This window comes from Hirundo rustica, chromosome 17 (assembly GCF_015227805.2).
Source record: "Hirundo rustica isolate bHirRus1 chromosome 17, bHirRus1.pri.v3, whole genome shotgun sequence".
NCBI classification, from domain to species: Eukaryota; Metazoa; Chordata; class Aves; order Passeriformes; family Hirundinidae; genus Hirundo; species Hirundo rustica.
In genome coordinates this window covers 4061209-4178124 of record NC_053466.1, presented here as the reverse complement: position 1 = coordinate 4178124, position 116916 = coordinate 4061209, and the positions used below count along the sequence as shown (strand labels likewise).

General features: G+C 52.5%; 8 protein-coding genes across 19 annotated transcripts in view; 4 read left to right on the top strand and 4 right to left on the bottom strand.

Moving 5' to 3' along the window:
- The first annotated feature begins 24603 nt into the window (after positions 1-24603).
- On the top strand, positions 24604-39431 carry FOXN4 (forkhead box N4). Its single transcript, XM_040081322.1, has 9 exons — positions 24604-24686; positions 34120-34283; positions 35473-35582; positions 35671-35820; positions 35971-36098; positions 36794-36890; positions 36981-37188; positions 38007-38366; positions 39181-39431. The coding sequence occupies exons 1-9, from the start codon at positions 24604-24606 to the stop codon at positions 39429-39431; spliced, it is 1551 nt and encodes a 516-aa protein (XP_039937256.1).
- Positions 39432-41342: 1911 nt separating this feature from the next.
- Positions 41343-63789, bottom strand: ACACB (acetyl-CoA carboxylase beta). 2 transcript variants are annotated; one of them, XM_058422761.1, is made up of 53 exons: positions 63652-63789; positions 62772-63187; positions 61951-62077; positions 61443-61581; positions 61097-61206; positions 60851-60932; positions 60401-60499; positions 60010-60119; positions 59668-59778; positions 59299-59508; positions 58817-58987; positions 58439-58600; positions 58114-58277; positions 57435-57585; positions 57255-57358; positions 56600-56681; positions 55834-55979; positions 55587-55737; positions 55331-55465; positions 54766-54912; positions 54501-54689; positions 54088-54188; positions 53920-54008; positions 53717-53841; positions 53189-53302; positions 52993-53106; positions 52540-52629; positions 52327-52445; positions 51974-52111; positions 51438-51537; positions 51238-51345; positions 51002-51058; positions 50381-50422; positions 50097-50312; positions 49858-50013; positions 49363-49566; positions 48838-48993; positions 48453-48575; positions 47863-48132; positions 47451-47548; positions 47186-47306; positions 46897-47007; positions 46529-46672; positions 46328-46448; positions 46086-46182; positions 45822-45918; positions 45483-45618; positions 45013-45190; positions 44384-44496; positions 43691-43845; positions 43366-43536; positions 42739-42875; positions 41343-42614 (listed from the first exon to the last, which is right to left on the bottom strand). In XM_058422761.1, exons 2-53 carry the CDS (start codon positions 63176-63178, stop codon positions 42488-42490), a joined length of 7125 nt encoding a protein of 2374 aa, XP_058278744.1. In that variant the 5' UTR covers positions 63179-63187; positions 63652-63789; the 3' UTR covers positions 41343-42487. The 2 variants fall into 2 exon arrangements, with proteins under 2 accessions (XP_058278744.1, XP_039937254.1); XM_040081320.2 differs by having other exon boundaries at positions 53717-54008.
- A 300-nt stretch (positions 63790-64089) lies between these two features.
- UNG (uracil DNA glycosylase) lies at positions 64090-68662 on the bottom strand. The gene is made up of 7 exons (XM_040080939.2): positions 68573-68662; positions 67848-68042; positions 67667-67762; positions 66784-66881; positions 66341-66429; positions 65865-66043; positions 64090-65384 (listed from the first exon to the last, which is right to left on the bottom strand). Exons 1-7 carry the CDS (start codon positions 68660-68662, stop codon positions 65244-65246), a joined length of 888 nt encoding a protein of 295 aa, XP_039936873.1. The 3' UTR covers positions 64090-65243.
- Positions 68663-68849: 187 nt separating this feature from the next.
- On the top strand, positions 68850-71552 carry ALKBH2 (alkB homolog 2, alpha-ketoglutarate dependent dioxygenase). Its single transcript, XM_040080963.2, has 3 exons — positions 68850-69115; positions 69778-69976; positions 70118-71552. The coding sequence occupies exons 1-3, from the start codon at positions 68908-68910 to the stop codon at positions 70467-70469; spliced, it is 759 nt and encodes a 252-aa protein (XP_039936897.1). The 5' UTR covers positions 68850-68907; the 3' UTR covers positions 70470-71552.
- Positions 71553-74930: 3378 nt separating this feature from the next.
- On the bottom strand, positions 74931-85313 carry USP30 (ubiquitin specific peptidase 30). The gene is made up of 12 exons (XM_040080962.2): positions 84935-85313; positions 84259-84444; positions 83604-83707; positions 82682-82780; positions 81968-82010; positions 81628-81722; positions 80515-80574; positions 79470-79556; positions 78830-78910; positions 77878-78097; positions 77126-77243; positions 74931-75248 (listed from the first exon to the last, which is right to left on the bottom strand). Exons 1-12 carry the CDS (start codon positions 85032-85034, stop codon positions 75011-75013), a joined length of 1431 nt encoding a protein of 476 aa, XP_039936896.1. The 5' UTR covers positions 85035-85313; the 3' UTR covers positions 74931-75010.
- Positions 85314-85736: 423 nt separating this feature from the next.
- Positions 85737-104755, top strand: SVOP (SV2 related protein). 4 transcript variants are annotated; one of them, XR_005703375.2, is made up of 17 exons: positions 85737-86486; positions 88691-88851; positions 90039-90124; positions 91047-91145; positions 91689-91760; positions 92100-92224; positions 93977-94040; positions 94554-94679; positions 95668-95796; positions 96778-96851; positions 97132-97208; positions 98401-98508; positions 99802-99913; positions 100138-100219; positions 100447-100536; positions 100974-102244; positions 103736-104755. XR_005703375.2 is itself a non-coding variant. In XM_040080864.2 (16 exons), the coding sequence occupies exons 1-16, from the start codon at positions 86452-86454 to the stop codon at positions 101160-101162; spliced, it is 1629 nt and encodes a 542-aa protein (XP_039936798.1). In that variant the 5' UTR covers positions 85737-86451; the 3' UTR covers positions 101163-104755. The 4 variants fall into 4 exon arrangements, 1 of the variants encoding a protein (XP_039936798.1); XR_005703373.2 differs by having other exon boundaries at positions 102351-104755; XR_005703374.2 differs by having other exon boundaries at positions 100974-102479.
- Positions 104756-106403: 1648 nt separating this feature from the next.
- On the bottom strand, positions 106404-115133 carry DAO (D-amino acid oxidase). 7 transcript variants are annotated; one of them, XM_040080866.2, is made up of 11 exons: positions 115021-115133; positions 113196-113448; positions 112981-113095; positions 112560-112636; positions 112110-112175; positions 111746-111800; positions 111203-111307; positions 110665-110747; positions 109088-109205; positions 108437-108535; positions 106404-108103 (listed from the first exon to the last, which is right to left on the bottom strand). In XM_040080866.2, exons 2-11 carry the CDS (start codon positions 113387-113389, stop codon positions 107966-107968), a joined length of 1050 nt encoding a protein of 349 aa, XP_039936800.1. In that variant the 5' UTR covers positions 113390-113448; positions 115021-115133; the 3' UTR covers positions 106404-107965. The 7 variants fall into 7 exon arrangements, 5 of the variants coding, with proteins under 5 accessions (XP_039936800.1, XP_039936799.1, XP_039936801.1 ...); XM_040080865.2 differs by having other exon boundaries at positions 106423-108103; positions 108437-108572; positions 109088-109258; positions 115021-115131; XR_005703376.2 differs by having other exon boundaries at positions 107966-108103; positions 109088-109258; positions 115021-115131.
- An 886-nt stretch (positions 115134-116019) lies between these two features.
- Positions 116020-116916, top strand: part of SSH1 (slingshot protein phosphatase 1) — a 30927-nt gene continuing 30030 nt past the window's right edge. For both annotated transcript variants that reach the window (XR_005703369.2, XM_040080755.2), the window contains exon 1: positions 116020-116106. Coding sequence is in view for 1 of the 2 variants with exons in the window: in XM_040080755.2 (XP_039936689.1) it covers positions 116041-116106 (66 nt within the window). In the remaining variant the exon portion in view is untranslated. The remainder of the gene's footprint in view (positions 116107-116916) is intronic.

The window sequence follows — 116916 nt, the reverse complement described above, 5'->3', positions numbered from 1 at the left end:
AATTGATGCTCCGTTGATGTTTCTTTGGTTTAATGTCATAGAACAGAAGAGATGAAGGCACAGGGGGGAGGAGGATCACTTATGAGGCCACAGCTATTCTGGAAGCACTGGAAAAGCCCAAACCATGCAGGTGAGAGCCTGAGGTGGGCATGAGCTCACCCCATGGACCTCTGAAAGGCTCGCAGCTCTCACCCGCGCAGGAACCTGCACCAAAAGGTTCAGCCCAGCACACCCAGCTTTATCGGGGCCACCAAATCCACCCACAACAGCAGAAACTCTCCTCAAGGATCCTCCAAACCCCCAGATCATGCTGGAGCTGCCCTTCCAGCGCCCTGCGAATCCCGGGGTGGTTTTATGTCACGCCTGAGTCCTGCTGTACCTGCACCCTCCTCTCACCTCCTCGTCCAGCCCCTGCTGCTCCCACAGAGTTCCCGGGGCTGGAATTGAAGCCCAGGACGCCCTGGATCGTGTGTCGGGCTGTTCGCTGCTCTCCCCTCGGGCAGGGATGCTCCATCCTCCCGCTTTAATGAATTATCCAAGACCTGGCAGCACCCGAGCCCCGGGAGCTGCCGGCAGCAGGAGGTTCTGCCTCTGGGGATGAACCGATGGGCTCTGACCTTCCTGATGGGCAATTTGGGCAAACCCGGGCACAAAATACATCCCTGGCTCGTGGCCAGGCTCCTCAGCCCCTTCCCACAGCTCCCGGCTTGGCTCCCACTAGAGGTCACTGCAAAACCCGGTTTAAGTCGCCGTTTCCATGGATTTTCCTTTTTTTTTTTTTTTTTCTTTTCCATGTGCAACAGGCAGTTTTCTCCCCTCGGAAATTATTTTTCCCGCTGGACAGCAACTCTCGCTTGGTGCCAGCTCTTCCTGCCTCTGCCCAGCTGTCGAAGGCAACAACAAGAAGAGAGATTTCCCCAAACAATTTCCAACAGGATAAAACCCATCCATTTGGGAAACCAGCGATCCACGAGCAGCACCAAGCGACCTCTCCGTTCTCCAGATGATGCTGCCATGAATTACGAGCTCTGTATTTAAGGAGCTTCCCCCCCAAGTCCCACCTCGCTGGGTGACGAGCTCCTAAAGGGACTCGAGGCAGGATCAGGTTCTCCAGAAATGGAAGACACCCTGGTCTTACTGCAGCATCCAGGAATTGGATCTCTTCCCTCGTGCCTCAGAGCATGAGCCAGGCAAAGGCACTTCTGACTTGTCCTCAGCTAATAAATACCGGTGATGAACAAAACCATCCAAAACATAAAATGAAAAAGCCCTCAATAAGGCACGTTTTCACAGAGAAGTGGAAAAAAGCACCTGTCTATCAGCCAGGTTGTTCCGACCCCTCTGTTTCCCAACAGAATCAGGGTTGGGTAATAGAAAGTTAATTCTTCCCACCCCGAGCACATTTCTGTTGTGATCTCTGCAAAAAACTTCTCCTTCCCATCCCCTTCAACCCATCAAGCCTTACCTAAGGTTGGACACAAAAATCCTAAAGCCCAGTTTGGCCTGTTTGTTCAGCTCTGTCTCCACCTGGCACCAGAGAATGGTGGAGTATCCTGAGCTGGGAGGGACCCACAGGGATCATCATCCAGCTCCTGGCCCTGCGCAGACACTCCAACAATCCCAGCCTGTCCCTGGCAGCGCTGTCCAAACTCTCCTGGAGCTCTGGCAGCCTCGAGGCTGTGCCCATTCCCTGGGGAATCTGGGCAGTGCCCAGCAGCCTCTGGAGGAAGAACCTTTCCCTGATATCCAACCTAAACCCCACCGACACATCTTCATCATCCGGGAAATTTCTGTGACGCCAAACTTTTTATTTTTGCCTCTTCTCTGTAGTTACAGCCCTGAGATAAAAGCATGTAGAAGTGGTGCCACGGGAAGGTGCAGAGCGAACATATCTCTGGTTCAAAAGAGACACGAGATAAAAAAACAGACATGAGATCTAAAATAGACACAAGATTTAAAATAGACACAAGATTGAATAGAGAGTGCCAGGCTTGCCCAGCACAGCTGAGCTCGGAGCAGCACTGCTAACACACATCCCCTCAGGAACGTGGGAGCTCTGTTTTGGAAATACTCATTTACAGCGAGCGGCTCCCTGACCCATCCTGCTCCCCTCGTGTGCTCCAGGAATTCGCTCATTAACAGCCCTGGGCTGCAGGGATCACAACGAGGAACCCCTCGGGCTCTGCTCCACCCTCGGCTCTCTGGAGGAATCGTGACCACGGAGAATGGAAAAGGAAGATGTTCTGCCAGAGGCGCTTGGCAGGGTCAGCGGGGGAGCACGGCCACGTCCCGGCAATCCTGGATCTCCCTACGGCAGTGACCTCGAGGTCAGGACTCCAGCGCTCGTAGGGATGCCCCGTGTCTGCTCCAGGAGCAGTCAGGACTCATCCAATTGTCCCCAAAGGAAATTCAGAGTGTCAGATCTTGGCAGCAGGACCTGGGGTGACGCGTCCCCACCCAGGAAGAATAGCCAGCCCAGGGCAACGGGAACACTTTCCCCCTCCTGAGGAAACCTTGGTGTGGCTCCTGAGAATTCATCTGCTCGGCTTAGTTTTCAGATAAACGAGAACCCCGTAGAAAAGGGATTAAAGCAGAGCAGATTCCGCCGCAGGACCAAGTTACGCTCGTCCCCTCACAACAAAGCCAGCAAACAAGATGATTTTTAGATACTTCACTGAGACTCTCCACAGATCTCTGGAAAACCTCCCTCAGATTTCTAACAGGACTGGAATGCTGGACATGGACCATGCTTGGGAACGCAGCAGCCATGGAAAAGGGATATTTTGTGTGTGCAAGGAGGCACTTGGACTGTCTGGCCCTACTGTACATGCTGTACAGGCGGGAGAATTCATAAATACAATTATACTGTGGAAAAATTTACACATTGTAACCTAATTTCTTTTCAAAAGAACACAGAATAAGAGGGTTTTAAGGTTAATCAACAGCCCAGGGAAACGCCAAGAGTTCTTAAGGCCTCTTGTCTGTCTCCAGGGCATGGTCTGCTATAGACTTGTTAAAGGGCGACTGTCTGTCTTTCTCAATAGAGGAGAGGTCGAGGTGAACCACTTCACTTTCATAAATCAAAAGAAAGAAAAAAAGTGAGAAAATCTCCCGAGTTCAAACATTTCTTTAAACCCCAAACTTTAAATACTAAATGGGCTTCATGGCTGCCATTTTGAAAAACATTAGTTTGCCAAAGGACCCTTTTGATTCCTATTGGAAAAGCGAGCGCTCACAGATAATCCATTGAGAATCCAAACCCCCACAAAAGGCTCCCTGAAACAATCGCGGCGCTGCTGAAGGACAACATTTTTGTGCCCAAAAGAAAACATTTTAACGCGCTACAATCCATGACACATATATTCCTCCATTTCCTTTCAGTAATTATTCATTAGAAAACATTTAACGTCACTGCGGATTTCACACTGGGCAGTCTGCACACAAAGGAGAAGAGTTGGCCCATTTAGAAGGGGCTGAGGCCGCCTTTTCTCATCCCAGGAGCTCCAAGGCGGAGGGGGCTGCCGGACACAAGGGGCCGGCTAAATTGTGCGGTTAACGGTCAAAGCCCCCCTGCCTACTTTGACACTCATTTAAAGATGACGGGGAACAATAGAGATTTGTTCTTAGCAACTCTTTCTTGTGCCACGGGGTCCCCGTCGGCCGCGCCGGGCGCTCCGAGGCCTGCGAGCGGGGCCGAGGCCTGGGCCCACCTGCCCCCCGCCCCCCCCCAGCGCTCCCCACTTTAACACAACCAGACAGGTAAAGAATATCGGCCGAAAAAAAGAGCCCCATTCACCGCGTCAGCTTCAATAAAACGACGGCCTGTCGGGTTAATGCCAGCAGCTCGGATTTTTTTGGGCCGGTGCCAGCAAGCCCGGCCCAGGTTAGGCGGAAGCTTCCCCGGCCCCAAAATTCCCGGCTCGCGCCAGCACTCCCAGGTTACAGCGGGCACCCAAGCGTTCAGGCACCTGACTCGGAGCATAAAACATTTCTTTAGAGCTTTTTTTTGTTCGTAGGAAGGGCCCTTTTGCCGTCTCAGCTTGTTTCACAGAGATGCTGCCCAAAAGTCCGTGCCCATCCCTGAACCCCGGACACGCTGGATGAGCGAGGAAAGCAGCAGCAATTCCATCTCCCTTGGGAAATTTAGGACCAGGTAAAACCCAGCTCGAATCCTGTCAGGCCGGAGCACAGACAATGGAGTGCTCATTCTCTCAGTTGTTGTCTTTTAGATCGAAATTTCGGCGTTTTCTTCATGCTTAGATTTAGTGCCACTGCTGGAGCAGAGACAGCTCCTTAATGAATCCTGAATCCTTATTAATTGCAGAACAGGATGGTTTATTAGAAAACATCAATTACTGATAAACTCCATAGCTAACCTCTCTATGCTCCAGAGCATTCCCAGCTGACAGAGCACAGGATTTCCAGCTGAAAAAACTGAAATTCAGAGTTAAATATCCTGAGAATACAGCAAGGCAGATTCATTCAATTTCTAGGAAAGAAAAGGATGGTCCTGGAGTATCTGACTGACCCTAAGGTACAGGGAGAGGAGCATTTAACCACAGTAAATTCATTATTCCAAGTTGAACACACCTCCAGGGTGTTTACAAGTCTTCAAGTCAAAACAGAGAACCAGAGGAAAAGGGTCCCAAAATCACATTTATGGACACAGCAAGAAGGACACTGATAAAGCAGGGATTGGGATCACATTTCCCACAGGAGCATTCCAACACTCCCCAAAGACCAAACCCTCTGGGCACCAGGCAGCAGAAAGGAGCTGTCTGTGTGAGTCAGCGTCAGAACTGAGAGCAGATGGGACAAATGACACCCAGGACAACAAATCCCAGTCCAAACCCAGATCACGACTCCAGTTCCCACAGCAAAACCTGGGTTTTATCACTCCATGAGAGCACCCCAAAAGTCAGTGGCTGCTTCCATAACATCTGCACACCAGAGACTTGCAGAGGCTGCAGCACGAGGTCTGAGTCAGGAACTGCAGCCAAGGTCACCCAAAGCTCTCTGTGATTTAGGACAGGTCTTGCTCTGGCTCTGCTCCGTCAGGGTTGAGGGGACAGCAGTGCCAGGGCTGCAGTTTTGGGTGGGAGGAGCCGGAAGGGCAGCAAAGAGGTTGGATGGGCTCATGGTCTGGCTGAGGATTTACTGGCAGGGCAGGACTTCAGCCGAGCCTGGAGACGCAGCCACGATGGGAATAAAGAGCAAAAACCTCCTCCAAACTCCTCCAGAAAACATCTTCGCCTGCCTTTCCCTGGTCCATGTTTCCTGGATTCCTTGCATACAAAACACTCCAGTAACAAGCTTTTAAATTCAGGAGTCAGGCATGGAGACATTATCAGAGGCCACCTCAGAGTTTCATTCTGGGAACTGCCACCTGAAGCCACACGAGAGCCCCCAGTCCCCACCTGGGAGAGGGGCACCAGACCAGACCCACAACTTCAGCCAGCAAAGAGTCTCAGCACAGGGGTGTCTGTAAAGGAAATAATTTATCTTCTCTTCAAAGACATCCCTTTCCTACCCCTCAAGGCACCTCGCAGTGCACCAGAACTATTTTTGAGTGTGGGAAGGGTCTGGTTGTTGGTTCTGTGACCATCCAGCAGTGCCTGCAGCTCTGAAGCCAAGGGAAGGGAAAGGGAACACGCTGCTCTTGGCTTGTTACAACCACGGGGACTGAGGAGGGAAATGAAGAGCCACAGTGACCCCCTCTGAGAGCAGACAGACCGGTTCTACCCCATAGCAGGAAGAGAAGGTGGGGGACATCTCCAGCATTCCAAGTGTAGCAGGATCCACCCATCAGGGCCACCTAAGGGCAGCTCCTCTGGCTTTGGGGTTCAAGTGAGGATCAAGATTCCTCAGGCAGGTTCCCAGGCTCTGGTGCTTCCAGCCCCTTTCTCTGCTGATCAGAAAAATTTCCCTTTTTTTTCATGTGGGCGAAAGTCAGCTCCTTCCCTCCTCCTTTGGTCCCACCAAAATTCTCTCCAAAATAGCCCAAAACTTCTTCTGCCTCTGGTTCTTTGGAGAAGTACAACAACCACTGCTCCTCAGGTCCCAGCTTGCCATTATCCAGAAATTCCCAGTTTAAAGCTCTCATTAGCATAAAACCTTAGGAAGAGCTCTGAACTTACCCTGCTTTTCCCCATTGCCACAAAAAGGCAGCTTAAGGCAAGCCATGAAGGAAAGAGGGAAAAATTAATCCCCCACACGCCTTCTGAAACACAAAACTGCTCATTCCATGTGGGATGGAGGGCAGGGCAGAGCAGGTGGAGGCAGAGGGGACTCAGCTGATTCCTAAAAGGCTTCTGGACGGCTGACAGAGGGAAAGGTCATCCTCTGAAATAGGGAAAACCTGTTAAAATGGGTCAAAAAGCCATATTTCATTTGCTTAAGTGTATGTTTGAATCTGAAAATGCTGCTATTCTTTAAAATTTAAATGTACCTAAAATTAACAAGTTCCTTTTAAAGAGCCTTGTAATTCTTTATGCATTATTTATCTAGGGTTTTTTTTATACTTAGAGCTAAATGTTATTTGAGGAAGTAGAAATAACTGCAGTGATTTAGATGGAAACGTTTTACATATTAAAAATAACACAGGAGCTCTTTGGAGGAAAGGGATGCGTCGCCTTTATGAGACTTCCCTGGAAGAATTCCTCACAGAGAACTATTTACAAGGAATGGAAATTATCCCGGCAGTCAGAAGGAGAATTTCCCTGCTGCTGGGTGGGGAGCAAAGAGAGATGTGGGAGAAAAGCAGGGAAGTGTGGAGAAAGGAGAAGACAGATCCTGCAGCCAGTGCTCTGTCCACGTCCCGGCTCCGCAGCAGAACAATTATCCCAGTAATTATCCCAGTAATGAATGTGCTCATCCTGTTTGCTGGAGTTCTGCCTCGTGTCATTAATACAGTAAACAGCCAGACAGGGAGCCCCCCATCTGAGGGGGGAAAAGGCCCCTCCAAACCCAAGCCTTCCTGAGAAGGGATTATTTTTGAGCCTCCTGCAACCATTAGTGAGAAGAGATTCCCTCATTCCTCTATCAGCTCCAAGCCTCCACGGCAAAGTCCTTACCCCAGTGGATGGACCATTCTCCTGCTGAATTTCGGATCATTGAGCAGGGGGATGCACCACCCCTGACCGTGCACAGAGCAGCACCACGCGCAGAGTAAGAATCCCGTCCCTGCTGCAAAACGGAAATCTCCAGGGATTTCCCAGGATTGTCCCACAGCCAGACACCCCCAGCAGCTCCGAATTCAGCCCTCAGGACTCCAGCTCCCTGAGGGACCCCTTTGCCTCCCTCTCCGATGGGACCCACCAAAGCAAACCCACCGTTACCTCCTGTCACTCCGTGCTCTCACCAGACTTCAGATGTGGAAGGAATTCATTGTGGCTAATTAAAAATTAAATCCTCCCTTGCCTTCGCTCTCTGCGTTTCTCTCTGTGCCTCAGCCTGTCACACTCTGCCCGTGCCACCTTCTCTCTGGGAATAATTTCCTTCCTTCTCCTTGGCCTCTGCATCCAGCTCTGCCATCTGCCCTGAGGAGCCCGGCTCCCTCTCTGCCCCCAGCTGACCCCCTTGGCTGCAGCTCCTCTCCCAGTGCCCCAGAGTCGCTCCTTCCTTCCCTCCGGCCCCGCCAGCCTCAGAGCCTGCCCTCCTCCTGCCTCCCCCCAGCCCAGTCCCACCGGGGAGCAGCTTCCTGGGAAGCTTTTCCAGCACACTCGGAGCCCCGGGCGCTGCCGCAGGTCTGACCTTCCTGGGGTGAGCGTGGGCTCCGTGTGCCTGCCCAGCACTGACCACGGCTTTCCACGGCAAGAGGAGCGCAGGAGATGCCCAGGGAGGCTCTTGCCTCTGAGCAGGTCTCACCACACCGGGGCTCAATAAATAAACCAAGGATTAACCGGCAGGTGGAATGTTTGCCGAGGGGACCACAGGAATTTCACCCTCATCCGGCTCCTCGGGAGGCAGCTCTGGACAGAGGATGTCAGGGTTACCTGGATGTCTGTCCTGCAAAAGCCATGGGCAGGTTTTGTGATGGGATTTGATGGAGATTGCAGAGCAGCACACCAAGACTGTGACCTCTGTCCAAAGAGCCCAGCTCCAGAACTTCGGGAGCGTTTAGGAAAACTAAACTGGACAGTTTAAGAAACCAGCCTGAGCCCGTGTCAGTGGTGCAGTGCTGGAAGTTTTCCTAAAGTCTATGACGAGAGAAAGTCATCAGCAGACACCAAAAAACCTGCACCTTAATTATAATTTGCTGTAAACCTTCCCATTTTAGTATCTTGTTGGGGGAAAAAAATGAAATAAAAAGGTAGCTGGATTGATGCTGGAGTTCCATCTGTCATCTCCTCTGTCAACATTTCATTACCATGCAAGTGAGATGTCATCCCAGGCCCAGCTTCCAAGATATTTCTGTGCTGAAGTCCAAAAATGCCATTAGCCAGCAGAGAAGGAAAGAGAGCCTTAAGGAGCACACAGGAATTGAGGAGAAAAGTCGCTCTTACCCCACATTGTCCAGGATAAATTCAATATATATGTCAGCAGCAGAAAGTTTGGGAAATGAGTCCTGCTGTTTGTGACTGAATTACATCAGTTGTGTGCTTTATAAAAACATAATTTCCAGATCATTATCCCATAATTTAACCTATAGAAATGCACCACTCAAATACATACTGACACAGATAATAGAAATCTTAAAATCCCAGAGCGATCAGGTTGGAAGAGACCTTAAAAACCCTCCAGTTCCAACCCCCTGCAGGAAATGCCCCACAGAATAGATCTCTCTGTTAAAGCATCTCCCACTAGAGCCACGATAATCTGAGTTACCTGGGTGTCCATCCTGGCTGCTGTTACCAATTATTCCAGGGAAACCATTCACCAGGGGCTTTGAACCTGGGTGAGGTCCCTTGGAGCTCTGGGCAGCCGGGCAGGGACGACGTCCTCGCCCGAATTGAGCACCTTTAATAATTTACTGGGACCAGGGGCTTGGGCCTGTGGCACTTGCATCCACTTAGTGGCCACTTTTCCAAGATAAGAACTAGAAACTGTATCTTCCTCGAGATTAGGTTGCACCCGGGAGCCTTGAGGAGTCGGTGGGAGCGTTCTGTGTTAATTACAAACCGCCCAAATTAGGGAGGGCATCCTTTGGGTGTGTTGAGCTGGAGCCATCCCAGTTTGATGCCACCATGGAGGAGGTGGTGGGTGCTCAGCTGCTCCTTCAGAACCCAGAGCGGCCGAGGCTGCAGGAGCTGCCTGGAGCTGGGAGCTTTAAGGTTAATAATGTATAATTCCCTCGGTTATAGGATCTCCCTTCCCCAGGCTAAGACGTGCTTAAAAATTAACGGTGCAGATATCCCACAAAGGAGGAGCGGGTGCTTAGGCTCCACATGAATCTTTCATGCGATTCCAGCTCGCAGAGGCAATTTTAGCAGCTTTCCTGCATTGCTGCAGCCTTTGGGATCTCTCCACCTCACTGGGACAGGGCCCAGGGTGGGTACAGGCTTACCCTGAAGAAATTGGAATAAAGCTCTTTTGGAGGGTGAGGGCTCCGCTCTCACATGCACATATTGAATTCTGCTTTTTTCCTCCCCGGGGTCCTGACGTGGTGTAACCAGATCTGGGGAGAGGCTGCTCCACCTGCACCTCGCCAGCCCTCACTCAGCATCAGCTGGTGAAAAACTACACTCCGAGCTCTGAGCGATTCCTACCGCTGCCTCGACAGGGAAAATATTCATTAAATTCATTCGGGATTCGTCCTGCTCATCCCCTGGTGCCTCTGAAGCCTGGGGACACATTGCTGTGGGTGTTTGAACTCGGAAAAGAGGGCAGGGGACACTGACAGGACTGAGCAGCACCGAAACTGGAGGGTAAAAATCCCAGGGATGAACTTCTGGGAAATGCAGGCCAACGCTGCCAAGCCACTCAGTTTAGATCCTGGGCACCTGCCAGCAAAGGGAGAGTAAAATAGAGAAAATAATATACAATGAGAGGCTGTAACACAGAAATGAAAAGAAAAATAGAAATGGGTGTTACTGACTTTTGGACAGAAACACCAAGGAAAACTCATTAATTCATTTAGGGTTGTGTTGGAGAAGAGCTGAGGGTGTCACTGAGAGTTACAAGAGGTGGAAAACAAAGGCTGCTCGTGGCCACTCAGGCTCTCCAGGTAGGTCAAATTATCCCTCCCAATCCCTTCTTTTGCTGACAGAAAATCCCCAAGTCCTTGTCTGGTTACACGGGGAAGGAGGATCTTTTCAGTGAGCTGGTTTGGGCTGTTGGATGTGCCATGGACATCCCTTGTCCACCTGGACTGTTGGACATGCCAAAAAGGTGTTGCCCTGTCCACCACAACAGCTCTGTTTTCTCTCTCACACAATTACAGCTGGAAGTTGCCACCAGCTAAAATAAAATCCCAAAGGGATCTTTCCATGTCCTCAGTGGAAAGGAGAATACTCAGGGAATGCTGAGGAATTGCTCTGCGCAGAGTGGGAGTTGTAGAATCATTTGGGGTGGGAAAGACACCCAAGATTGAGTCCAACCCGGTCCTGACTTTGTCACCAGCCCAGAGCACCGAGTGCCACATCCATTCCTCCCTTGGGCACCTCCAGGGATGGAGAATCCAAACCTCCCTGGCAGCCCCTTCCAGTCCCTGACCACCCTTTCCATGGAGAAAGCACAGAAAAACCAAGCATGGAGTTAAAAGAGAGACAGAAACGTTGTTCTCTGCTGACAAATGCAAAATGAGAACTTTGTGGCTGGAGCCAGGGTGTCGTGATGGACACAGGGAGCCCTTCAAACACTCCTGGAGACTCAGGCTTGAGACTTGAACCCAGAATCCAGCGAAATCAGGGAGCTCGTTTCTACGGACAGCTCATGGGATGGCTCCCAGGAAATCATTTCCCTGTGTCCTGCTCCCCCTTCCCTCCAGCACAGCCCCAGCTCCTGGCCTGCTGTCAGAGGGACATTTCAGCAGCTGGCAGTGGCTCCCTGTCACAGCTCCTCTGCGTACAGAGATCGTCTTCAGCGATTATTTATTGCAGGAGTTCAGATTCCTGCCTTCCTGTGGCATGATGAATGACTTTTAAGTAACATAATATCTGGTTTCCTCCTCTTTCACACACCCATTTCATTGCCAGGTGTCTTCAGTGACCAGATCCAAAGGGATTGGTTGCAGTCAAAAGGGAAAGAGAAATCCTTTACCACGTGCGCAGCCTCCTCTTGTTCATATTTAATGGAATTCTTGCTTGGGTTAAAATGATTATCAATTATTCACCCCCGATCTCAGTAATTCCGAACATCCCAAGTAATAAACAGCGCTCCTCTACTGCTGGTAAAAAATTCCTAGATATTTTTGGTTTCATTTTTTAAGCTTTTCTCCAGGTAATTGCAAGCTGGGCAGTGAATTAGATAATATAAATGCATATATTAATTAAAGAATAAAGCAGGTTAGCAGGCCAGGAGTGTCAGGAGGCAGCACAGGGCAGATCCATCAGCTCAGGATCCGAGTGTCTCCCGTCACTGCTGGGAACAGCACTGGGAACAAAGTCCTGTCCTTTCAAACCAGCCCTCAGACCTCTCTTTCAGCCTGTTTTAACATTTGAAAAGAGTATTTTTTTGTCCGGCTAAATTAAATCCTTGACATCTTTTGTTTCTAACCCACATTCTTTCTCAAGCTGGTTGAGGGGAAACAAAAACACAGCGGACAAAAAAAAACCCAAGAAAACACCCCAAAACAACTCAGAGCGGACAGGAGATAATTTGATCCTGGTAAAATACGTGAAAACCTCAACCTGCTCTCCATGAGCCTCTCCAAACCCTGCTGCACCTGAACAGAGCAGTCACACATGAGGAAATTCTGTCATTGTAAGGTTGGAATTTGAGGTTTTTATGTTACATTTAAAGCCCAGACAAGGCGGGGATCTGTCACAGGTTGGACTAGATGGTCTGGGAGGTCTTTTCCACCCTCAGTGATTCTGGGATTCTGGGATCAATCCAGCCCAGCCATGACAATCTGTAAGCTTCAGGTAGCGCCAAGGTGATGTTGTGCAGGTCATCAGATCATGAATTTATCCCCCTGAAATTCATACTCATAAGGCAAACAAGGAACCAGGGGAATGTGGACTTCTCTTAAAATGAACGGATCCCTCTGTCTGCACTTGAAATTAATTAAGGGAATGAAATGAATTCACTTGGAGTGAATTTCTCAGGACGAGGATTTAAAGTTTCTTCCTAACAGGAAATCATCCAGGCAGAGCCAGCAATGCTGTGCCCTGACCGGGGAGCTGGAACTTACAGAAGTTAATTTCTACGACAAATATGGGAGTAATATTTTTGTTAACTCTGCTCTTCTGCCAGCAACAGAAGTGGGGCGGGGGACACTGAAACCCTTTAGCTCTGGTGTGAATTTTCCCCCAAAAAATGCTGTACAGAACAAGCACATGCATAAAACGCAGCAACCAAACCACTCCAGTCTCCCTCACTGCAATCTTCCCACAAAAACACGCCCCCAAAACTTCAGCTCCACATCCACAACGTGGCTGACAACCCTTCCTCTCCCTTGCCTGCCTGCAGGGAATATTCCCAGCAAGGCCCAAACGCTGATGTGCGAGAGCCACAAAAATCCCAAATTCAGACTCGTGGGATCACGGAAAGCTGTCATAAATCCCAAATACTGACATACAGAGGTGTGGAAAGCCCTAATAAATCCCTCTCAGTCTCACTCCTCACACAGGTCACTAAATCTGGGCTATAATTTTGGGAGCGTGCTGCTCACTGGCCACAGGCTGGACAAAAGCCTTTTCTCTCCAAGTTCAATCAAAAGGGCAACAGCACATGACAGAGCTCTTGTATCTCCTGGGATTTTAGGCTGTCACAGCAGGGAATGGCCAGGGAAGGAGGAGGGGGGTTCTGCCAGCCGGGATAAAGCCAACAAAAACACCTAATGATTGGAAAATTTGGGAGGTTCATGCACTTGGTGCTGTCTGGCTGGAGAAGCATTTCCAGGCTGGCTGTGGGCATGGAAAATCATCCCAGAGGTGCCATCACATCAGCTTTCAAGTGAGTGGTTGGGCTGAAAAAAAAAGGCTCTGTTTTGGAGCTGGTTTTAGAGCTGGATTTGAAGTTACTTTTTCTCTCCCACCAGAAGCGGTGGCCCCGGTGTCCAGCGAAAGCAATGCCAGGAGAAAAGCTGGAGATCCAGCATGAACAGGAAGCACAGGGCTCATCCAGGAGCTTCTCCAGGCTGCAGGAATTCCCTGCTCCAGAAAAGATGCCAGAGGCAGCAGGAGAAGTGAGGCACAGCTGACCTTGGGCCGGGAAGAGCGGCTGACACCAAGGAGAGCAGTCAGGAAGGAGCAGGGACTCTACACAAACATTGGGTAATCCTTGCTCATTTTCTCCAGGATAATCCCAGCCTCCAGGCCTGATGTCATTGACTTTCCATGATTAAGTGTTAATTAAACACACAGCATATAACTACTGATGCAAACTGCCCGAACTCCTAAGAAGAGAAGAGATCCCGCTGTTCCAAACTGAAGGATCCTTGTCTTGGATCCCTCAGGACACATTGGATGTGTTGCTTCTCATGGGACAAGTGCTGCAATTTGTTTATTTGACCTTCAAGCGAAGCTGAAGAGGAAAGTACAGAAAATACAAATATAACAAAGGAAATGCCCTTTGAAAAAAAAAAGTCTTTAACCTCACCTGTGCAAAGGAAAATCCAATATTTAACCGAAGCCTTCTGTAATTAGGAATCTTGGCTCCATGAGTAAGCCAAAGAGTTTTGTGATGGATTAGTCACCAGAAGGGTGAGGCAGCTCCTTCCTCAGCATGGACTGAAAATCCAAGACATGAACATTTATAATATTTACAGCAGCAGGATGGTTCAATTCCTTCTTTATTCAGAGGTGTCCTCACAGAAAATCCCCACTGATAAAGATGTTCCTTCGTGGCAGGAAAAAGCTCTGAATGGAGCAATAAAAATGCCCACGTTGAGGTGTTGAGAGGCGTCTTCCCTCTAAATTCTGAATGAAACTTCCCTCAGGAATTTGGGGAAAACTTTCAGCAGGTTTCTCTGTTTGCATGACACCCCTGCAAATCTGTTTAAAACTACCTGAACCATCTGAAGCCCTCACAGGCAGTCTGGGCTGACGAAAGGCTTGTTCATCGCCACCCTGGGCCCACGCTTGGATTTTGGCTACAAAAGCGTAGAGAAAAGGTCCGACAGGTGCAGGGCCAGGTCAGGTTCTAATTAACAGCCGTGTCCTCACGCCCCAGGCAGGTTTTACACAACGCAGAGCTCAAAGCAGCAACCCTCTGCAAAAGCAAAGCCCGCCAACAAGCCCTGTTGTTCCATTAAACTTGAAATACAATTTGACTCTGTCATAGCCACGTAGATGAGCTATCTGCATTAAATTGTGTTTAATTTAACTCTAGAACTATAGGGCCCAATTAAAAATAATGAGGCCTGTCTCCAACTGTCAGGCTCAATTAGAGATAATGGGAAGTGATAGCTCCTGGAATAGATTCATTTTTGTCTGATAGACGAACTGGGGCAGGGGTCTTGGCAGGGGTCAGTGGAATAGACCCGCCAACAAAACACGGGTCAGTCAAGCTTAAGGAGTCTTAAGGAACCTAGTTATTAAATAAGGAAGTAGGAAGTAAATCAAATCCAAAAGCACATGAATAACCCCAACAGATTCTCTCTCTTTTTTTTTTTTTTTTTTTTTTTGTTTTGTTTTGTTTTGTTTTTCCTGTTACATCCTTGTATATCGAAATTTATCTGAGCTTTAAACTGCCCATTCCAAATATAGAACAAACAAATGTTAAAACTGTTGGGCAGGGCGAAGGGGGAACTCGAAAAAGAAGGGCCCGACTTCGCATTCCAAGGAGTTTAGCAGGATCAATATTCTCCTGAGGCGAAAAATTGTAGCAAAACCGCTGAGGTTTTATTTATAAAAAATAAACCATCAGCAACGATGATCTGGATGTAGGAAGAAACCAAGGTGTTGAGGGAAGAACGTAACAAGAAACCGAGCGAGGCGTTCTGTGTGACGAACTGATCGCTCTCGGCAACAAAAAAACTGGAAAAAATTGCCGGCTTTTCCTTCCAAAAACGCAGCAGAGGGGTCAGGGCAGCTCGGGAGCGAAACCATTCGCCCTTGAGGAAGCACAAATGGGTGACAGCTCTTGGTCAGCAGACAGTGGCTGTCATTTTGGATGAGTAATTGATCCTGAGCCGGGAGGGAGACGCCCGTGTGGGACATTCCGTGCGCGTCCGCAGCCGGGGCACTGCAGGAACAGGAGGATCCCTGCCCGCCCAGCTGCTGGCCCAGCGGCGCCTCTGGAGCTGGTGTTGGGCCATCCCGACCGCTCCCACCCGGCCTCTCCTTTTGTTTGTGCGGGAAGACACTTTTTTAATCTAATGATATCTCTCTCCGTGCCCAACGCCGCTGGCGCACCGGAGGCTCCCCGTCCCCTGCTCCCCTCCCCCCCGGGGCAGCCCAGCCTGCAAAGTCATGCTTTGAATTTAAATCTCTGCTCTGGGGTTCCTGAGGAGGGAAAGAACGGGTCAGGGCCTGGGCTGCTCCACGGCTGTTCTGAAAAAATGGGCACATTTTTAATTAGAGCCGTTGTTCCTCCTCGTCCTTCCCTTCTCGCTCACCAAGAACCTCTGGAGGCGATGCAAAGGGACAAATGTGTCGCTGCTAAAATACAGCAGAGGGTCACTGGAAATGCACAGGGTTTTATCAGGTTTTTATCGGGTTTGAAGGGTCTGACAGACCCTCCTCACCCCAGACCTGGGGGAAAACCTTCCAATGGATGTGCTCAGATGGGAATCACCACAGGCAGGACGAGCTTCGGAGCGGGAGCCACGACTCTGCCGCTGTGTAAAACTCATAAAAACAGGGGGTGAGTTTCAATTGCTTCCCTTTGGTGTGATCTACCTTTAAAAAATCCCTGTAAAGGTGTCTCCATTTCCCCTGAAGGAATCCTGCTCCTGTCATGCAGCACTCGGGATTTGGAGAATCCTAACATCTGAACTCAGTACAAAAACTGCTCCTAGGATTTGCAGCTGAGTGCCCCTGGAGGGAATTCAGGTGTGTGAGTACAATGCCTCACCCCTGGAAGTGTCCAAGGCCAGGCTGGATGAGGCTTGGTGCAACCTGGGACAGTGGAAGATGTCCCTGCCACGGCAGGGGGTGGAACTGGATGAGATTTAAGATCCCTTCCAACCCAAACTGTTCCAGGATTCTCCGAGTACAAGGATGTGTGCGTCCTTGAGAAAACCCTCCTGATTACTTCATATCTTAAAATCTTAAGTTTGGAGCACCCCATAGAATCAACTGAAATGATTTAAGCTGTGCTAGAGACAGTTCCAGTCATGGAGCAGCCACCCTGACCTTCTGTGTCATGGGTGTCGGCAGAATGAGAAAAGCCCAGATCAGATTTAATGTAGGGATTTGTAAGGTTGGCCAAGAAAATGTTTTGCCAATGAGTAGATGAAAATAAAATCAATTTTTCCGTGCAGCTTCTGAAATGGTAGAAAACCCCTGAGTCTACAGAGCACTGAAGTAAAAGCAAAGCCAAAGATTCGAATTTCCACGTACCAAATCCTATATAGAAGATAATTTTATTTACAGCTAATTCTGCCTCCCTGGTGAAGCCAGAGACTGTTTTACCTTCAGTGGCCAGGAGCAGACTCCTGTTTCCTTTGGGATCTCACAATAAACCCAGCTTCATGGTGGGACTTCTCCGGCAGGCTCAGAGGGTTCCTCCAGCAGGTGCCTCCCCGAATCGATCCCCACCGCTCCACAGAAAGCCCTTAATTTGCTGTACAGGCCGAGATGTTGCTATCACTTAAATCTGAAGACTGTCACCACCGCGGTAATCAGACGTTCACCTTACGCTGCCGTTCTGCAGAGAATTCCAAACACAAAGAGACCCAGCGGGCAGCCGAGGAATCCCCGCCCCGGGGCTCCTCTGATTAAAAAAAAACCTTATGGGAGGAAGAGAGAGAGAGAGACACATCATTCATCCTGAAGATACCAGGGTTGGTTTTTTTCCCTGCTGAGTGGCCCTGGTTTTGCCCAGGAGCCCAGGGAAGCGCCGGGGTCGTCCAGTCGCCCCTCGGTCACTTGTTACTGTAGCAGAAAAAAATCAGTTTATTCTCCTGTGACAGTAGCCCAGGGAACAAATCCATGATGACACCGTTCCATGCATTCGTGAACTTCGTGGCCTTGTAGGTCACTGGACAAATCTCTCTAAACTGAACTGTTGACAGTTCTTTGCAGGGTTCCCCCCAGGAAACTGAAGGTTAATTGACCATTCTTTCAAACCATGAAATGCTTTTGAAAATGTTAGTTTTAAGTCCCGTAGCCTTAAAAGCTGATGAAGCAGCGTGTTCTGTACTGGGGTGTCTTCCAATTACTGGAATGAAGAGTTATGGCCGGGGAAGGTGCAGAAATGGTTTAATTAGACTTGTGTGTCGTGGAGGCAGGAAACAATATTCAGGGAATCATGGGGCTGGTGAGGGCAGAGCTGCTGAGGGAGCAGGAGGAGCTGCTCCTAACGGAGCTGGCGATTTCTTGGTTATGTTAGTGTGGTGACGGCCTCATTAAAGGAAAGAATCTTAACTTTTCACTCTTAAAAACCTCAGAAAAATACTCACAGGCTTCTCTTTCGCTCACTGGCTCTGAAGGAACGGTCACTGGTGGGTTCTGGGGGATGCTTCCACCCAAGAAAAGCTGCACAAATCCTCAGAACCAGGAACCCCTGAAAACACCCAACGCTCCGGAATGCCTGGCAGGAAAGCAGGGTGATATCCCTCTTTTATGAGGACGATGCATGGGTAGGACCAACATTCACCAGGGGTTCACAGAAACCAGGAAGAAAATGGAAATCAAACCTTCTGAATCCCTTCTGAAAGGATTTATCAGACTGAATATGGGCTGTACACATTTGTACTCTGACAACCTGTGGGTATTGTATTTTATTTGAGATAAAATGTGTCCGTGATAAGCTGAAAATATTGCAGGAATCAAAACCAAGACAAAACAGTGTGTTTGCTATTAACACTCCTCTCCACAAACCTTGAGGAATGTTCTACTTGAGCATCTCCAGTCGTGGCTGATAACCCTGATGCCACCAGGAGTTTTGAGTTCTGCAGCATTTCCAATCCCACACCAGACTTTGGTGTGCTGTGTTTTTGTGTAACAAATACCAGTTTAAACATGGCCAGACCGGGATCCTCAGGCCGTCCCTGTCCCTGTGCCAATGGAATTCCCTGGCTGGAAGCAGAATGGGCTCTCTGGAAGTTGTGCTCCAGCTCTGGGCGCAGCAGCTCATTGGGTTTTCCATGAGCTGTGCCTCCAGCTGAGGCCACCTGAGCCCTCGGGGATGGATTTCCCAAAATGTTCCGTAGTCACTCAACATTCATCGCTCCTACAACAGAAAGTTGTTCATTTGCCCAAAGGTGGAAGCAAAGAGCTCCAAAATCTCTTTTTTTTTTTTCCTCTTTCCTTTTCACCCACCAGGAGAAAAAACTTCGTGTGAGCACAGAGACAGAAAAGCACTGATTGCCATTATCTGCATGACACAGTCCGCGGGGATCTGCTGAAACAATGAGGGATATTAATTAAGGAAAAGCCCATTACTGTGATGAAGGAAGAGGTGGGACCTACACAGGATTCTCAGCACAGCTCCTCAGCTGTAAATAAACCACAGGCTACAAAAGAGCAATAAAGAGATCAGAAGCGACAATTCTGTGTGCTCTGGGGCTGAAGTTGTCTCTTCCAATGACAGGCTAAATTAAGAATTACATCCATCAGCCAACAGCATGTTGATATCCCTCTGGTTTTGGGGAAAAAAAATACAATTTCAGAAGTATTTATTTCACCCCCCGAGCACAAAATAAAAGTATTCATTTTACGATGGCATAACACACAGATTTGTTCTAATTTCATTGCTTCTTGTTATTGTATATAAAAACCACTGCACAATTACTGCACCTATAAACCCATTTTGCCCCAGACCAGACATAAATTAGGGTGAAGTATCCCTGTAGTTCACTCACAGAGGTAAAAATTGTGCTAAGCTTAGGTTTAACTGGCTAAATAATAAATATATGTGTGTCTTTGTGGGTTGGTTTTGGGGTTCTGCCAGCTCTTAAAGCACAAACAATCCTGGCTCTGCAGGATTTCTGTTGCAGGGGCATTTAGAAGCCCCAGGCCCATTTTTTTCCAGGCAAACCATGGAATTCCAGAATGGTTTGGGCTGGAAGAGGCTTAAATCTCCTTTTGCTCCACTCCTGCCACGGGCAGGGACACCTTCTACCACCCCAGGTTGCTCCGAACCCCATCCAAGTGGCTTTGGACACTTCCAGGGACCCAGGGACATTGTTCTCACACACCTGAACCCCCGCCAGGAACAAGCAGCACGATGGATCCTGCTCCTAAGTGAGAACAATTTCACATTAAAATCAGAGGGTAGCTCAGCTGGCAGTTGGAATTTCAGGGCCGTGCAGGGCAGCAACGTCATTTCAACAAGGATAAAGATTAATTTCTTCCAGGCCAGATTTCCAGCACTTCACAAGCAGAACAACATTTCCCCTGTGGGACAGGCAGAATTAATTCTGGGAACAAGAAGCTGCCAGGCTCCGAAAGGAATCCCCATTTGCTGGCGCTCGCCTCCTAAAGATGCAATAAAACAAAACAAGGAAAAAGAAAAGTAGTAACAGCCTTAGGAAGTAAAAATGGGATTCTAAAGGGAGTCGGAGCAGGTTTCCCCTTTGTCTGGGAGACACTGCAAAACTTTTCCAGGACAGCTCTCCCAGCAGGAGCCAGGCTCCAGGACCTCCGGTGTTTTCCTCACCTTGGCCATGAGGAAAAGCTTTCTGTCCGTTACATCCATGCATGTAATCAGGGATTGTGCCTTTTGTCACACTCCCAGCCACCATCTGTGTGCTCCCGAGCGGCCAGACGAGGGCTAAACCCCCATCCCGGTGGGATTAATCTGCAATTTCACACCAAATGATTTTTAAGGATAATTTGTTAGGATACAGTATCCCGAAATAAAACAAACGGTCGGTGCTTTTGCAGGCTTTTGCAGGGGGATAAAAAGAGGGAGCTGGTGGAGTTTTCCTGTGTTTCCAGTGGCTTGGACAGAATCCATTTGCACATTTTCATTCCCATATGAATGCACAAATCCTGGGAAAAGAGCGGGCGGGTAACGGGAAGATCTGGGTTTTTTTATTATTTCTGGGGGTGAGGATACAACCCCAAATCTGGGCGCTGGAAAGGGGATGGAGTGTAAACGAATTCCCACCTCCACCAGAGACTGAGAATCCGAGTGACGGAGTCGCAGTTTGAAATGTGAATAGAATATTTCACCTCTGCAGGGAGGGGACTGGGGTTAAATTAAAGCGGGTAAATAACGGAGAAGCCCAAAAATCCATTCTGTGCCATAAAACAAAGCTGGCTTGAAGCGTGCAAGGAAATTATTCCTCTCTAAGAAGCACTAAATGCTTTCAGAGCTGAATTCACATCAGTGTTTTCCCCACATGTTTTAGATACTCAGAAGGAGAGGGATGAAAACCATAATCAGAAAAAAACCAAAAACAAGTGAGGAGTAGGAAGATCCAGGGTCAGGACACACCAATGTCCTTTCACAAAAAACGATGATGAATAAACATGAAGCTGCTTTTCACCACAAAAAACACAGGTCCCAGTCCAAACTGCCTGAGGTGGGGGAAATATTTTGATTTTCCAGCCTGACACTGAGGTCACCAAAATCTTCACAGAGTTCTCATTGGTCTCTGCTTCTGAAGGTTTCTCAGCTCTCTCTTGCTTTTTTTTTCCCTCCTGCTTTTCTGCTAAAGCATCAGAGAGTGTGGAAAATAAACCAAACTTGTTTTAGGATGACCTCAGCTGGTAGTAAAATGAATTCAGTTTGTCATCCGAAAGAAATTCCTACCATTTAGAAGAAAATCTACAGAAATTAAAGACATTCCAGGAGAAATTCACAGACAAGAAAGTGAATGGCTTTGAAAAAACAAATCCCTGTTTTACCTCTATTGTTGTATTGCACTATTTGTTCACTACAAAGTTGTTAGACCAAAGAAAGGAAGAAGTTAATTGCTGAACAATGTTGATATAAAGGCTATATGTGATTTTTTCATGCCTCCAAATAAATCAGACAAAGATCGAATCAACAGAAATACCTAAATGCACATTAATAATCACTAAAAATAACTTCATTTGTGACAGGTTAATTCAAAGTATTCCTTAACTGAGATAAGGATAACTACGAATACAACCAGAAATTGTCCATATCTTGTGTTCTTATATTTTAAATCACAGAAAGAAACGGAGCTGATGGATGCCAGGAGAAAATACATCTCAGTATCCCTTTCCATGCCGTCCCCATCATTTCTCCAGCCTGAGAGGAACTGGTGAGAAAACACCAAAAACAAGGAGAAAAAAAACCCCCAATTTTTTAAGCATCCAGCCATCAGCCTGCAGTAGTCCTGCAGCTCCAGCTTGGAGCTGACCTGATGGAACACGGAACAGCCTGGGGCTCCCTGGGCTACGGAAGGGGCTGAAACAAGATGAGTTTTAAGGTCCCTTCCAACCCAAACCCGTTCTGTGCCTCCACGAATTCCTCAGAGCTCTGTCCTGTCCAATTCCAGCACCTCCAAGGGCAGGGACCCAAAACTTCCCGGTGCCCCTCGCGGTGTTGGACTTCCCCCATTGTGAAAACGCTCCTTGCACCAGTTTACTGGAATTTTCCTTGTCGGAACTTGCTCCTGCCCCTGCAGGTGTTTGGAGAACCAAGCCCTTTATCCCTCCCCGTTGCGGGTGAAGCTCCCCCGGAGAGCAAACGGGGCAGGAGCCACCCTTCGCTCCTCTCCTGGCGCAATCCCGCCCTTCCAAGGTCTGCAAATCCCCCGAGAGGGAGAACCAGCGTGGAATGTGTCCCTGCGAGGAAAGCAGCCAGGGGAAACGCTCAGCACAATGTCCTGAGCGGGCTCCAAGGAGATCCGGAGGGAACGTTGTGTTTTATCCGAGCCCCTCCTGCAAATATTCACCCACGGGAGCGCATTTTTTTAAAAGTGTTTTTTTTAAGTTACAGGGTAAGGATGTGGCGGCTCTGGGATGACCTTTTAATGAGTTACAGCCCAGCGTTAATTAATGCAGCCTGCAATTAAGGGGACACTTGCGACCGTGCAAACTCCGTGCCTGAGGCTCTGCCACTGCTGCGACTTTTGCTCTTATTTCAGTTCTCCTGAGGTGCCTGATAAAGGCATTGATTCGTAGAAGCATTGATTAATCTCCGCTTCTATTGACAGCAATTAACAGGGAGAGGTTTGACGCTCATCAAAGTGAACAGATTCTCATTAAGAGCAGGGAAAAAAAATATGTCTTCACGTTTCCTCCCCTCCATAGTCTGTGGTAAACTGGCAAGCACGAGGAAGCACATTTATCATGGATCTTGTGGGCTTTCGTTGTGCAAGGATATTGGGAGTATTTCCACATCCCAGCTTTGCTGTGCAGAGCCCAAAGGACCCGGTGTCATCACTGGTGTCAAACTGCCTCTGCTTAAAGGCCACTCTCCTGATAGGGCCCCTGTTTGGATGATGGGCTTACAGGAAATAAAATAATCTGGTCTCAAGAAAAGACCTGGACAGTCCAAGCCAGTGTTTTCTGGGGCTGGATCTGTGCTGATGCGGGGTTTGACCTTGGTTCAGAGGTTTGATCCACGTCTCTCTGGTAGTTTTGGGTAACACTGTCCCAAATTCATGTCACTGTCATCAGACTTCACTCTCTGACGGCTGAACCACGCTTTAAAAACCCCTGGTGAAAGACGAGGCAGAATTACTGCGCTCAGAATGAACGATTCTCTTTCTTCTATCAGATTGCTCCAAACCCCATCCAACCCGGCCTTGGACACTTCCAGGGATCCAGGGGCAGCCACAGCTTCTCTGGGCACCTTGTGCCAGGGCCTCAGCACAGTTCCATCCTCATCCCTCCCACCCTCATCCCTCACCTCCCGCAGCGCTGAGGCTCAGCCCCGGGCTTTCCCGGCTCCCTTCCCGCGGCCATCCCGGCACCGGCGGCGGGTGGGGACAGTCGGGGACAGTCGGGGACAGGCGGGGACAGCTGGGGACAGTCGGGGACAGTCGGGGACAGCCAGGGACAGTCAGGGACAATCAGGGACAGTCGGGGACAGTCGGGGACAGCCAGGGACAGCCAGGGACAATCAGGGACAGTCGGGGACAGTCAGGGACAGGGGCTCCGGCCGCTCCCTCCGCTCCGCTTCCCGCAGCACCGAGCGGGGCACCGAGCACCCGGCACCGACCGCTCAGCACCGAGCACCGGTACCGGGCACCGTGCACCGGTACCGGGCGTTGGGCACCGGCTCCCCCGAGCCGCTCCCTCGGCGCCGCTCTCCTCCCACCGGTGCCCGTTTGAATCCCTCCCCCTCCTCCCTGCGGAAAGTTGCACGAAGTTGGGTTCATCTGGAGGGGGGGGGTGTTTTTTCCCCCCCTCCCCTCCTCTCCCCTCCCCTTTTTATCGGCCGCTCTCCACCGGGACGCGCCGCCCGCCCTGCCCGTGCCGGTGCCGCGGGGCGGGGGCACCGGGGGCGGCTCTGCCCGGCCCTGCCCCGGCGCTGACCCCAGCCCGGGCCGCGCATGCTCGGGGCTGGACAGCTCCGGAGAGGGAAATTTAAACCGGGGCCGGAGCGCGGCCCCGCCGCCGGCCCCGCGCACCGAGCGCCCGCCGAGCTCCGGGCGGCCCCGGGGCCCCGCACGGCAGGTTGGTGCACGGGGGGTGGGGGGTCGGGGATGGGGACCCCCGGGCTCCTTCCATCCGTCCATCCATCCATCCTTCCATCCGTCCATCCATCCATCCATCCGTCCGTCCATCCCCGGCTGGGATTCCCAGCGCTCGCTCCATCCTAAAACCCCCCGGGCTCTTCCATCCCCGGGCCAGCGGGTTTTGGGGACCCGGTCTCCCCCTGAACGCTGGAGGCAGTGGGTCTGTTGTCTTTCCGGGCTCGCTCCGTCCCCGCTGGGGGTTTCTCCCTGGTTCCCTCCGTCCCTGGGGCAGCGGTTTGGGGATTTTTCCGGGTTCCCTTTCTATCCGCGGGGCTGGGAACCACCAGGCTCCCTCCATCCGTGGGGCAGCGGCTCTGGGATTCTCCCGGGCTCCCTTTCCATCTCTGCGCGTCCAGGGCTGGGATCTCCCGGTTCCCCTCATCCCCTGTCAGCCCGGACCGCTGCAGCTCCCGCAGCTTTTTCATCCAAAATGCGTCGGATGCGGTTTGGGGGGGGTGAGAGCAGCCCCAGGCGGGAGCGCTCCCGGCTGGCTCGGTGCTCCCGGTACCCTCAGTCCCTGTCCGTAGCTGTCCCTCCCTCAGGGGTCCCTGTCTGGGATGGGATTGTCCCCCGTGAAGCGTTTCCCTGCCTTTCCCGGTGCCGGTGCCGGTGCCGGGCTGTGCCGTGCCCCGGTGCCGGGGCTCGGGCGGGGTCGGCGGCTCCCGCCGCTGCTGAAGTGCTGGATAGCTACTGCCGCTGACCGCTGCCTTCCGCTGCTTCCCCAGGAGATGATAGAGAGCGATATCCCGTCCATAATGTCAGGAATCATCAGGAACCCAGGGCAAAACCACCACCCCTCGCAGGAGTACAGGTGAGCTTTTATCCGTCCCAAAAGGCGCGCCGCTCGGGCACAGCTGCCAGCTCCTGTTGCTTCCTCCTTGTTTCCTAAAAAATCTTTTTAGCACGCAGGAATCCACTTTTCTTCTTCTTCTTTATTATTATTTTTTTTTTAACTATCTGAATAATTATCCACTCTAAATCGGTTTCTAAGGCTGATGAGCGGTTACAATGCATTCCTTATGGAGAAACGTCCCTGCTCAAAGTATTCACAACGGTGGCGTTTGGGTGAAGGCTGGGCTTGATAATCTTGGAGCTCTTTTACATCCATAATCGTTCTACAATTCCACGATTCTCTGATTTTGATGCCAAACACACCTCCAAAACCTCGGGCTGACCTCTCTCTCTAAACTCTCTGTCCTGTGCGAGCGCTGCCACAGAAGGATGCTCGGGTGAAAATACAACAAATTAAAAGTTCCCTTGCCCATCACTTTTTTGAGATTGCTGTGGAGCAGTCATGGGGAGACCAAACAAGAGACACTGGAGGAGTTTTTAATTAAAACGTGTAGCCCTCCAGAGCACTGACACCTCAAAGGGATTTTAATAGGGGTGGGAAGGAACCTGGCTGTGCCAAGAGCCTTTCAGAATTGAATTTACCTGCGCCACCGTGCCTCCATTTATCACCTGAAAGCATTGTTAGAGGTTCCGGGAGGGTTCTGCGCGAGTTCCAGAGCCCTGGGTTACCTTAGGTTACATTTTGTCACATGACGCCGAGCTCCAAGAAACGCAGAACGCACAGGGCACGTCCCAGCTCCCACCACAAAACACAAAGCAAACCAGGAGAGAATGAATCCCTTTTGTTTTTAATGACACAATGAGCACGGAGGGACTCCTTCCTCCCAGCCTGAAGGGGTCTGGAGCCTTTCCTGGGGCTGCTGCAGGTATTCTTCCCCCTGCCTCTTTCTATTCAAAATGCAAACGCTGCAGCGCAGCCTCTTGCAGCTCAGCGAGGGATTTGTTTTAGTCCCTGCAGCCTCTGGGGAAAAGGTTTGTGGCTCTGGCTTTTTAATTTTCTTTTTTTTTTCTTTTTTTTTTTTTGCTTTTTACCAAGGCGCTGTTTGCTCTGGGCATTTTTCTCGGCTACGTAAATATTGGTGAAGAAATTATTTGGGATTTAAGGAAGGGTGTGGGTGAGAGGGACTTCTGGGGACGTGGATTCAAGGCTGGATCTTCAGTGCGCTGCAGAGCTCCTCACCTTAACAAAGCCCCCTTTTTAGGGAGAGAACTATTCTTTAACTCAGAGCTGCAGGGAAAAAAAAAAAAAAAGAAAAAAAAAAAAAAAGGATTTTTGGGGGGGGAAGAAAGATAGGATTTCTCTTACTGCAGTAAAAAAAATCATAACTTTCTTCTTGACCTCTTTTTAAAAGCCAGCTTTGGGTCCTCCGTGAAACATTTTGAGCTCAGCTCTCTAAAGTTTTTCACCCGCTTGCGATTTCCTTACCGCGGCTTTAAAACCAATTACTTGACCTCGTTTAATAGCGGCAAATTCTGATAAAAATGCATAAAATCCGAACCGCACCATAAACGCGGGGCAGCATTTGTCCTGCTTCATGAGAAAACACTTTGGATTATGTAAAAGAAAATCTTTTAGACTGAATGATTTTAAGAAAAGAATAGACCTGTCAAATTCTATCAGCTCTGTTTACTCTCCTGCTGTCACCACAGCCCAAGACTGGAACCCGGAGTCCCGAGTTCTCCATGGGGGAGCATCAAGGCTCCACAAAATGGGGAATGGCCTCCAATTAGCGAGAGGGAGGCTGGGGCTGCGCTGAGAATGCTCCTCTGTCTCATTTGGAATCTTTCAATGGGACAGTTGGACTCGGAGGAGCCCCGGCTCTGCCGCGAGGAGGAAAAGTTGGGAAGGGAGGGGATCAAACCCCCGGACACCCATCGGTCTGCAGGCAGATTATGTTTACAGCTGGAAAACTTGGGGTTTTGTTTTTATTTTTTTATTATTTTTTTTTTCGTGGGGGGAGGGTATTTTTTGGGTTTTTTTTTCGTAAAATCCGACCTCAGCAGATCTTTGAAATGCGCAGCTCCGAAATTGCAGTAAATTTGCCGTGGTGACGAGGCTCGGGCTGCTTTTGGCCACTGTGGGAAATCCCGGGAGTTTTTGCACCCCAGCAAAGCGATTTTAGGCAGATCTCTCTCCCGCCAGTGCCGCTGTGGGATGTAAAACAGCGCAGGGATGACTAAGGGCCATCAGATCTCCTCCACTGCCTGGATGCAACGCAAAATAATTCTTTATTTTAGCAGCTGCCTTTCTAAGTTTCCTACAGAAAATACCATCACATCCAATATATTCATCCTTGTAGGGCTGACAAATATTCCTGATGGTTCCACATCGCACTTAAGGGAATGCAATTGGGGAATTGCAACACAGCGGGATTCTTTTTAACCCCCAGCACTTCACCCTCGTTAATCATAGTTAATAATTTAACATGTTTCAGTGTCACTATTTGGATTTCAAATCACAGCACAGGCAGACCACAAGTTTTCTAGGCAGTGGTGGCTGGTGGTTGTTTCAGCACGGAGCTGTGCAAATTATAGGAGACTTTTTCCATGGAATTTATGGGCTGACTCCTGGGAATCCAGGTTCTTCAGCTCCTGGGCGCCGTGGCCTTCAAGCAATATTTTGAATTGAAATGTGGAATCTGACATTTTGATTTTAAGATCTGATTCAACAACATTTGGTGTAAGAACCACATTTCTAATTTATTTTTGTGTGTTATTACATATTTCCAGTTGACAGAAGCCTTGTCAGGAGTCTTTTGAAGGCCTTTTCTATATGTTAAACAGGAATTAAGCCTTAAATAGATCTATTTTTGATCAAAAGGTGTTAATCATTAATAATTCAATATATTAGTGGATTATATTGTCCTTTACCCCATATTAATTATCTCCCTGATTCTTAAAAATTTGTCCATATTCATTAGCTCATTAGTCTGAGCAATCTTTTGCCATAATTACTTTATGTCGCCATAATTTCGTGGAAAATCAGATTAAGAAGCACAGGACTGCAGTACTCCATAAATTCCAGATGCGACAGCATTCCAGTGGGGAAAAAGATGACAAATCTCTAATCTGAGCACATTTTAGCTCTAAACTCTGCCCTCACGTTTGGGGTTCTTTTAGCCCTGGGGTTTGTGGGGAGGAAGCGACACCTCTGTCCCCGTGGATGGATGGATGGATGGATGGATGGATGGATGGATGGATGGATGGATGGATGGATGGATGGATGGGAGTGTGCACACAGAAGGTTACAAATGCATCACTAACAACACCCTAATTGTTCCTGGAGAAAATGCCAGTGTCCATTCCCGTGACATTCCCGTGCGTGTCTGACAGGGGCTGAGATAATGACTCCGAGTGCCGCAGGAATTCCAGCACGGGAGTTGCTTCATTCTTTAAAAAAAAAAAAAAAAAGAAGTGAGAAACCTCTCCAAGGAATCAGTCAAACTGGATTGATTTAAGTGGATTAGCACAACTGTTTCCTCGGCACTACTCCTGAAATGTGCTGATCTGGAGGAATAAAAATTTGCGGCTTCTCCCAAAGTCGTGCGGTGGCGGCGGAGCCGGGAGGGGCTGGTTTGGGGCAGCACCTCGGGGTGAACAGCTTCTGTCACCTCAGAAACGGTGCTTGGCCAAAACAGGGAAAGAGAAAGGGAATTGGGACTTTCGCAGCGTTCCTGGGGGGTCTCAGAGGGTCGCTGCACTCACTGACCAGTGCAGGAAGAGGAGCTGCTGCAGACCCAGCGACTGGGGGGGTTCTGAGAACCCTGCCCGGGGTCAGGCTGCAGAGCTGATATTCCCTTCACACCACACTGGCACAGAGCTCCAGTGCTAGAGAGCAGCAATTTCCAAGGAAAAAGCCGCTTCCCTGTCCGACCATGGTGCTGTTTTTAATATAAAACATTCCCGTAGTCCCTGGTGCCTCAGCGCGTTTTGCTCGGTCTGACATCGGTCCAAGGTTCGATCTTTGCATTTTTTTTGGCCTGGGATTTTTTTTACCAAACAGGTTCCAGGGTCAGGTCCCAGCTGCATTTGGCAAATCCCGGCCCAGGGGTGGTTAGAGCAGAGCAGGGAAGGAGCGGCTGGCGCGGCGCTGCCATCGCCCCTCGCTTCCTCTCGGGTTTAAGCATCACACATTTCACTGCAATCCAGTTTGCACTGATCCCGCAGCAAACTGGTGTAATGGGGGTTGTGAAATGCGCACCTGGGGTGGATAAAAGGCTCCAGGAGTGCAGCTGTAGCCTGTTCCTAGCACCAAGTACCTTTGCAGGAGGTTTTCGGAGAGTCCAGGGCGGTGCAAGGAAAGGAGACTGTCACCACCTGCCAGGTTAATGATGCTATTTGCTTTTTCCTCACTAGTTTTGGTTCTGATAATGCAGTGTTTCTTGAGTTAGAGATAAGGAGGGGCTCCCTTTGTCCCTGGAAAGCTGCTGAATTTCTGTTCTGATTTCCTGCGAGGCCAGAAATAACTCAGGGATCTTGAAGAGGGGAGAGGGGTGGGATGATGGTTTGGGACTGGGTGTGTGCTGCGCCTGCAGGAGGAATCACCGAACAAAAACTCTGGGAGCTGCTGGGAAAAGCAGGAGAGGAGCTGGGGCGGGAACAACCTGAGAGGGGCAGCTGGTTGTGAGTGTGGAAACCAGAAAACAGCGGGGGAAAAAAGCACCTGGGAGGCAGGAAAATGGGAGGGGAAGGACGTAAAGGGAAGGAGGGGAGCAGGTGGAATGAGGAGCTAAAGGAGATGGGGGAGTGGAATCCTTCAGTAAAGCAGGGGACAGCTCTCACCAAGGACACAGTCACAGTACAAATCCTTGCCTTGTCTTGCCTGTAAAAACTCCCTGTGCTCGTCCTGAGGATCTTGTGTAACCCCAAAGGAAAACGTCACTTCTGGAAGAGGTTTTCTTCGGACTCTTCCTGTCCAACTGCCCCTCGCTGGATAAACCATTGCAAACAGCTAATTAAGAACCCATCACCCGATTGCTCCTGCCTGGTGAGCAGTTGTGTCACCTGAGCCTGGGCTAAAACTCAGGTGGCAATGCTGGAAATGGGGAAAAATCCTGTCCTTTGAGTGAGACTTAAAACTGTGGGATATCCCAAGGGCAGCTGCAGGGTTTTGGCCTGGCTTTGTTTCAGATGGAGCTGACGGGGTGTTGAGGAGATGGTCCTTACAGTCTCCAGGCACGGGTTCAGCATCCCGTGCAGTGTGGAGGTGGATAATCCATGGATAGTTCCCCTGGCAGTGGTTCCTGAGCTGAGGAACCACCTCAGATCCAGCTGCCTCCAACAGCTCGGCCTGGGGGAAAGTGGCACAGTCCTGCTGGCGAGCACAGACCCAGATCCAGCTCTGGTGTTAAATTCCTGCAAGGTCAGGCCAGGAATGACTCCAGTTCCATGCTGTGCCAGCAGGATGCTCTTGACGGCGGGGAGAAAAAGGTGAAGACACCTTTAGGGAGCTGTGAGTGAGGATTTTGTGCTGTTCTCAGGCTCTAGTGAATTTTGCCAGGTGAGCCCAGCATCAGCTCTGGAAAAGGGTCTCATTCCAAGGTGTTCCTGATCCAACATTACCCTGATGGGATAAATATTTTGGGCAGATAACTCCAGAGCAGATTGTAAAGACCAACAGTGCCACGGAGCGTTTCCCTATCACATCCAGTTTTCCAGGCACTTTCCAGGGGAGGATCTGTGGATCAGCATCCTGGGACACACAGCAGAACTGGGCTTTAAATCCTCGGCTCCCTCCGGATTCCCATCCTTACAGCTGCCTTTCTAGGAGGGAAACAGAGGCAGGAGGTGTTTTCCTGCAGGGAGTTGAAGGCAGAGGGGTAAAAGTGGAGTTGCATCATTTCACCACACCTCGAAAAATAACACCACGTTTGCAACACGTTCTTGGGGCTGCACCTTCCCCTTCCCGGGGTTCGGTGGCTCCGTGGCTGTTCCAGGAGCCCTGGGAATGAGCAGGGGAGGCTCAGCAGTGCATTAATTACAGCCTATCGCTATTTATCTCATTTACATGCGCTGAAAGGCTGCTTTTACCACAGTGCCCCATTGTGCCAGGGGCTGTGAACACCCAGCCAAAGGCAGGAGCTCTGACTCCTGGAGTTTGTCCTCCTGGAGTTAGTTTGTCCTCCTGGAGATTGTTCTCCTGGAGTTTGTCCTCATGGAGTTTATCCTCCTGGAGTTTGTCCTCTTGGAGTTTATCCTCCAATTTGAGACGAGCAGGGTGGTGGTGGGGAGCAGAATCCAATCCCACCTGGTATTCCAACATGTCCTTGTGGATCCGTAGCTGTCCTGGCACAGGCAGTTTCCAGGTCAGGAAGAGTGAACCCCAGGAGATGACAATGCTGGTTATTCCCGTGTTTGGCTTTCTCTTTTTTTGCAGATAAATTAGAAATTCTTGGCTGAAAGCAGGGCACACATTGAGCCTGTGGCCTGGGAGATGTGCTGGGTATCCCTGAGCTTTTAAAACTCCTCAGCAGGCAGCAATGGGAATTCTTTAAAATTTCACCTTCTTTAGGGCATGAGCGATCTCAACTGAGATCGTGACAGAAACCATGAGAGATTGGTTTTGAAGGCAGCCTCAAGAATAATCCTTAAACTTGAAACCATGGAATCCTAGAATTATCAAATCATGGAATCACGGAATCGCAGAATCCCAGAACGGTTTGGGTTGGAAGTGACCTCACATATCTTGTTTCCATCCTCTGCCACGGGCAGGGATGTAATTCTGATTGAATTTGCTTTCTCCCCCATTTTTTGACAGAATGTTGATCTGGTAACTAGCAAATTCATTTTTTAAAAAAAAGAAAAAAAACGAGTAGTGAACAGGCTGAGGTGGTTTGGGAAGGGAAGGGAAGGGAAGGGAAGGGAAGGGAAGGGAAGGGAAGGGAAGGGAAGGGAAGGGAAGGGAAGGAAGGGAAGGGAAGGGAAGGGAAGGGAAGGGAAGGGAAGGGAAGGGAAGGGAAGGGAAGGGAAGGGAAGGGAAGGGAAGGGAAGGGAAGGGAAGGGAAGGGAAGGGAAGGGAAGGGAAGGGAAGGGAAGGGAAGGGAAGACCATTAACTTTGAGAAAGAGCCATCTTGCACCCTTGCCTAGTTATTAAACACCATTGCATCCCCATATCTGTCTAAAACATCCTGATGACAACGACAGCGATTTCCCAGCTGATACCAGACCCTTTCCTTTCCCCTTTTCCCGTCCCTGCAGTGGGTGCTGAGTGGGGACACGCAGTTCCCCCTTCCGAGGGCCTCCCCCGCCGCGGGGCTGTCGGGGAGCCGCGGGCTGGGAGCATCCCGGGTGAGGATGAGGAAGGAGCCGGGGATGCCGCCCGAGGCGGCGGGCGCTGACCCCGTTCGTGCCGGCGGCTCCGGCAGGGCGCGGGGGTGCCAGATGGCGAGGGGACGTGTGTTGTGTGTCGCCTGTCACCCGGGCAGATTAATGGGAGGATTGTAAGAAGGGCAGGGGGAGCGGGGGCAGGACAATTAAGCGGGGTCCCCAAAGACAATGGGGGACACGTGCCGGGGGCGGCGGGCGTTGGGCGCACAAAGCGCCGGCGGCTCCCCCTCAATGGAACCAACTGTTGCAAACGACCCCCGAGCCTGCCCGCTTTTTCAAATCATTTCATGCCCCTTGTTTTCTTCCAATCCAGCCAATCTCCGCGCCGGGAGAGCCGTCACCTGATGGGCTCTTTCTTTTTTTTTTTTTTCTTTCCCTTTTTTTTTTCCCCTTTCCTTTTTTTTTTTTTTTTTTTTTTCCCTTCCTTTTTCTTTTATTTTTCTTTTCCTTCCCCCCCCCCCCTTTTTTTTTTTTTTTTTTTTTAAATGGATTGAAGTCCCCCGGCCTCACGAAATAACTGAAGGGCGTAACCATGGCAATGCTAATTATTGCCCTATAAGTACAGTAGGAGAGAGAGCACGGGGTAGGCTGGAGGGAGATTTGAAGAGGTTTTGTTGTGTTGTTTGTCTTTTTTTTTTTTTTGGCCAGGGTTTGAGCTTTTGGCTCTCGGTCCTGTGTTGATTTCCACCTCCCCTTCCCCCCCCCTCTCCTTTTTTTTTTTTCTTTACAAAATCTTTTTGCAAACAAACAGAGTTTTGCTTTAAAAATCTCCCCGACAGTGGTTCAGGGAGCTTTGATAGGTGTTTCTGGAATTCCTGAATAGAGGAGCTGAAACCTCCCGGGCAGGCAGGCGCTGGGGTTCTGCCTTGTTCTTTTAAGCTGATTTTAGAGTCGTGTAAAACATAAAAGATGCTTCAGCAAGAGACCAGATTTATTTAAGGTTTCTGCAGCATCAGTTGGCAGCAGACACACATCAGCAGCAGACACCGCTTTAACACACCTCTCAGAGCTCTTGAAAGCAAAAGGGTTTGAAAGCAAAACCAACCGCATCCAACTAAATTGTGCTCTTCTGAGAGGTAAAGATGTTTTCCTGGATCTGAACCCCTTTCGGTTTACCCTGGGTGTCAAATGACAACTTCCTGACATCTCCTAATTACTGCTTTACTCCTCAAGGTACCAGTGACTCCCGTAGTACTGTTTCACACGAATTAATTAATTTAGCCTTTCACTTGCAAGAGTTCTTGTATTGACTTCAGCGGGGAGTTTGGACCACACAGGAATTTTTGAGTACTGTAAATAGATTCCAATATTCCCGTTTTGTACCACAGGCTCTGTCAGAAGCAAAGCAAAGCAGGTGATCTGCAGCATGTAAAAGGTGTCAGAAGCAGAGCTTTGAACCAAAAGCAGCCTGTCACAGCCGTGCCTGGCAGATGCGGTGCCTCCAGTCCCAAACCTTTCATTCTGCAACTTTACTCTGTCAAAAACTGCCTAAAAATTGGCGGTTTTTAAGCCTCAGTAACTTCCTGTATCTGAATGGAAGATATCAGCAGTTCAGTCTGTGAAGTTCTTTCTGTGCAGCTGCTGATCTGTCACCACCGACAGGATCCAGTGGCTGGGAAAAGCTTTTCCAGGGGTCCCAGCAGCAGCACAGACATTCCAAGGCTCTGGGTTGCAGGGTTAATACAGAATGATCAGGTTCAAAGTCCTGGTTTCTCCCCCACCAGAGCCAAACAAGTGAAAATTTCCGACAGATGTGAAAATAAGGAATCAGTTTGGGTTTGTTTCCAGGCAGTTTCTCTGCTGGGTTCCTTACTCCCCTACAAATGCTCCACAGGAGGTTTTCTTCACCAGAAGGTTTCAGACTGGACAAAGGAACACAAGAACGGGTAAAGGGTGTCAGGAACCAGATGTGAAACCACCAGGCACATCTGGATTTGGATAGAGAATTCCAGCCTGGTGGTTTTCCCCACTGTCCTACCGGAGCTTTGGCACCCCAGCCATCTCTCTCCAGGGATAACGCAGCCCCATCCCTGCTCCCTGCTAAACCTTCCCTGCTGCTTTGCAGACTCCTGGCTTCAGACCCGTCCCAGCTGAGCGAGGATGAGCTCCCAGGGGATCTGCAGTCCCTGTCCTGGCTGACATCCGTGGATGTGCCCCGGCTCCAACAGATGGCCAGTGGGAGGATGGATTTCAGCCTGGGGGCCCAGAACGCCATGCTCCAGCAGACAGGTACTGTTGGGAAGTGGGAATAGGGAATAACTGCTCCTGAAACAGCACGGCCTGCCACTCCCCCTCAGGCTCCCTCCTCCTAGCCTTTTACATTTTGCTTCCTGTCCAAAGACCTGGAGCTTGTTGGCTTCTCACAAGGGCTCTGCTGGTGCCTTGCCCTCATTCCCAGAGGGAGAGAGCTCCAGCACTGGCAACACTCAGATCCCGTGGGGAATTCTACTCAGTGCAGCTGCTGGCACTTTGTTGGGCTGAGGTATTTTAAGTCCGGAGGTTTCAGAGGTTTTCAGCGGCTCTGCAATTAGGAAATTAGACAATTAATCTTTCTGCTTTGTTCCAACGCCGGTAAAACGAAGGGCACCTCGTTTACCTCGCGCCGCTTTGCTCCCCGCAGCCTCGCAGCGCGTGTTGGTCGAACTCCTTTCCTCCCCTTGTGAACATCCTTTAGGTAAACACACATTCCGCAGGGAGGGCTCAGCGTGTCACCCCTCCTGCCTGGGAGCACGAATCCAGGCGACGCTGAACGTGCGGTTTCTCCTTTGAAAGACACCGTGTCTGTGTCACCACCGCGGGCTGGCCGACAGCCGCCGCCCCTCCTGCCCTGCCGGACGAGTTTGGGGGGCGGCTGATGTCATCCGGGCAAGCTGTGAAATGCCCTGGGGATGGGAAGCCAGAGAGGGTGGGCTCTCCGGAGCTTCCCCGTGTTCAGCAGCGTGTGTTGAGCTGTGACTGGGATACGCAAAGCAATCACACGTAGACGAGAAATTTCGCAGGGCAGAGTTGTTCCTCCGAGAGAGCCAAGGCCGAGAACCAAGGCGGAGAGCCCTCTGCCTGTTTATTTCTTACTTTTTATACATTTGTGGGTCTGGCTGGGGATTGGCTTCCGGAGTTTTCACCCCTCAGCCGAATGGCCAGGCCAACCGTCAGTTACAATTGTTTTCAGGTTAGAAATATGCAAACAAAGGACAGAGAACGAAAAACAAAGGATTTGTTTAGGTTACATCTGTGGGAAAAGGTAGAAACTGCTCCTAATATTGTACAGTAGCTAAAAAGTCTGACTCCATTTTATGAACAATCAAAAGGCTTTAAAAAACTCAGAAAAACCAGGGTGACATTGAGCCCCAGCGCCAGCCCCCTTTCCCTGAACTGCGCTTCCATGGGAGCATTCCTCGCCTTCCTCTCTCCGCGCCAGGTGCTGTGGGGAGCACGATGCACTCGACACCCGGAGCGATGATCCACGTCCAGGCCAGCCTCCCACAGGGAATCCTGGGCCTCAATTCCATTTCGACACACGGAGCCAATGTAAGAGCGGGCCTCGATGGCTCGTTATTGCCCCAGCTCCTGGGACAGGGCGTTGGTAATTCCTTGACTGTTGTGTTTCTCTCGGCAGATGAGCCCCTACGCCGTGGGTGGTCAGCTGTCCCCCGGTTTGCAAACACAGCAACAGCTCTTCCCTCCTCCCCCTCCTCCTCCTCCTCCTCCTCCTCCTCCTCCTCCTCACTCCCAGCAGGTGTTTGCCCTGGCCCAGAACCCCCAGCAGGTACTGGTATGTGCTCGTTGTCTGTCTTGAAGTACCTGCCGAGATCAAATCTTTTTTTGCCTTTTAAAAGAAAACCAAAACACCCCCTAAACCTGCACGCCCGCGGGGACTGTGCGTCCAACACTTCCCTTCTTTTCCCTCTGCGCACAGTGCAACCCAGCAGCGATCTACAACACATCCTACGGGACGCAGCCACACTATCCCCAGCCACGCCTGGCTCCCCACTCTGCCCAGGAACTGCACCCAAAGCATTATCCCAAGCCCATCTATTCCTACAGGTGAGTGTGGAGCAGGAGGCGCGTTGCCTGCAGCCCGTCCTGGGGTGGCCGTGACACGGCAGGGGTGTCTGAGTCCTTCGGAAGGGAACAAAGATCCCCTCGTCCGTGCAGGAGCTCTGTGGAAGCTGCCTGTGAGGGGCAGCAGGAGGGAACAAGCTAAGAAGTTCCTGGAGAGCAGCACAGCATCAGCACAGAGGAGTAAAATCTGAGGGTGACAGGGGAGTGGTCACAGCACCAGGAGAAGAAGGGTCTGGATAATCCTTTTGGGAATGTGCTGTGACTCGTGGGGATGGTGCAGGGCCAGGAGTTGGACTCAGTGATCTTTGTGGGTCCCTTGTGCATCACTTTGTCCTGTGGGTCTGTGACTTCTGAGCCCCTGGGAACAGAAATCCAGGATCCCAGCTGTTTGTGCCTGAAGAGGTGGGTCCAAGGCTGCTAGACCAGAGGAAGGAAGGGAGTGACAGGACAAGAGGAGTTCCCAGTGCCAGAGGCAGGGTTAGGGGGGATATTGGGGAGGAATTCCCTGCCCTGTGAGGGTGGCGAGGCCCCGGCACCCAGAGAAGCTGTGGAAGTGTCCAAGGCCAGGCTTGGAGCAACCTGGGAAGGAGGAAGGTGGCAGGGGGTGGAAGTGGATGAGCTTTAAGGTCCCTTCCCACCCAAGCCGCTCCACGATTCCCGGGTTTCCCTGCCCGCAGCTGTTTGATCGCCATGGCGCTGAAGAACAGCAAGACCGGGAGCCTGCCCGTGAGCGAGATCTACAGCTTCATGAAGGAGCACTTCCCCTACTTCAAGGTACCTGAGCACTCCCGAGCCGGGAAGCGCCACATTCCAGCCCCTTTTCCCCCCCTTTCCCCGTGAACCCCTTCGTGCCCCCCATTGCAGACAGCCCCCGACGGGTGGAAGAATTCCGTGCGCCACAACCTGTCCCTGAACAAGTGCTTTGAGAAGGTGGAGAACAAACTGAGCGGCACGTCCCGCAAGGGCTGCCTGTGGGCCCTCAACCCCGCCAAGATCGACAAGATGGAGGAGGAGATGCAGAAGTGGAAGAGGAAGGATTTGGCTGCTATTCACAGGAGCATGGCTAACCCAGGTAGGGCTGGTGTCCCTCACCCCGCGCTTCCGCGGCATTCCCTGCACGGCTCCGCCGCCTCCGGGGTTACTGCGTGCAAGGAACATTTCAATATCGAGTGACACTTCAATGCACTTTTCGCAGAGAAGCATTTTAATGCTGTTTCTTGCCTGTTCTCCCGCAAAACTCTCCCTTTCCTAAGACGTTTTCTTTTTTATGAAATGGAACCTGATATTATTTATGCTATATTATTATAAATATTGTCTATGTGATATATTTATTTATATTTATATCTGATTTGTTTATAATTTCCTCCCCTTGTTTGTAAAATTTCTAATTTATAAAGCAACATGTTTTCTAAGCTTTCAGGAGCTCAGTATTGACTCTTTTTTGGGAGGGGTTTTTTTGCTACAGAATCAGTAGCATGCAGTCAGTGATAAATTACATGTTATTTGTTTAAAAGCAAAGGGGCCTTCGAAACAGCCAGGAGGGGATTTTTTTTGTTTTTTTGTACTTATTTGGGAGACAAGCAGAATTCTGGGCGTTCCTCTGAGCACAGAGTTCTGCAGCTGGGGGTGAGCTGCCGTCAGGGGTGGCCAGGCTGCTCTGCAGTTTCAGGGTCATTTCTTTAGCTCAGTCAGGGATAACCATGGCAGTGGATTTGGGGAAGGAATTAGGTGGCATTTCTTTGCTGCCTGCCCGGTCACAGCCCGTGCTGGGTCTCATATGGTGACAATTCACGTCATAAATGTGGTCGTGCTTTCCGGCAGTCCCCCAGCTTGAACAAACGGGTTAAAGAGTCTCTTTTCCCAATCTCTTTTCCTCCTTGGAACGGGCAGAGGAGCTGGACAAGCTGATCACTGACAGACCCGAGAGCTGCAGGCGGCCCAACAAGCAGGCAGAGCCCGAGGGGCCCCCCCTGGGCCGGATCTCCGTGTCCCAGCTCCAGCCCCAGCCCATCATGACGCTGTCCCTGCAGTCCCTGCCCCTGCACCACCAGCTCCAGACCCAGGCTCGCCTGGCCCCCAACTCTCCAGCGCCTGCACAAACGCCTCCCCTGCACACCCTGCCCGACATGAGCCACAGCCCCCTGCCCCACCACGCCATGGGACGCGCCCCGGACTTCCCCAACGTGGCGGTGGACATGAGCACGGAGGTGGACGCTCTGGATCCCAGCATTATGGATTTCGCGCTGCAAGGTACGGGGCGAGGGCAGAGCTGGGCTTTGTGGCTATGCTTAGCACTGAACAGCCGAGCAGGATCCTCGGTGGGATGTTCCGGGACGGGGCTGAGCTGGCGCTGGGTGTTGGTGGCTGCAGGGTGATTTCCTGGGTCACCCTCAGTGGGTTTTGTCCCTGTGCCAGGTGGGACAGCGAAGAACCTTCCTGGCTCCAGCGCAGGCACGGCAGGGGGTGGAAGCAGGGGTGTCCAAGCAGCAGGATTTGGGATATCACATCTCTCTGTTCCCGGGAAAACAGCTCTGCTCGTGCTTTGGGGCTCTCCTTGTGTGCAAATAGAACTTCCTTGGTTTGTGCCGTGCCTGACATGGTCCTGGCTAGAGCACAGGTAGAGAGAGAGAGAGGTGCTGTCTGGAAAGGTCTGGAATCACAGGATTTGGGGGGTGATCAGGCACACCTGGTGCCCAGAAAGGTCTGGAATCACAGGATTTGGGGGGGGGATCAGGTACACTTGGTGCCCAGAAAGGTCTGGAATCACAGGATTTGGGAGTGGGGGTCAGGCACACTTGGTGCCCAGGAAGGTCTGGAATCACAGGATTTGGGAGTGGGGGTCAGGCACACTTGGTGCCCAGAAAGGTCTGGAATCACAGGATTTGGGGGGTGATCAGGCACACGTGGTGCCCAGAAAGGTCTGGAATCACAGGATTTAGAGGATCAGACTTGCTGCCCCTTTGCACCACCGTGGTCCCACCCTCGAGCAGCGAGCGAAGCCCTTTAGCTCCAACCCCGGGAGCTGGGGATGTGCTGCTGTGAGCAGGATTCCGTCTTTTTCCAGGGAACATTTGGGAGGAGATGAAAGACGACAGCTTCAGCCTGGACACCCTGGGTGCCTTCAGCAACTCCCCCCTGCATCTCTCCGACTGCGAGCTGGGCACGCCCGGCCTCACGCCCGTGTCCAGCGGCAGCGACCGCTCCTTCTCCGACCTGCAGGTCACTGGCCTTTACACCACCTACACCACCCTGGACAATGTGGCAGCTGCTCAGTACATGAACCCCCAAGGCAACAAACCCATCCCTCTGCTCTGAGCTCGGCACCGTTCCACGGATCCCGAGGGACGGTTCTTCCCCGTGGTGAAAATCCAACCGGGAAGCTCCAAGAGCTCGTCCCGCTTTGGGATGCGCTGGCTGCTTCCAGCGCGTGAGGCCAAAATAAATCAAGCTGGGACTCGGTAGAACCAATTTTCCCCGTGGCAAGGGCACGGACACGCTTGTTGTGGGACCGGGGAGCTCTCTGGAAGGACCTGGAAGGCAGCAGGAACTTTCACTGGAATGTAACTGAGCTAAAAATCACCCAGTCAAGGGAATTAAATTCGTTCCACACCGTGGCGGAGCTGCAGTGTCACCGCTGTCACAGAGGCCACCACAAGCCGAGGGGCTGGCCAGCCCCAAGTTGGTTGATTGTGCCCCTGGTGTGTCCTTTTTTCCGGAATTTGCCAAATTGGACAAAGACCTCCCCCGGTTCCTGGAGACGTTTGCACCACTAACGCTTTTCTGACGTAACGGTTGTTAATTTATTGTTAGGAGGTAGGAGAAAAGGAGCAAAACCACTAAAAAAGGAAAACTCGCCTCCCTAGCAGATCACTGTTATATCTAGATTTGTAAGAGTCCTCACCCCTGAAGGAAGTGGTACTACTGAACTATTAGACTGATCACTGGCTAGAGGATTTTAGGAATTATGCAGATTTTTAGGATTTTTTTAAAAAATAGAGTTGTTTATAGTCTTGTGCATTGTGCTTCTGTCTATTCTTGTGCTAGGCAGTATTACTATTTGTAAATTTATTTATATTTATTGTTATGAAAAGAAATTATGTGAACTGAGCACTGTTCGATTTGTAATATGCTGCAGTAACCTGTTTTACAGCCACTAAATTATTCATCATCAGAACCACAACCACCTTATCGCAGTTTTTACACTACATTTCTTTAATAAGCACTTTTGATACTGTGAAACTCATCCTTTTTAAAAAATTCAGAGACCAAATATTGTCACTGTACCTTTCATAATAGTCTTTGCTAATTAACGAAAAAAAAAAAAAAAAACAACCTGATTCTAATGTAGCTTCTAAAAATATTTTTCAAACCCTGCTTTGTACCCGTTAACACACATTGCAAATAATGTGATGAGACATCTGAAATATGTTGGAACTTAGCATTTAGTCTAGTTATACCTCTATGAGCAAAAAGTGATATTTATATCTTGGGTTTTGTCTGTTCCTGTGCATTCAGAGAATTTCCTGGTGCCGTATCCAGGTGCTCCCAGGCTTTTCTCTCCCACACCCATCCATGGATTAAAGCTGGAGGGTGCAGGACGCTGGAGAGGCCCCAAAGGGCAATTTCTTGCATGAAAATATGAAGATCAAGGGCTTGGAAACATCTGTGCCTGTATCCTCCCAGCGCATCCCTCCATGGCAACCTCTTCCAAAGGGCACCATGATGCTCCACGTCATAATTTATTGTCCAAGGACAAATGTGATGAATGATCCTTTGCTGTGACTGGTGTCACCCGTGATGTCTTTGCTTTTTTTAAATAAACATTTCTTAGCACTACACCTGGGGCATTCTGGATGTGCTGTGTGGTGCCACTCTGGTGTCACCGTGGTGCCACCCTGGTGTCACTGTGCCTGCTCTAGTGTCATGCTGGGCTTCCCCAGGCTTCATTCCCTTCACAGACCCTCTGGCCAAGCTGAAGGTGGATCCTTGGCTCAAATCCTCCACGAGAATAAGAGTTTACAGCTATTTACTGTAAGAGTCCCTCCTCTGTGGTGTCACCCTCTTCCTGAAACCCTCTGAAATGCTTGGAAAAGCTCTGGAGTGGGGACAGGGGCTGGCAGGAGGGATGTTTGGAGCTGCCCCACTCCAAACAGGTCCTGTGCCGCTGGGCTGCCCAGCGCCAGGGACACCAGGCCCTGCTCAGGACAATGACAGCAGACACGGAGCTCAGGGAATTCCCTGGAGCTGAGCTCACTTTATTGCCCGTCAGCAGTGACACCTTCCAGCCAGGAAGTCACGAGACCCTTCCCGTCCCTGCCCCAGCACAGGGAGACTCCCACAGACTCTGTGGGACCCCCCAACCCAGCCCCAGGAGGTGTCCAACACCTTCACCCCAGGGCAGTACCAGCACTGCACTGGAGCCAGGTGTCCCCCCTTCCATCCGTCCATCCATCCCACCTCCTCCTTTGGAGCCCAAGGTAAATCTGTCCTGGGAAACGACACAGCCAGAGGCACGGGAAAACTCTGAATTTCCCCTCCACAACCAAGATGATCAAAGGCTACCTGAGCAGCAGGGTCAAACAGGCGACAGCTCCCCCTGGCTCTGCTGCTTCCAAGGAGGAATCAGGTCCTTCACTGGGGCAGGAGCACCTGGAGCCATCCTCCCTCCTCCCCAAGCTCTGCAGGAGGCAGAAAGGACACAAGATGGGTGAGAGGAACAGTCAGGTCAGCCAAAGCCTGGTGAATCCTTGCACATTCCCACGGGAGCAGCTCCCAGATTAGCTCACTTAGGTCTTTCCTGGGCCATCAGCTACTCATGGCCACATCTACTCTTTGATCCCCAGCGAGGGGAAGGACAACAGAAATTGCTCCTCACAGTTTATAAAGCATCACTTGGAGGCTGCTTCTCATTTCCTGGTCTTGGTGCCTGGTCTTGGTCAGCTTGAACCCAGCCAGACAGACACTGGCCCTGGCCAGGGGTTCTGTGCCTCCAGCTCTGTCCAGTCTCATGAGATGTGTCTGACCTGGTGCTTGTTTGAAAGACCCAGGCCAGTGCTGGCAATGAAAACAGGAAAATATTCTGGATTCTTTTTAAAACCAAGTTCTGCACCAGGTCCAGATGCCAGGCGTGGCTTGGAACAAGTTCATCTTCTGCCAAGCTGCCCCTCTGGCAGCACCTCCAGTGCCAGAGGGGATTTTGCATGGATGGCAAGACCATCTCCACAGCTTAAAATACTTAAAAGCGTTGGTGTTCTTTATTTAGGCACATGAGCAAGAGTCCAATGCTTCAGTTCAAGTGCTGAGGAACCAGGTGGGCAGGTGAGGTCTGGTCGTGTCCTGGTGTTTCTCCTACCCCGTGCTGATTGCCCAGCTCAGGAGGGGTCATCAGTGTCCACCCTGGAGAGGAGATGGGCAACCTGGGCCTTCTGTGGCCCGGTGATGTGCTGAGCCATCTGCACGATGCAGTCCATGGTCAGCTCGGGGTTGGCCTGGAGCAAGCTGCAAGGCACAGGGCGATTTCCTGAGAGGCCAGAGTAAGAACTGCCTGGTGCCCACCACCTGCTGTTGCCATCCCAGCGATCAGCATCCCCCTTTTCTCACCCCAGCTCCCACAGGCGCTCACCTCCGGATGTGCTTGAGGATGTAGTCCCTCTTCAGGTACTTGATGTTCTCCCTGATGGCCGACTGAGTGCCGTCCTCCTCCTGCATGTGCTTCTCCAGCCACTCCACCACCACCTGGTTGTTGTCCCAGAGGTAGCCCTGCAGAAAGCAGCACTGTGGGCAGGGGTTCCTGCTGCCTGCACAGCCCGTGTCCCCCCATTCCTCCTGGAGCCTCAAATCCAGGAATTTTTCTTCCCTGTCCGTCACCTATTCACAAACCACTTAAAAAGCAAAAGCGGTAAAACATTGTTCCTTTGCATGTCCTGCTTCCTGAGGCAGGCACGGCAACGTGTGTGTCATTTGAGAGCAGCTCAAACGCTAAAAACCCCACTTTTTCCCTGGGAAGCCCAGTAGAAAATGTTTATTTGGGGACCACTCTGCCATCGCTGAGCACCAGCACCCAACTGGAGCCAGCTGATTCGAAGAGCCAGCCCCAGCCCAGGGCTGCTGCACCACCAATCCTCACACATTCCCATCACACACTGAAAACCCCAGGGAGGCACCGCTGAAACCTCTGAAGGATGGCAGAGCGTGCTGAGATCCCTCGGGATGCCCTGGAGGTGTCTCGGGAAGCCGGGGCTGACGGTACCTTCTCAGCTCCTTCCGTCTCCATGAACCAGCGCCGCAGCATGGACTGGATGTGGATGTGGCTGAGCTCGCTGTTGGCCTTCAGCACCTCTGCCTTCACCATCTCCTCCAGCAGCAGCCGCCGCAGCCGCCAGTAGAGGAAGGAGCGGGCGCTCTTCCACTCCAGGATGTCCTGGGGAAACCGGAGCGCAGCCCGGGTTCGCCGGCGGCTGCTCGCTCCCAGCTCCGGCGGGATGGAGGGCAGAGAGCAGCCCCGGGGCAGGGATGTCACAGGGAAGGGATTTTCCCCCCACCTTTGCCTGCCACCTCCCCTGCGCCCGGCTCACCGTGATGACCCCTTTCTCCTGCATGCGGCCCGGGGTGTCGTGCAGGTCCGCGAAGCGCACGGCCACCTGGTGGTACACGGGCAGCAGCAGCTCCTCCCGAGCCTTCAGCTGCTTCTCCAGCTGCCTGCGCCGCGCCTCCGATAGCTCGGGGGTCCCTGCGGGACACAGCGGGCTGAGCAGCCCCACGGCGATGCCACCAGGGCGTCCCCTCTGCGCTCCCACATCAGCCACCACGCCCAGCGCCGCGGCTCTTGGCACAGCGACACCAGAGCCACACGAGCCACGGCCACAAAGAGGTGACACCACACGCAGTGCCCGCCACAGCAGAGGGGAGACGGCATTCGCAAGGACTTTGTGACACCATGTTGTGGCAGCCTGGAGGGACGCGGGGGCAAGGAGCTCCCGATGCAGCAGGAACCAATTCAATGTGGCCATGGCACGTGGAATTCATCTCAAAGCGTGGGAGAAGAACCCCGCCCCATCTAAGCCATTGACAGAGTCCCCAGGAGACAGAGGTGTTCTAAAGCACCACCACCTCCTCTCAGCTCCACCAAGAGAAAATACATAAAGAGTTTTCCCAGAAGGACACTAAGGGACTCCTGGTGGTTGTCACCAGCTTGAGCCTCATGTTTAACTTAGAGAGGTTAACTTACGTGGTACCCATGTCTACAACACAAAAATCCCCTTCCTCACCCAGCTGTTCAACAAGCTTGGCATAAACTGTATCGATCCTTCTCATTGTCTTCACCAAATCCTTCTTTCTGAACTTGATCTCCACTGTTCCTCCAGGCTCCAAAATGCCTGCCCTGAAGGGGAAGTTTAGTAAAGCAAGGACTGGTCTGCACAGGAAAATAAATCCTAGGGCAAGATGTCCAGGCAGATGACACACACACACACAGGTGTTTTGGGTGACACACACAGGTATTTTGGGTGACACACACACAGGTATTTTGGGTGACACACAGAGGTATTTTGGGTGACGCACACACAAGTATTTTGGGTGACACACACACAGGTGTTTTGGGTGGCACACACAGGTATTTTGGGTGACACACACCCAGGTGTTTTGGATGACACACAGGTGTTTGGGGTGACACACACACAGGTGTTTTGGATGACACACAGGTGTTTGGGGTGACACACACACAGGTGTTTTGGATGACACACACACAGGTGTTTTGGGTGACACACACAGATGTTCTGGATGACACACACAGATGTTCTGGATGACACACACAGGTGTTTCGGGTGACACACACACAGGTGTTTTGGGTGGCACACAGGTGGTTTGGGTGGCACACACAGGTGTTCTGGATGCTGACCTGCTCTCCTTGTCGGCGTAGAGCTCCACGTGCAGGGGGTTGATGGTGGAGTCGATGACCACCCAGGAGCCGCCGCGCAGCTCGGCGTGCGGGGGGATGTACACCAGGACAGGCTGCTTGAAGTCCCGCAGGCTGTCCACGATGAAGGCGCCGAACTTCAGCATCTGGTCGTACATGTCTGAAAGCCAAAGGGACACTCAGGGGCTGGGTGTCCCGATTGCCACTGTCCCAGCCTCCTCCCAGCTGCCCAAAGCCACCTTCTCTATTGGAGAGAAAAAGCACCCTGCAAAACCAGCCAGCAGGAAGCCACCAACCCCTGGGACCTCTGCCCTGCGATGCCCCATGACCTCCCCAGCACATCCCCAGTCCCAGAGTGGTGCGTGCCCTGGTGGGCTGGGCCATCCCAGGACCCTGTGAGACAGCAGGGATTTGTCCCATCATGGGGATATGGACATCCCAAGCACAGGTACCTTTCATGCCGCTGGAGAAGCCTCTCCAGTTGGCAAAGATCATCAGAGGGAGGTGTTCCCGGTTGAAGTCCCGAATGGCCTGGGCTGTTTTAAAAGCAGAGTCTGGGAACCAGACCTGTCCAGCCTGCTGGATTATCTGGAAAAGAGAGTGAGCAGCTGCGACTGTGCCAGCTCTTCCTGGCATGCCGCATGAAACAGCTGGAAGAAAACAGACTGCGCCAGCATCCTTGATTTCACCTGAATTGAGGAAAATCAAGACACACCCAAGGATCATGCTGAGCTATTGCTCCTCCCTTCCCTCCAGCCTCCTCTCAGATGCCACAGCTGTGCCCCGCTCACCTTTGCCTCCGAGTCCAGGTTGGCAGGGTCAGCGGGTATTGTCACCTCCACGGTGCGGGTCTCAACAGCGATGACGCCCACGGGGAGACCTCCCAGCCTATGGCAGGGCAGGGTGGGCTCAGCAAGGCCAGCTCCCCCCTACCCCAGCCCCACCAGAGAGCTGCTCCCTCTCCACCATCCCAAAAAGCAGTGCCACAGCCAGGGCTTGAAGGTGAGGGACCACAGGTGCAGGATCCCAGCTCCATCCCCTGCTCCAGGCAGTACCTCGCTCTGCCAACCACAACGGTCTGAGCCCACGGCTTCATGATCTCCATAAAGCTGCCCCGGTCGAAGAAGCCGCTCTGCCAGGTCCCTTTGAGAGCTGCGGGGCACAGGAAAACATGGAATGGTGCAAGGGCAAGCACTGAAGGGTTCCTGAGCACCAACCCACAGCCAAGAGCATCTTCTGCACCTACAGGATGCATTTGGGAGCAGTGCTGCAGAGGCCTTGGGTTGTTCTCACTTACTTGGATGGGGTCTCCCTGCCAGCATCCACCTGGGGTCATAGGGGACTTTGGAAGGGACAAAATCAATTTCTCTTTCAACAGGGTCACTTATGGCAGCCACAGGCACCGGGCTCTGGTTATCCTGTAAGGGAGACCCCGAGGTTGGGTCACCAGCCAGGTACAGGTGACACCCCTCAGCCCCACGCTGCAGCACCCTCCTACCTTGGGTATGTAGGAGAGCCACTGCAGGATGGTGTAGACCCCCTCAAAGTCATCTGGGACAGTGACATGGGAAACGCCGTTGTTGTGCATGATCTGCACTCCTCCCAGCTGGTTGTTGGATGTGTAAACCTCCCGCCCCAGCACCTAGACAGAGTTCCCAAGGGAAACACATGGGGCTCTGCTGACACACGAGCTGCTCCCTCGCTCTGTTTGTCAGCCCAAACCTCTGCACAGGCAAATCTCCTCTGGGCTGAGGCTGAATTCCCACCTCTGTCCAGGCTGCTGCTCCATGGGACAGGGAAGGAGCCCACACAGGTAAAGGTGGGAAGGACGAGTGCCACGGAGGACACACAGCCAGAGCTCGGTACCTTGTTGAGAGCCGTGACACCCGTGAGGATGATGTGGGAGTTCTCCACCTGGATGACGCGCTGGCCCAGCCTCACCAGGTAGGCACCGATCCCGATGGCACGGCAGCTCACCTGGGCACACACAAAGGGACACCTGGGGTCACTGGGGCTGCAGCACACACCACGAGCACCCGGAGAAGGAGGCTGTGAAGGGCTCGGCCTCCTTGCTGCATCCTGTTACCCCTCCCATGGTGACTTTAGGAGCCAGTAGGAGAGAGAGGAGCAGAGAGGGGAAGGGCCCCAGCTGTACCATGCTGATGGTCACTATTTCGTCGTAGGCACGGGAGGACTCTCCAGCAATGGTACCAGCAGCTCTCAGGTTTTCCACCCCAAATCCGTTGTCCTTCCCAATGATGTCCAGCAGGACGTACCTGCAGGGAAAGCGGAGCGGTGGTGTGGGAAGCACTCACCTGCATGATGTACCTGGCAGGATGCTGAGGTGGGAGCTGCATCCTGCTGGGGTGTAGGGCAGAGCTTGGGGTTGGCCTGTGTGTCTCACGGGATATGGGACTCACCTGGACTCACCATCTTCCTCCACATGCTCACAGCGCACCGAGTTCATGGTGCTGATCTTTGTGTAGTCCTGGGGAGTCAGGTACAGGTACCTGAAACCCTGCAAGGAAAGAGGGATGAGCTGTGGAGCCCCCCATTCACATGCTCGCCTGGGACACAGCCCTTTCCCAAACCTATCCCAAACCATGCTGTGCAGCAGCTCAGGCACCAGAGCTGCACAAAGCAGCCGTGCAAGCACCGGCCCCTTTCCCTCCACCATCTGGGAGAAACCAAAGGAACCATCCCTATGGTGCTGGGTGCAGGTGTGGCCTCATCCCCTGCTCTGACCCCACAGTTTGACATCCCAGTTTAGCTCAGGTCATCCCTCTCCCAGCTAAACCCTGTGTTCTCCTGTGCTGGGAGGTGCCCACACACCTTGTAGGGCTCGGCTGGGTCCACCCAGGCCACCTGGAACATGTGCTTGATCTCGTCGGCAAAGCCGATGCGGGCGCCGCTGTTGGCGGCGATGTAGACGCGGGGGATGCCCTCGGCCCGCGCCAGCTCTGAGGCCCTCAGGAACACCAGGTCCTCCTCGGGCCCAAAGGAGCCGATCTTGTGCGTGATGTCGTTGCAGATGAGCACAATGTCCCGGCCTTTGGGGTACTCAGGGGTCTTCAGCTTCATTTTGAAAGCCACCATCCCCACCTGCCTCGAAACAGCGCAAGATTACAGGGAAGAATCCTCCAGAGAATCACAGAGTCCCAGAATCATTTATGGAATCACAGAATTAACTGGGTTGGAAAAGACCTCTAAGATCATTGAGTCCAATGCTTGACTGATCACCACCTCATCAACTAGACCAGGACATTGAGTGCCATGCCCAAGAGACACAAGAGCTGAGCTGAAGGTGGCATTAACAGACAAAATGGTTGAGGAGCATCTCCCAAGCTTTAAACACAGCCAGACTAAGCCACCAGCCATTCCCATCTGCTTCCCCTGCCCAATTCCAGATCATTCCCTGCTACCTCGTTCCCTCCAGGGACCCTGTTCATCTGCACCAGGTGCCCCTGTGAGTCCAGGACCAGCTCAGTGTAGGTCAAGATGTCCTTGGGATACAGGTCCGAGGAGCCCCACAGCTTGAAGAGAGCCTGTGGAGACACAGCACACAGCTTGGAATGGTTTGGCTCAGAAGAGACCTTAAACACCATCTAGTTTCAGGAATTCCAGGAGCTAGGAATTGGTTTAGAAATGTTTTATATAACCAAAAATGTTGGGGCTTGGGCTTTTTCTGTATTCTCATTTGACAGCCGGAGGAGAGGGATCTTCTCCTCAGGTGGGAATATTCAGGGAAGGTGAGGATGAAGAGCAAACACAGTAATTTGGAGCCTCTTTCTGCTCAGCCAGACTCACCTGCCTGATCATCTCTGGGAAGTCGTACACATAGGTGGTGCCCAAGGACTGTGCCTGGAACCGCTTGGCCTGCAGCAGGTCCTTGGTGACATAGGGGGTGTTGATGAGCATCCCATGCTGCGGCCCCTGCTTGTCCCCATACGACTGGAACATGATCTGGAGAGGAGAGCAGAGCGTTGGTTGCCTTCCCTGGATGTCATGGTGACTCTTCTTCTGGTCAAGCCCTGCTTGGCCAAGGTGATTTTCCTCCCATTTTTTGCTATTGAGGGGACTGTCACACTCCTTCACCTGCAGCGCTCAAAACTGCCCAGCCCCACGCCAGCATCACCCCAAGGAACCCAACTGGATGCAGACAGACAGGATGAAACCAATCCAGGTGTGGGAATGCTGTTGGAAGTCTAGGGGCCCTGGACAGACCAGCACTGCAGAAGGAGTTTTGCAGAAGCCCCCCCAAAGTTCTGACGGAGCTGCCAGGACTCGGGCAGCTGCGGTTGTGTTCCTGCAGTCACCGCTGGGGTTACTCACGCTGCCCGTGCCGGGGTCCCTCACTTCCTTGTAGAGGCTGATGTCCAGGTAATATCCGGACTCGTTGGTGAGGAAGAGGCGGATGGGGATGGCGGCGTCAGTGGGCGTCAGGCGGATGTTGATCTTCACCTCGGCCTGCAGCACCCGCAGCTTCCAGAGGCGGCTGCCGTAGCGCATCACCATGCAGCGCACCGACTCCTCGATCTGCACAGGGGACGGCACACGGAGAGGTTGGTGACCCCAGGGACAACACTGAGCACACGATGCCAAGGCTGGAGCAGCCCTGTTGCACATCCACCCCAAGCAGCCATCTCAGATTTGCTTTGGGTGAGCCCTTTCCATCTCTCCGTGCCTCCTGGTGCTGATATCCACCCTCTCCGCTGGGGACAGGGAGGGATGGTGGGCAGTGGCTGCTCATCCTGCAATGGTCCTGAGCACAGAGGACGACAGAGGAATTTTTCCAGGACAGAGGGAGCAGGACCCCAAGAAACACACCTTGGACGGGTCCATGATGACGGTGGGCACGAAGTTGAGGAAGATGTGGTTGCAGTCGGTGCGCACGATGGTGTTGTTGAAGGCCACCTCCAGCTCATCCATGGCCTCCAGGAGCATCCGCTCGCCCTCGTTCTGCAGGTACTCGAAGGAAGCCTCCTGTGATGGAGCAGGTGGCTCAGCAGGGGCCAGGCCACCCCTGCACCCTCACCGTGCCCCCGGGGGCCCCCGCGCCTCCCTGCCTTGGTGATGAGGTCGGAGTGGCGCACGATGGCGCGGATGAAGAAGCGGTAGTCGGTGGCCTCGGCGCCCGCCTGCACCCTGGCAGCGCCCAGGTAGAGGTGCATCCTGTGGTTGGCACAGGGGATGGCCGTCAGGTCGAAGTTGCGCATGCGGTTCAGCTCCAGCTGGAAGGCGAGCGCCGGCTCCAGGTGCCGGTAGATGCGATCCTCTGCGAACTGCCAGGCACAGCCGTCAGCCGGGGCCCCGCCGGCGCCACGCCGGCACCGCTCGCACCAGATCTTACCTCGTCCCTGGCTCTGAACGTGAAGAACTTGGGGAATTCTTTCTGCAGCAAAAGGGAGAGAGAAGACAACGTGAATAGGCCTGGCCCGCAGAGGATTGGTCTGATTCTCCATTAAAAAAAACAAAAACAAAAAAAACCTTGCGGGCTTTGTTCTCCCCCAAAGGGAAAAGGGCTGGGAGGGATTGATTAGATTGGATTTTAGGAAGAAATTGTTCCCTGTGAGGGAGGTGAGCCCTTGGCACAGGGTGCCCAGAGAAGCTGTGGCTGCCCCTGGATCCCTGGAAGTGTCCAAGGAAGGGGCTTGGAGCAACCTGGGATAGCGTAGAGTTCCACCCCATGGCAGGCAGAGGAACAGGATGAACTTTAAGGTCCCTTCCCACCCAAATCACTCTGGGCTTCTACCCTATGATGGCTTCTAAAGGCAGCTTAAAGCTACGGAGTGGCTCTGCAGGAACCACACTAATGGAAACATGAGCAGGATAAAGGATGATACGGGAGATGAATCACTCAATTAATTGCTCATTAATTAATTCCCAGCTCCTGAAGCACAGTGGGTCCATCCATCACTCAGTGCTGTGTCTATAAGGTATTTATAGATGTCAGAGGCCCAGCTGCACTCACCTGCTGGGCAATGAGGAATGTGATTCTCCGGAGACCACATTCAACGAGGATATTTTTCTACACAGAAACAGAAGATGCCACCAGTCACGAGAGCTTAAACATCTCCACCAAGGGAGCAAACAAAACTCAAATTGCAGCATTTTGGGGTGCACTGCATGGAGAGGAGGCAGTGCCTCGGGATACAGTGTTCTGGCTAGCAGGGTTTACAAAAAGAGGGTCCAACCCCAGTGACAGACCTTGGACTGGGCAAAGGTTCTGAAGATGGGCACCAGCTTCTCATCTTCCACGTGGTCAGCTGAACAGAGCGCGACATTGAGGATGTGGATTGGCTCCTCACGGATGTTCTGGCAACAAAACCCCACAGTCAACCCCTGCCAGCAGCATCAGTGCTGTCCCCAGGACCACCTGTGGGTATCAGCAGCAGCTTCATGCCCACCTTGGTGTCCTCCTCATCGTAGGTGGTGGCATGTGCCTCGCTGAGGAGCCCGCTGTCCGATGGGGAGTTGGCAAAGCATGAGATCACTTCATCGAAGTTCCTGCCCAAACAGCAGGGATGGGGTCACAAGCCAGCACGCTGTGCCCACGCCCTGCCTGAAGTGACAGAACCAGGGACCCACTGTGACAGTGTGACAGGGATACGGGTACCAGCACAACAGCCCCACCATCCCACGGCAAACCCACAGCTCGTGAAATGCAGCTCTGAGCTCTGCTGCGTTAATGTGCAGAGGGGTTTAACCTGTGCCATCCAAGTTTTCCTCATGCTTCACATGTCCCCAAAAACCACCTCACGTCCCCACAAGGTAAGTGCTGTACTGAGAATACCCAGTCTGCAGCTACGGTGGGAACTGGAGCTGCCTCTAGCACCGCCCAACTGCCCCCAGCTGTGGCTCTTCCATCCCATTTTGCTCTCCAATGACTGCAGTGGCACCCGAAATGCACTAACGCTGGCCAGGCATGTCCCTGCACAGCCACCTTGTGAAGTCCTCAAATCTGCGGAAGGCCACCATGACTCCCATCCGCTGGCTCGTGGGGCAAAAGCCGCTGTCCATGAAGAGCTCGGTGCTGTGCCGGGCCAGGTCAGGGTTGGAGATGCTGATAGGGACGGATATCCTGCCATGGGGAGCACGTGTCAGCTCTGGGGGAGGCACCGTGTGGGACCACACAGGGCAGCCTGACCCAGAGAGGGCTCATCCTGCTCCACCGGCAACGGGACAACGCGGTGGCAGCTCCCGCTTCGCACGGAGGGGATGATACAAACCCCACAGCTTTGTGAAAAGAACCGTGTCCAGGGGAGCAGGACGGGTGTGTGGGAGGGACCCCCGTACCTGTTGGGGTGAGAGGAGGGCAGCATGAACTGGAACTCCACGAGGCAGGTGCCATCGGAGAGCTGCTGGTGCTGCAGGCTGCGCAGCTCGTAAGCAATGTAGCCCCGCCGCACGTACACCTGCGAGGGGACACAGGAGGGATCACCGTGCCCCCCGTCACCCCTGGGCCCCCCAGGCCACTCTCAGGCCCCCTCTGTGCCCCCCAGGCCTCACCTCCAGCGCTGCCATGCGCACCACCTCGTTGGTGTGGTAGAAGAACACGGGGAGCACATCGAAGATGGAGGTTTCTGACAGGATCAGTTTCTGCAGGAGGAAAAGCAAAATTTAGGGCAAGGATGAAGTGAGACCTTCCCTGCTCTGTTTAGGGGGTTCCTCAATGTGGAGCTGTGCAGGACTGGTCATTAGGGTGCCCATGGAACATCCAGCCCACCATGGGGAAACCACTAGAGCCAGACATGGATCCACACATCTGTTCCCTGCCAGATGGAGCATGGAGCAATGGATGGAGACTGGCAGCGGTGGGCTGCAGCCCCTCCTCTGCTCCACACAGCCATTACAGCAAGGCTTTGAGTGATTTTTTGCTGTTTTTAGGACTAAACCACTTGCAGCCAGACCCCCTCCCCAAAGCCACTCAAACTCCCTCTGGAAAAACATGCAATTCCCAACCTTCAGGTTCTCAGGGCAGTACTCATGTCCATACATGTCGATAGCGGAGATGAAGATGGACTCAACCTGGTTGTGCCGCAGCTCGTAGGAGGGCATGTGAGAGGCAATGAGCACCTGCCAGGGGAGAGAGGAGCTGGGAGCATGGGGGACAGGGATGGGGACAGGAATGGGATGGCACTGCATGGTGCTGGCTGACCTGCCGGGCTCTCAGCGCCACTTTGGAGTGCTCGGTCTTGCTGAGCTGTGTCAGCTCATGGAGGATGGTCGTCAGCTCATCTGTCAGCGTGGGGTCACGGCCACACAGCTGGTCCTGCAACGTCACAGCCACCATGGCTCAGCTTGGGCTCCTCACTGTGTGGGATGGCTTCATCCCAAACCCCAGCCCCACAGGGGATGGCTCTATCCCAAACCCCAGCCCCACAGGGGATGGCTCTGTCCCAAACCCCAGCCCCACAGGGGATGGCTCTGTCCCAAACCCCAGCCCCACAGGGGAGGGTTTCATCCCAAACCCCAGCCCCATGCAGCCAAAGGGGACAAGACCCAAGGCACTAAAATGGGCTCTCTTTGACCCAAGCGTAGTACACCACAGGGGAGATAATTAAAATAAAGCAATAAAGCGGTAACAAGGCAGGAATGGACTCTTCAAGAAGTGATGTGGAGCTGCCTTGGCTCTTCCCTCCCACCAGCCATTGCTCCTGGAGTCTCAGGCATGGGCTGTACTCACAATTAACATGATCACCAGCTGGTTCTTCTTGGCCACCTGGGCATGGGAGAAGATGCTCTCCAGCACGGGGTTCATGTCGGGTTTGCACTGCTCCCTCAGGCTGATGACGCACTTGTCGTAGTGAGCTGTGGGGCAGGGTCTGGTGAGCCCTGCAGCTCCTCCGGAGAGCCCTGCAGCTCCCCCAGAGAGCCCCAAGCCCTCACCATGCTGGAACTGTGTCTCCACTTGCAGGTAGCGCCTGAGCAGGTCCAGCACCACTGTCTTCATGTAGCCCCGGATGCCGCTGCGGTACCTGGGGAGCAAAGAGCCCATCTTGCTGTGAGGAGGTGGCTGTGGGGGGACAGGGGGGTCACAGACAGCACGGGACTCACCTCTGCACCAGCTGCACCAGGCTCTGCGTGTTCATGAAGAAGACCTCCCGCTCAGCCTTCCTCTGCAGCGTGGCTGCGTGGGTGTCCAGCACGTTGGCGATCTATAGAGAGAGGGGACAGGGGCACTAGGCTGCCAGTTCCCCCTTTCCTTACTCCACCCAAAGCCTTTCCCTTGAGTTTTTTGGTTTTTTTTCCCCAAAAATGAAAAATGCAGAATGACAGACAAATATAAAACAGGAACGCACGCATAGAAGCAAATACGCATATTAAACCAAAGACACACACAGAAAATATAAACCCCCACGTACCTCCCTCATTCATTTCATTTATTATAAAATCTCGGCAGCACAGCTTCAGGCAGGAGCTCCCAAGTGGCTGCAGTTCAGAGGACGTGAGCCCCCTCTGGCACTCACCTGCTGGCTGGGGAAGCGGCAGAGCACCGAGGTGATGTTGCTGGCATACTGCGCCATCACCTTCCGGATGGATTTCTCCACGGCCAGCGGGATTCTTCCCGAAATGCTCGTCATGATCTCCTGCAGCTCCAGCAGGGGCAGGGCAGGGTCCCGCAGGGTCTTCATCAGCTGTGCCACCCATTCCTTCACCTGCAGGAGCACAAGCTGGCGCTGCTGGAGCTGCCCTCGTGGCAAGTGGGTGAAACACCCGGTGCCCGGCACCCACCTTGGTCTTGAAGTAGGGCTCGGGCAGGCAGTAGCCGTTCATGACGTTGGTCAGGTTGTCCAGCACGTTGCGGAGAACCTGGTGTTGCTTCTCCCCAGTGATGGGGAGGGTTTGCTGGGCTGGGAGCCCCTCTGTGAATGGCTGTGCCTGGAGAGGGCAGAGGGAGGTGGGCTGAACTGTCCTTGTTGACAGGGACAGAGCTCCCGAGAGCTGCAGCTGCTCCAGAGGAAGCAGCACAATCCCTGCTTTGGGTTAGATACAGACGAAGCGCCTGACATTCAGCACAGTGGATCTGCTGGCGTCTCATCATGAAAACAACGTGGAAAAAGCGGAGATTTTAGTGCTGTAAATGGGCGTTTTTAGTGCATGTGAGCCCCTGCACAACGAGGAAGCTGAACAATCCACGTGGAGCAGCACTTGAGCCCAAAGACAGCCCAAAGACATGGCATGACCGTGGCTGTGATGCCCAATCAGGGCAGCTCGTCCATTTTGACCCCTAGGGAGCTTTGCCAGGATGCCAGTTGGGAGCTGGCAGGAGGGCATGAGCAACCCCCAGGAGACTCACAGGCTTCACTTTGGAGGGATCATCGAGCTGGAGGCGAGCGATGACACAGCCGGACTCCAGCAGCGCTCCCGGCCGCTTGATGTACTGCAGCCGCCCCGCCTCCTCCACGGTCAGCGTCATGATGATCTTCATCACCTGGCGAGGAGGGGATACCGTCACCGAGCCAGCAGCAACCGCGGGCTGCTCGTCCCGCGAGCATCGCAGCAGCGCTGCGGGGTTCCGAACGTCGCTCCCGCGGCTCCTCCGCAAAGCTCACCTCGATCTCCGCATAAACCTTCCCCTCGTCCACGTGGCCGCCGTCCTCCACCGTGTACTGCAGCAGCTTCCCCGCGCAGGGCGAGCGCAGCACCGTGGGGTCCTTCTCCTTCTCGAAGGTGCACGTTTTGTTGCCGATGGTGATCCGGTACCTGCGGGAAAGGTGTCACCAGCCGGCTGCTGCCCATCGGGGAGAGAGGGAGGGAGGGAGGGAGGGAGGGAGGGACGGGGGTCCTGGCAGGGGGTACCTGTCGATCTCCTCTTTCATGTAGGTGGTGTAGCTGCAGCCGTCGTAGGAGAGCAGCAGCCCGCCGTCGTTGAGGCGGTGCACGTCGATCTCGATGTGCGTGCGGTTCATGATGACCACGTAGGTGGTCAGAGACTGGCGGGCGACCTGCGGGCAGGGGACAGCCTCAGTGCGACCCCAAAACACACCAAAAGCGGGGCTGGGGGCTGGGGGGGGGCACCGCTCCATGCTCAGTGCAACGGCTGCTGCCACAGGATGGGGCTGTGCTGGGAAGGCAGGAGGCACAAGCTCAGGCTGCACCGAGAAGCTGTTCATCTCTGCTGGTTTAACCCACAGCCCACAACTGGTTTAACACACAGAACTCAACTCACAGCCCAGAGCTTGTTTAACTCACAGCCCAGAGCTTGTTTAACTCACAGCCCAGAGCTGGTTTAACTCAACTCACAGCCCAGAGCTGGTGCAACACATGGCTCACCTGTCACTTTCATTGTGAGTAAGGAGTTTTGCATGAAGCCCAACTAATTTGGTTTAAAAGCAACAAAATGAAGTCCCTTAATAAACACAGGGCAACGGGGTGCATGAAAATGTCTGTCAGGTTAAAACGCAGTTATTAAGGTTATGAGGTTATTAACCTCATTTTTATGTCGCCCATTTTTTAAGGATAACCTCATATTTATTTCACTTTTCTCCCTTGGGACAGGAGCATGGCCCTGACCCCTTTGAGAAGTGCTGTGGCTGGTTTGGGGAGAGCACAGCCCTGCCCTCACCTGCAGAATGTACTTCACACCCTCATAGATGAGCTCCACATCGACGATGTTCAGCAGGGAGGCCGCTGGCAGCACCTGGCCCCTGAAACACAATGGAGGGATCAGGCCCCACGGCATTCCCAGCCTCTCCAAGCGTGTGGAATGTCAGCACTGCTCCCAGTCCTGGTGGGAGGGCAGGATGGTGACCAGAGGGGACAAGTGTCAGCTTTAAGTGACCCACATGAGCACCAGGCACAGCAAGTCTGGAGGAAGGCCAGGCACTGGGAAAACAATCAGATAAGGGGCATGGAAGAGCCCTGGGAGTTCTCCAAGGCTGGAGGAATGACCTTGATATTCAACAACAAAGCCACTTCCCCTTGAAAGCTGTTTCCCCAGCCATGGGAAGCCTTTCCTACTGCCCAGACAAAGTGATAGCTGAGGAGCCAGGGCTGTGAGCCACAGCAGATACCCCTGTGCCTGCCTGTCACCACGCTACTGTCACTAAATTTGCAAAGCGAAAATGGAAGGAGGACCTCCCACAAGAACAACACTTAGGTCTCCATTGTGACTGCCCCAGTCCTGGAATTGCTCACGGACTGGTTGGACGTGGCTCGGAGGCCTGGTGGAAGGTGGTCCCCACATGCCTGAGCCCCCCTGGGCAGCCCCCACTCCGCACCTCTCCAGCGTGTGCAGGAAGTCAGTCATGCACGTCCTGAAAGCAGCATCCGCCACGTTCAGGGCACCACACACAACCCCCAGCATCGTGTCTGGCTTCTCTGCCTGTGGGGGCAAAGCCAACAGGGTTTGGGTCGTACCCCAAGGAAGGGCAGTGGTGACCCCAGGGCAGCAGCCCCACCTGCACTTTCTCGGCGATCAGGTGGTCCAGCCAGCCCGTGTGTATCTCATTGTTCTGGAAGCTCTCCGTCTCCAGCAGCTTGATCAGGTACTCCACCGTGGTCCGGAAATCCCCACGGATGGACAGCTCCTTCAGGGCAACCACCATGTTCCTATAAGGGAGGAAAGCCCTTCATTAATGACTGAGAATCGCTCGGCTCTCAGCAGAGGGAAGTGGGGAGCTTCAGGGTCTCGAGCAATGAGCTCCTGAGGTGATGAGCTCTGGAGCCCGCAGCACCTTCACAGAGTAGAATCACTGCATGGTTTGGGTTGAAAGGGACCTTAAAAATTCTCTTGTTTCACCCCCTTCCACTAGACCAGGTTACTCCAAGCCCCATCGAACCTGGCCATGAAACAGCCCTGAATGAAACTGCTGCTCAGTTCCTGAAATGGACACCGCTGCTCATGGGCACTAAGCAATGCTTAGCAGATGGCTTCAACACGTCCTTGAGGATCAGGGATGAGCTGGGGCTGTAGCACCACCACAGCCCAAAAAATTCTGGCTTTGGCCAGACAGCCAGGTGCTTAGCACAGCAGCACAGTTCTGATCCTGTCAGATAAAAACCACTTTTCCCAGCTCACACACCAGTTGTGGCTATTCCCAAGGACACACGCCCTCCAACTCATCCCACCACACTCACGAGATGGCCTCCTCCCGGTTCTCTCCCCATGAGAAGCAGTGTCCAAACTGGGAATCAGCAAACTCGTGCAGCCCCCCGGCTGCTGCCACGCTGAAATACCCCCAGACGTTCTTGCTGCTGCGGAAGTTCAGCTCCTGCACCGTCCCCGAGCTGGGCTTGAAACCCTGAGCAGAGATGAAGGAACCAGGGTTGAAACTCGTGCAGCCAAGACAGCGAAGGGGTACCCCCAGGGACTGCACCGATCCCATGGACATTGTGTGGGGAGGACCATGCCCAGTTCACACCCACAGGTGGCAGAGTGCCCTTGTCCCCACCCCCAGCTCACCTCCTCGGGGTTCTCGCTGGTGATCCGGGCAGCAATGACGTGTCCCCTGGGCACGGGGGGGTTGGAGGGGCTGTGGAAGGAGATGAGGGTGTCCCCCCAAGGGGTCTCCCCATACAGCACCCGGATGTCTTTTATCCTGTGCAAGGGGATGCCCATTGCGATCTGCAGGAGAGACAAAGGCCTGAGCTGCCAGGGAGACACCGACAGAGAGTCTGAACGGAGAGTTCCCAACGGGAAGGCAGAATAGAAGAAAGGCTGCCACGCCGCTTTCACCTGCACCCTCCACGCCGGGACATGGGGCAGCTTCGCTCTGCCAGAGCCCAGTGCTCCTCCCTAAATGCCCAGACTGCCTCCTCTAACACCCGCGTGTGCAGGTACCTGCAGCTGGGCAGCCGGGAGGTTCACGTCCGCCACCATCTCCGTGCAGGGGTGCTCCACCTGCAGCCGCGGGTTCAGCTCCAGGAAGTGGAAGCTCCCGTCCTCCCCGTACAGATACTCCACGGTGCCCGCACTGACGTACCCAACCATCTGCGCCAGGCGGACAGCGCACTGCGGGACAGGGAAATCATGGAATCACGGGCTAGCCCGGCTTGGAAGGGACCCGCAGCGTCAGCATCCAACTCCTGCTTGCGCAGAGGGCACCCCCAAAACCCCACCATGTGCCTGGAAGTCCAAACGCTCCCTGGACTCTGGCAGGCTTAGGGCTGGGATCGCTTCCCTGGGGAGGCTGTTCTGTGCCCGACCACCCTGGACAGGGCCTCCTGCTTAGTTCAGGGGTCCCTCCCTTCCTTAAAACCCCACTAAACCCAGCCCAGTTTCCCACCAAAACCTCGTGCTGCCCCTAAATCAGGCCATTCAACCTTCTCCATCAGCTCGGTGACAGCGGGGGCAGCGATGGTGGCCGGCGCCTCCTCGATGATCTTCTGGTGGCGGCGCTGGATGGAGCAGTCGCGGCTGAAGAGGGAGATGGCGTTGCCGTACTCATCTGCCAGGACCTGCACCTCCAGGTGCCGCGCGTGCTGCGCCAGCTGCATCAGGAAAATGGGGGACCCGGGAGCCTCCGCCTGCACCTGCGACCAGGGGAGAAGGTCATGCTCCGGCATCGCCCCCCGAAATTCATCCCAGGATGGAGGCAGAGTTGCGGCGGGAAGTGGGAGGTGCCCCGGCTGGGAGCAGGACCCTGCCGGGATGGGACAGAAACAGGGATGGGGGTTCCAAGTGCCTCTTACCTGCCGGAAGCAGGCACTGAATTCCTCCGCTGCCTCCACTTTTCGGATGCCTTTGCCCCCGCCACCTTCTGCTGCCTTGATCATCAGGGGATAGCCGATCCTCAGGGCCACCTGAGAGGGTCGGGGGCTGGGGTGACTGTAGTGTTTTGGACCCCAGCCCACCACCCTGGCAGCCCACACCACTCCAGTCATCCCTGAGCAGGATTATCCCGAGTGACATTCACTCACTGCCTGGTGTCACTGTGGTGGGTGCTGGGAGGCCAGAAGAGCCAGGGCAGGCAGGCTCTGAGGAGGAACCATGGCAGGCAAGAGATCAGCAGCCGCCTACAGGCTCAGCTTTACCTCCAGGCCTTCCTCCACGTCCTTCACGCAGCCCTGCGCATACGTCTCCAGGGGGATGCTGATGGCCTGCTGATGCTTCTGGTCCTCCTCGGACCACTGGGCCACCAGACCTGCAGGTATGGCCAGGGCTGTGGTCACCACCAGGATGGCACAGCTGAAGGGGCACGCTGGATGTGCTCAGGGAGCTGTGGATTCCATCATTTCCCTTGTTTCCATGCACCCCATCTCCAAAATTCCCCTGCACGAATCAGCTGCTGCAGTGGGGTCCCCAGTATGTGGGGGCAGCTGGGCCAAGGACCCCAATCCTGGTGCTTGTTTTGGGGGGAAGGAGAGGCAGGGAGGAGGGAAGGGGGGAGCAAGGAGGATGTGGGGGCTGTGAGGAGGCACTCACCACTCCCGCTCCATGGCAGCGTGGGGATCTCCAGGGTCTGAGCCACGATGGTGGAGGCGACTTTGTCCCCCAGTGCCCACATGGCATCACTGGGGGGACCTTCGGAGAGGGAGAGAAGGGCTGAGGGGGTGCCCAACCCACCAGCCCATCCCCACATCCCTGAGCCAGCCCCACCAGCCTTCTGCAAGGATGAGGGATGCAGGACCCACAAGGTCTGCTCCCACCCGATGTCCCTCTGTGAACAGTGCATCAACCTGAATATTACAGGGAAAACCCAGAAAACAGCAGAATTCCTGGGAATGCCCCAGGAAACCAGTCTGAGGACTGCCACTCCACGGGTTGGGCATGCCAGAGGCACCAAAGGGGCATTCCCAGTGCAGTGTCCCTGGCAGTGACTGTGAGTGCACACACCAGCCCAACTCCCAGCACAGAGAAGCAGTGAGACCTTACCTAGGAAAGCTATCCCGTTTTTCTGCAGCAGCTCTGGCAGCTTGTGGTTCTCTGAGGCGTGTCCCCAGCCAGCCCACACCGCCTGGCACAAGGAGAAGCAGCAGCGGGAGCGTGTTACCCCTGTGCTGGCACCTCACACCGTGCCCAGCTCATCAGCACACAGGGACATCACCTCCTCTTGGGGTGTCCCCTCTGCACAGCAACTGCACTTGGCAAGGAGGTGGGAGGCACAGAAATGGCCCCTACCTGGACTGGGATCCGTTTGGAAATGTCCACGATCAGCTCCACGTTGGCGTAGTTGTTGTTGTTGGTCCCTCCAGGCACAGGCACGTAGTGATCTGCCATCTTGATGTACTCTGCAAGAGAGCACGGGGAGCGGTGGGAGCCAGATCCCTGAGTGGCACCCCTTCCCAAATCCTCCACCCCTGGGGGGCTGGAGCAAGGAAAAATTATTTACTCCTGTACTTGGCTGCGCAGAAGGAAAGCGTGTGACTCCAGGCTGCGCAGAGCCCTCACACGCCAGGCAGGAAAGGGCTGCCCCAGCTCAGCCCCAAGGAGGGAACTTCCTTTTTGGGATATTTTCAGGGATTACCTGCGTTAGCCTTGAGGTCCTCGGGGGTGACCATGACCACGAAGCGAATGGCGCGCTCGTTGCGGAACATCTCGTAGGCCCAGCGGCGGATGGAGCGCATGCACTTCACAGCAGCGATGCCGTTGTTGGCGATGAGCACCTGGGGTGACAGGGACAGGGGGTGGCAGGGTGAACCCTGTCCTTGCTATCTCCAGGGACAGCAGCACAGGGGGAAGGGGTGGGTGTGGAGCAAAGCAGGGGGGATGTGTTAATCGGGAGCTTTCCGACAGCTGGTTGTACATCCCAGCAGAGCACGAGACTCCTCAACAACATCCCTGATGTCTGGCACTGGGGATGGCCAAGGATGGGACTTTGGCCATGGTTTGTGCAAAGCTGCTGCATGGGGTTCCCTCTCCCAGCCCGTGAGAGCGAGTGAAGCCATGGAATGAACAGCTCTGGGCTGCCATGGCTCCAAGCGAAAAGCAGTGACCCCCTGCTCAGGCACGAGAAGGGACATGTGGGGACAGACCTTCTCGATGACACGGTTGCCCCCAAAGCGGGTGACAAACTCGGCTGGGGAGGCAACAGAAAAGTCCCGCTGCAGGTCCATCTTCCTGTGGCTCCTCTTCGCCAGGTTCAGCCCCGACATGCTGGGCCTGTGGCAGGATGTGGTGGCTGTCACCGAGCCCAGGGCCACCGCAGAGAACACAGAGCCACTCTGGCGAGCCTTCTCCTGACCCCAAACCCCCTGCAAAGGCCTGTCCTGCAAAGGTCACCAACCACATCTACAACGTGACTCAGGCAGGACATAAGGAAATTCCTTATTTGTGGAAGGACAGAAGAGCAGCAGGGATACTGGCAGCACCACCTCAAACCCAGCGTGGCAAGAGCCACCGTCGGGCTGTCGAGTGTCACAACACGTCCCTGCAGCCAAAGGTTTGTTATTTTTAGCCAGAGCAGAGCAGCCGGGGGAGGCAGGCAGCAGCATTTGGCTTCCAGCATGTGGCTTGTTTCTTCTGGATGTCAGCTGCGCTCCTATGGGAGCTGCCCAGTGCAGCCAGCAGGGAGTGAGCTGCCCCACATCCAAACCAGAGATTCTGTGGGGACCCCCCCTGCCCTGGTCCTTGCCACACTCACGCAAGTGGCACTGCAGTCACACAGCCAAGGACACGGGCTCTCCCCCCGCAAAAGCAGCAGGACTGGGTGCATCACCGTGGGGTTCCGCGGAGCACCAGCACGCGTGCACCCCGATTTTACCAACAGCAATGCACCCACCACAAGCACCCGCCCTCCCTAACCGGGACCTCCCTGCCCCGCCGCGCTCCGGCCATCGGGGATTGCCATCCGTACCTGATGCCGGCGCTGGGCTCCGCAAGGGCGCTCACGGTGGGGGGCTCGGGGGCGGTCCCCCCTACCCCGGCCAGGCTGCTGCGCCGCCGGCCCACCCTGAAGGCCGTGGCCATCAGCTCATCATCGGAGGAGTTGTCGTCGAAGGAGCCCAGCACGAACTTGGCGAGGGCCGGGCGGCGCAGCGCCGCGGGGTTGTACACGGCGAGCTGCTCCTGCTCCGCGCCTGCCCGCCCGGCCCGAGGCGGCGGCTGCCGGCCCGGGGGGCTCGGCCGCGCCGGGGGCCCGGCTGCGGGGAGCGGCCCCCCAGGGCTCTCCTCCGGCTCCTTCTTCTGCTCGCCCAATGCGCTGGACATTTTGGCCCAAACGAGCAGCAGCACAGCGAGCAGGAGCAGCGCAGCCGACAGCATTCACGGGCCCTGGGGGAGAGGGAGAACCCCGCTCACGGCTGTGCCGCCGAAATCACGGCCCCGGAGCTCCAACACCGCAGCCCTCGGTGCCGGCCGCCTTCAACCGGGGCTGTTTTCGCTGCCCGGAGCAGGAGCTCCGTGAAGAGCCCGGGGGGGTGACACGGCCTCGCCTGCCCGGCCCTCACAGCCCCCTCAGGATGGCGGCCCCCAGCCCGGCCCTCACACCGCGGGGCACTGAACGGGACCCCCAAATCCCGGCAAGTGCGGTCGATTATCCCCGTCAAGGCTGGGAATGGGGGTGAGGGAAAAGCGCCACAGCCTCCTCAGCTCCTTGCCCTCCCCTCAGCCGCTCGCCCTCGCCCTCAACCCCTCACCCTCAGCCCCTCGCTCTTCCCTCAGCCCCTCGCCCTCAGCCCCTCGCTCTTCCCTCAGCCCCTCGCCCTCAGCCCCTCGCTCTCCCCTCAGCCCCTCACCATGGCCGCCAGCCCCGTGCCCCCGCCGGTCACGCTGGGCTCCCTGGTCACTCCGGTGTCACCGGGCACTCCGTGTGTCCATCTGTCCCCCCTCGCTGCCCGGGCCGGAGCCCAGGCGGTGCCAGGGCCGCCCCCAAGGGAAGCACGGATCCCCCCTCCCGCCCCGCTCCAGGCTGTTCCAAGTTGGGTCTCACACGTGACGGTCACGTCAAGCACAAATATTTCCCTGCTAACGTGTCTGGAAAACTTGTGCCGGAGATGAGGGTGGAAAGAGGGAGGGGGGACACCCGATCCTTGGGGGACAAAGGTGCCCTGGCCCCGCGCCTGGTCACAGGGACGAGGACAAGGACACGCTCCTGGGTTTGGCTCCCTGGGAGAAACAGGGACTCCCCATTCCTGCCCTCCCTGCGTTAAAGCACCAATGCAAGATCATTGTTTAAACAAAGTGATTTTTTATTTAAAAAAAAAAATTAAAAAAAAAGAAAAAACCCAAGCGAACAACATCTACAGCAAGGCCATAGCATAAACGTCACTGGTGATAGTGTTACCTCAGAGAGAACACCAGAGGAAGGGTTACAAGGATATTCTATAAAAACTGGGGTAATTTCCAAAAAAAAAAGAGGCTCTTCAGGTCCATTAAAGGAATTACAAACTCAAAGATGGGCTGGAAACCCAGGAGTATGAAGTTTAACACCTCTTCCTCCTCAAAATCCTAACAGTTATAACCAACAGTAGATGGAAACTAATTTGCTCCCAAGGTGGCAAATCACAAATTTCCCTCTTTTAAGATCTTAAAAAGATCTGCAGTAATTTGCAACTATCGGTCCATTAATTGGGAGATGTCAATGACCAAACCTTCGCTGCTGCCATCAGCAAGCACCCCCAGGTCTTTGGTCAGCACAGCTCACCTGTCATCCAGGCGATTACACACCCTGGAAGAACCTAAAACCTTTTGATTTTCCTGTCTAAATGCCAACAAAACATTCAAAAGCATTACCAAGGGTCTTGGTCACAGCCTCCCTGCGGCTGCTGGGAGGATTTATCCCAAAATCTTGAGATCGTGGATACACCAAGCAACTGACCATGAATTTTCTTTACAGCCTTGAGAAGCCATTTTTGTAATAAATCTGTAGCAAAAAGCTAAAACCAAAAGCCTTTTCCCCTCCCATGGAGTCAGCTCCATTCCCCCTAAATAGGAAAACTGGATTTGCATGGGAAGGAGGCAGCAGGGCATGTACAAAAGCTGAGCATCTCAGTAAGAACTGACATCCCTTCACCAGAGTCTGAAAATAAATTCCAGTCGCCACAACAACCACAAATTATCACAGAACTCTGGTGTTTGGGGTCTTTTTTTTTTTTTTTTTTTTTTTGCTTCAAACCAAGCCAAGTTCTGTTCCAGCAGCAGAGCTGTCCATCAGACACTCCAACACGCTCCTGAAAAATCAACGTTTAAAACAAAAATATAACCATCTCCGAAAGTTTGGTCATTTGCTCATTGATCAACACCCAATGAGCAATTCTCAGGTCAGCAGAGTTTCTCAGAAACGCCCCAACCCCTGAGCCAGGGGCTGCTCCCAGGCCTCAGCCCCAGCTCAGAGTGCTGTCCAGTCGATGGGCTTCTTCCCAGATTTCTTGAGGAATTCGTTTGTCTTGGAGAAGTGCCGGCAGCCGAAAAACCCTCTGTTGACAGAGAGGGGTGAGGGATGAACCGTCTGCAGGACGTGGTGACGCTTCTGGGGATGGCAGAGGAAAAACACTCGTTAGATTGGCAGGGGTTTGGCTGCTCCTGCTCCAGGGCAGGTGATTTCCCCCATTCCTCCTGCTCCTGGGCAGGTGTGATCTCCCCTCACACCCCCTCCCTGCACCAGCCTGAGACCCAAAGAACCAGCCACAAGGACCAAGAACTTCTGTCCCACTAAGCAAAGACATAAATTTCCCAACTGCTGTCATCCCCCCAGCAGATTTCACATTGATTCATGAGCCCTTAACTAGGAAAAACATCTCTGTCCTTGCGAGACACTGCTGACAGCAGGAGCTCACACTTGCTCCACTTTCCTTGCTTAATTCTGGCAAAGGCTAAGCTGGAGCAGAACTCGATTTGACAGAGTTCAGGCAGGGAAAATTCCCAATTCCGTAAGGGAAGTGCCCTCTAGTGTCCACCGAACTGAGGGAAAATCCAGGGAGAGGGAAGGGCTGCGGAGAAGGAGGTGTACCCTGTCGATGGAGCTGCCTTTCCTCTGGGCATAGGCTCCCCAGAGCATGAAGACAAGCCCGTGCAGGTTCTTGTTGAGCCACGACACCACGACGTCCGTGAACTGCTCCCAGCCCCTCTCCTTGTGGGACGTGGCCTGGTGAGCCCGAACCGTGAGCACCGCGTTGAGCAGGAGCACTCCTGGCAAACAAAGCACATCCAGAGGGTGAAGCCAGAGTTAATCCAGCCCTGGACTGCCCAAAGGCCAGGCTGGATGGAGCTCTCAGCAACCCGGGCCATGGATGAGCTTTAATCATTCTGTGGTTCTGAGATTCAACCTGCTTTTTTTCCTGCTGATGAAGCCAAATTTCATTTTAATGGGCTCAGAAGTGGTTTTCTCTCCTACAGGTGGATTTATTTCCACCCACAGGGATGTTTTTCAGATAAGATTCTTTTCTGCTCCGCAAGGGGAACATCACTGAGTGTCTCTGAGCTCACCTTGCTTGGCCCAGCCCGTCAGGTCCCCGTGGCCAGGGTGGGTGAAGCCCTCAATGTCCTCAGAGAGCTCCTTGTAAATGTTTTCCAAGCTGCAAACCCAACCAGCAGAAGATTATTAATATGATAAGAGCAAGCAGCACCACTTATTGCTCTAAGCAGGCAAGAAGAACATTTATTTTAATTTTATTATTTAAGATAATAAAGCTATTTGCAGAGCCAGGGCAGCAAGGACTCTGTGTGTCTGCCTGGAAGCTTTAATGAGACTATTAAATGAGATTTAATAATCCAGAATATCACCAAAACTACGCAGAATTCTCCTTTCAGGTGATGCACAACTCAAATATAAGTAGTTGCAAACCACATCAGTTTTCTGGCTCCCAGCCCTGAGCGCCACAGAACTGCAAATAATTAGGGAACAAAAAGGATTTTGTAAGTTTTCATACCTGGGGGGAGGTGGAACAGGCTTCTGCACACTGAAACAGAGCCCATGAGCTTGCTTAGGTCCATGGTATGGATCTTGACCCAAAATGACAACCTTTACCTGGAAGCAGACCTTGGTTAGCACTGAATTGCAATCACTATTATTTCCCAGAGAGTGGGGGATAAAAAGGCTTAGAAATGAGCGTTACCCTGAAATAGAGACAAAGAAGCGCCACAAGCCACAACCCCTCCAAGAAACTGAAGTTAAATCCCAGATATCTCATTGCTGAAGAACACAGAGCTCACCTTGCACTAAGGATTATCATCCCTACAGCTCTGCTGCCAAAATAATGAATATAACTAATATCATTTCAGTCAGAAGACCAACATTTTCACAGTCACAAAAAACCACCTTGTTATTTTCCATGTAAGTTTCATCCCATTTCAGCTTTATGCCACACTTGCTGTGATACTTTTGACAGGTTTTATTGGAAATGACATTGCCTTAGTCTGTCTTTTTTTTCCTTTCATTACAGTCCTTTACTGATCAATCAAAAGAACAAGAGACGTACAAGATCAAAAAAAAAAAAAAAAAAAAAAACCAACAAAACAAACTATGAACTAGGTTAAGCTGGTAACACCAGAAAAAAAGATCAAAAGGATCAGAGGAAGTTCTGTGGCTTGTGAGGGTAATAAAACAATAAAATCACAGTTCGGTATCAGACATGAAAGGGAAGGCTGAATTTATGAGTTATGTGAGCCAAACAACAGCAACCACATCCCACGGGATCCACGTTTAGGGGACCAAACACTGAGGGAACGTGTCCGTGCACCCACCCTGCACCTTCACGGTTTTAAACCCCCCCGGAGCAGCTGAGAGACTCAGCTCGTACAGGCTCTACTCACATCCCAGATGTCGCACATCTGCGTCCAGGTGAAGACCTGCTCGGGGGGCGGATACACCGTGTAGCGCTTCCTCTCCTGGGCCACGAACTCCATCAGCTGCGGGGGCAGCGGGGGCTCAGCGGGGGCTGCGGGGCCCGCAGCGGCCGCTCGGGCAGGGCTGGGATCGGGGAATGCTGCTCACCTCCACGAAGTAGGGCTTGGAGAACTCCCCAGCCAGCTGCCGCTTCCAGCTCTCGCCGAAGCCCGGGGGCACGTTCCGCTCGGCCAGCAGCTGCCGCGCCGCCTCTTTGTTCTTGCGGATGCGCTCCTGCTGCTCCGCGCTCAGCGTCCGGCTCGCCTCATGGTCGGCTCCCTTCGCCTTCTTGGCGGCGCTCACCTGGAGGCAGCGGGCAGGGAGGTGGCTGCGGAGGCCGCGGAGGATGCGGGAGCTCAGCCCGAGGGGACGGAGCGGCGCGACCATGGCGGAACGGAGCCCGGCCCCGCCCAAGGGGCGGCCCCACCGCACGCGGCGGCGCCGCGGCAAAACACAGAACGCGCCCCCATTGGCCGCCGCGCCAAGCTGGCCCCGCCCCCGCGCACGCTATTGGTCAGCGGGAAGTAGCCACGCTTCTCGCCATTGGCTCGCCGCGGCCGGAGGGGAGGATTGCAGCTAGCAACAGTGTCGTCAGGGAGGGTCTCAGCGCCCATTGGGCGGCAGCGGAGCGTGGCCGCTTGATTGACAGCTCCGCCACGCGTGGAGCCGCGCGGGAGTTTGGAATAGCGCCCCCCCAACTCCCCTCAGAAAAGGCCGCCAGTGCCCCCAGGCCCCCTGCCGCACACACAGAGCCAGACACGTACGTGCCGCCACCGGACCCTCCCCTCCTCTCCTCCCGAGCCGCGGGGCTCCCTCAGCCCCCCGACCGCTACCTCAGAATCGCCGCCCGGCTCCGGGGAGCGGCCGCGCTTCTTGGCCGGCGCGGGGCTGAAGAAGGAGTGCAGCGTCCTCTGCCCGATCATGGCTGCGGCGGAGCGGAGCAGGCAGCGAGCGCGGCCGGGGGCGAGTGAGGGGCGGCAGCGGCGCGGAACCGGAGCGGGGCGGGGCTCGAATTCGGCGCCAAAACCGCGCGCGTGCGTTGCGGGGCGGGGCCGGCTGGGGAGGGGGCGGGGCTTCGAGCGCCGCCATCCCTGGCGCGCGCTCCCGTTTCCCGCGGGATCGCGCCTCCCGCTCCCCCGGGCATCGCCCCGCGGTCCCGGGTGCGCCCATGGACGGGTTCGTGGTTAAACTGCCCCGCGGGCAGGCGGGGGACGGCGGCGGGAAGAGGCCCCGGCTGGAGGAGCCCGGCCCGGGGCGGCCGCCGCCGCGGGAGATCCGCGCCGAGGGGCTCAGCTGCGATTACCGCATCCTCTTCGGCAAGGCCGAGGCGGACGAGATCTTTCAGGAGCTGGAGAAGGAGGTGGAGTATTTCGAAGGTATATTCCTGCCCTGTGAGGGTGGCGGAGCACGGGCTGTCCGGCGAGGCTCCAGAGGCCTCCCGAAGGGCCTGGACAGTGCTCTTTGAGACCCTGCTCGGGCAGGAGGGTGGCCTGGATGGCGCTCACTGGTCCCTTGCAAGCTCAACCCTTCTGTGTCCAGCTCTGTTCCCCTCCATATCCCCCTTACCTCTTCCCAGTGAAGCATTTCCCTGCCCAGCCCACCCAGGTGAGTCCCAGCGCAATTCCCAGGCCCCGGGCAGAGCTGGCAGACGCTGGGAGATTTCTGCAGCTGCCTGGTGTTCGTTCAGCGTGGTGCTGAGAAGCCAAGAGCACAGGTCTGACCCCGCAGGGTCGGTTTTGCTGAGCTGGGAGTGTTTGTCAAGGGATAATCCTGGAGTGGTGACTGGAATTTGTTGGAGATGTGTGAGATACGCGATGGAGGTGCTGGTCCTGTTCATCCCATTCCAGGGGGAGAACAAAAGTGTCCAACTTTGCTGGGACACAAACCCTGGGAACAGGGATGACAGCTTTAGGGATGACAGCTTTAGGGTTGGCATGAGCACCCTCATTCCCGTTTGGAGATTCCCAAAAGCTGCAGATCCAGTGTGGAGAGACGATACAGAGCCAGGTTTCATCCTTCCCCTGTGTTGTTTAAACAGATGACTTGACAAAACTGCACGTATTTGGCACGTGGCACAAGATTCCCAGGAAGAAGGTCACCTACGGAGACCCTGGCTTGTCCTACACTTACTCAGGGGTCACATTCCACCCTAAGCCGTGGATCCCGGTGCTGACCCGGATCCGGGAGCGCGTCACCTCGGAGACAGGGCACACCTTTAACTTCGTCCTTATCAACAGGTACAGCCCCTTTCCAGCAGCCTTTTCTTCAAATGTATTTAAAAAAAACCAAAACAAACGACAAAACTCGTGCAGCATTTGAATTGTTTAATTAGGAAACAATTCTTACATTATGAAGCCATTGATGGTGGTCATCAACAGGTACAAAGACGGCCTGGATCACATCGGCGAGCACCGGGACGACGAGAAGGAGCTGGTTCCCCGCAGCCCCATCGCCTCCGTGTCCTTCGGAGCCTGCCGGGATTTCGTCTTCCGGCACCGGGATCACCGGGGGAAGGGAGGGATGCCGGGCACGGGCAGGATCACCCTGCAGCTGGCCCACGGCAGCCTGCTCCTCATGAAGCACCCCACCAACGTGTACTGGTACCACAGCCTGCCCCCGCGCAGGAGGGTGCTGGCTCCCAGGATCAACCTTACCTTCAGGAAAATCCTGCCCAGCGCCACCAGGCAGGGAAGCGTTCAGCCATCGGGGCCTTCGGGCTCTGAAAAGTGAAGTTTTGGTCCCTGCTGGAACTGTGTGGATTCCCCCTGTGGTGATCCAAGGAGCAAATAAATAGGCACTAGAAATAGGTAATTCTGCTGCTAAAGACTTTGGGCGCTGATCTCAGGGGCAAGGTTTGTTGCTGTGGTCCTGCTGATCCCTATTTTTGCTGGTTGCTACCCTTGTTTTGCTGGGGAAGAAGTTTGTTCTCAGCTGATCTTTGTCTAAGCAGCCTTCCAAGAAGATGAAAATGCTGCATGGCCTGGAGGCAGCAGTTCATGAACACTGTGAGCCACAAGCTGGTGGGTGAAGCTTTCTGGCAACGAGCTCTGGTTTGCTTGGGGTTTTTTTAATTAAAATAAAGCAAAAATGAGCCTGAGGTGGAGAAGGGGAGTGCTGAGGTGTGAGGACAGGGAGTGCAGTGTGCCTGGATGGGTGTTTGAGTTGCTGTGACTCCTGTCTGTCTGAATTCCTCTGCTCCAGGATGAGGCTGCTCTTTGCAGGAGGAAGCACAAGATTTTTCCTCGCTCAGATCCTTTGTACAAAAAACAGGCAGCAAAAAATGCCCCTGTGGGGAAGAGCTGGGTTGTCCCATTTCCACTGGAAGGCTGTCACTCTGGGAGTGTGTTTTCCTAAGTAATTATCCCTAGGGATCCCATCCTGACTCCCTGAAAGCCATCACCTTCCACGCCCGCAGGAAATCCTGCTGAAAACGAGGGAATTCTGGCCAGTCCCCAAGAGATCTTGAGGCATCAGAAGTGGCAAGTCCTGGGTGAGAATGGGAACCAAATCCTGTGTAACCTGGCTGCAGCCACTGGAATTCGTGCTGGGCTCTGGCCTTCAGTGGTGGCTCCGTTATTCCTATGGAATTAAGGCCTGTGCAGACAATTGGGAGTTGGTACTTCCCACCCTCTGCCACTCTGAGATGCTCTGTGGAGCTCCTGCAGAAAATCCTTTATCCAGGGCTTGTGAAGTGTTGTTTCAACCCCTTTGGCTCCCAGCTTGGTGTTTGTTTCAAGACATCCCCACGCTGATTTTTTTTCTACCAAGTTTGTTCTTTTATTGCTACTGTACAGTTACAAAAATACCCTGAATTGGGGGGGGGGGGAGAAAAAAAACCAAACCAAAAAGCAACTTCCAACAGCAGTGCAGTGCTTGGACTGGAACAGACATTTTTTAAATTAACACACAAAATAAGACGAGAACGATCCAAACACAGAGTTGTCACCTTGGGAACTCTTAATTCTTTACAATTTATTAACTCCTCCTCCACCGTGGCAGCTTGGGAGGGACGAGTTACCAGCGTTTTGAGCCTTGTGGCTGCACAGAGCCCTCCCAGAGGGGAGGTTTGGCTGGAAAACAAAGCTCTCTGAGCTCTGGAAAGACGGAGCCCAGCAACCTCCAGAGGGGAGGATGAGCTCCCAGAGCCCTGCACAGAGCCGGTGCTCACGGGGCTGCCAGGGTCTGGCACAGCTCAGGGCCAGGACTGAGGGGCTGGGATTTGTTCCCTTCCTCGCCTGAGGGTTAAGCCAAGCCCATCCTCTCCTCCCCACCAGGCAAAGCCAGAAAAAAAAAAGAGTTCAAACCTCCCCTTGATAGCCCTTGAGGGAGATGCAGAGTCAATCCACAGCCCAGGGAAACTGCTCTCGGCAAAGGAAACCCGCTGGCTGTGCGGGAAGAGGTGACTTTGTCCCTGTCCCCGCTGCCAGATTGCGCATTTCAGTCCGTAGTGTGCGTGTCCTCTGCCCCTCCTGCAGCGCAGCTAAGCCAAGGGGCTGCTCAGCTGAGCTCCCAAATCCAGGAAAAAACCCCAAGCAGAGTGGATCGTGCAGGACTGCCACTGGAAATGGTTTCAGTTCTGAGGTGCAGATCTGCTGGAGGGAGATGTTGGGGTGATGGTTTTAGCTCCCAGCAGGGAGGGCTGGCTCCTTCTCCAGCTCTGTCAGCTCTCCCTTCAACGGCCACGGCAAATTTTTGGCATTTTGCATCCTTCAAGCTTTTTTTTGTTGTTTGTTTTCTTGGTTTAACTTAAAACAGATTAAAACCAAGCTACTGCTCATGCAGCACAGCCAGGAACCAGGTCCCAACCCAGCAGTGGATTTATCAATATTTATGTACCCATGAGCATTACCTGGGCCAGGAATTGTGCTCCAGACTCTGGAATGATGAGCTGTGTAAAGAATTTTGCATATCCGCCCATTTTACCACTCCTGCTTTGGCTGGTGTGGAGCCTCTCCTGAGGGAGTGTGAGCACCCCCGAGCTTTGGGCAGCACTATGAATTCATGAGGTACAAAGTTGCCCTAAAATAAAACCTATTTAAGACAGCTGTTATTTGAAAACTTCACGCTGAAAAAAAAAAAAACAACAACAAAAAAAACTTGTCTGATGAAGCATTTTTCTCCTCCAAGCTCACAAGGACAGAAAAGAGCTAAAAACAACCTACGTGTTTTATTCCTGGTCATTTAAAAGCAGGTTTTTAAAGGAGGATTTTTGCTGCTTCTCCCTGTGCTTTGAGAAATCACTTTTAATTTTTTTTTTTTTTTGCACATCAAACAATCCAGAGCAACAGAATTCCCCATATTTCTATTTACAGGGCAGCCTGGAACTGATGCAGGACTCCCAGATTTCTCTGTGAGACCAGTTAAGTGCCCATCAGTCCTGGCCCTGCTGTTCATATTCCATTTAACAAAGCCAGGGGCTGCTCTACAGCTCAGCTGCAAGCCAGGAGCGTGGATCCCAGTGCTGGGAATAGCAGATCCCAGCAATAAAATGGGAAGGGCAAGTCTAGAAGAGTTACAGCAGCTTGGAAATCACAGCATTAAAAATTGTAGTTGGTGCTACAAAACAACTGGATTCAACAGTGCTGAAGGAAACGACAACACTGAGCACTAGCAAACACCTCCATGTGCTGATTCCAGCTATATTCCAAAGGTATGGAGCAATAAATTAAGGTTTCGGCTCTTACTAGATACAAAATTATCTCCTGGATAAAGCAGTTTAAATCAGGAGAAGGGTTTTATGAAGAAGTAAAGTAGAAGGAAGATGGTGCCAACGGGGAAATCGGATCGGGGCCGTTGGTGGAGACGCTTTTTCTTGGTAGGTCAGGAGAAATGCGATTCCAGGAGCTCATCCCGTGGTTGTGAGGCATTCCCAGGACACCGTGGGCATGCAGGGGGCCGGGCCAGTGGCAACGCAGCTGCTCAGGGAAGCTCAAGGCACTTTGTGTCTCAAATCGTCGCCTTTGCCGACAGCAGCTTCCCCTGGCCCCCTCCCAGGGCTGCCCACGGGGGAACATCGGGAACAGAGCCGTGGGACAGAATCCCTCCCTGACAGACAAAGGCCTCTCAGCGCGTCGGGGCTGGACGTCGGAACAGCTCCAGGGATTTTGGTACAAAACGCAATTCCCAGCCATTGCCACAGGGAAGGGAACCTGGAGGGGCTGGTGTGTCATGGAGAGGTGCCAGGGGAGGGATCGGGATCGGGATTGGGAGGGGCTCTTCAACAGCAGTTGGACATCAACCCTTCCCAGGGCTCCCCGCTGGGAAACGAGAAGTGTGGGATAACGCATCTCCCTGGGAAAAGTGCCGTGTCAGGACATGGAACAGAGCCTTGGACGAGGCAGGAAAACGCTTCTCAACACACACCCGGGGCCGGAACAGCAGGATTTGGGTACAAACCACAATTCCCAGAAGAGAAGAGCCGGGAGGGGGGAAGGTTTTGCATAAGGGAGAGGCTCCATGCTCCCAGGGCTCTGGGGACGATCCGAGGGCTCTGGGGATGATCCGAGGGCTCTGGGAATGATCCGAGGGCTCTGGGGACGATCCGAGGGCTCTGGGGACGATCCGAGGGCTCTGGGGACGATCCGAGGGCTCTGGGAATGATCCGAGGGCTCTGGGGACGATCCGAGCGCTCTGGGGACGATCCGAGGGCTCTGGGGATGATCCGAGGGCTCCGGGGATGATCTGAGGGCTCTGGGGACGATCCGAGCACTCTGGGGACGATCCGAGGGCTCTGGGGACGATCCGAGGGCTCTGGGGACGATCCGAGGGCTCTGGGGACAATCCGAGGGCTCTGGGGACAATCCGAGGGCTCTGGGACGATCCGAGGGCTCCGGGGATGATCCGAGGGCTCTGGGGATGATCCGAGGGCTCTGGGGATGATCCGAGCACTCTGGGGACGATCCGAGGGCTCTGGGGATGCTCCCGAGGGCTCTGGGACGATCCGAGGGCTCTGGGACGATCCGAGGGCTCTGGGATGATCCGAGGGCTCTGGGGACGCTCCCAGGGCTCTGGGGACGATCCGAGGGCTCTGGGGACGATCCGAGGGCTCTGGGGACGATCCGAGGGCTCTGGGACGATCCGAGGGCTCTGGGGACGATCCGAGGGCTCCGGGGACGATCCGAGGGCTCTGGGGACGATCCGAGGGCTCCGGGGACGATCCGAGGGCTCCGGGGACGATCCGAGGGCTCTGGGGACGCTCACAGGGCTCTGGGGACGCTCACAGGGCTCTGGGGACGATCCGAGGGCTCTGGGATGATCCCGGCGCTCCCGGCTCAGCGCTGGGCCGGGCTCTGGGGCTGGGCCCGGCCGTGCACGCGCTCGTAGAACAGCAGGTAGGCGCTGGCAGCCAGCACCTCGTGCAGGCTGGCCCTGCGCACGGACTCATCCGAGATCCAGAGCCACTGGCTGCCGCGGGCGCCCGGCGCGCGCCGGAAGGTGACGAAGTGTCCCGAGTGCATGTCCCCGTGGTGAACAACCACGGCCATCAGGCGGTACAGGTACAGCGGGGCCCTGCGGGGACACACGGGCACCAGGGCAGGCAGGGTTCCTGCCTGGAGCGAGGAGGGATCCCTGGGACACACACAGACACACCAGGGCAGGCAGGATTCCTGCCTGGAGCGAGGAGGGATCCCTGGGACACACACACACACCAGGGCAGGCAGGATTCCTGCCTGGAGCGAGGAGGGATCCCTGGGACACACACACACACCAGGGCAGGCAGGATTCCTGCCTGGAGCGAGGGTCTGGATCCCTGGGACACACAGACACACACCAGGGCAGGCAGGATTCCTGCCTGGAGTGAGGAGGGATCCCTGGGACACACACAGACACACCAGGGCAGGCAGGATTCCTGCCTGAAGCGAGGAGGGATCCGTGGGACACACACAGACACACCAGAGCAGGCAGGATTCCTGCCTGGAGCGAGGAGGGATCCCTGGGACACACACAGACCAGAGCAGGCAGGATTCCTGCCTGGAGTGAGGGTCTGGATCCCTGGGACACACACAGACACACCAGGGCAGGCAGGATTCCTGCCTGGAGCGAGGGTCTGGATCCCTGGGACACACACAGACACACCAGGGCAGGCAGAATTCCTGCCTGGAGCGAGGGTCTGGATCCCTGGGACACACACAGACACACCAGGGCAGGCAGGGTTCCTGCCTGGAGCGAGGAGGGATCCCTGGGACACACACAGACACACCAGGGCAGGCAGGGTTCCTGCCTGGAGCGAGGATGGATCCCTGGGACACAGACACAGACACCAGAGCAGGCAGGGTTCCTGCCTGGAGCGAGGGTCTGGCTCCGTAGGACACACACACACACACCAGAACAGCCAAAATTCCTGCCTGGAACAAGGATGGATTCCTGGGACACACACACACACCAGAGCAGCCAAAATTCCTGCCTGGAGCGAGGGTCTGGATCCCTGGGACACAGACACAGACACCAGGGCAGGCAGGATTCCTGCCTGGAGCGAGGGTGGATCCCTGGGACACAGACACAGACACCAGAGTAAGCAGGATTCCTGCCTGGAATTCCCTGAGGGGAATTGCAGTGGAGGGTTGTGTGGAGAGTTCCCGATCTAGGAAGGTGTCCCTGCCCTGTGGCGAGTGGTGGGACGGGATGATCTCCATTCTGTGATCCAAACTGCTTTTCCCTGCTCCTCCATCCCTGGAAGCACTCAAGGCCAGGCTGGATGGGGTTTGGAGTGACCTGGGATGGTGGCAGGTGACACTGCCCATGGGAAGGGGACTGCACTGGATGGTCTCCTGTGGTTTTGTGGAGGTTTGGGGGTCGCAGGGAGAGTTTGAGGGGATTTGGGGGGGTCCCTGGAGGAGTTGGGGGGTCTGGTGGGGGACTGAGGGGTCCTGGGGAGCCTCTGGGGGGGTCTCAGTACCATTTTGGGAAGACACCAAAGCCCCATGAGGGAATTTGGGGGATCCTGTGAGGAATCTGGGGGGCTCCTTAAGGGGGTCTCTGAGTTCCCTACCAACCCAATCCATTCTGGAGTTCTGTGGAAAAGGATTATCAGCAGAAGCCCCAGGGGTGATTTACCAAGTGGAACCACGGCAGGGGCGACTTGAAATCAACAACATCCGAGAAAATAAAAAAAATTCTATGGAATGCTTAGAGCCCTTTGAAAACGAAGGGAAAGAAGGGCTAGAGGAAACCAGCAGCTGTGAGATCACGGCTGTTCAGGAGGATTTACTGCACCAGGAACCAGAGGATGGAGACTTTGAGTTTTGCTTGCAACTTGCCCTACTCCCTTTCCCAGGATTAAAAATCACCCAAGAGGCAAGCACAGGAGCTGGGACAAAGGTTGCCTTGGGTGACAGCCTCAGGACAAGGACAGAAGTGAAGAGAGAGGGTACAAATCTCTGACTTACCTGCACTCGGGGAATGCAGCAAGTGGGAAAGTTCCTGGGGACATTAAAAACGAGGGAGAGGAGGAAGAGGAGGCACCATTCATGAAGAGAGGTTTGGTTCCAGCTGGTGGCTCTGCATCTGCCAGAGGAAGGAGAAATTCAGGGATTTAACTTTAATGCTGCTGCTGAGAACAGCAGCCCTGCTCCTGCAGTCATCGTGGGACATGAAGGTGATTTGTTGATTTTAGTACCCAAAGGCAATGGATATTTTATACAAATTCGTTTTCCATGGCAAATATGGAAATATTCCCATGTGTCCAAAATCCCAGCTAAAGGAATATTGAGCTGCCTAAGGACAGACCTCCTACAGCTGGATTTTCCAACTGTTTTTTGCAGAATTCACCATGCCCAGCGTTCCTTCTCTGCTTGTCCTGAAGCCTTGGAAGAGATCCCCGACAAGAAAAACCCAGGGACATCCCACGTTCAACACACCTTTGGACATAAAATACGTGAATTCCCTGCTGCGTTTTGTAATTTATTTCTTAAATATACATTTAGTATATTTAATTTTTAAAGAGTATATTTAATTTTAAAAATTAAAATATTTAATAGTATATTTAATATGAAATTACCCAAACTGAACTGTAAATTTGGGAATGGCAAGGGGATTTCTGTCCCCACATCAAGATACTGCCCATGGCTTGATCCTGCAGAGAAGGTTTGACCCCTGAAATGCAGCAAGAGCTGAACTGTTTTATTGGCAAAGGAGGTACCTGAAGGTTTCCCTGCTCTCCCATCCTTTACTCCAGGGGTTTTCTCCTCGGAGCTTTTCTGGCTGAGCTGCTCCTGGCTGGATTTGGGACCAGGAACCCGATATTTGTAGATGTCCATGACCAGGAACTCGTTGAACTGGACGTGTTCGTGTCTCTTCAGGGGAGTGCCCTGGTTTGACCAGCTCAGCCTTTGCAGGTGGATGCACAAACACTGGGGCAGCTTCAGGAAAGGAGAATCCACATTTTTCATGGAAAGAAAACAGGCGGTAAGCCCAGGGAATAAGGAAATGCACTTCCCTTATCTCAGTGTAAGCTCAGTGGCAACAGTGTCCCTAAAACAATTCTTGTGAGGTTCCTGATATTTCCTAATCCCCAATAACCAACGGCTTTGCACAGCGGAAACCCAAAAACATTAGGAGTTATAAAGAGCTGAAATCATTGCTGTGGCAAGAAGAACATTATTATTATTATAATTATTATTATTATTGGCACCTGAGGCTCCTAATTACACACCAGTGCCCTGCTGGCCTTTGCATGACAGGATTACAGAGCAAAAAAAACCAAAAAAAAAGTTTTCTCCTAGAAATCACACCTGATGTTTACTCACCAGCTGTGTTTGGAATATTTTAATTTCTCTGAAACGTGGAATTGCTCAAGATGCTACAAACCCCGTAAATACGAATCAAGAAGAATTAATGTCAAGTCTAAGGAATGACACTGAGCCAAACTCTCATTTAAGTGTTTTGCTAAGTAGCAGGAGAACATTCACATCCTTTAAGTGTTTAATGTTTGATGTTCTGCTGAGTTGAGGCCTCAATGCCCACAAATATTTGCATTTGAAAAGTAAAATTGAAAAGTAAAACATTTGTGTTCTAATAGCAAGAAATGGACACAGCCAGCTCAAAGAGAGAGGTCACTGTGTGACAGGATTTAGGAGATTTTTTTGCCTCACCTTTCCTAACTTTAACTGCTTAACAAACGTCGTTCTCTGGTTTTCTATGCTCTGTCCATTCAGAATTCCTTCTGCCTGGATCTGGAATGAAAAGGGGAAAAAAAACGAATTGCAGGCAGGAGCAATTAATTGTCTGTTTTATGCTCAGTGCATTAATCACACCTAGGAATGCTCTTCAGAATTGCTAAAGGATCCAAATTCTAAACCAAATGCAAGCAGAAATGAGCATTTAGAGAACTCCATTCACTCAGAACTGTGCTCATTTGCCTCTTCTGTTGATTTTTAAACAATATCAGAATTAAAAAAACGATCCCCGGTGATACCTGGCAACCACAGAATAAAATATTTGTAGATTTTGTAACAGCAGTAGTAAGTAAAGCCTCAAACATTCTGTGAGGTAAGAACTTGTTAAATATCTGAAATCCCAGAGGCTTTCCCCAAGTCCTGAAGGAAAAGGAGGTGGGAAGTGAAGGCAGGATTGTGTCAGCAGGGTCAAAACTGAGCGGGGAGGTGACAGGAATTAAAGTGACAGGAATTAAAGTGACAGGAATTAAAGTGACGGGAATCAAAGTGACAGGAATCAAAGTGACAGGAATCAAAGTGACAGGAATCAAAGTGACAGGAATCAAAGGGGACCTACTTTGGTGCAGTTGTCACACACAACATCCTTCACAGACTCTGAGGAGATGAAGTGATGGAGGCAGTGGTCCAGTGTCATGGGACGACCCTGAGTGCCAAGAGAAGCCAGAATTATTTGCAGAATTTCAGTTTTGGGGATTTTGGGGAAAGGATTTTTTAATAATTTCTTCCATAGAGAAGCCACAGAGCTGCAGATTTATTTCATGAAAGAACTGACTAAATGGCTTTGGGTGATCATGGAACTGAGGGGATTCTCCTTTAGCCTGGATTAAACGTGGAAAACTCTGCAGCCTTTTGATAACAACAGCAGTGATTCCCTTCGGTGGGGTTTCAAACCACACATTCCTGACCTGTTCCTATTTATCTCTCACTCCAGCACTTCAGGGCTCACTTTATACTCTCTGCCCCCCTCCATAGGAGAAATACAGCTTTTAATGGAATTTAGGCTTCATCCCTGCACTTCCTCACATCCTGCCCTGCCAAGGATTGGATAAAACAAAACAAAAAGAGCAGAAAATGTGTCCAAATCCCAATCCTGGCTGTCCAGGAGGGCACTCTGCAAACAGGAATCACAATTTTCCTGCGCAGCAGCGGAAGGAAATCACTACCAGACATGAAATAACGAAGTCTTACAGTCCAGAAATATCCTGCAGATCCCAAAAATCCACAACGTTTTGTCATTTGAGGTTTGTCAGAGGCAGAAAGGAAAAAAATTCCCAGTCGAAATCACCCTCTGGAAAAGGCTGGAAGGGGATGGGAATTTCCAGGATGGGAAGCTGCCCTTGGGATATGATCTGGGCTTTTCAAATTCCACAGAAATGATCAAATCCTCCACCAGGAGAAACAGAAAGCTCTGGTGGTGTGAGCAGGTTCTGCCTGTTGGACTCATCGGAACCTCGCACCACCCATGAGGGAGAAGGTCCTGCAGCAGCACAGGATGGTAAAAGGGCAGGAAAATCGAGTCCCAAAGTAGCTCTGAATGTCCTGTGCACCTGAGAAAGGCCCTGGGAAGGGCAGGAGGGGTCAGGGAGCAGTGGGATACGTACCCACACAGCCGCTGGAATGCTCAGGGAGAGGCTGTCGAAGGTGTCGAACCTCACAGGGCTCTGCAAGAGAACATTCCAGAGCCAGGATTCACATCAGTGATGCCTTGAGTTTTACCTCTCGTGTTTCCCAGACTCTGTCCTGCCTTAGTTTATAACTCTGCACTTCATACAAAGTGTTGGCAAGTTCTCCTCACAGTTTAGTTTCTGTCAGACAGAACAATCCTTTTCCAGCCACAGAACCAAGGACATCGTTGTAGTTTCAGGCCCAAAAAGTGCAAACAGCAAATTCAGAGAACAATCTGGGAGGACGGGACTTCATTACCTGAAGCTGTAACTGGACAATTAACCCCAATGTGTAAATGGACCAAACCTTTTAAAAGTGTAAAAATACGTGATCCCTGGTCCATCTTGGGTATAACCTCAGCCAGGCTCTTGAACTGCCCAAGGCCTTTTTTAATAAATACCCACTTTATTCCTGTAGCACTGGCTACCTTCTGTTCTAGGAAACCTCTCAAGGCATCAGCAGCCCCCAAAAAATCCAACCCAACTCTCCCAAGCAGAGCCTGTGCCCTGTGCTGTCCATAATTCCCTGGTGGAACAGGATCCAACCCCCTCCCCAGTTTCCCAATTTTGCCAGGGAACACCAGGAATGTTCTGCTCGGCCTCCTCCTGCTCAATTTGTTTGCAAGGTTTTGGGAGATGAAATACAGACGTTCTCTTGGTTTGGGCTATAAATGAGGTTTGCTTTCTGTATTTTTTTTTTTCCCTTTATCCAGGTTATCTTCATCTCCTTACTTGGGATAACTGGATTTTAAAGTGCCTTTGCAAAACGTGCTGAATGAGCAGCGAGTCCTAAACTCAGCCACGTGAGTGGTAATATCATTAACTAATTAATGTTCGTTCAATAATGGAATAAAACATCCATTATTCTGTTTGATGAGGCAGCTGTTACCCCCCTACAAGGTGCATCACATTTCTATTCTTTAGTCTATTCAGGGATTAATCCTCGCTCGTCACCAAGGGATGACGGTTCCACTCTGGGTGTCGGGATACCCCTTCTCACGTGACACAGATATTAATAATAACAACATAAAATATTCCCTATTTCCACACCTGGTGCTCACAGTGTTTGCAGACCATGTTGCTGGTCAGCCTTCCGTGGAAAGGGTGCTGAGATTTCCAGGGGCTGGACACGGGGGGAAGAGATCCTGCAACACAGATTGTCCTTGGATTTTCCATCCATCCTCCTTCATCCCTCCAATCCCACGCTCTTGCCCCGCAGTAACAAAATTAATGCCTCCAAAGCACATTTGTGATTAATAATTAACGGAGGTCTATTTCTATTTTTTTGATTTCTCTTTCAGTTCACTACAAAGATCAATTAATATTATCTCCTTAATAAACAAAGCTACCCTATGAATATTCAGAATATCCAGAAGAGATAAAATCCTACCTCTTGTCCTGCAGCTTATGTGCTTTTGGGTTATTTCTGGTTGCTACAGAGGGAGATAAAAACATTTCATTAACCTCACCTCACCAACATAGGAAAGATTTAGCAATTTAATACATGAAGTATCAAATGTGTCCCTATTTCATCCCTAATTGGCTTTTCTGGCATTAGAAAAATTGTGGGAATCTCAGCGGCTCTTTATATTTCAAGAACAAAAAAACCTGGTACAAGACCAATTTATAATTGACAGTTGCTTATAACAGGAGTCATTAATCTGCAGAACACTAAAATAGGAGATTTTTGTCTCTTTTTTTTTGGTCTATATTTTAGGCAAAACCAAGCATTTTCCACCTGCATCAAGTTTATCAGCAAGCTGGGGGATAAGACCAATTTTACCTCCATAAAACTCTTCCAGAAATGCCCTTTTTGCAGTTTTCAACCCTTTCTCAGGTGGGAACTACAGATCAGAGTAACTAAAACTGAAATCCCTACGTTCCCATGGATTCAGGGATGCAAAAACCCTCAGGAAAGCAGGACCACTGGAAATTCCAAGACATTTTCTTCAGAAAACCCGAGAATTCTTTAAATTGATGAGTTCCTACCAAAGGATTAAAGAACAGCTTTGGGAACAGAACCCAAACATCCTAAACAGACACTTTCTACTTGGGAAGCTGGGCAGATTCCAGGAATTTCTGCTCAGGAACTAAGTGGGATCACCTCCAGGGAATGCACATCGAAGAGATGGGTGACACGGGGCTGCCGATCCCGCTCGTCCTCCAGGGAAGAGGTCAGGACATGGAACAGCTCATGGGCATCCTGAAAATGCAGTCAGAAGCAAGAGACATCAAAAAAAAGAAACCAGTCCAGGAGGGCTGGAATCCCATAGTTAATCAAGGAAAAACTACAGCTCAGAGCCCAGATTTATAGTTCTATTATTTATATTTATATTTATGTTTATATTTATATTTATGTTTATATTTATATTTATACTCATATTTGTAATTATTTTTTATTTCTTTAACACAAGTACATAATAAATACAACAGACAATAAAATATTGAAATAGCGACATTAAATATTTTGTTACAATAGCATTTGCGTTGACATTGAATGTATTTTGTTGTTCCCCAAAGCTTCCTAACAGCACAAGGTACTAAAGACATCCTGGGCCATGTAAACTCCCAAGGAACTAAAAGACTTGGGAGGAAAAAAATACCCCCAGATGAATTCCCAAATCCCGGTTTTCCTCAGAAGCTGGGATTGAAATCTATCCTTGGAAATCAGGAATCTATTTTAGGAGTGGGATAACTGATGGAGTGCACTGGAAATACTGAGGAGAATCACAAATAATTAGGATTCCTGGAGAGATTGGAGAGCTGGAGAGCAACCCTGGGAGCAGAGCACAGATCCATTATCCACAGGGAAATTCAGGGCTGGATCTGTTCTGGTTTAATATTCCTGGCCCTGTTGGTAATGACAAGGTTTGGAAGCAGCCAGGAACTCCCTGAAAGCCCTATTCCCAACCTCTGGATGTTTTCCATCAGTTTTCTTTTTTTTTTGGAAGCAGGATTCAGATCTGACAGCTCCAGCTCTGGGGGATCCCCAGCCCAAGGGGATTTTCCCGAATTCCTGCACTCACCTGCTCCTCAAAGGAGGAGATCTGCCACCTGTTCATCCTCAGCACGTCCAGCAGGCAGCTGGCATCCAGGACATCGTCCTCTGTCACCTCCTGGCAGGATAAAGCTGGAGAAGGGAATGCAGGAGTGTCAGGAGGAGCCAAAATTGGGTAAAGCTTGGTGTCTGGCAGGGTTAAAGCCTCACAGCACTGCCACAGGAACATCCCCAGGCAGAACTTCCAAGGGATTTCCTTTAAAAACAACCCTGGGAGGGGAGCCAGGGCATCACTTGAGGGTGTCAGAGATGAATTTGGCCCAGAAATGGATCTTAAACCTTAAATATTTAATATTTTTTATCCGAAACCTCGCAAAGTGTGGTTGGATGGTCCCGGATTTTTGGGAAAATGGTAAGCTTGGGGAACAACAGCAAGAAAAAAGCTTAAATTATTCGCTGATATTTTTTATAAAGAATTCTAGAATTCTTGAATCCTAAGGAATTCAACCCTTCTGTGAAAGGTGGTTGAGCTTTGGCCACAGGGTTGAAAGTTAAAGAGGGAAATAAAACAGTGAATACAAGCCCCACGAGCTTCTTTCTTTGGGAAAAGAGGCCAAAAATGACAACACTTCTCCTCAAATATTTCATCCTTGGTTTGCCACAACGGGAAAATGTCTCAGTACCTCTCAGGAGCTGCAGCAAAGTCACTGACAGGCATTGATGATGTTCCTGGGATTTTTCCTGCTCTGTCCTGTACTGTGCCGTGAACTCCTCCAGCCACCTGATGAAGGAGGGGCAGGAGGACAAGCCCTGGAGCAGGGAATTCATGAAACACGTGTTGCCAAGGTTCAGGAGCCCTGGGACAAGCCCTGCAAAGAGAATTGCAACAGTTTACATCAAGAAATCCTGGGGAAACATCAGGGTTTGCAGGAGGAATGCTGTAATTACAGAAAGAAATGGAGCTCAGTTTTCAGGTTTTGGTATTTCAGTTGATTTTTCGCTCTTTCACAGAATCCCAGGATGGTTTGGAAGGGATCTTGGGAGATCAACCCCTGTCATTGGCAGGGACATTTTCCACTATCCCAAGCTGCTCCAAGCCTCGTCCAACCCGGCCTCGGACACTTCCAGGGATGTGCCATCCCCCGAGCAGCTGTGCCAGAGCCTCCCAACCCTCCCAGCGAAGAATTCCTCCCCCAAATCCCACCCAACCCTGCCCGCTGGCAGCGAGAAACACCGACAGGTGCTTTCGCAGCGTTTAGGCCAGCTGGAAAAACGGGATAAAGCACACGGCGGGGTTAAACAAAGCACACGGCGGGGTTAAACAAAGCACTCGTTCCCCAGCCCCAGCCCCTCCGGTACCTCTCCGGCGCCGTTTCCTGCCGGTGATGGGGCCCCACAGAACGTAAATCCCGGCCGCCAGCGCCGCCGCCGCTCCCCCCAGCAACCCCCAGCTCCGCATGGCTCGGTGCCTGCAACGGGAAAAGAGGGAACCGAGGGAAGGAGCTGCGGGAACCGAGGGAAGGAGCAGGAGGGAGAGCCCGCAGCTCCCCGGCCTCCCCCGGGGAACGGGAGAAAGGGAACGGGGATAAGGGGAAGGGGGGAAACGGCGCAGGAAAACGGCAAGGGGGAAAGAGCAGGGAAGAGGGGAAGGGAAAGCGGGAAGCGAAGGGAAGGGAAAAGGGGAAATTAAGAAAGTGAGGGAAGAAGGGAAAAGAAGAAAGGAAGCGCTCGGCCGAGGGCTCGCACAGACCTAACCGAGCCCCCCCCCACCCGCCCTCCCCTCAGGTCCGGCCTCGTCCCGGCTCATCCCGAGCCTCTTCCCGCTCCATCCCGAGCCTCTCCCGTCACAGCCGACCGCTCCTCTCGGACCTGGCCCCGTCCCCCGCCCGCAGCAGCCGCCGCACCGGCCCGTCCTCCAGCATAGCCGCACCGGAACGCGGCCGCGCGGCCGCGCGGAGCCGGGGGGACGGCAGGAGCGCGCGGACCGGCCGGGAGGCGGCGCCGGAAGTGGTGCGGGGGGGGCGGTTATGGAGGGAACAGGGCACGGCGGCGGGCGGGGCCGGGGCGGCACCGAGGGCGGGACCGGGGCGGTGTGAGCGGCCCGGAGCCGGGTAAAGGGCCCGTTCCACGCGTCACACCGGCTGTGAGGGGAAGCCCCGGCGGTTACAGGCCGGTCCCGGTGTGGCGGGCGCTGCCCGCCCCTCACAGCCCGCCCGTGGTGTCGCCGCCCCGCGGCTCAGGGCTCCGGGAGAGCGGTGCGATATTGCGGCCCCGCCCGCTCCAGGGCCGGTTTAGTTGGGATACTGAGGGCAAATCCTCCCCGAAAGGTTGTCCAGCCCTGGCACCGCTGTCCGGGGCAGCGGCAGGTCCCGTCCCGGTGGATGTGACGCTCGGGACACGGCCCGTGGTGGCCTCGGCGGTGCCGGGAGCGCCCGGGCTCGGGGGATTCTCCCGGCTCAGCCCGATCCAAGCCCGCTCGGGGCAATGGGGGAACCGCGGCTGAGCCGGGCCCCGCTGAGCCGAGCTCAGCCAAACCCTCCGAGCCGTGCTGAGCTGAGCCCAGCCGAGCCAAACCCCGCTGAGCTGAACTAAACCAGGCCCAGCCATGGCCAGTCCGGCTGAAGTGATGCGAGCCGAGCTGTGCTGAGCTGAGCCCAACCCAGCCCAGCTGAGCCGTGCCATGCCGAGCTGAGCTGTGCCAAGGCAGCCGAGCCGAGCTGTGCCAGGCTGAGCCCCGCCGAGCCGAGCGGGTGCGGGCGGGCCGGCGGTTCCTGCGGAGCTGTCCAGCTTTTCCAGCCTCTCCAGCCCTTCCAGCCGCTCCATCCCGCATCCCGAGCCCGCCATGCGGGAGCGATGAGCGCAGCCGCCGCCCGGCCATGGAGGAGGATTTGTTCCAGCTGAAGCAGCTGCCGTGAGTAGCTCGGGGGGGGCTCCAGCCCCTCCGGCCGCGGGAATCCCGGCGGGGAGCGGGGAATTCAGCCGGGAAGCGCCTCAGGCCCCGGGAAATCGAGGCCATTTTCCCGGTGGGGCTGCCCGGGTGCAGCATCCCGAGGGATGCAGGAGCCGTTCGTTACATAAATATAAATTCACTCAGCTCCTTTGCTTGTTTTGTTGTTGGTTTTAATTTTTGGTTTGGTTTTTTGGTGGTGGTGGTGGGGGTTTTTTTGGTTGTTTTTGGTTTTTTTTTTCTCGGCGTGGATTTGATGGCAGTAAAAAAAAAAAACCAAAAAAACCAGCAGGGGTTGGGATAAAATCCTGGAAGCGCCGGGAGGTTTTTTGGGAAGAGGAGACGTTGGGATCGCCTTTGCGGGGAGGGTTTATCTGTAAATAACGTTGTGCTGGGGAGGCTCTTCCTCGCCGGGAGGAATCGCAGAGCGGAACCTGCCCTGCCAAGGTGGGTTTGGGGGGAGCATCGGCATTCCCAGCGTTCTGCAAAGCCAAACGCTGCTGCACAAGGAAAACGCTGATTTTTTTTTTTTTTTTTATCTATTTATTTATTTTTAGCCAGGAGCTCTTTGCCTTGGGGATGTGGTTGCTGGATCTGTGGAAAAAAAAAATAATTATATATATATGTGTGTGTATTTATATATAAATAATTAATTTTTTTTAAAAATCAAACCTGATAAAATCTTCCGTGCCTTTAACCCCACCAATTCCTTCCTTTTTTCCCCTCAATCCCGAAGGCTTCCTTTAAAACCGTCCCCGTTTTTTTCCTTGATGCCCCGTTCTCAGGTGTTTTGCACCGTATCCCTATTTATAAACCACGGGCTCTGCAAGGCACGGAGCGAATGTTTCAGGCTGGTGTTAAATATTCATGAGCTGGTGTCAATGACAGAGCGCCCTGTCCCATAACATTCCCGATAAGTTGGGAACACGGACGTGAACTCCAGCTCTTTTCCAGTCCTTCAGCGTCCCAGGGAAAAGAATCAGAGGATATTTTATCAGGCTTTTTCCGCCCCCCATTTTTAAGAACAAAACCTGGGGGTACGTTCCAAAGTACCTCCCAGTGCGGGTGTTTTGGTGCTGTGAGATTTTGCAAATAAATGCTGCAGCTCCCTGAGAAGTCCCAGATGTGAAGAATTTGGCAAGTATTGAACAGAAATTATCCCTGTGGAGCTTTTTCCTTCATTTCTATCAGGTTTGATGGGGTTTTTTTAATATATATATCCTTAAATTATACACCTATAATTTTATTTTCTGTGCTGAGGAACGTGGCAATGCCTGCCTGGATTTGTGATTCTCAGATTTTGTAGGATCCATCACCTCCAAAGCTGGAATGATCTTTAAGGTTCCCTGTGATTCTGTGATAATTTAATCTATTTCCAGAGCTATTTCACTTAAATCCAAGGGATTTTTGCTTTCCAAGGGGGAAAAAATTCGTGTGTGTTGCAGATAAAGTGAAGGAAGTTTGAGGATCTGTTTCCAAACCTTTAGCCACAGAAAACTTCACAGATGGGAAAAGAACCTTCTCTGTGGGAAGGGAGCAAATCCCTCTGGCCAAAACATCAAAGCTGCATCAGTTTAGCAAATTCTGGTCTTAAAATGCAGATATTCCATTAATGACATGATATTAAATAATTCTGTTTAAGATGAAAGCACAGTCACAGAATCAGCATCATGATTGGAAAAAAAAAAAAAAAATCCATCCAGTTCCTGAATGAGCTCCATAATTGTGTTTCACGAAATAATATTTCAGATTCTGGTGCATTTCAGGCTCAAAAACAACTCAGAAAATGGAATTTAGGCTCTTCCTGCCAGGAAAAAAAAACAAAACCAAAAACAAACTGAAATTCAATGACACAGCAGTGCCTAATTCCAATTAAATCCAGGCACACAAAACATGGATCTCATTAAATATGCATCATTCCATCATATTTTTATGACCTCTGTGCTTTTATAACTGTGTGGATAGCACAACAACAGCCAAGACCGAGGGTTCTGCCCCATCCCAATGCAGCATCCCTGAAACCAGATCCAAGCACGAATTCCCAGTGGAGAATGGAGACAGGGAATGAGGAGAAACCCCGACGAAACAGAGCTTCAAAAGCTCACCAAGCCCAGCTCCCGGCTGGAAAACACCCCTGGAAGGATCCAGCGCGGTTCCTGTGCTTTCAGGGTGGTGAAGTTCCGCCGCACGGGGGAGAGCTCGAGGTCGGACGAGGATGGGATTTCGGGAGAGCACGAGGTGCAGATCGAGGGGGTGAGGACGGAGCTGGAGCCCGTGGAGCTGGAGGATGGAGCCGCAGTGCCCAAGGAATTCGCCAACCCCACGGACGGTGAGCGCGGCTCCCGTTTTCCTGCGGGGTTGTGGAGAAAGGAGGAGGGGTCTCTTCATCCCGCTCAGGCTTTGGGCAGCGGGGTTTGGAGAAGTGAAGGATCCCCGGAGAAAAATAGTAACTCGGGGAGATTCTGTCAGAGCTGAAAGTCGCGGTTTGATCCCTGTGGGATGCTCTCCGTGCTCCGTTTTGTGTCCCCAGTGCTGTGTGCTGCTCTTAGGAGGTTGTGGATCCCCCTGTTCCACGCTGGAATTTGCCTGAGTTCCCTCTGGAGCTGCTCAGAGCTCCTGGAGCAGCTACACCTGGCTGAGATGAATCTGCAGAGTTCCTGAGCTCCTCTTTTCCCAGAGGACAACAGGAACATCCCATCTCAGCCTCTGCTTCCTGCCTGGAAGCATCGCTGCTTTAGCAGGGATGAGAAACATTGGGTTTGTCTTAGCACAGTGTGAAAATTTGGTATTAATCTTGTTCCTGAACTTCTCTGCTGCGTTTTGTCCCTTGGAGCCTGTTTGATTTCCTCCTGGTTTATCTCCCAGATCTGAGCCAAAGCTTTTCTGAGGAATGTCCTTTTCAAACCGATGCAAGTGTTAGAGCTGTGAGGCTTAAATCGATTTAAACAACTCAAATATCAAAATGTGCCTTTCTTGGCCGTTTCATTTTGCACTTGAGACATCTCAGCACCTTCAGCTGGAACAAACTAAAGAGGTCATGGCAACGGGTGGGAAACAAACCAGCAGCATTTTTAACTGAAGCAGGGTTTAAGATTTGTGTCTTTTGGAGAAATTCTTGATTTAAATAATGAGAGGTTGCACTGAAATATTCCCTGCAGCTCCCAGCACTGCTGTGGGCTGGGGCAGAGCTGTTTCTCCCCACTGGAAGCTGCATTTCAGTGCCTGGAGGAGCCACCCCCAGGAGGAAGAGGCTGAACAAGAGCTGGATTTGTGGGTGCCACACTGATTTACCTCCACACGATTAAAATATTCTAGGAATAATTCGAATTATTTTTTGGCTTTGGAAGAACACAGAGATTTTCCTGAGTAGGAATTGTATAATAACTAAGTAGCTCTGTTATATAGTCGAGATCACAGCAGCTTAGCCAATTAATCAGTAATTAAACCTGAAAGTTCTCTCTCAAGGGCTGGCTTTTCTAAGGCAGGAATCCACTGGAATTGTTTTCTTTTTTCCAGATACTTTCATGGTGGAAGATGCGGTGGAAGCCATTGGATTTGGGAAGTTCCAGTGGAAGCTCTCTGTCATTACTGGATTGGCCTGGGCAAGTAATTGGGATCAGGATGAGAATCTGTCTCAGGGATTTCAGATAATGGGGGCAGAGAGTCTCCAAGCAGACAAATGTACAAGAAAGCAGGGATTTCCCTGGAAATTAAAATAACAGCAGCACCCAGCCCTGTTGTGAGGAGTAATGATGGATTTCTTTGTCTCTGAAGTTCTTATAAATCAGAGTTTGGAAAACCATTTCGATTCCCCACTTCAATTTGGTTTCAGAAGAGGTTCCAGGCTGCTCCTGCAGAGCCTGAGGCTTCCTGCAGGGATTCTGCCACATTCCTCCCATCAGCTGCCACCCCTGTTGTCTGTATCAGTCAGGATTGCTGTAGTCTCGGTTTCAGAGCAGCAGCAACCCAGCACTTCCACTTTTAACCTTGATATCAACAACAAAAAAACTCTTGGTTCCCATTTTTCTGCTCTTTCTGAAGCTCTGTGTTCCACCTCCTGTGGTTTTTTAGGATACCTGGAGCTGAATTTACTGGCTTTTATCCGTGTAAAAAGCTGGAATCTGCCATGGGTTAGATCCTAAATCAGCTGTGGGATTCAGTTTTCAGGTGAACTGTGCAAAGCCAGAAGTGCTGAAGGGAATAATTTGCAAGGTATTAAACAGTCCTGACCGAATCTGTGCATGAAGGGGCTCAAAGCTGCAATTTGCACTGTGGAAGTGACTGAACCTGTGTCCCTGACCAGCCAAACCTCCTCAAAATCCTTGGATTTAACTCTTTGGATCCTCCCTGCCAGAGTTACTAAACGTGCTGACAATCAGAAATGAGTTTAAATCCCAAACGTTAAACATTGTGTTCAACCACAAGGTGGGAATGGCACGGAAACGTCACGGAGGCCTTTCATTGACTCCTAAATCCACCTGATTTGCAGGCAGACGTTGATTTTGCTTTCTCTTCCCCCTGCAGATGGCAGATGCCATGGAAATGATGATTTTAAGCATCCTTGCTCCTCAGCTGCACTGTGAGTGGCGCTTGCCCAGCTGGAAGGTTGCATTGCTCACCTCGGTAGGAAAAACACCTTGACAGCTGCTGTCTTCCCTCAGCTTTTGCCATCATTGTTATCCAAATATTTCGCTCTGTATCCCCAAAATTAAAACTCCTCGTGGCCTTTGCAGATTGCCTTCAGCTTGGAAGTTTATAGGAGTTTTTAAAGAAGATTTATAGGAGGTTTTTTTAAAGATTGAAGTAACAGAATTCAGTGAGAACTGAGGGCATTTTGCAGGTTTCAGGCTGGAAGTTTCGTGTAATTTGCAGGAAAACCTGTGAATTCACTTAGAGTCATCCTAAAGTTCAAACCATTTGATTAAATTAAAAAAAAATAAAAAAGGTAAATTTTGATTATCTTGCTTGCAAATCTTTCCCCCCACATTTAAGCTCTGACAGAGTGAGAACCCTGACAGAGAACAAACAGTTGATTTTTGAGGTTGGACTCAATGATATCAGAGATCTTTTCCAGCCTAAATAATCCTGGGATTATCCAATGATCTTGGAAAACAGAGATCTTAACAACACCACCTCCAAGATTTTTTTTTCCTTACTGTTCCACAGGTGGTGTTTGTGGGAATGATGTCCAGCTCCACGCTCTGGGGAAACATTTCAGACCAGTATGGCAGGAAAACAGTAAGTCTGCAGCTCCTGCTGGGATATATCCCAACATTTCTGGGCATTTCAGTGCAACTGGCACAGGGTGCCCAGAGAAACTGTGGCTGCCTCATCCCTGGAAGTGTCCGAGGCCAGGTTGGAGCAGGGATTGTGGAAGGTGTCCCTGCACACAGGGGGTGGGATGAGCTTTAAGGTCACTTCCAACCCAAACCATTCCAGGATTCTGTGTTTCCACATGTATAAAGCAGTATTAAGCACATCCAGAGCTGAGCTCCTGTGAAATAGAAAGCATTTGAAGCTCTCTTTTACACTTGAATTTGTGTTACAGTGATTTTTATTAACTCTTGCTGAATGCAGGGCCTAAAGATCAGCGTGTTGTGGACACTCTACTATGGGATCCTCAGTGGATTTGCTCCCATTTACAGCTGGATCCTGGTGCTGAGGGGCCTGGTGGGCTTTGGGATTGGAGGAGTGCCTCAGTCGTAAGTAAATATTCATTCACAAGTCCAAACTTCCTCGTTTCTCTTTCCTTTTTAGCAAATTCTCATGTCAGGTTGAAGTCTTGTTTCTGTTCAGCCCCCCACAAACCTTGCCCTTGTTGCAAGGCAGGTCCTGCCCTAAACAGCAGGATTTAGAGGCAGAGCTGAGCCCTGACTCTGTAAAACCCCAGATTATTGCTCAGGCAGAGCCTGAACTTGCCCATCTCACCCTCAGCTGGAATTTCAAACCCACACAGCCCAGACCTGGAGCACTGGAGATGCTGGGATGGCTCAGATGGAAAAGGAAATATCAGGATATTTCCCTATCATTGTGTGGTTCCTTTCACTGAAGAGAGGGATCCATAAATTATCCACCTGCAATAAATAACCCTGCTCTTGGCTTTTAATTGTGAATGTGAAGGGAAGGGCACAGCCATTCTCTTTCTCTTTTATCCTTATCAATAACTGGTATTTTTGCCTTCTGGAGGTGCTGTTTTGGAGCCTGGATTGGATTGTTGGCTCACATATTCCTTCCCAAGGCAAGGCAGTGCCTTTTCCACGGCCACTCCCAGATAAAAGAATCCAGAGCTGCAGGTGCAGCCCAGCCAGGGCCACACCAGAGCCAGTTACAGATCTCCAGGTGGATCCCATCCTCCCCGAGTCTGTGTCCTGTTCTAGCTACAACAGGGATTTATTTGACAGAGGGGTAGACATGGATGAAGCAGGAAAAGTAGCTCCTTCCTAATATCCTTGAGCTGTGTGATTTTGGAGGTGAGTGCCTGGATCTCCAAGGTGTAATTTCCTCCTCTGGATTGGCTCCAGCTGTTCCATGTCCTTCTTTTCTTGGGGTCATTCACCAGCTCCTGTTTTCTCTGCGCTACAGAGGGACCTGAGCTACACTTTAAGATGTGGTTTGAGTTCTCGAAATCTCTGCTTGAGGGAAATGTTGTGTGGAACTTTATACTTTCCATGAACTGGGCAGCTCCTCAGAGATCAACCCACTCTTTAAGTTAGGAGGAATTTTGACCCAAACCTCAGAGAAGCCTGAGGGGTTTGGAGGCAGGAACAGACTGAGCCAATGGAATGCAAACAGAGCAAAGCCAAACCTTACCAGTTTGGAGGAGATGACAGAGCCTGGACTGGCTGCTGCCTAAATTCCTCCTCAGGAATTCCTCCTGGAGAAGCTTTGCCATCACTCCTTGGCACAGGCATGAAACAAAGCCTCAGTGGTTACTCTTTGAATCCCACAATAAAAGAATGCAAGTTATTTTATACTGGTGACATGAAAGGATTCCCCTCTTGGAGAATTGAACCCTGGCACAGGAGACAGATGGGAATTCCCTGAGCCGGTTGTAAAGCCCTGAAGAAATTCTTTATCCAGCAGGAGTTTGTGTTGAATTCTGATGGACCACGCTGAAAATCCCAGATAAAATGGTGTTTTCAGTGGTGCTCTGGCTCAGAGCAGGGCTATGAAAGCATAAGCATCAAGATCTGTGTTTTACTGATGACTGTGGGGTCACAAAAGCACACAAAAAAGCAAAGTTTGTCCTCTCTTGCAATGCTGAAGGGTTTGTTCTGGGGTAGAAGGGGAGTGTGACCCAGTGTCACAGCCTGGCTGGCTCTGGGGATAGGGAGAGCTTTGAGTTGCTGCTCTGGGTCTGGCAGTTTTATTAAAAGGCAAGAGGGATGTTTGAACCTCTGTCTGCTGTGGCATTTCCCTGCCTGTGCTGACATTTTCTCTGTTCCCTCTTTTAGGGTAACTTTATACGCTGAGTTCCTTCCGATGAAAGCCAGAGCAAAATGCATTTTATTGATAGAGGTGAGTGGGTGCATTCTGATCCTCTGGTGGTCAAATCCCTTCCATCCTCCAGCCTGGAAATCCCCTCAGAGCTGCAGCCACACCTGGCCTGTCCACCTTGGAGTGGAGCTGAGCCACTCCTGAGCTCTGCTACCAGCCCAGCTCCAAAAGCAGCAGAGAGTTTTCCTGTCACACTCCGCTCTTCGTGTCGAATTTGCCTTTTTCCAAATTATTTTTGCACCCACGGCTGCAGAGCGAGCACGAGAGGGGCACCACGGTTTTGTGGTGAAATACATCTCAGTGATGGATTTGGAGAGCTGACAGCTCCACGAATTCAGTGCTAAATTCAGCTCCACATCTTCATCCAAAGTCACACAGGGCAGGATTTTGTCCATGGAAGATTTTAAGGCAGAATTCGCACCCCTGGGATTCCTCTCTCCAGCCATCCCTGGTGAGCACAGCCTGGAATGTTCCAAAGAGGAGGCCTTGGGAACAATCCACTCCTCATTCTTCTGTTGGTTTTCCCTCTTGCAGGTGTTCTGGGCCCTTGGGACTGTGTTTGAAGTGCTCCTGGCAGTGGTGGTGATGCCCACGCTCGGCTGGCGCTGGCTCCTCATCCTCTCTGCCCTCCCTCTCCTGCTCTTTGCTGGCCTGTGTTTTGTAGGTATTCCTCAAGGATTCATGTGAATTCCTGCAATTCCCATTCCTCTGCCCCATTCTGTGACCCAGCTGAAGGAAATCAGGACAGTTTTGAGCTCTCTGGTGGTGTCTTCTGTGAAATAACTGAAATAATTACCAAAAAATGCAGTTTTAACAGGGTGCTGGGAAAAACATTCCAGGGAGAGTTGTGTTGATGTGACTGTAATTGCTGAGGGACAATGGAGGGCTGGAATTTGGTGAAATCAGGCCTGGAACCCTCTCCAATTTAATGACTTTCTTTCCACTAAGCTCAGTGGAATCAACATTTTATCAAAAGCTGTTGCTATTTCCCTAAATTCTCTTTCGATTTTGTAACTTTTAGAATCAATTTCCACTAAAAAATCCTCCCAAATCAGGGATAAAATCTGCAGAGTGCAGGTCAGATTTCAAAACAAGTTAAACCTGAGCTTCAGTGATATATTTCATATTTTATTAGGTGATATCTTTGCCAATCACTCCGTCTCTTCATAGATAAACATCCTTGTCAGGTGGTTTAGCAGCCATTTTTATTCCTTCGTTTTTCAGGAATACCTCCAGTTATCCAGGTGCTCACAAGCTTGTTCTGAATTAAAAGGAGCTTAAACTCATGAATTTTGGAGGATCTTGTTATCAGCCCTGGATAGGGCAGATTCCTTCATGGAATTCTGTGCTGTTCCTTCACGGATGGGATAATGTAAAAAACCTGGAAAAGTTCCCAACAGTTCTCAAGGATAAACCCAAAGGAATGGAAAGAAGAGGGTTCTGAGTTCATGGGGAAAGTGGGGGTGTTGCAGTTTTTAAAACCTGGTGAGATGATTCTTGGGAATTCTCCAAGCTTAGTTCTGTAATCCTTCGTTATGTGAAAATCCTTCCTTCCCTGAGAATCTGCTGGAATCTCTGGGATTCCCCCAAAGGAAAACCCCGGAGTTCATTGCTGGCTGTGACACCCTCCTGTGTGTGTGACCCTCAGTGGCTGCCAGAAAGTGCCAGGTACGATGTGTTGTCTGGGAACCAGGAGAAAGCTCTGGCCACTTTGAAGAGGATTGCCACGGAAAATGGAGCTCCCATGCCCTTGGGAAAACTGGTGGTTTCCAGGCAGGTATGTGCAGGTCACAGGCACCTCCAGATCAATGAAACTGAGGGGGGTTGTGAGCAAATCATCAATGTTCTGTTCAATTTTAATGTCTCAGCTAAGCAGGAGAAATGAGGTTGGATCATTTAGGCCTCTTTCTCACTGAGGAAATGTCGGGGGCTTACCCCAACATTGAGGTGGTTTCAGGGTCCTTGCTCCCCTGCACAGCTCTGAGCCGAGCCGAAGGAAGAGACGGAGTTCTCAGGTTTAGATTTTTCAAGGTTGCATACTTCGTTTATTGTTTCTTATCTTACAATTTTCTCGGAGTCCGACAAGATGTTCGCAGCTGCATGGATTCCTCACGTCTCCCCCCGAGCTGGGCTGTCCTTATCTTTTATACTAATTACTACGTATTTCTTATTTACTATTTCTTACCAATGTCTATCACTATTACTAAAAAGGCCATCTTTACTTTGACCCAATCCTCACTAACTACTTTGTGCCACGTCAATGCAGCAATGGAGTGAGGGAAGGAGAAGGAGACAACACCCCAGATTCTCCATCTTGTCCCCATTCACTTCAATGCTAGAAACTTAAAACTATTATTTTCTCATTCTGTGATAAGCTAAACTACTATTTCTCACATTCTTGTGGCATGTAAACCTTCTCTCAGTGCAGGAAGTTTTTCCCATGGACTGAAATCAAAGCCAGTGTCTCTCTGAGCTCTGGGCTGGGGTCCCAGACCCCCCTGCCCAGGTCCCTGACCCTCCAGGGCAACCAAAGGAATGCCCTGGACTCCAACAAGGAAAAGTTAATTTCTCATTTGGAAGTGAAAAGCAGCTTGAAAACGGGCACTGAAGTTATTTAACCTCGCTGTTGTTAAGAAAACCAAACCTTGAGGTTGGTGAAGAGCTCAGGTCAGAGTTCCTGGGTCTGAACTCGTGAGACAAGATGAGGTTTGACCCTTTAGCTGCCCCTCATCATCCGAATTCTGCTTGTTCCCGACAGGAGGACCGAGGCAAAATGAGGGATCTCTTCACCCCCCATTTCCGCTGGACCACGTTGCTGCTCTGGTTTATTTGGTAAGAGAAAACCTAAAGGTTCGGTGCCAGCACAGCTCTAAATGGGTTTTATTGAAGGGATTTTACTCAAATGCAGCAGCTTCCTCCTCAGGAAAAAAAAACAAAAAAACCACTCCAACCTGTATTGATTTGTAATTTATTCACCCACCCAAGCATTCCCAATCAAATTGCCCTTTAATTTTCTGGATGATGAAATAGCTTTGAGGTAGGACTTTGGATCGGTGGTGTTCCTTTTAAGTTGGACCAGCTGAAACTTCCTCTCTCATTTGCTTCCTTGCAGGTTTTCCAACGCTTTTTCATATTATGGGTTGGTTCTATTAACTACAGAGCTCTTCCAAGCAGGAGATGTTTGCAGCAGTGAGTATTGCTCCACCTTTTCTTTTTAAATACGTCCTGTTAAAACTGCTGGGGTATCTTTTATTAGATCACCTTCTTCTGGCGGTTTGGAAAAGGAATGTGGCTGAGTTTTAAGTTTACTTTATTTTAAATATTTCCCCATCTCTGCCCAGTGCAGTGAGGTCCTGCACAGTGGTTTGGAGCCCAAAATGTCAAACAGGACAAACTTCAAGGCAGACCTGTTGTCTGTTCTTCTTGATTTAAAAAAAAAAAAAAAAAAAGATTGAAGAAATACAAGTTAGCAGATTTGACAGGTCTAATTAATTCTGAGAGAGAGAAGCTGCTGCTGTCGAGCTCCCGTGTTCTCAGGATGGGAAAACCTGCTGAGAAAAAAAGATAACGGTGGGAAATCAACGTCCTTTGTGTTGCAGATTTTTTTTGGGGGGGGGAAAAAAAGGTGCTTTGACTGAGTTAAGAAGAGGCTTGAACAGTTTGATTCCTCAGGGGAGGAATGATTGCATTCAGAACACTTGTAATTAGGGGAAACTGCCTGGAAGTTGGGAAATCATAAAAGGTGGATGGGGAGTGAGGGAGCAGTCCCAGATTCCAGGGTTGAACAGCAGTGGTGAGCTCTGGGAGCTCTGACTCGGGTTTGCCTCCCCAGAGGAGGATGCAGCCCTTAAAACCCCTTGGTTTTTATAAGGACTTGGGGTTTTTCAGTATTCTCAGGGTGTAGGAAGTGTTGGGATCCCAGTTGGTGTTGGGAGAAACTGAATTATTGGAGTTAATTCTGTCCTGAGCCCTGGGCTGGAAGATAATTCAGGCTGTACAGCTGATAAAGAGGTGGAGTTTTCACTGCAATGAGACATCCTGTCACAGAAAACTTGATAAATGTTCAGTGTTTCCAGGCAAAAGCACCAAGCATTGCTCTTCAATGCCCCCCTGACTGAATTCCACCCCAGCAGCACATCAGACATTCAAAAGAGAAATAACAATTAAATCAAAGGGGCAGAATCACTTGGATTTCTATCCCTAAGCAACTTCCCAGAAGTATTAAAGGATGGTGGGTGCAGTGAATCCGTACCATTCCTTCAGTCCATCCCTTCCTAAATTTCAGCAGTAAAAGTGAGAGGCCCAGCAGGAGGGTAAACAGGGAAGAGTTTGCTATAAATACATTAAATATTTGTGCATTTTTTTTTTTTCTTCCCTGCAGTATCCAGCAGAAGGCAGGAGGTAAAAGCCAAGTGCAGCCTGACCTGTGAGTACCTGACAGAAGAGGATTACACCGACCTGCTCTGGACAACCCTGTCAGAATTCCCTGGTAAGGAGCAGTGAGGAGCACCAGTTTTATCTTGGAATTGCTCAGGAATGGGCTCTGGCAGCAGCAGTGGAGCTGGGATGTCTGTCCTGATGCTCCCCACAGGACTCAGAGCTCCTTGCTGTAGCTGTGGATCCTCCTTGCCCTGGGATCACTCCAGAAAAAAATCAGTCACTGCTCTGGAATGGCTCTTCTGTCTGTTCCAACCCAGCAACACGTCAGGAGGAGGAAATCCAGCTCAATCAAAGGGGCAGAAACACTGGGATTTCTATCCATAAGTGACTTTTAAAGGATGATGGGTACAGTGAATCCGTGGAGAACTTGCTCCCTAAATCTCTGTGTCCAGCCTCAGTCCTGATCCTGTGATTTTCAGGCAATTCCAGCAAATTTCAATGGACAGCCTGGCACAGGAAAAGCGAAATAGTGTGAAACTTGATCTTTCAGATGGAGGGGATCTCCCAGTGTTAATCTGATCAAAACAACAACAGAGACAGGGATCAGGATATTTTCATTCTTCTGGTTCATAATTTCAGGGCTAAAAGCTCAAGGAGAAGCCGTTTAACGAATGATAATTTGCAAGTATGGCTGAGAAATGTGCACAGTCATTCCTAAGAGGAGTGTGCTGCCAAACAGATATTTTGAGAAGGACACCCAGCAAAAAAAGAGTGGTTACCTTGGAGTGGTGCTGTGGCTGAAAGGTCTGGTGTGATCCTCACACACACCGAGGGGAGAGCGAGAAATATTGACAGGGTACCTCTGGATGTGACACTAAAAAGGATCTGAGAAAATTGCACTGGAGGGAAGAATTAATACTGAGATTTACTGAGCTTGATCCATTTCCTATCAAAAAGCAGGGGAGAAATAATTTGGTGAAAAATCTAAATAACAGAACAGAAAGAAAACGCCACGTTCTAAAGAGCCCTTAAATCCAGCAGGGAACAACGGCCAGAAGATGAGCAGAAGTTCTTCCGGTGAGCCATGGGCAGGTGTTTTAGGCATTCACATCAGTAATCCCTGGATGGGAGCGTGGATTTGTGGGTCTGGGAGCGTGGATTTGTGGGTCTGGGAGCGTGGATTTGTGGGTCTGGGAGCGTGTAGCAGGACTCAGCAGCTGTGAGCTCAGAATTCCTGTTTTCACATGATACCAGCAGCAATCCATCCCACAGCCCTGCCTGGGGCCAGCAATGGATTGGAAAGAGAGGCCAAAATTTCCAATCTAACCCCTCCAGGCTGTGTTCAGTCTGCTGCAGCCCCTCTTTGCTCCATTGCCAAGGGTCTCCTGGTCTCTTCCCACAGGTGTGTTGGTGACCCTGTGGATCATCGACCGCATCGGCCGCAAGAAAACCATGGCCCTGTCCTTCCTTGTCTTCTCCTTTTGCAGCCTCCTGCTCTTTCTCTGCGTTGGAAGGTGAGTCCAGCACAGGGAACAGCTGCAGTAAGGGATTTATCCATGTCCTCTCTTGGTTGTGGTGGGAGAACTGGGAGTGAACAGCTGTGGGATGGAGAAGGATTTTAATGCTGGGGTTGGGTTTTCGCAGCAGAGTTTGGGAGGGAAGTAAAAGTGAATTCCAGGTGAACCCAACGGATCGTACTCCACATTGCCAAACCCTGCTCTCCTCTTTCTTCTCACAGAAATGTGCTGACTGTGCTGCTCTTCATTGCGAGAGCTTTTATTTCGGGAGGATTTCAGGCTGCCTATGTTTACACTCCTGAGGTGAGGGGGTTGTTGTGGTGATGGGAATATTCAAGGGGAGTGAGAACAGGGTGGGAAAGTCATTTTGCTGACCTCTTCCCAATGGAACAGTCCACAGACTGGAGCTGTAGATCCCATTGGCATTGTGACAGAATGTGCTGTGGCACCACTCATTAATTCCCATTGATTTAGGAGTGGAAGGAGGAAAACTTCCCTCTGGGCTTGATGGGATGATGTTTTTCCCACAGGTTTATCCCACAGCCACACGTGCTTTGGGCCTGGGAACGTGCAGTGGAATGGCCAGAGTGGGAGCCCTCATCACCCCGTTCATTGCACAGGTAAATCTCTCCTCCTCTGGGATTGGAGGCACAGGAGGTTTGGATTGATGATCTTGGAGGTCTTTTCCAGCTTTGGCAATTCCATGATTCTATGAAGGTGGTGTAGAATCTGCTTTTCTTCCACTGTCTCAGGTTGCTCCAAGCTCTGTCCTTGGACATTTCCAGGGATGGGGCAGCCGCAGCTGCTCTGTGCAACCTGTGCCAGGACCTCCCACCCTCACAGGGAAGATTTCCTTGCTAAAATCCAGTCTAATCCTGCCCTCTGAGAGTTTAAACCCACTGTCCCTTGTCCTGGCACGATCTATAAAATGTCCCTCTCCCTCCTTTCCAGAAGCTTCAAGCTAAACTTTGTTCCCGATACTACAATTAAAATTTCTACTGCTCCGTCAGTGTCTGTATTTCCAAGCTGAGGTGCATTCCCTGCCTTTTTCCTGCAGGTGATGTTGGAATCTTCAGTCTATCTGACTGTGCTGGTTTACAGTGGCTGCTGCCTGCTGGCTGCCCTGGCCTCCTGCTTCCTGCCCATCGAGACCAAGGGCCGTGGCCTCCAGGAGTCCAGCCACAAGGAATGGGGCCAGGAGATGGTGGGCAGAGCATCTCATTCCCCAGCGGAATCGCAGGAATGATGGGACATGGAAACCTGCTGGAAGAACGAAGGATAGGGAGCAGGATGCCTCACAAAACCTCCGAGCCTGAAGCATGGAAAGCTGACCACCATCACTGCCAACGTCACGTGTCGAACTGCAGGAGTCTGGGGTTGAACCTCAGCAAATTGTGTTTCTGCTGCTCTTTGCTCACACTCATAAAAACTTTCTGGATGGAGAGGCCTTTGATCCAGATATCCTTGGAAGTTTAGCAGGAGGTGTTTCTCTTCAGTCTGTCGTGCTTGCATGGTCAGCTCTTCAGCTTAAAGTGTCCCGTGCCAAGCAAATGCCAAGTGACTGCATAAGCTGTCGTTAAAACACTGAGCTCTTGATGCCCAAAACCAAGAAGTTCATCTTCAATGTGGCCCTGGCCTGGCACAGGGTGGATTCCACCCCCTACACTATGGATTAAATGCCTGCCTTGCACTTTTAGCCATCAAAACCACCACCAAAACGTGGTTCCGGCAAACCAACCCGGGCTTTGCCGTTGGGTTCTGTTCCTGGAGAGTGGTTTGCTTGGAAACTCCTTCCTGACTGTTTCTCCCATCCCAGGTGGGTAGTTGGAGCAGGGAGGGTGGTGTGTGCTGCAGAGCTGGCACCTTGTAGCAGAAATGTAAATCACAAAGTCACTGAGGTTGGAAAAGACCTCCAAGCTCATCAAGTCCAATGTGTAAATCCTCACGTTTTGGAGCAGAATTGGACTTCATTGCCAAGGACCTTGAGCCCTCTGTCTGTTGCTTTGGAGTGGGGAGGTTCTCTCTCCTGGGGCTCTCTGTGTGGATCCAGGTGTCCCTGCTCTGTTTCCTGGGCACATCCTCACGGTGGAGAAGCCCCAAGAGGAGTCGAGAGCGCTGCTGTTGGGATGGAGCCACTCCCTGGCAGCTGGGCAGGACCTTTCCTGCTGATTGTGCGTTGACTGGTGACAAAGGAATGTAGCTGGAATAAATGAACAAAACCATGGGAAGAGCCCACCTGCTGTGACCTTGGATGAGGGAAGTCCCTCCTTCAGGTGTGGCTCCTCGAGGGATGATCCTGCTCTTGTCAGGGAATGTAACAGAGCTCAGGTGAGGACAGGCTCAAGGTCTGGTTTGTCACAGACCTGTCCCTGGGCACAGCTCAGGTGGCAGAGGCTGTGGGAATGTGTAAGGATCTGAGATGGGCCTCCTCCAGGTCTCAGTGGATTTTCAGGATTCCAGACCTTGGGACACACAACCAAAAGTGGGTGAGATGGACTTGGTGAGGCTGTGGAGGCAGTGGGGATTTATGGTCTGTCTGAGCAGGTGTCTCACCTGAACACAGGTAAATGCGCAGCACATTTTCACAGCTGGACATATGAAGTGTTCTGGGAAGCAGGTCCCATTCCTGGGGTCAGGAATAGGTGTCCAAGTCCATGTTTGGTGCAGAACAAGTGGGCACTGTGGGGCACGGCTGTCACTGAGGGTCACAGCTTGGGGGTCACTGCCACGCTCCAGCACGTGCCAGGCTGCTCCTTTGGAGACTGAGGGGGAAACAGGAGTGGATAATTCCTTAAAGAAAGCCAGGAAACTCAGGCTGGTGGAAAAGGCCAAGGAGGTTGTTGCAATTGTGTGAGGGGGGCTGTTCGGCTCAGGCACTGAGTGTCCGTCCAGTCCCACTGGAGGATGGTGACTCAGTGAGGGATTCCAGGAACGGTTGGTGGAAAATATGGTTTTTCCCAGCAAGATGGAAATGAATTCAGCCCCCAAGGGATCCCTGGGATCCCTGGGCTCAGCTGTGATGGCACAGAACCCTCTGTCCATTCCAGCTGGGTTGGTTCCCTTTGTGTCCCCTGTCCCTGTGTCTCATGCTCCACCAGGATCAAGCTCCAGCTGATCCCAGTAAACAGACAAGGCTCTCGTGGCACTGACAGCGACCACAGCTCATTTGTTCACCTCCTTCTGCCAGGCCCCTGTGTGCCTGGGGCAGCCTGGAGCAGAGACAAGGGGCCTTGTTCCATAGAATACCAGAATTCCAAAGTGATTTGGGTTGGGAGGGACCTTAAAGCTCATCCAGTCCCAGCCCTGCCATGGTCTACTTTCCACTGGACCAGGTGGCTCCAAGCCCCATCCAAACCTGACCTTGAGCACTTCCAGGGCTGGGGAGCCTCTCTGCTTCCACTTGGGCTGGTCTCTGTTGTGCTGGATATGGGACACAGCAGTGAGGAAGCAGATCCTGGATGGGTTCAATCAGATATGACCCCGTGTGTGAGCTGGAGAACCTGCTGGGCTGGGATTTGCTGGAGCTGGGATCTACTGGAGCTGGGTTTGTCCTTGCACAGTCGGGCTGTTCACCCCTCAGTGCCAGCTCTGACATTCCATCCTCTTCCTCCTGCTGATCCAGTCCCCCAGGTGCTTCCTTGGGCTTGCCATGAGCTGTGTTTGCATCCCAAAACTCTGGAACTGAGCCTGGGTAGAGGTGACAGAGAATCCAAAGTGCAGGACAGGCCTGGCCTCCATGGCCCAGTTTGTTACTCAATGCCTTGAGTTAAAATTCTGCTTTCCCAGGGTTAATGTTCACATCTCACTTCATTTTTTTAGGTGAATATTCAGCAGATTTAAAGACTTGCATTCAACGGCCTGTAGAGAGTTTTTAGGTGAAGCTTATCTGTTCATGCACGCCTGGATCCTACAGATAAGCTACTTCCCAGGTAAAGATTTCTAGGGAATGCAACATTTTCCACGCTGTTGAATAGATCAGTTTTAACCTGTGACATTTACAGTGTTAACCAAAACACGGAAGGCGTTTTTTGCTTTTCACTTTTTAATAATTCTGCACTAAAAAAAAAAAAAAAAATCTATTTAATGATACAAATACCGAGATTGGTGTTGCTGGGTCTTTGATTTTGTTCAAGCTTGATCCAAAGCTCACTGAAATCTGGGAAGATTTCCTTTGGATATCGATGGGCTTTGGATCAGCTGGATGAAAGGGAGAGGTAGGAGCCCACCACAGCTGATCCCACCTGGCTGAATCCAGCAGGAGAAACAGAGCTGGAATTCAGGATTTGCAGGAATTTGCATATAATTAATAAGAGAAGACCATTTTAGCTTGTTCACTCAGAACACTGGGGCTGACACACACCGGTTATAGGTCACCACCAATAGATTTTATCAGTAGGGCAGCACCTTTGAGGTACAAAACAAACTTCCAAAGAATCCTTTTCCCCACACTGAGGAATTTTCACTGCTAAAGGAATTACTGCGACTGCTTCGTTTCAAACCAGGAAGTGAGATCCTTTAGAATTTCAAACAGAATTTTGGGATTCAGTTTTGCCAAGTGTCTGAGATATCAACATGCCAAGCTGGCGTGGGAATGTAATTCCCCAAGTGTGCTTGGATGGAATGATTTGTTATTCCCAAATACATGGCAGAAGAGCAGAGAATGTTTCCGTGTCTGAATGTACAGTTTCTAAGCTGGATTTACATTTTAATGTCGAAAAATTTTGGTGTATCTCAAGCTTGTTGTAAAATACTCCTCTGGTTCCTGTTCCCAACACAGCATTGGAGAGCTGAAGTCCACATTAGATATTTTATGTTAAACAAATAAATAGTTTTTTCAGGAAATAAGTTTTTGGCTCTTCTGAGGGCGGTTTAGGAGGGGTCATAACTTTGGTGTTTTTTTTTTTTTTTTTTTTTTTTGTCTTGGTGTTCAGAGGTTTGAGCTACAGGGCTCAGCACTCTGCAGGTCTGACTCATTCTCTGTCTGTTTTGTGTATTTAGATTTAAAGAAAAGTCACAGGATTCCTGTTCCCATTGTAAGTAACCTCACTGCAGCAAAATATTGTGGATGCCCCATCCCTGGAAGTGTTCCAGACAAGGTTGGACAGGGCTTGGAGCAGCCTGGGACAGTGGAAGTTGTCCCTGCCCATGGCAGGGGGTGGGACTGGGTGAGCTTCAAGGTCCCTTCCCACCCCAACTATTCTGGGATTCTATGATTTTTAGAACTCTCTTCAATCTTTAATTGATGTTCATATTTAATTCAGTTTGGACACTGAACCCCAGCCAGTTTGGCCTCTTCCCTGGCTGTGTTGGCATCAGGTGGCTCCACATGTGTCTGGACTTTGGGGCAGGGAGGGTTCCCTCTACTAATTTACATTTTAATATAAACCCTTCATTTCCCTTTTTCTAAACCATAATTAAGTGCCCAACCCTATTTTCCTCTGCCCTGTCACTGATATTCTTATTCTGATGCCCAATAATTTACAAGGCAGGAGGTGGTTCCAGGGTGAGTCAAAATGACTAACGAGCTGCAAATCCTTCTCGTGCTAATGCAGGGTGTTCCCACCCCAGAGTGCATCCATCCTCCTGCTCCCAGCCTGGGATGCAGAGCCTCCTTCCTGGGAGTGGAAATTGTTGGGAACTGGGAGGGTTTGTGTGGCTGAAGCAATGCTGGGGGGAATATTCTTTCTTCTGTGGTTACTTTTGGGCATCCTCGGCCATTTTCAAAGCTCATTCTAAGGATCGTGGAGTATCCTGAGCTGGAGGGGACCCACAGGGATCATCCAGTCCAGCTCCTGGCCCTGCACAGACTCCCCAACAATCCCACCCTGTGCCTGGGAGCGTTGTCCAAACACTCCTGGAGCTCTGGCAGGAATTTTCCCAAATGCCAGAGCTGCTGTTTGCTGCTTTTCCTGATACTTGGTGTGCTTCCAGCTTTGTTCTGGGTCACAGGAGCTCCTTGTGGAGGAACTGGGAGCTCCTGAAATGACTGGACATGGGAGGTGGTGTTTTGTGTGTGTCTGAGGACATGCAGGAATTGTCCAGACCCCATTCCCTGACTCTCCCTGAACCTCAGTCCCTCAGTGGGGATTTTGCCCAGGGAAGCTGTGGCTGCCCCATCCCTGGAAGTGCCCCAGGTTGGATGGGGCTTGGAGAAACCTGGGATAGTTGAAGGTGTCCCTGCCCTGACAGGGTGGTGGGACTGGATGATCTCCAAGGTCCCTTCCCATCCAAATCCACAATTCTGTGATTTCTGTGAGTTCCTAATGCCCTGGCGACTGTTGGCAACCACAGACCTTCACACGGTGATATTCCAGGTTCCCTGGTCTGCTCGGAATCTGGAGTGATGGCTCCTGCTCCTCCAGGACGAAATGCTTAGGAAAAATGCGTGTGGAGACGTGGAATGATGATCTCCTGGGACATTCCTATGGAATCAGCATTTGAGGCCCTTCCCGTGCCATCACTGAGAGGAAGAGGCATCACGCACCAGAGATTTGAACATTCCCTTTATTGGTCACACAGATTAAATGGAGCCCTTTAGAAAACAAACAGAATTAACCTGGAAATAAAATCACAGAACAGCCCAGTCCTGTTTGCCAAGAGGCCACATGAGATCACGGGGCAGTGGCTCCTGCAGGCTCTGAGATCACAAGAATCAGCTGCTTGTTGCCAGGTGTACAAGGATTCCCTACAGCCCTGTTTGTCCAGCGGATTTTTCCCAAAATCACCGGAGTGGGGCTGGGCTTACAGCAGAGAATGTGCTCCTGAATGTCCCATTTTTGCAATAAGTGAAACGGAGGAGGATCCAGTTCCCCTGAGTGGCTTTTCCTGAGGTGGGATCACAGACCCTCGAGTTCAGCATTAATCAGCGCGGAATTTTCTCCAGCTTTTGTTTTCCTTTTCCTGATTTCACCCAGTGACTGCAGCATTTCCAGGGAAGCTGGGAATTCCTTGGACCCACTGGCCATGGCAGTGGCTCCCAATTTCCCCTGCCCAGCTGTGTTTGCCAAGCCCAGCACGGGGATGCTGCTGAGCTATTCCTGGGACACGGAGTCATCGGGAGACAGGAGCTGCCTCACGGATGAATGAGGAACACTTGGATTATCCACAAGGGAGACTGAGCCAGGCACCGTGCTGGGCTCAGAACAGCCTTTGCATTTGAGGCTCCCTGACCATCCCGTTAAACAAACCTGTCTGGGATTGGTTTGGAAAGCAGGAAAGACACATGGCATGGGAAAATCGGCCAGGCTGTATCTTCAGAACGGTGTGTTGGGTCCCCAACAGCGTCCCCGAACGCCCCAAAAAGTCCTGCTCCTCCTCTGAGAGGCACAAACTTTCCCAAGCCAGGCCCTTTCTGTGAGCTGTGTCCCACAGCTGGGAGAAGTGGGAAGCTGAGGGGCCTGTGGGAGTTTTAGGGACAAGATGAGCTATTTTCTTATGCTCTCCGCTATATATAGAGTCTGGCAAGCCCCCAGGGCTGGAACAAGTTGCTTTTGTTGCTAAAACATCGTTTGGAAAGGCCATTTTAGGCAAGTGCTGCTGTCTGGTGCCAGCTACACTAAGCAGGTGCTGCGGGGCCGAGCTTTGTCCTGGCAGGAATGTGAGGAAAACTTCTGTATCCCAGGCACACGCTCCCAGAACTGCTGTTACTTCCCTGGGAGCCTCAGAGCTTCTTCCTACTAAGGAGCTTTAGCCTCCTGGGGGGAGCCTGTAAATCTAATTACACACTGGGTGTTGGAGCAGCCAGCAGAGACCTCAGGTGTCCCCAGCTCCGTTTCAGGTCCGTTCAGCTGAACCCAGCCTGCCCTTCGCAGCTCGATCCCAGACAGCTCTTGGTGCACTTTGCCACGGATAATTAGTCCATATTTGAAAGCCTCCGGGCAGGTTGTGAAGGGAGTGGAGCCATTTGGAAACGGGCAGCGAGCTGGAGATGAGACGCCGAGAGCCAGAGCTGGAGCGGGGTCGAGCAGCCCGTGTGTGTATCCCTGTGCTGTGCCCATCCTTCTGCTGTGATTCCTATGCTGTTGTCACACATGCCAGGGGAGCAGGTGCTCACAGGCGGGGCCCTGGGGGGGTGGTGGCCAGCCGCTGCTTCTCCTGCAGGATGCTCCCGAAGAGCCGCGCTGCTGCCGTGGCACAGCCCCAGTGGATGGTGATCCCGAACCCGCCGTGGCCGTAGTTGTGAATCACCTGGGGGAGAGAAACACAATCCCAGGAGTCTGGGGGGAATCTCGAAGCCTGTCTTGTCCCATCCCTGCTGTGAGCAGGGACGTCTCCTACTAGCCCAGGCTGCTCCAAGCCCTGTCCAACCGATCCCTGAGCACTTGCAGGGATGGGGCAGCTACATCAAGAATTTGTTTCAGAAGCTCTGACATTGATCCCTGGGCTCGAAATTCCCTTTGCTGTTAGTGGGGAGATGAAGAGAGATGATCGTGGCCTTGTTTATCCCTGCCCCGGGCACGGTGATGGGGCACAATTAACACGGTCACTAATGACACTCAGCCCCCGGGGCTGTGCGGGTACCTCTCCCTGGAGATTCCCGAGGCGGATGCTCTCCCGCTCCAGGCGGACCGAGGGCCGTGCCGGTCTCAGGCCGCTCCACTCATCTACGATCTTCGCCTTCTGGAAGCCAAAGCACGTCAGCACTGCACAGCATTCCCTGGAACCCCAGCAGGAAAACCTCACAGCACCAGGTGAGCCCCGAGATGAGCTGGGACAGGGGGTTCCCCATCCTGCAGCAGCTCCAGGCAGAACAGTTTGGGATGGCAGTGCCAGCCTGGAGCTGAGGCAAATCCCTGTGCCAAAGCCCCACGCCACCTTTCCTGCTAATCCAGGGAAGAGCAGCAGCACTGGGAGCGGACACAACCCAGCCTCACCCCACACAACCCTTCTCTAAAGGTGTGGAGACACCATAACCAAAGGGCTGGAACCTCCCAAAGCCCTGGTTCTATTTTTTACCAGCTACATGAGGAATTATTATTCCCTACAAACCTTGCCTCAGCGCCAGCCCCAGCCCTGCCTGTCCCTCAGCCTGGTGGAAAAGCCCCAGGTGTCCGCGATGGACACACAGAAACCTCAACTCATGGAAACATCCTGTGGTTTGTCCCAGCTCCCATTCCTGCATCCCGAGCCCCCCATGTCCCCGTGCCCCACGCTGGCAGTCGGGTCACCCACCTGGAGAGCCGGGAGCAGCCGGCAGCAGCTGTCCCAGATGAATTTGCGATCCTTGGCGCTGTTCTCCTCGCTCCAGTTTCCGTGCTGGTAAATCCCTCCCAGGACCGTGAACTCGCTCCTGCACCGGGAGCCAAAGCAGACACACGGTGGTGACTTGTCCCCAGCTGTCCCCTGTGGGGCCACCACGCGGAGGGACACTGTGTGAGTGTGATGTTGGATCCCGCTACGCCCTGAGCCTGCCAAATATTCCTGTGTGAGAAACTCCCACACAGGCAGAGAGCGGCAGAGAGCAGGCAGAGAGCGGTGCCTGCTCGTGGGCAAGTCACTCATTAAATCCTGTCAGCCCTTCCTTGTCTGGGCAAAGCAGACAGATAATTCCATCCTTATCAAACAGGTCTGCTCCTGCCTGCCTCGGGAAGAGCTGGAAGGAACAGGATGGCTCTGGAGGGGAGCACAGAGAACAGATGGGCGCTGCTGCTGCCCCAGACTCCTGTGGACTAACGGAGGACAAGAGGCAGGTTAAGGCTCAGGGGGGCCTGGAGGGGTCTCTATTGGCTGGGCCCTTCCAAAGCCTTGCTTGATTGTTGGGAAGCACAAAAGCAAAAGGAAGGACCCTCCAGGGCTGAGCTCTCCAGCAGGGAAGGGGTGTCCTCCACGTGAGCACTGGGTCCAGCTCTTCCTTTGGGACCAGCCTGGTGCCCAGCTCTGACAGCTCGAGCTAAAACAAGCACAGGCAGAGGAATTCATCTGTGCCCGGGACCGTGATCAGGAATCACTCAGAACATGCTGCATGGGTGCTGTGAGCCTGCAGAGCTCCTGTCTGCATCCTGGCTTACTGCCTGAGCCTGAAATATTAGGACAATAGGAAGTGCCAGAGATGCATCATTCAAATTCCAGCTTCAAGACCCCTCTCCATTGCCAGAGCAGAGTCATTGCAGGCCCTTGGGATAAAGCAGAGCTGGAATGAACAGCAGATGGATTTATTTATCCCATGGTGTAGCTCCCTAGGCAGGGCCAGGAGTTGGACTCAATCCTTCCAGCTCAGGACATTCCATGATTCTGTGATAAACCCAGTGAGATGCCCTCAGGCTCACCAGCAGCTCAGGGCACAGTTTGTTGAAGTAAAAGAATTCCTGCCCTGTTTTTATGGGAGCATGGAGCAGTGCCTTTCCCCACCCTGAGCTGCTGCACCACGGTTTGGTCCACACCGTTGATAATAAAGATGGCTGTAGATGTGAAAACAAAAGATCTCCCCCAAAATATCCACTCCACTGTCAGTGTTTGGCTGTTCTGGGGAGTTGGCCAGGATTGGGTTTGCTTTGGTGGGATCTGGTCCTTGGAAGAGGACAGGACACGGAAGCACCGTGGTGCAGGGTGCTCTCTGTGCCGACTGGGAGCTCCCTCGCTTTGCTGCCCACGTCCTTCTGCTCTCCTCCCACACAGCCAAGAAAAGCACCAGGGATGAAGCCAGGCCTGGCAGACACCAGCAGGAGCCAGGTCCCAGATGAGGCTTTGGGGACACTGACAGAGGAATGTCACCGGTGCCAACCAGCCCCACCTCAGCCATCGTCACCTACCCCGGGATGACGTAGGGCGAGTTGTAGATCCCGGATTTCAGGTTGTGAGTGATGATGAAATGCTTCACCCATGGGGCCAGGACCTGGGAGATGGAGGGGAGGAGGTCAGAGCTGGAGAGTGGGTGCCAGGCTTAGGGCGCAGCAGGAGGGACATGAGGGTCCAGAAATGGGACCCTCCCTTAGCTCTGTTCCCTGTGCTGGCTTCCCTGGGAAGATGGGAAGACAGGAGTGCAGGTAGGGAGGAGCTTCCTACTCGCCTGTGTTTCTCCAAATAATCACCGTCTCCTCCCAAAGATTTGATGTCTTTTTATTATCAGCATTGTGCCTCTGACCTCCCCCAGCCCTCACCCTATGGAGAAACAGGCTGGAGACCGAGGGCATTCCGAAAGCTGAATGGGATCCTGGTTGGTTTCACAGTGTTTGCTGGGAATCAGGAGCTGATCCCAGTGTGGATCCAGCCACGAGCCCACGGTTTTCCCCAGAGGGCACAGACACTCCTCATGGTTTTTGGGAAGCCCCCAGGCCTGCCCCAGCTCACCTTGATGATCTGGCCCCGGCCGGGCTGCAGCTGCGGGTCGGGCTGCAGGTCCCCCGCGCGCATCCCGCTGCAGTTCAGCACCACGTCCACCCCCTGGGAAAACAGCTGAGGAGAGAGGGACGCGGCTGGGAGCAGCACACAGGGGGTGCTGCCACAGAGGCACAACATTCCTGCTTCCAAACGAGCCAAGTGCTCTTCCCAACAGTCAGGAAATGGATAAACCATAAGGGCCAGATCCAGGGCGCAGCTTCCCCAGCCAGCTCCTGCTGACACCCCATGTGTGCCACCAAGCCGTTCCAGGGAAAGCTGCCAATCCATGCTGGATAAATGCTCTACCCTGTCCTCTGTCAACCATCCCTCAATACCCAGGACCCTTTATTTTTCCTGGTAGAATTTATTTCCTGGATCTTGGCATAGTCTTACTGCTGTTCCCATCGCTCATGCCAAGGAATATCCCGGAGCAGCACCTGCCTGCTGGATGCTGCTTCTCCACCCTGGGGTGTGGCTGTGCCCCCTCTGCCCTGGCTCCACTTCCCCACTCACCTCCTGGAAAGACTCAACCTTCCTATGGAAAAACTTCACTCCCCTCTGCGTCAGCCTGGGAAGCACAAGTTCATTTGTTACTGGCAAATTAAAAGCAAATGTTCGATACCAGGACACCAGCTCAGCGTTAGAAATTACAGGAACAAAATCAAGCCCCGAATTCTTCCAAAGCCAAAGTATCCAAATACTTTCATTTTTGTCATGAAAAAAAACCCCAGTCCTGGGCTCTCTGTTAGGGGCAATGAACAGGAATTCCAGACCCTCTTCCCTGCTTCCTGGGGATTCATCTCTGCCAACCCTATCCCGATGTGCAGGGTGAAAATCCACACCTGCAGCCAGAGGAAACAGGAGCAGCTGCACTCACCTGTTGGTGAGCCAGGGCAGGTAACTCCTGCCCTCCAGCATCAGCGCCGTGTTGAACCAGCCATAGCTGAAACAGGAGGAGAGGAGCTGTGAGGACCTACAGGAGCTTCCTGCCCCAAATTCCTGCCAGCTCCTGCGGATCTGGAACCCCAATTCCCCCTGGGACCCTCTTCACATGAGTGCATGATTTTTCCTCTCTTTTTACAGCATAAAACACCTTCTGGTTTCCTCCCCCATTTTGACACTGGGTGAGGTAAGAGAGGAGCTGGAATGGTTTCTGTGCTGGCTTGATGCTTTTTTGGCCATTTGAGCTGTTTCTTACTTATTTTAAGGGAAGCAGTTTTAAAGAAGTGAGGACATTTCTACGCCTGGAGTTCCTTGTCCTGTATTCAGGAGGTATCCAGGACTGCCCTACCTGAGGACAGTCTGAAAAAAGCAGACTGAAAAATACCTGTAACCAGGGAAGAGTTCGAGTTCTTTGGGTGTCAGGTTCCTGAATCCCAGGACAATGTTCTTCCAGGATGGGTCCTAGAGCAGAGAAAGAGTTCTGGGATCATTAATGAACCGGGATCACCGTGGGACAGAAGGTGTAGGGGGATCGTGGGACACAGCCCGTCCCAGAGGGACACAGGTGGGTGTGCAGCTGCCAGCACAGCCGGAGAGGCTCTGTCACTCCCACCCTCCTAGGGCTCGGCCCTTCCCCACACCAATATTGCCTCGGGAGCACGGAAAACACCACATCCCAGGCACTGGCACAAGGCAAACTTGGAAATATCGGGAAGCAGTGGCCGGGAAGAAGCGCAGCCCCTCCCACCTCAGGCAGCTGCTGGAGCTGGAGCCCTTCTCAGCCCTGGCTGTGACCTGCTCCTTACCGGCACCGGCTCCGTGAACAGGTTGTAGCCAGAAATGAGGAAAAGTCCCATTTCCTTGCCTGCTGGGGAGTGCATGTGCCCCAGGAGGTAATCGAACGTCTCTTTATTCCAGAGCCTGTGGTGAGAATGGGACTGTGGTGGCTCTGCCAGCCCCACGGAGCTGTGCCAGGGCACAGGGAGAGGGACGCGGCACCATCCTCCTCCTCCTGCCTTACGTCTCCTGCAGGTTTCCGTGGTCACTCAGGTAGGGCTGCCACAGCCCGGCCGCCCCGTCGCTGGTGGTGTGGGGGGTGAAGCGGTCAGCGTAGACCTCCAGCTCCAGGGAAGGCACCAGGCCGTGGAACTGCTCGTGGATGCACAGGGCGCTGGAGAGCCCGATCACCCCGGCCCCGATGATGGCTACGCGCATGGCTCTGGCTCCTGCTAGGAATGAGGGCTCCACAGGCAGTGCCGGGGCTGCTGGACAAGCTGGGAACACCACGGGGGAACATCAGCTCCTGCAGGAGCCTCAGCTCCACTGCCAGAGCAGCAGCGAAGGGCTGAGGTCCTCATGGCGCGTCTGCGTGCTTTTCTTGTAAAGCTTGGTCCTCCTCAAGCTCTGACCAGGCGCTGGAGTCATGGATGGGGCGTTGTGGTTCCTCTCAGTGGCTGGGAAATGTGTCTCCACCCCGGCTGTGCCAGCAGAAAAGCTGCAGCTCGGCTGCCATGGCTGCACTCCTCACCTGGCACAAGGAGCTCCAGGTGTGTCCTGCCCTGGCTCAGGGTGGCACAGCCTCGGGATCCTCCTCTGCATCCCACCGGGCACAGGCTGAGCAGCCAGGGAGATGCTGGAGCACCCAGCACAGCTCCATCTCCCAAGGAACACTGTGGAACCCCATTCCCAGTGACCCAGCCCTGCTCGGAGCAGCTCACAGCCCTTCCCAGCCACTGCCATGGGGTGGAGGCAAGAGGTGGGCACGGATAAAAAAGATGGAAAGCAGCAGGCGTTTTCCAGGTGTGATGAGGGCAAGGTTGGATCCTCACACCACTGTCACCCTCTGGGCTGCGCGGGAGGGTGGCTGTGCCACCACCCCAAACCCTTCTGGGCACGGCTGGGAGAATGGCTGTGGGTAAATTCTGGCTGCAGATCACAGAATCACAGAATCAATCGCAGAATCAATTGCAGAATCAATCGCAGAATCACCAGGCTCAATGAGACCTTCAAGATCATCAAGTCCAACCCAACCCTAACGTCTCACCTAAACCATGGCACTGAGTGCCACATCCAGTTTTTGTTTAAACACGTCCAGGGATGGTGACTCCACCACCTACCCTGGCAGACAACCGTAAAAAAACTTTTTCCTAATATCCAACCTGTATTTCCCTTGGTTCAGCTTAACGCTGTGTCCTCTGGTTCTGTCAGTTGCTGCCTGGAGAAAGAGACCAACTGCAGCCACCCTTCAGGGAGTTGTGGAGAGTGGTAAGTTCACCCCTGAGTCTCCTTTTCTCCAGGCTGAACAACCCCAGCTCCCTCAGCTGCCCCTCGCAGGGTTTGTGTTCAAAGCCCCTCACCAGCCTTGTTGCCCCCCTTTGGATGTGCTCAAGCATCTAAATGTCCTTCCTAAACTGAGGAGACAGAGCTGGACAGAGCTGCAGCCCCTCTCCATCCTCCGGTTCCCTGCTGACAGCGCTTTCCTGCCTTGGAAACGCCCTGTGGTCACTGCCTGTGCAGGGAGTGCACAGTTTGGGGCAGGGCTGGGGGTGCAGATCCTTGGCTGGTTCTGGGAGCAGGAATAAATTCCAGCCCACAGTGTGTTTTTGGACAAGGTGAAGTCCAGCATCTCTGCTGTGACCACAGCGGGACTGACATTTGGGATGGAGGGATGAGTCATTGGAACGGCGCAGCGGGAGCTGCTTCCCATCTGCCATGGTTTTCTAACCCTCAGAAACCAGGGCCACCTCCTCCAAAACGGACAGGGACTCACCCCAGCTGCCCCTGCAGCACCAGATGAGGAGGATCTGCCAAAAAATAATGGGAATATCCGTCTTCCACTAGTTTACCTGCGGAGCGTGGGGTCCCCGGAGCAGTCACTGCCGTGTCCAGAGGCTTCAGAGTCAGAGTTGTTGTTAGAGCCCAGCAGGGCAAGGTCTGAGTGTCCAGAGCAGCAGGGCCAAAGTCTGCTCTCGCCCCAGGGAGGTGGAGTTCCCACGTGATGCCACTGGCAGGTGGCCCCGGAGTCATGGAAAACGGGGTCACCACCATGGGTGGCAAAACGCCATCCCTGCCACTTGTCTCCATGGTGACCACTGGCGGACCAGGACACAGGAATGTGGTTAGTGGGCATGGTCTTGGAGGTCTTTTCCAATAGCAATGATTCCATGACTTCCCGGCGTCTGGATTTGCTGAATCGCTTAGATTGGAAAAGACCACTGAGGTCAACCTTTGACTGATCACCATCTTGCCAACTAGAGCAGAGCACTAATGTCACATCCAGTTGTATCCTGAACGCAAGATTTCTGCGGGATCTGGAAAAATTGAGTGCTTCTGGCTCAGTTTTTGAGTAGGAGGACAGGCTGAGGGAATCAGGATTGTTCAGCCTGGAAAAGAGACGGCTGCAGGTGGATCTAATTGTGGCCTTCCAGCAGCCTGGTGGAAAAATTGAGACTGACTCTTTCCAAGGGCCTGGAGTGACAGACCAAGGGGGAATGGCTTCACACTGACAAAGAGTAGGGTTAGATTGAATATTGGGAAGAAAATCCTCCTTGTGAGGCCAGGGAGGCTCTGGCACAGATTGCCCAGAGAAGCTGTGACTGCCCCATCGGTGGAGGTGTCCCAGGCCAGGCCGGACGGGGTTCGGAGCCGCCTGGGCTAGCGGAACGTGTCGCACTCATGGAATGGGATGGGATGGGACGCGATGTTGGGGCGGGACGGGCAGTGAGGCCACGCCCACCACCGCAAACCCCGCCCATAAAGCGAGCCCACGCCCCTTCCAGTCCCCGCCCTTTCCCTCGCAGGCCCCGCCCCGGCGCCGCCCCTTCCCGGCGTGAGGGGGAGGCGGCCGCGGCCCCGCAGCTGCAGCCATGGCGCTGGTCACCCTGCAGCGCTCGCCGACCCCCAGCGCCGCCTCCTCGGCCAGCACGAGCGAGGTGAGCGGTGACGGGGTGGGCAGGGACGGAGAGGGAAGGGGAGCGTGAGCCCCGGGAGCGGCGGATGGGGAGCGGGGAGGAGCGGGGTGAGGCCCCGCTTGGGGACAGACCCCTACAGCCCCCCCCAGCACACCTGGCTCTATCATCATCACAGACCAACGTCCCTCATGGTCGCGGCCTCACGGCTCTGGCCCTTCACAGCTTTCCCCCTCCAGACCCTGGTTCCACCCTCTCGCGGTCCCTTGGCCCTCCACTGCCGCTTGTCCCCTGTCTTCATCCCCTCGCAGTCCCCTTGGCCTGACTTCCGACAGCCCCCTGGCACCAGCTCAGCCCTCTCAGTCTCCCCAGCCCCTGGTTTCATGCCCTTCACAGGCGCTGGTCCCTCGTGGCTCTCAGCCCTACAGCCCCCTGGTCACCCATAGCCATTTATCCGCAGCCTTCCTCCCACTGCAGCCCCGTGGCCCTGAGCCTCACATCCCACACCACCCCTGGCCCAGCTGAGCCCCTCACAGCCCCCGGCCATCCCAGTCCCTTCTTCCCATGGTTCCCGATGCTGCCAGGCTGAGCCAGGCCTGGGTCTGTCCTGCTGTCCCCCCCCCACACACAGCCCCATTCCCCCGTGGGTATCCCCCATTCCAACCCTCAGCTGGGAGGGAGCCTGAGCTCCCTAAACCCTGGGGCAGCCTGCTCCACCTCTCTTGCCAGGTAAATCTCTAGGCAGAGGAGCAGCTGTGCTGGCCCTAGACCTTGTCCCTGCTTGGCATCCCAGAGCCGCCACCACCCCCTGCCCCAGGGATGCTCTGCTTTGCC

What these genes read in the sequence shown, in the direction of transcription:
- FOXN4 (XM_040081322.1), top strand. Translation starts at nt 24,604, where the DNA reads ATGATAGAGAGCGATATCCCGTCCATAATGTCAGGAATCATCAGGAAC. An exon ending in CACCCCTCGCAGGAGTACAG is followed by an intron (nt 24,687 to 34,119) that starts GTGAGCTTTTAT and finishes GCTGCTTTGCAG; the next exon opens with ACTCCTGGCTTCAGACCCGT. An exon ending in TTTCGACACACGGAGCCAAT is followed by an intron (nt 35,583 to 35,670) that starts GTAAGAGCGGGC and finishes TTCTCTCGGCAG; the next exon opens with ATGAGCCCCTACGCCGTGGG.
- ACACB (XM_040081320.2), bottom strand. Translation starts at nt 63,178, where the DNA reads ATGCTGTCGGCTGCGCTGCTCCTGCTCGCTGTGCTGCTGCTCGTTTGG. An exon ending in GTGTGAAGTACATTCTGCAG is followed by an intron (nt 55,980 to 56,599) that starts GTGAGGGCAGGG and finishes CCCTGCCCGCAG; the next exon opens with GTCGCCCGCCAGTCTCTGAC. An exon ending in ATGAAAGAGGAGATCGACAG is followed by an intron (nt 55,738 to 55,833) that starts GTACCCCCTGCC and finishes CCTTTCCCGCAG; the next exon opens with GTACCGGATCACCATCGGCA.
- UNG (XM_040080939.2), bottom strand. Translation starts at nt 68,662, where the DNA reads ATGATCGGGCAGAGGACGCTGCACTCCTTCTTCAGCCCCGCGCCGGCC. An exon ending in CCAAGCCCTACTTCGTGGAG is followed by an intron (nt 67,763 to 67,847) that starts GTGAGCAGCATT and finishes CTGCCCCCGCAG; the next exon opens with CTGATGGAGTTCGTGGCCCA. An exon ending in AAGGCAGCTCCATCGACAGG is followed by an intron (nt 65,385 to 65,864) that starts GTACACCTCCTT and finishes TGCCATCCCCAG; the next exon opens with AAGCGTCACCACGTCCTGCA.
- ALKBH2 (XM_040080963.2), top strand. Translation starts at nt 68,908, where the DNA reads ATGGACGGGTTCGTGGTTAAACTGCCCCGCGGGCAGGCGGGGGACGGC. An exon ending in GGAGGTGGAGTATTTCGAAG is followed by an intron (nt 69,116 to 69,777) that starts GTATATTCCTGC and finishes TTGTTTAAACAG; the next exon opens with ATGACTTGACAAAACTGCAC. An exon ending in AACTTCGTCCTTATCAACAG is followed by an intron (nt 69,977 to 70,117) that starts GTACAGCCCCTT and finishes GGTCATCAACAG; the next exon opens with GTACAAAGACGGCCTGGATC.
- USP30 (XM_040080962.2), bottom strand. Translation starts at nt 85,034, where the DNA reads ATGCGGAGCTGGGGGTTGCTGGGGGGAGCGGCGGCGGCGCTGGCGGCC. An exon ending in TGTGTGACAACTGCACCAAA is followed by an intron (nt 78,911 to 79,469) that starts GTAGGTCCCCTT and finishes TTTTCATTCCAG; the next exon opens with ATCCAGGCAGAAGGAATTCT. An exon ending in GCTGCATTCCCCGAGTGCAG is followed by an intron (nt 75,249 to 77,125) that starts GTAAGTCAGAGA and finishes GTGTCCCCGCAG; the next exon opens with GGCCCCGCTGTACCTGTACC.
- SVOP (XM_040080864.2), top strand. Translation starts at nt 86,452, where the DNA reads ATGGAGGAGGATTTGTTCCAGCTGAAGCAGCTGCC. An exon ending in AGGTTGCATTGCTCACCTCG is followed by an intron (nt 91,146 to 91,688) that starts GTAGGAAAAACA and finishes ACTGTTCCACAG; the next exon opens with GTGGTGTTTGTGGGAATGAT. An exon ending in CTCTTTCTCTGCGTTGGAAG is followed by an intron (nt 99,914 to 100,137) that starts GTGAGTCCAGCA and finishes TTCTTCTCACAG; the next exon opens with AAATGTGCTGACTGTGCTGC.
- DAO (XM_040080865.2), bottom strand. Translation starts at nt 113,389, where the DNA reads ATGCGCGTAGCCATCATCGGGGCCGGGGTGATCGGGCTCTCCAGCGCC. An exon ending in TGTTCACGGAGCCGGTGCCG is followed by an intron (nt 112,637 to 112,980) that starts GTAAGGAGCAGG and finishes TCTCTGCTCTAG; the next exon opens with GACCCATCCTGGAAGAACAT. An exon ending in GGCTGCTCCCGGCTCTCCAG is followed by an intron (nt 108,573 to 109,087) that starts GTGGGTGACCCG and finishes CTGGGGTTCCAG; the next exon opens with GGAATGCTGTGCAGTGCTGA.